General features: G+C 52.6%; 4 protein-coding genes across 4 annotated transcripts in view; 2 read left to right on the top strand and 2 right to left on the bottom strand.

Moving 5' to 3' along the window:
* The window catches only part of ARHGAP19 (Rho GTPase activating protein 19), a 16,727-nt gene extending 13,732 nt beyond the window's left edge, over nt 1-2,995 (top strand). Inside the window, exon 12 of the mRNA XM_050899055.1 lies at nt 452-2,995. Coding sequence (XP_050755012.1) covers nt 452-508 — 57 coding nt within the window. The 3' untranslated portion in view covers nt 509-2,995. The remainder of the gene's footprint in view (nt 1-451) is intronic.
* A 20,997-nt stretch (nt 2,996-23,992) lies between these two features.
* Nucleotides 23,993-74,489, top strand: SLIT1 (slit guidance ligand 1). The gene is given in 38 exon segments (XM_050898665.1): nt 23,993-24,046; nt 24,361-24,432; nt 25,084-25,155; nt 57,798-57,869; nt 57,998-58,069; nt 58,495-58,566; nt 58,883-59,046; nt 59,453-59,600; nt 60,108-60,179; nt 60,448-60,519; nt 60,622-60,693; nt 60,815-60,958; nt 61,092-61,255; nt 61,368-61,391; nt 61,886-62,030; nt 62,170-62,244; nt 62,475-62,618; nt 62,919-63,062; nt 63,184-63,350; nt 64,464-64,596; nt 65,702-65,770; nt 66,163-66,234; nt 66,479-66,550; nt 66,867-66,938; nt 68,234-68,397; nt 68,783-68,907; nt 69,124-69,221; nt 70,024-70,163; nt 70,570-70,663; nt 70,842-70,979; nt 71,364-71,601; nt 71,691-71,821; nt 71,914-72,013; nt 72,016-72,068; nt 72,143-72,170; nt 72,172-72,431; nt 73,273-73,484; nt 73,567-74,489. Coding segments are annotated over 37 exon segments (4,332 nt in total). The 5' UTR covers nt 23,993-24,046; nt 24,361-24,367; the 3' UTR covers nt 73,812-74,489.
* A 10,432-nt stretch (nt 74,490-84,921) lies between these two features.
* On the bottom strand, nt 84,922-92,390 carry LOC127017837 (uncharacterized). Its single transcript, XM_050899126.1, is given in 3 exon segments — nt 84,922-86,301; nt 86,304-89,740; nt 92,311-92,390. Coding segments are annotated over 3 exon segments (4,581 nt in total). The 3' UTR covers nt 84,922-85,237.
* A 20,023-nt stretch (nt 92,391-112,413) lies between these two features.
* Nucleotides 112,414-134,619, bottom strand: LOC127018098 (ligand-dependent corepressor-like). Its single transcript, XM_050899447.1, is given in 5 exon segments — nt 112,414-113,661; nt 113,664-114,061; nt 116,913-117,006; nt 119,884-120,171; nt 134,593-134,619. Coding segments are annotated over 4 exon segments (1,299 nt in total). The 5' UTR covers nt 120,122-120,171; nt 134,593-134,619; the 3' UTR covers nt 112,414-113,092.
* Between the last annotated feature and the right edge of the window lie 6,387 nt (nt 134,620-141,006).

Raw genomic sequence — 141,006 nt, 5'->3', positions numbered from 1 at the left:
TGAGACCCATGTCTGCACAGAAGGCTCTGTCTCGGGCTCTGTGACAGCTGCGGTCCCCTGGCTTGTAGCAGCCTGCTCCATGCCAATCTGCAGGCAGTTGGCATGCTGGAAGCCTGGCCTTGAAGGGTTTCACCCGACCAGGTGTGTACAGCCCTTCTACCTGTGAGCTGGCAGGCTGGCTGTCACAGGAAACAGAGGGAAGCTGGCAGCACAGGGTAGTGCTAACAGCCGGTCAGGGTGGCAGTGGGACGAGAGGCTGGTACAGCCCAAGACCGACCGCTGTGTTTGTCCCTGTGTGCTCACTGCCTCTTGTCTAGTGCTCTGCTTGGGTAGAAGGTGTGGGAGGCAGATTCCAGTGGGGGGTCCTTGCAGGGGGAGGACAGCATGTCAATCTTTTCTTGCATGGCATTCTGTGTCTCAAGCATTCAATTGCTCTAATTCCCTGCTCCAGGAATCCTGTAGACGCATGCGAGCCCACCTGCTTTCCAAGGATTCATCGTCCCTTTGAATTGCCTCGCACCAACGCATGGGTGAGGAATGCCCAGCCTGGCAAGCTGTGAATAATGTGCTGCACTGAGAGGGGAGTGCTGCAGGCTCACGGCAACCCTCACCAACATGGCAGCGCTCTTGAAACTGGACCTTTGCAAAGACTGCAGGGACTTGTTTCTTTCTGTATATAAATTATATTTCGTTCTACTATGGGGCAAACCACTATCTAACCAAAACTTGTGCAGCATGTCTGACCTGCTGGCTCTGGGAAGAGCTGGAGTGCTTGCTTACAAGGAGAGCCCTGTGCATTGCAGGGCCCTGTCTGCACTCCCAGCTTTCTCTGCAATGTTGCTAGGCTGTATTTTTTTTTTGCTTTTCTGCCCTGAGTTTAACACATTGACTTGTTTTTGCTCCCTCCCCTCTGTTAGCAGTGAGAACGATCCCTCTGTTTCAGCTTGAACTGGAGGCAGCCCTTGCTCACTGCCTTCATGTTTCCGTGGCACAGCTCTGCCTGGTGAGCAAGGAGTGTCTCTGCTTTGTGTTCGCCCAGGGAGGCTAAGCTGAGCAGGGCAGGAGGCTGGCAAAGGCTGTCTGGGACAGGACAGCCCAGCCTTTGGAAGCTGGGTTGTCTGGACTAGGCAGGGTCTTGTGGCTGTGTGTGCACCATAGGAACAGCATGAGCAGCATGAGAGGTGAGAGAGGCCTCCGGCCATTTGTGATCTGCTGCAAACGGTGCCAAAGGCTTTGGCTCAAGATATCTGGATGGCTGGTCAGGCAACTGGCTGATTAGTCATTAAACCGGGGAAAAGGGTTGGAGCCGGGTTTAGCTCTTTGGCCTGAGCTGCAGAAATGAGATGAACCATCTAGATAGGGGATAAACCCCCATCACAGCTGGCCAGTGTCAGCTGCCTTGTTAAGCTAAAGTGCTCCAATAAGCCAATCTTGCCAAGTACCTGTCTGCAAGCACTCTAGGGTAGGAAACACACAGGGTCACTACTGTGAAATAAAGATTTAATCAGCTGGGGAACCATCTAAACACTTCTCAGCCCTTCTTGGTGAAGCAAATAATCTCTGGAATCCAATTATAATTGTCTTCTAATCTTTAAGAACCAGCAGCTGGCAGGAGTTAGAGCTCTGTCCTTGACAGCTTTCTGAGACAACTGGTGGCAGGAGGTGTGAATATCAGGATGTGAGCAGGGAGTTCAGTCTGACTGGCTAGAGCTGTCAAAACAGGGCATTGGAGCCCTGTGCAGCTTAGCTGGAATTTGTCACTTTTTTTACTGTGATTTTTTTTTTTGAGATACAAAGCTATGTGCCTCATGCTGCTCTGTCCAAAGGGATGTTCATGGTACTTTATTGGGGGTGCCTGTCCCCAGTCTGACCCCAAATTGGAAGAGCTGCCTTGAAAATGTAGGGGGTAATAGGACTGTAGATGTGTGAGTTGGGAGTTGCTGGTGTTAGGAGCCTCTGTCGCAGCAAAGAGCGAGCTCTGGTTCTTCAGGGACCAGGCAGGCGAGGATGCTGTGAGGAAGGGCAGAGGCTGTTTGCTGTGGTAGTAGTATGTGCTTTTTGGATGTGTCTGTAATCATTTCCTCCAGAGGCTGAAGCTGTCTATGTGCTCTTCTCCGAAGGGCACTGTGTGTTTTGCTGACTGCACTTCTACCCTGCCCCTGCAGTCTGCTGTTAGTGGAGACCTGGGGATCTCGGCTTTGCCTCTGAACAGAGATGAGGCAGAGCCAAAGGTCGAGCGGCAGCGCAGGGAGAGCTGGGTCTGGTCCTGCTACTTCTGCTCTTACTTGTATTGGGGGTGGTTGCTGGGTGAAGCATTTGTTCATCCTATCCCTCCTCTCCCCATTGCCCCTAGCTTACTAGGGCATATATCTCTGTATGGGTGTCTGCTTGGCAAGGCAATCCTGTTCCTAAAACTAAATACACTGCTCCTGTATAGATGAGAGAAACAACTCTTCTCTCCACTGCCCTCCCCTTACTGATCGCTGTAGCTCAGGGACTCTGTCTGACTTCTGGCACAGCTGAGATTTGCTTAGCTCTAAGAAAAATTATCTATGGGGCATCAGCCTGTCATTCTGCATGTCTCAGATGCCTTCCCTGCCAAAGGGGCAGGTGCAGTCTCCAGACAGGGCAGTCCCAGGAGGGGTTCGGTGCCCTGGGCTTTAGCCCATGGTGCTGTGCTCCCGATGCTGAGGATGGTGGTGGCTAACGGATTCAGCCTCTAGGACCCTTGGCTGTTGCAGTCCCAATGTGTTCACACTGTCTCACAGGCGCAGGGGAGTTTGTCATGCTTGGATGTGTCTCATTTGTCTGCCCTGTGCAATGACTCACAAGGATGCTTCCTCCCAGAGCAGCCGCTAACTGTTCCCAGAGTCTATCGTTTCCAAAGTATTTTTAATCTTTGTCCTTATTTATATATGCTATGTATGTACTGTTTCAGACTGTTGCCTTTCTGTGTGTTCATGTGAAAACCCCATATTAAATGCTTTTATTTTTAGTGGTTTTGCTCAGTGGCTTAAGCAGTTTCATTGGGACAGCGAGGACTTGGTGGTGCATCCACCTTCAAAAGGAAGGAAACGTCTGCTCAGAACCCCAGAGCTCCTACCCTTAAGTGCGGGGGTGCTTGGTGAGGCGTTGCCTGCCTGCAGGGACGGCACTGGCCTCCCATGGCACCAGGGCTTGTTCCCTCTCTGGGATCCTAGTGTGATGCAGGGTGCCCAGATGGGCTGTCTTTCCCTCGGCGGTATGAAGTTGGACCTCTTCTTTTCCTGTCTTCCCCCTGCTGTCATCCAGGGTGATGGGAAATCAGGTTTACAAAGAACACTTTATATAAATAATGGATCAAATGAATACATTTTTCTCTGTAGAACCATTCTTCTCTTGCTGCTCTTGGCCGCTGAGGGAGGATGGTTTCTGCTTGCATTTTCTTTTCCTCCTTCTTAATAATGGCATCTCAGATTTTATGCAGATTATTTCTCTGTGAAGTTCTTCCACATTTGAAATGCCCTGGGCTTGCCTGCCGTGGCTCAGACACTCATTAATATCCTCGCCATGCAATTGAAAAACAAGCAGGAGAAGCAAGCGGCGCAGTACGTTTGAAACCAGCGCTGCCTTCCTGCAGGGTGAGCTTCAAGCAGGCCCCGTTCTCCTCCGGGGCTGCAGTTGGGTGTCATGGGACTGGTGTGCCCCATCTCCCCAGAGCTCGGGGAGCAGGAGGGGACGGTCCTCTGTGCACTTGAAAGTGGGCATGGGAGTCCAGAGAGACATTTCTGTTCTTGAAAATGTTGAACAAAGGAATGCAAAAACTCACAATAGCTATTCTGAATACTGCAAACCCAAATATCACCTCCCTGATAAGCTGTGATTCAAAGTGACAGCATTATATGGCTTACATAATTTAAAAAATGCATAGTTTTTAGCCCCTGAAGCCACAACCTGAGCACTTATACTTGGCTGCAAGTGAAAGGGCAGCAGTCATTGGGACCAAACACTGGGTAAAGGTACACATTTAGAGGGAAATCGCTCAGCTTTCAGTGTGTTTGCTTTGGCCTGTTGGTATTCCTGCACAGCAGTGGCGTTACAAAGCAAATAAGCAGTGCTCATCCTTCATTTCATTAAACAGTTTTTATCTCAAATTGCACAGCACAGACTTGCAAATAAGTTCTGCAGAGTGTCACTGCTATCTAAATCAATTTTTGCAAGTTGTCTTGATTTTTTTTTTTAACTGTTCTGCCCTGGTTCGGAGTTGAAATAAGATATTTTTTCTCTCAAATTATCACGTGTGGCTGGGAGCTGTCATGCTGCTGCTGCATCTCACTGCCTAGGGCAACAGTGTAGACAAAAAACATGAGTACTGCTAGCGATAGATGTTGGCACCAGCCAGACCAGCTATCAGGCTTTCCAATCTCATTGGCTTGGATTAACTAATATTTTTTCATGGACTGAATAAATTACCATGTTTAGTTCTGTTTGCTCATCCCCCCAGCAAGGGTTTCATGCTGAAGCTCATAAATTGTGCAGGCACGTAGACGCCAAGATCTCTGTGCTGGGTCCCACGCTGACCTTCCTCTTGTGCTGTGGACCAGGGTGGGATCTCCGCTGGCACCAGCTCTCCGGCCCCATCCTGCTCCAGCCCAGCTTTGTTCCTGGAAAGTGCCCACGCATGGGGAATGCGATGGGATTGTTTCTGGGCTCCTGTGTCTTGATGCAAGGAGAAGCTGCCCACAACCGCACATCACGGGGTGAGGTTCAGGTACTTCCCAGCACCAGCCTTCAAGGTGCTGATTTCGGTCCGGGTCGGGGGGAGCAGGGCTTTCCTTTCCCTGCTGAGTGCCAGCTGGAGCGGGCATTACTGCGCTCCCCTCCCCAGTCCCACTTCTGGATTAAACCAGGCTCCTCTCGCAGGCTAAACCAGCCTCCCCTGCCTTGCTGCTGGGAAGGATTTACAAACCCACCACCCAGCCCTTCCATGGGGTGCCTTACATGGCTTTAAGCCTGGCTCCTTTTGCACCGGAGAGGAAAACTGAGTCCCACTTCATCCTCTCTGCTTCTGGCTGAAGCTCCTGTGCTGCTGGGGCTGAGAATTGAGACGAATGGAGGTACAAACCCCCCTTGGCCATCGTGGCTGTGTGTAACTGGGTGCATGCACAGGTCTATGATGTGGGGGTGTCTGTGTTGTTTTAGGGTTTGTTTCTTCCAACCTTTTCGCTTACAAAGCCTGAGCCTTGCTCCCCTGGGGCAGGAGGACGGGCAGGCAGCTGTGCCAGGAGCAAAGCCCTGGGGAGCAGGATCTCAGCAACCTCCTGCACAAAAGCCTCTGCCTCCATTGTGCCTCGCCAAGGCCGTTCTGCAGCAGCAGCGCAAGAGGGGGCTGGCAGCACGCGCTGTGGGATGGGACCCCCTGCCCGCCCCGCAGCACTGGGGGCCCCAGGGCCAGATGTGCCGGGGGGCAGGCTTGGGAGATGCCTGGTTCTTCCTCCCTGGCTGCATCTGGGGGATGGAAGGGGTAGGAAGCTGGGGCTGTAAATAAGGTGAACAAGAACATAAAGAGCACAGAGAAGGCTGAGGGAAGAGGCTGGGGAGGGATGCCCTCTTACAAAGGACAAAAATCAGCTCTGCAGGTAGCCCCTAGTATGGTTCTCCAGCTCCAGTGAGAGTCCCTGCCTGCATCTGGGGCTGAGCAGAGCTGTCACAAGGCAAGCTAAACCCTTTCCCTTTCCCTTTCCCTTTCCGTCTCCTTCTCAAGTTATTTTTGGCTACTGGCATCCTCGCCATCCTTCAGAGCCAGACCTAGTAGCCAGTCACTCGGTCTCGTGCCTCTGGGGCTGCTGCTCCTTCCTGCAGCACCTGCACCCTGAAAGTGCCTCCTCTACAGTGTGGGAATTTGGGTGACGGAGGCAAAGTGGGGCTGGCACCAGCTCCTCCATCCCGCCTCGTGCAGAATCTTTCTTCCAGCCTCTAGTAGCTTGTAACTCTGTAAGGGCTGGGGGAGGAGGAGCGAGGACGCGGAGACACATGCTTACGGCTGTGGGATCTGCAAGGCACAGAAAGGCCGCCTGCGACTGTGGAAGCACAATGAGCCCAAGCAGGCACGCAGCTTATTGATCACATCCCAGCGTGGGACCGGCTGCCAGCTAGCCCTAAATATGGAGCAGAGGCAAGCTCGTCTGCACCCAGGGCATCTTCGTTAACAAAATCAGGACAGAGCTGGTGCCTCCCTCATCCATCAGGCTGAGGCACTCCTTATTTCTCAGGTTAGATGGTTTCCCAGCTCAGGGATGTCAGCGCAATGGGGATTGCAATAAGTGAAAGGGGTTGGTGGGAATGAGCCCTGTTCCTCTAAAAACAAAGCCTGGTGTCTCTGCTCACCCCATGGCCAAGGTCATCAGCTGAATCCTGAAAACCCACCTGCTCCTACTGGGAGGCAGGGTTTTATGGCAGAGGAGCTGCAGTTTATGGCACCGTGGAGAAATATGTTGGATGCGCTTGGCAACAGCAAATGGAAAGTTAGTCTATTAAACAGTAAATTATCCATCCAATGCATCTTCATTGAGGAGGGTTAATGAGTGGCTCCAGGCAGAGCGAGCGGGGAAGAGCATGTGTGTATGCACAGCGCGGATGTGGAACAATTGCTACATCTGGGGACCCCTGAGTCCCTGATCCCACGCTGCACCAACAATAGCGTTTCCATGTGCGAGGCGCTTCACAAACATCTCCTCGCGTGTGGTTTATTCAAACCAGCTTGCACTGCGCCGCAGAGCTCCCAGGCGGTTGGTGTGTCCAGCTGCGCTAGGAACAGCATCTCCCCATCTGCCTCTGGGCTGCTCGGCACAAATTTTTTCCTTGCGGACTAGAGCTGGTTTTGGGAACCCAGGGTGTGGGGCTTGGCCCCTCTGCTCAGCTGTGCCATGAAGCAGGGATGCAGTGCCTTGTGGATTGCCCCCCACCTGTTGTTCTGCAATTGCTCAAGGCAGCGGGGCAGGCTGGGCTCCCCCCGCTCGGACAGTCCCTGTTGTACGAGGCTGGGGCCAAATCTGCCTGCTTGGGAGCCTCAGCATCTCCCATATCATCGTGGAGGACCCAGTGGATGCTGTTCCCTTCACTTGGTCCCAGTGGCGAGGTCCCCAGGCAGTGGAGCTGCCCCCATCTCCTGCAGTCAGCGGGGCCACGTTCACAGAGCGACGCTGGCCGTGTTTGCAGGGTGATGCTGGCGCAGGGTGATGCTGGCGGTGTTCACAGGGCAACACGGGCAGCGTTTGCAGGGCAAGGCTGGCTGCGTTCACAGTGCAATGCTGGCCATGTTTGCAGGGCGATGCTTTTGCTGTTTGCCAGTGAGGTAGGGCTTATCCCTGGAGAGATGCCAGAAAGAGCGCATCCCAGCCCTGCCTGCTGCTGCTGCTAACCAGGCGAGATTTACTGTGATCCCAGCGGCCCCTGGCTGCCCGCACCACTCCATAATAGACCCATCAAGGGCATTGTCGCGCTGCACAAGCCCAACAGGTGCCCTAATGGGGCCGACACGCCGGCCCGCTCCCACACAATGCCTCACTCTCCGAAGCCGAGCATGTCCAGCGGGACAAAGGCAGCCTGGCCTCCCAGCACGAGCCGAGCTGGCCAGGCGTGACAGATGTGGCCCCGGCCAGTGGAGGGGCAGCCCGGCAGCCTGCCCTGCGCGGGGCCTCTGGGGGACACTGGGCAGCCGGAGGTCACAGCCACTCTGCTCCCGGCACGTCTCCAGCTGGGTCTTGCGGCCACTGCTCCCAAACCAAGCGTGTTTCAGTGATGTTGCTGGTGGGAGGAAGGGTTTGAAGCACAGCCCCGGTGCAAGGGGAGCTGGATCCTGCCATTGGCAATGCTCCTTAGCAGGGGAGTTGGAGCAGGCACCGTGCGTGCACACTATTGCCTGCATTTTAAATGCTGCTGCTCTGCACCAGTGCCTGGTCCCACCCTGAGAAGGGCTGAGCACTGCTGTGAACGAGTGACAGCCATGGCACCGCTTCGAAGCGCAGCCTAAATGCTATAGCAAGCATGGGCTGGGACATGCCGCCTCCTCCCCTGCGTGCCAAGGCGCGGGGTGCAGCAGTGCAGTGCCACTGCCTCAAAGCCCAGGTGTGCTGGAAGGTGCTACCGGCTGCCGGCGGCTCCAGCGGGGACCCAGCACCAGCCCAGACCACAGGAGAGCTAACGGGGGCGGGCTGCGGCCCGTCCCCGGGGTGGGTGGAAATGCCTGGGGGGGCTTGGCTTAAAACTGGCAGCAATTTTTGTTTGAAGCTTTGTAGCTGCTTCGCATCTCTCTGCACGACAGGTCTGGCGCGTACCCTGGAATCCTTCCCCGGATCTTCCCATGAAAACTCCTCTCCTGCAAAAAAAGCTTCTGCTTCATTTTAACCAAACCCAGAGCCCATCAGACGATCCAGATGGTCTCTCTCTCTCTATCAAGCAGTTTGGCCCAAATCCCGGTGGCAGACGGCAGGACCAGGCCTCCCCCGATAAAGAAAAGTTTGGGGGTTATTTTTCTCCCTGCTCCTCATCCATATTCAGAGGCACCCTGGGCCCTTCCCGGGCAGCTGTTGCTCTCCAAGGCCTGCATCACTCCATGCAGGGTGCCTGCGCAATTTGGGATCGCCCAAATGCACCAGGGGCTGAGATGTGTGTGGGGGGGTGTCTCAGCACACAGCCTGTCCCCCTGCCCTGCTGTCCTTCCTCCCCAGGCTCGCTTGGCCCTCACTGTTTTGGCAGCCCTGGAAGGGGGTTGCTTTTGCAACCAGAGCCGCTGCAGAGGGGTCGGCCGTGGCTGGCAGCCCAGCTGAGCGGGATGCTCCGTGGTGCCGGGGCACGGGGTGCTGGCTGCGTGGCAGGCAGTGGCAAGAAGCTCCCATAGGAGAGCAAGAGTTGAGGTATCCACAGGAGAAAATGTGGATATTGGTCTGAAATGAGGTTTTCAGCCTCTCAGCCCTGTACTCCCACTGGAACTGGGGCAGGTGATGGTAGCCTTCAGGGAGGCCCCCACCAGCTACTCCCTCTGCCGAGACCATGGCCCAGCTACGAAGCGACCTGTTCTTGCAACAACTGGACACAGAGATGGAGGGAGCCTATTTATTCTGCAGATCACGAGGATTTGCCTAGGGCAAGTGCTTGCAAAAGGGAGGAAAAAAGATCCCTCGTCCCACTCCTGCCTTCCTGCCAGCGTCAGAGGTAAAGGGCAGGTTAGGAAGACCCGGCTCTGCTCTGCCAGCCAAGGGGCGAGGGGGAGTTTGGGAGGGAGGGAAGGGGGTCACCGGCATCACACCAGTAGCAGCCAGCTTTGGGGAACACTGAGCCACTAGGAAACAACCTTCACCCCCAGAAATCCAGCCGAGGTCTTCGGCACAGGGCCCCTTTGGGTGCTCTGTGGTGCCACTGCCACCGGGGTCCCCGCTGGGAGCCCCAGGGCAGGCTGCGGGGCCACTTCTGCTGAAGCCATGCCAGCGAGGGGTCGGCTCCCAGAGTCCTGGGAAGCAGCTCATCTTCCTCGCTGTCAGGGCTGCTGGGTAGCAACGAGGAACAAACCCCTTTCATCCATCTCAGGCACGGCTTCCTCCCGGGATTGGGGCCAGAGGAAGGAGTTGTCACGAAAATGCAGACAGATGATGGGAGCCTGCATTCGGGATGGGAAAGGGCTGCTGATGTGGGCCAAGCTGGTGCAACCCTGTGTGTGTGTGAGGTGGCCCTGGCCAGAGCGAGACCCCGTGCAGAAACCTCCCTCTCGCCCTGATTAAGGAGCTTGTGGAGCTCCATACGTAGGGGGCATTGATTTAAGAGGCACTCCTGCCCCTGGGACCTGCCACCGTCCCTGCAAATATCCTGCTGGCTGAGGAAATGAGCGTGCGGTGGGGTGCCCATGCTCACACACCTCTCCTCCCGCTGCCGGAGCGATGTGACAGGCTCCCACCTCCCCACCTTCCATGGGCTTCCTCTCCGAGGAGGACATTTGCAGCAGTTGCTGTCAGCAGCCAGGGCTCTGTCGGGCATCTCAAAATGCCTGTTGTTTTTCTTAAGGACTCAGCTCTTGGAGCCACGGGGTTACAAGTGTTTCAGGTGTCATTAATAAAAGAGGTGACCAGCCCTCCTGGGTACACCCTCCTGCTTTGCATTTGCAGACCTCAGGGAAGAAAATAGAAGGTAATAAAATGAATGCAACGCTCACATTTCTGAGATGTCAACCGTTTGGGGCCAAGCTCACAGGATTTCTTGGCTTCACTTTTTTTTTGCATTGAAATAGGTGTATTTTGCCTCATTCTTCCAGGTGGATTATCCACAAAGACATTTTGGTGTCTTTGACATTAAGATGTTCCCCTGGAGTGGGAAAGGACATAGCTAAAGCTACAGCCAGGACTTTAGGACTTGCTGCCTGTGTGTGGGGCAAAGAGCAAAGTGGAGATACATCCCCAAGTGCCGCCTGTGTGCTGGGGTGCTTGGCCGCAGGGTTCCCATGAGCAGACCGGCTACCATCCTGGCTGACCAGGGCCAGCCTGCTGTGTGCTTCCCACGGGCTGCCGGGTCCCTGTGCCTCGCCTGGGCCCTGGATGACGTGGTTGGGGCTCTGGGCTGCCGGGTGGGAGACAGGCCAGGGGTGCCTGGAGCACACCGGGGGATGTGAAAGCCTTTGGCACCCCCCGAGGAGAGGTGGGAATGCTCTGCCTGCCGCCGCTCGGTTCGCAGGCTGTTTTTTGGGTCTCCGCCAGTCCCCGGGGTGCCTCTGCCCGCACGCTACCCCCTCGACACCCGCTCGCCTTGCTGCACCCCGGCATCCCGCAGCAATCTCACGGGAGGGGTCGGCTGCCCCGCGGGCCAACCCCGCTGTCCCGGGTGGGGGGACCGAGCCGGAGCCCACCTTGCTGGCACAGCCGGGGCGGTGCAGAGCCCCGACGGCTCCGGGTGCCGGTGCCCTGCCCGGCCGGGACCTCTCCTACCCCCGCCGGTGCCAGGGGCGCGGGGAGGGGCGGCGGCGGCGGCGGCGGCGGCGGCGGCGGGGGGCCCGTCGGGGCGGGCGGGGCGGGAGGGAGGAGCCAGCGCGGAGGCTGTGCCTGGGCTGCGGGATGGGGCGGCAGTGAGGGCGGACGGGCGGGTGGGTGTGCGCCGACGGGGCTTTCGCCCCGCAGCCGAGCCGTACCGAGCCGAGCCGTGCCGAGCCCAGCCCCGCTCCCCGGTGATGCGCAGCGGCCCCGCCGCCTAACCCCGCTGCCCGCTGCCATGGCGGCCCCGACCCCCGGGGGGCGGCGGGGGTCCCGGCGGGGCTGCGGGCCGCCGCCTGGCTGCTGGCGTGCGCCGCGCTGTGCCGGGGCCGCGCCGCCGCCTGCCCGCCGCTCTGCGCCTGCAGCGGCACCACGGTGGACTGCCACGGCACGGCCCTGCGCGCCGTGCCCAAGAGCATCCCCCGCGGCACCGAGCGCCTGTGAGTACCGCCGGGCTTTGTCCGGCCCGGCGGGGGTGGGAGCGGCCGTCGCGGGTGGGTCTGCAGCGGCCCGTGTTGGGGTGCGGGCGTGTGCGAGGGCCCGGCAGGGTGCTGGGGCCAAGTGCTTGTCCTGGGGGGGGGTGTGGGGTGCGCGTTCAAAAGCGTGTGGGGAGTGCGTGCAAGTGCCCAGCGGGGGGGATACGTGTTTAAGAGCCTGCCAGGAGTGTGTGCAGGAGCCCGTCAGGGGATACAAGTGCGAGAGTCTGTCCGTGGGGTGTGTGTGCAACGGCCTGTCTGGGGTGTGTGTGCAAGTGCCCATCCAAGGGGGGTGCATATGTCTGTTAAGGGGAGTACTTGTCCAGGTGCTCGTGGGGGCATGTGCAAAAGCCTGCCCAAAGGGTGCGTGTGCAGCGTCCCGTTCAGCGGCGGGGTTGGGTGTGTGTAAAAGTGCCTGTCCAGAGGATGTGTGTGCAAGAGCCTGTGGGGTGGGTGTACGTGCATCATCCCCTCCATGAGGGGGGTGCAGTAGCCCGTCGAGGTGGGGAGTAGTGTGTGTGCAAGAGCCCGCTGGAGCAGGGTGCGTGTGCAACCCTTCATCTGTGGGAGGGGTGTGCAAGGGGTCTGGCATGTGCAAGAGCCCGCGTGTGCCAGTGTGTGTGCAAGAATGCAGAGCGGGGTTGGGATTAGAGCTGTTCCCAAGGGGGTGGGTTGCTCCGGGGGGGCATTAGCACTGGGGCAGCCTGGAATGGGCTGCACGTGTAGGGCTGTGTGCCCCATGGCACCCACAGGCAGGTGTGTGGCTGCCCCTGCTGTCACTTGTCATGGGGTACCCACACAGCCGGAGGGGTTGCCTGAGGGTCCCTGCCACCCCAAGCCCCTGCCCATGCTGGGCACCCCTTTGTCCTCAGGAAGCCCTCCTGGGAGTGCTGCACATGGTGCTAGGATCAGGCCCCATTGCCCAACGCTTCCCTTAGGACCCCCCCGGTGTGACCAGCCTCCAGCCGTGCACACAGCTCACCCAGCCTTGCCAGTCCCCTGTGCCTGCACCTCGCTGCTCGTCAAAGCCCCTGCCACATCCCCAGGGGTGCTGGGGGGTGTCCCTGGGTCTCTTGGCTGGACCCCCGTAAGGAAAGCTTTTCTCTCGCAGTCATGGTCCAGCTGGCTGCAGGGGTCCTGCGGCACCCGCTGAGCTCCCCCGAGCAGGGTGCCCCTTTGCCGCTGTGCCCGGCTGGGCAGGTCTCCCTGCCCGGGGGCCCTGTGGCTGCGGCGGGTCCCTGCTCCGGGGAGAGGGGCACGAGCTGAATGTGTCCAATGCACTGCTGGCAGCAGGTTCCCGGCAGGCAGGTGTCCCCAGTCCCGGCAGGAGAGCAGGGCTGTCCCCAGCCTCTCCCCTCTGCTCGGGGGCAGTGGGTGCCCCGTCCCAGGGGCTGCAGTGGAGCCTGGTGGCACAGTAGCCCCCACAGCCCCAGCCATGGGGCCAGGCTGCCCCGACATCCCCCTTGCAGCGCAGGGAAGCATTGGGCTGCCGCCTCCTCGGGCAGCAGAGCTGCAGGATGCATCCCGGGACAGCCACACACACACAGGGCTCCTCCTGTCCCTGTGCTGAGCTGCCTCCAGTTATCGGAGTGTGAATGTGCCCTTTGCCTGCAGCTGGGGAGAGACCCCGCAGGCAGGGACTGCAGGCAGCCTGGCAGCCGCCAGGGCTGCACCCAGCATGCAGCGCTGGGAGCTCTGCGGGACACTGCTTTAGCAGAGTTTTCTCTTCTCCCGCCATAATTATCATCATACAAATGATTATTACCTAGCACAGCAACCAGGCTGCTGCGAGCTGCGGTCCCATAGAGCTGGTTTGTGAGCTCTGAGACAGGATCGCCCTTTCCTCTGTGCCCAGGGCAGGGGGAAGGTTTGCACATAGCCTGCACCAGCCCTTTCTGCCCCTTGGGGAGCTCAGTGGGCTCCGCAGCATCAGCTCTCCATGCGCCTGGGTGCGGGGTGCTGGGGGAGCGCGGGCAGCGAGCCCCCGCCTCTGCCTGCTGGGCAGGTGCTCAGCACCGCTCAGAGGAGACGATGCTGGCGTGGGCAGCCGGAGGATGCCCTTGGCTGAGTGTCTCGCTCCTGCCCCGCAGGGCATCTCTCCCCCTCCGGCAGCGGGTCCTGCTTGCTGTCTCCTGTTCTGCCTCCACTGACCCAGTCCTCCGTGTGCGTCGCCACTCAGCGACATTGAGTTTTCTGTATATTCATGCAGCTGCCGATGCCGGATCTGCTGGCTGGGTCGAGCTAGACGCGCTGCTCTCTCGTGGGTGTTGTCTGCTGGATAACTACTTCCCGCTGTGTTGCACGCCCTTGCAGGTGCTTGAGGGTGTCTGTGCAGAGCAGGTCTATCTCCGAGCAGTGAATTCCTGCTGTAGCAGCTCATAAGTGAGTTGAAGTTCCCTGTAAAGACGCTGCAACCTCACAGTCTCCAACTTCTCACTGCTTGATGGAGCGGGGTCAGCTAGCAACCCCAGGGGAGCCTGCAGCAGGGTCTGTGCTTGGGACTCACTGTCTCCAGGGTCTGGCTTTCTTTGGGAAGCCAGCAACCTCTTACCGGTGCCCTCCACTGCCTGCCTCTTTCCCCAAGCCCCGGGATGCGCAGCGTGGACGATGCCCACCTCGCCACGCGTCCTACAGTCCCTGCTGTTGTTGCCTGCCTGTTGCATGCCCGCAGCCTTGTAGGGCAGCCAGTGTTGTGTTTGGAGGCTCCAGACTTTCTCCAGCCTCCCAGCTGGCTGAGCCCCATGGTGGCATGGGTCAAACCCCTGGACACGGCAGCACTGCTGCTGCAGCCATGCATGCTGGCACTGCTAAAGTCATCATGGGGACTCAGACAGCAGCGTCCTGTGGCGAAGTCTGAGCTCCATTGCTTTTGAAATACACCCTTTTCCTTTGAAGAAGAGGGAATTATTTGCCTTGCAGAGTCACTGCAACTTTGGAGAATTATGGGCTGGGGAGAAATTGTCTTGTCTTCTGCTTGAAGGCTTCCCCTGTGATGTCTCCCCAGTGCTGTGCTGTTGGTGCAGGGTAAGGGCTGGAGACGTGTCTAGGATGGAGCATGGGTGATGTCTGCATGGGGGGACATGGGACCCCTCCTTCCTTGCACCAGGGCACAGCACATTGCTCCCTAAGTGCCTTCTAGTCTGCAACCCGACGTAAAGGCTAAGTGGTGCCTGCACCCGCCCCCCCCGCCTGGATCAGGCACCGAGCAGAGAGGCTTATGCTGCAGCAAGGTGGGAAGCAGCAAAATCTCTGGGCACTTTGCATGGCTGCCTGTGCTCCTGCCTACGCCTCTGGCAAGCACGATGGAGCAGGTCCTGGAGGCATCGTAGGCAGGATGGGGCGATAATCCTCCAACACTACAGTGTTATCTGCTCCCGGGAGTCCCTCGGGTCTCAGCTGCTGGAGGAGAGCCGTGGGAGAAGGGCACTGTTCCCTTCCCCGTTTGCTTGCTTTTCTTTCTTTCTTTCTTTCTTTGAAAGCGCCTCTGAAAAGCAGACTGCCCTGTCGGGGAGCTGGGTCACTCTCCCCATGCCAGCAGGATCAGTGCAAATTTGCCACTGTCAAATGGCTGCTTCCAGCCCGGCTCTTTGCTCGTGGGGGATGAATCGAGCCTGATGGCATTGCACTCGCTCCTGCTTTTGAAGTTTTCAGCTGAGAGCTGAGAATTGCCCCACTCACCCCTTTTGCCTCCTCTCCAGTGGGCTGAACACCCCCCACCTCACTATCAGCTGTGCAGTGCCCCTCTCCCCCCCACATGGGGGGCAGCAGAGCTGGGTTTGGGGGTCCCCATCACTGCATCCCCCTTGGCTCCCTCTTCTCCCTCCCAGGGTTCCTGGCCTCAGCATTCCATGGGGCTCCCATTTGCCTTGTTCCCCCAACTTGGGGTTTGCCTATGCTGAAGTGGGCCCCATCCAGACCGCAGCCAGCTCTGCTGTCTCCCCGGTCTGTGTTGGTGGAGGGAAGGGGTGCTGAGCTCCAGCCTTTGGGTACAGGAGTGCAATGCCAGGGCGGCCGCACCTGAAGCGTGCTCGCGCGCTGCCTAACCGTCCCCTGCCAAAATTACAGCAGTGAGCTCGTGTTCGGAGCGTGTTTAATTCATGCACCCGCAACTCCCTCTAGCTGGTTAATCAAAATGTCTTGCAGCAGCAAGGCTGGTGTATCGCAGCAGCACTCGTGCATTCGACACCAGTTGTTGGGCTGTGTCTCCTTGGGGGGCTTTGGGGAATGTTAATTCTTAAGAAGCACCTTGAGGGGGTCAACCTCTTCCTTTCCTGAGGTGCCCGGGCAAGTTTTCGGTGTTGCAGCTGAGCAGGCTGGTTGCAGAGGCAGCGAGGGAGTGCTCAGGCTCTGCAGAGCTTTGGGGCAGGATGCAGGACTGATATCCAGCCAGGCCAGTGCTCGGCCAGCCCTGCTGCCCTCGGCTCTCAGGAGAGCCAGTGCTGGGCACTGGTAGGATGCAGGCTGACTGGGGAAGGCAGCCTGCTGAGCCCGCTCAGCCCACTGCGGTGGCTTCCTTGGGAGCCTTCCCGGACAGAGGAAATTTGCAATTCTACTCCAATTTCTCCCTTCAGCTAAGTCCAAGGCAGATGCTGTCTATATATCGCCATGGTAACGCTGCGTTCTTGCTCTCCATGGAATTGCATGCTGGAAAAATATTAGTTTAAAAAACTATGTCGTGTTTGTATTGACTGGAGCCGAGGCTGATAGCGGAGGATCTATTGTCCCCTGGTTGGGAAAAGTCACTGGTAACAGGCAATAAAGCCAGGCGGATTGGCCTCTGGTGACCACTTCTCACCCGGCACAGCAATTGCTTCCCTATAAACCCTTCCCTGGCTCTGTTTTATTGCATCCTTTAAAATAGATATTTTTGCCTTAAACGTGCTGCCACTTTGCTCCTCCGGGGTGATGCATTGTGCCGCGGGCAATTCCTCGCCACTGAGGTGGGAGTGAGGAAGGGGAATTGTTCCTGGCTTTAATTGTGGGTCTCTCACGTGCACCTTCGAACACTGTTGCTGCTGCTGCTGCTGTCCCCAGAGCCTGCAGCCACGGGGTGAGCTGGGCACAGCAGCAGTGGTGCCGGTGCAGGATAGCACCCCGTGCACACGCACGCACAGAAACCGTCTAGCCGACTCATTACAGGACGTGCATTTGCTTTGAGTTTTGTGCTCCCCTACTTCATTGTTTCCTACTGAACCTCCGGCCAGCAGAAGAGCGAGGCAGCTATAAAATGCAAAGTATGCTCGAGAGACCCCCGTGGGGGAGCAGAGCCTGCAGCCCGGGGGAACAGAGGGGATCCGGGGTGCCACCAAGGCGGTGCGTGCAGGGAAAGGGTGTCCTCTCTAGGGAAGGGTGTATGAGCCCATGACCCTGCATTGAGAGGGGCTTCTCCTGCATCCTTGCTCCAGTTTGCTCCCCAGGGAGGTGGCGCGGGCGGGCAGGGCGAGCGCTGGAGCAGGATGTGTGCATGCACAGGAGGGTGAGGTGGGCAACCAAGGAGCCTGTCTTTGTCTTGCATCCGAGTCCTTCATGGTTCCCTGCCCGCTCCAGAGGTACTTAGTGCCGCGGACGCATCCTCTTTATCTTTATTGCTACCTAAATAACCTTTCATAAAACCTGAAAGGCAAGGAGATGTTTCTGTGCATGTTTTGCTGAAAGGCAATAAAAACCAGTTGTACGTTAGCAAATGGCCCCGTCCCGGGGGATGTCAGACCCAGATCACTGCTCCCCGGCAGGCTTTCAGCATGAGTAGCTCCAAGGCCAGCTCCGGCAGCTGGCCCCTGTCCCCACTCGGGGCACAGCCAGCGACGGCTGCAGTGGCGGGAGCAGTGGTTTTCCTGCTGTACGGTGCTAGGCTGCAATTAGCAACGTGGGCAGCGAGAGGGGATGGTTTGCAGCCTGGTCATTAGGGTCGCGGTGCTGCTGGAAGCAGGAAGGGAATGAGGTGGGATGGAGGGAACCTCTCCCAGGCTATCCCCTCCGGGACCATCTCAGGCCTCCCTGCCACATACAGGCTATGAAGCTGTGCTGAGTATCTGCTTTCCTGGCATGCATTTTGGATGCACTTGCTGCTCAAAATAGCAGAGGCAAGTGTCCTATGGGGGAGAGAGGCTGCTAGGAGGAGGAAGATCAGAAAAAAGGGAAGATTAATTTTTCAAGCGATGCAGCTGAGGAGCAGCCCTGGGCACCGAGAGTGGTAGAGATGCAAGCTCCTGGCCCTGGATATTTCCTGGAGGAAGCCCCAGCTCCAAAATGGGATGCTTCAGGAGACCCAGCTGGTCTGGGGTTGAGCAGGCACCCGTAACGGAGCAGTTTGGGTGCACTTGTCCTCCCGTCCCTGCTGTGAGCTGCTCCAGGAGGGATGAGCAAAGGGGTTTGCTGAGGAAGATGCAGGGTGGATTGGACCTCAGTCTGCTGAGTGGCAGGACGAAGCCTAAGGGCTGGGCTGCCTCCTCTGCCCTGGGAAGCAGAGGAGCCACGGGAGCAGTGATACTCCTCGCCAGGCTACTCAGCACAGCACAAAAAGCCAAATTTTGGGGGTATCCAGGCAAATTTGTTCTCTTGGCTGAGCCTCAGTTTCCCCATTTGTGAAACAGAAACAACCTGCTGCCTTTTCTCTCTCACACCAGGGTTGAGGGAGGTTATTTATGTATTTTTAACCTGAAGGTGACACACCACGATGCTGCGTGAGTGTAAAGCATTCCCTGACTGCGAGCAGCTAATGGCTGTGGCATGAAAACCCCAGAGAGAAGTTAGGAAGAGCAGAAAGCCTTCCAGATCCTCACCGTAACTCGCACGATCGATGCTGTTTGTAACGCTTAAAAATTTACTGTGATGCCAACCTGCTTTAGTACCTCATAAAAGCTTACCGAGCCTCCCGTGCTCTGGGGGCCAGCGCAGTGCTTGGGGCTGGGTTCCCCTTCGGCTGAGGGCAGTTATTCTGAGATGAGCCCAAATAGCACAGAGCGGCTCTTGGAGCTCTCCTCTTTGGGCACATCACCCTGCAGGCATCTGGTAGGGGGGGTGCTGGCAAGGTGTTCGCCCTGGGGTGTATGGCACCCTTAAAGGGACTTTGATGAACCTGCTGGGCACCCTTGCTCTTCCTTGAGGGGTCTGGTCAGGGCAGGACTGGGAAGGAAAAGGAGGAGAAGGTGCTGAGCCCCTTGTGCAGCTGTGTCAGCCCAGGGCATGGGTGGCCAGTGCCCCCTCCCCAAGCAGCGAGCAGCAGCACCCTGTACCCTCCTTGCACCTTGGAGGGGATGGAGTTAGCACCCAGCCGTGCCCCCATGGGCTGCAGGGAGCTGGCGGATGCGGTGAGCATCCCTCCATGGTGGTGCTGGAGGGGACCAGCTCTCCCGGGACTGGGAAGGGCTCTGCCCTGCCTTTTCCTGCTTGGGCAGCTCAGCGAGCCTGTGCTGGGACTCAATTACATTCAAGCAGCTGGGTGAAATCTTGAGAAGACTTGAAAAATGCAATAAAAGTATAGGATGAAAGGTTGCAGCTGCTCTGTCCCCGAGTGCTGAGTGCAGGGGTCAGTCCGGGGTCTGAGCCTTGTCCGTGTTTCCATTAGCAGTCTGTGTGATGGGACCCGAGCTGCTTATGACATTTGCAGATGCCACCAGACTGGGAGAGATGCAAGAGGGCTGGAGGACAGGCTGAGATTTCAAAGTGGGCTTGGCGAACAGGAGGAATGGGCTGACAAAAAGGATGCTGTTGCCTGGGGACTCGAGGAGGGTGTTTGGTGGGAGGGGATCACCAACAGCACAGATGTGGGACGGGAGCATCAGCTGAGCGGGTCCTGCCCCTGCAAGGCAGAGACCCTGAGGGAGGGTTGTGCCCCTGGGGCTGGGGGCTTGTTGGGGGTAACGGGGCTGGGAGAGGGGATCTGTGTGGGCAAGGGAGCAGCCTAGTCTCCACACCGTGGTGGCTGGGGCAGACAGGGATGGGGTTCATCTGCAGTAAGAGGGGTTCAGGTCAGAGTTTTGGAAATGGTCCTTGAGGCAGGAGCAGTGACATGGTGCAATAGGGCATGGGGGAGTGTCAGTCCCCATCCCTGAAGGAGCCATGTATGCATCTGTCAGGATTGATGGAGGGCTGCAGAGATACTGCTGTGGGGTGCGTGACCTTGCAACCTTAATTTCTCCGCTTCCCTGATTATTATCTGGCACTGCCGGCTCCAGCTGGGGTCAGGGCTCTGGAATGAGGGCTACGGAGCTGCTGGGAGGGGAGCCGTGCCCCTAGGGGCCGGTGCTCTGAGCCAAGGGCAGGAATGGCAGGGCGATGGGGACCATGGAGGGAGGGACGCATCCCATGAACAATGCAACTGCCGGCCTCGCCGGGCACCAGGGCAGCGGCAGCCCTCGGAGCGGGGACTGCAGGAGCACGGCTGGCTGCAGGCATTGCTGGCACGGACCCCTTCTCTGCCAGCCCCTGCAGTCACCGCCCGGGTGCTGTGGGTACCCACTCTGTGCTGGTGCTGACGGGGCTGGGACACATTTCTCCACTTGTGGGTGCAAATGCAGGGTTTCTTCTCGCAGACTTTCCCTCTGCCTTCTTAAAAGCAGGAGTCTGGGGAGCACAGCAGTTAGGATTTCTGCCTCGGTGGGAGAGCAGAGCTGAGCTGAGCACAAGGACAGGAGTCACGTGTGTGCCGAATAGCTGATGCTTTGCAATGGAGTACGGGTAGTGGGATTGCGCTGTCTGCTCCTTCCCCTTCCCACTCCTGATAAATCAGTGCCCAGGGAAATATCACTCATGTTGGCTGTATTTAATAAATTACCTCTCGGCATTTGCACTCTCTGAGGCTGTTACTGAGTTAGTGTAGCTCCAAACCCTGCAAAGGGAAAAGACGCATCAGACCCCCTGGGAATGGAATAAGCCATCCAAAGCTAGAAACCAAATATAAACCCAGACTATGCAAATCGAGTCTAACGAACCCTGCTGCAGCACAGACATCCCATCTGGGAGTGGGATGATCCACAAGCAACGTAGCAAAGGGACTGCTTGTTTTAATGACTTTCCTCTTCCCAGGGAGACATGGGAGAGGGGTTTCTGAAACCTGAAGGTTGCAAATGGAAATTTGCTGCCTCTCCAGCGGCAGTGTGAGATTGGGGGTGCTGGGGGGCAGAGGAGGGCAGGCTGGATGAACGTGAGGATGCTTTCTGGCATTAAACCCTATGGATTAACGGGGAAAGAGCACACCCTGCATCTCTGCTTTCAAATCACAGTCCAGAAATGCAACCAATCTGCCAGGCAGCTCCCCAGACACATCAGTCCTTATCGAAGCTCTGCTGCGTGGGGCAGGGCAGGGTGTTTCGCTTCACTAGGAAAGGGCACAGAGTCAGCGGGTGAGCAGCTGAGCAGCAGGGATCCGGCTTTCTGGGCACAGCAGACTGTAATTTATCTCCATGAGGAACTGAAGGGGATTTAGAGGGGAAAAAATGGCACGAAGTTAAATAGCAGTGTTGCCTCGGCATCCTTACAAATAAGCTTTACCTGCTGTTCATTCCCATCTTGGTTGCAAAGGCCATCATTTACCCGAACAAAGGCAAGGGGGGATGCTGAGAGCAGTTGTCTGGGAGCACGCAGGGCCAGTCCCCGAGGGAGCGGGGCTGTGAAGGGACCCTGGGACACTGCCCCGCCTGGGGACAGCCAGCCCCAGTGCTGGAGCACCCTGAGGGTGCTCAGCGAGCATGCAGGGAGCAGAGGCTTGAGTGGGCTGGGTGGGCAGCACAGTTGCCCCCTAGGGTGGCCTGTCCTTGGGGACAGGCTGCCTGTGCCTCCTTGTGCTGAAAAGTCTTTGGGTTCAGGCTGCTCTATTCCAGAGGGTGCCTGGGAGAGAGGGCAGAGCCTGGTTTTGTCATGTGGAGGGACTGGCCATGTCCAGTCCGTGGCTCTCTGGTGTTTCTGCATGTCTCCACACTGCCTTGCCTGTGCTCTGCCTCTGGCTAAGGCTCTGGGGTGCTGGTGCTCTGAGGACACCAGAGGTGTCCAAGCCTGCCTTGGGCTTTGCAGGCTGAGGTGTAAGTCTTGGCTTTCAGATTGAGCGGTTTTAAAATCAAGCCTATCTGCTCTGTCTGTCTGCAGTACCGGAGATTTCCTAACTTCCACTTACACATTGTGGCCAGAGTAATGTTAGGTATGTTTAAAAGAAGGCGACATGGGAGTCCTGCCGGGGACCCTCCCTCACCAGGAGCTTGGACAGACGCCATTACCTCCAGCTTGGCCTCCAGCATGGCCCTAGGCAGCTTCCAGGCAATCTGCTTTGGCAAGGACCCTTTAGGACATTTGGAGAAAACCACTCTTGAAGCCGGGTTTTCTCCCTGCCCTTAGCTGACCCCAAGGCTGTGGTCCACCAGGAGGTGGGCACACATCTGCACATACCAAGCCACCTCTCCTGCGGTGACAGATGTCCCTAAAACGCATGACCCACCCCAGTGCCTCGGACTTACAGCCTGGCCGTGGGTTTTGCTCCCCGGGAGAGGAGCAGGACTGAGCCCCGCAGGGTGCAACCTTGCGGATTGGAGCCCCATCCCCGGGAGCCAGATGTGCGCGCTGTGCGCAGGTCCTGCGGGGAGCTGGGCGAGCTGTGGGGCTGCAGAGGCTGAGTGTGGGTTTCAGTTTAATCGCCGGGGCTGGGGAACCTCTATTCATTCCCCGCTTTGCATTCATCTGTGTCCTAGTAACGTGCTCTCCCCACCTCCTTCCCAACACAGGCACACACGGCTGGATAATGGCAGGAGCCCGGCAATCTCGGGCGCTGAATAGCAGTGTAATTACGAGGCTATAATGGCGAGCTGGAACTCATTAGCCATTATCAGCCGTTTCAGCAGGACAATGGCAGCACCCCGGGGTGCGCGGCTGCGCTGGCTGTACCCGGCAGCCGTACACGCTGCTCGGCGGCTCCGGGGCCAGCCACCGCTGACCTCGGCCCCTCGCATGGCCGCAGAGCCCGGTGGAGGGAGACTTTGGCTCTGGATGGGAATGATGGACTTTGTATTTAGCCTCTCGTGTGACGTGGGCCGTTCCTGCTCCCCGGTCCCGCTGCCGGGGCTGGGGGGTTATAGAGTCCTGGGTGCTGGGGTCCTGCCCAGGCACCGCAACCTACTCCAGGGTGGCACCCTCCTGCCTCTCCCCTGCCCTGGCTCCAGCAGCTCGTCCTTCTCTTGACTGCCTCCCCCTCCTGTAGTTTATTTGTTTCCTCTTTATTTCTGTGTCTGTATTCAGTGCAGGCAGTGGGTCTCCAGCGTGGGAGCCCTCCCCAGGCTGTGCGTTTGTGTGGGCATCCTCCGTCCCCAGCGCACGCCGTGGGCAGATCGGCCTTGTGGCAAGGAGCAAACGCTGCCGTGCTCTGCGCTGCCGAGGGGGGAGGCTCTCGCCTGCTGTGCGGTGCTGCACAGGGACCCCCAGCTCTGCAGGCTGTGGGTCTCAGGGCTGCCGGTCCCCCTCTCCCTACAGTGCTCACAGCCCATAATGCGGAAAGGCACTGCAAAGCTGAAAACTGCGAGGCGCAAATCTCTGCAGCTCCCGGCTCAACGTATTTTAAAGCAGGATAATCCTAGCAGGGGCACGCTGGAGAGCATGGCGGGGGAGAGCCGGAGAGGTGTAGCCGGCAGGCAGGGAGCAGAGTCCCTGCCACGTGTGGGTCCAGCAGTGGGGCACACCTTGCCCTGGTGCTGAGCAGAGCCTGGGCAGGACAGCAGCCTTGGGGTGAGTGTAGGCACCCCACGGGCTGCCCTCTCCCCTTATTTCCACCAGCGAGGCGAGCAAGCCAGGACAGCATCTCCCTTCTGGCTGGAGTGTCTGTCGCTACGCTCACCCAGGGCTTTTGCATGAGAGAGCAATGCCAGGAGAAGCAGCTTGTCCTGTGCAAGCATCTCTTGGCAGGTGAGATTTGAAGTGTGGCTTGTTCTCCAGGCAGAAGGTGTGAGATGGCTGCGTACCGAACCAGTCGTAATGCATGTAGGTGACCTGCAGCTGGGTATTTGGAGGGATCCTGCTTTTCTGGGGGACAGTTGTTTGCTTTCTTATTACCCCTGCCCTCTCTAAGCCACTCTGTGTGTTTGGGATGACCCTGCCAGGTGTTGCTGCATTTCCAGAGTGGGGTGATATGCATCCAGCCAGGTGGCTGGTGGCGTCGCTGGGCTGCTTATTGCATTGCTGAGGGCTCTGGGGCTTCTGTCCCAAGGGGGGCATCCAGCGTGGGGACAGGGAGATGGGGAAGCCGGGCAGCCCCTGCCTGTTGCTGCTTTATGGTCCATGAAAGATGCCAGCTTATACACTCCTGGCCAGCCAGACTTCTGTGTGCCCAGTGCTGCTGGCCATTGAGAATGAGTGTCCTCTCTGGAGCCAGCAGCCAGCCCTGCCATTCCTGGCGAGGGGCACAGAAATGCAGCAGCCACTGCTGTCCTTTGGGCCCTGTCTGCCCTTTTTGGGGAGCTACTGGGGAGCCCCAGTGCCTGGCCACCTCCTGAGTGCTTCCTTGCTGATCTCTGCCTCTTCTCTCCACAGGGAGCTCAATGGCAACAACATCACACGGATCAACAAGAATGACTTTGCTGGGCTGAAGCAGCTCCGTGTCCTGTGAGTTCCTGGCAAAGGGCTGGCTGCCTCGACCTCGGCAGGCACCGTGCTCAGCTTGTGGCCCCTCCTGGGGCTGGTAGAGATTATGCTGAGCCCTTTGTTGGGCATCTGCCAGCGGGGCTGGAGGGCATCCACCTTGGGCTGAGCATGGTGGGCTTCCATCCAGGAGGGACTGGGGAGAAAGAGGCCAGGTTGTGTTGAGGGGATGGTGGAAGCGAGGTGGCCCTCGGTCTGGAGGAGCACTGGGGACACTGCTGGTGAGACGGGGGTGCTGGGGACCACCTTTCCAGAAAGCTGACCCCTTCTCTCCACAGGCAGCTGATGGAAAACCAGATCAGCACGGTGGAGCGTGGGGCGTTTGATGACATGAAGGAGCTGGAGCGGCTGTGAGTGCCCGGGCGCGGAGGCGGGTTGGCGAGGGGCTGCCGGGTTTAGTCGCAAAGAGCATCCTTTCCTTTTTGCCTTAAACCATGATGTATCAGTGCTGCCTGACTTCAAACAGCTTCTCTGCTGAGCGGTGGCGGTATTTTACAGTGTGGGAAGCAAACCTATTTCTGTTTCTATAGATCTTAAAGTCCTTTCTGATGCTTTTGAGGTGAGGAGCAGGTTAAACACAAATCACTCTCACTGTTATCAGCTGTGTCCTGTGTGTTTGCGAGGGAGCCGTAAGTTCCAGTCCAATACTCAATAAAATAGCTCAGCAGTTTAAAAATCCTGAGCTGCTCGAGGAAATATGAGGAGCTGAGCGAGCAGCAGGTTAACAGAGCAGTTAAGCAGCAATCAGCAGTTAACAGCTTGGAGTCCTGTCTGCATGTAATTACAACATTGTGAGTAAGTCTATTAATGCCCCGTTGGTTGCCCCCGCCTGGGAGTGCCGTGAGTGGAACAGGGGTGTCCTTGCCAGGTGGGATGCTCTGCTCTGATGGCTCCTCTGAGTGAGCCGAAGTGCCCCAGCTGTGCCCGGAGCTGCCAGCTGGGTTGCAGGCAGGGTGATTGCTTTGCCCCTGAAACCCTGACCCTTTCCTCCTTCCCTGCAGACGGCTGAACCGCAACCAGCTGCACACCCTGCCCGAGCTCCTCTTCCAGAACAACCAGGCACTGTCGCGGCTGTAAGTACCCTCTGTGCAAGCGGGGCTTCCCTGCCCAGCTGTGGCGCAGGCTTGCTTGTGGGGCTGCTCGGGGCTGCCATGGGGTTTGGAGGGGCACTGACGTCCCAGGAGGGTGCTGCTTCTGGGAGGTTGTGCTGGTAGTTGCTGATGTCTTGTCCCAGTGAGTGCCCGGTGTGTGGCAGGAGAACGCACCCTGTTTCTGAGCAACCCGAGCATGCAGCATGGCAGGGAATCAGCTTTGCCTTGCAGAAGACCTGAGACTGGTGCTGTTAAAGACTGCGTTAAACATCCTTGCAGTGCACAGGGATGTGGAAGGAGCTGCTGGCAGTTTGGGCTGGGGCTGGGGCTGGCGTCGCCGAGCTGGGCTGTACCTGCACAGCACCAGTTGCAGAGGTGCTGTGAGCCCCACAGCCTCCTCTCTGGGTGTGGATCACAGGCTCTGGAGCGGGGTGCCCTTACCCCCTAGACTGGGTTGTCATTAAGGGAGGGCAAAAGAGGATAGCCCCAGGGGGTCGCATCCTACCCGGAGACCTCTGCAGGGCCTGGAGAGCCCCACGGCCCCACTCCAGAGCTGCCTTTCTGCTGGTGTCCGGGGCAGCCGGGGGAAGGAGCGGAAAGCCCTGCCTGGGGCAGATCCAGCCCCTTGTGCCTGCTGCCCCCTCCCCGCACAGCCCTGCCTGTCCCTGTCCCTGCCTGTCCCTCTGCACCCGCAGAAACACCCCCAGGGACCGTCTCCTGTTGTGCAAGCCCCAGCTCTGCAGACCCCTCTTCCCTCCATGCAGCAGCAGGCTGCCAGGGAAGGGCTGCTGGGGTTTGATAAATACTCTCTTTTCCATGTTGGCTTTCCCTTGCCTGGGGCTGCTTTGCTTGGGCAACGGTAGCATTTTTCAAACTTCAGGAAATCCTCTTAACAAAGCATTTACAGGCTCTCAGCAATGTCAGGCACCGCATACATGGGGAAGTGGGCTGTGAAGAGGAGAGGGTGCATGCCAAACTGGGGCTGGGTGCTCTCCATCGCTCGGAGAAGATGCTTACACTCTTTGGCTGATCTGCAGTGCATAGGCGCAGGGCAGTTGTGGCCGGGACACGAGCTCTCTGCTTACTGCATCTTGTATCTCCGTTTCTCAGCTATGAAATGAGGATGCCAGGTCCCTGCCAGGGCAGGGTAGGAGTGAATGAAATAACTGAATGGGCTGAGACACTGCCAGGACAGGCATGACTGTGTCGGGGCCAGGCAGCCCTGCCTGCGCAGGCAGGCTGTGGCTGAGCTGTTTTGGTCAGCGGTGACGCCGGTTTCTTCTGACAGTGCCAGGGAGTCAGTCCCGGAGTCCAGCCGGAGGCGGTGTAATGAAGGGTTAAAACGGCGTGTGGGTTGCCAGCGTGGGATGTGTGAAATGGTGGACCTGTGCCAAAGATGGGCCTAGGTAATGGCAGCTGATAGCACAGGCGTTCAATTAATTATCAAATGGCATTTGTTGAGCTCAGCTGTGCCATATCGTGGCGCCAGCAAGGGCCCATCCTCCTCCAGCCGCCCATTGCATAACAAAAACACGGTCGAGAGAATTATTTTACAAACATTAATGTTTCCCTTTTAATCTTCTCTAGATTTTAATACCAGGCTCTTTCAAAAAGCAAACCCCAACAATTCATTGGGGAGATGCAGAAGGGCAGCCTCCCAGGCAGGCTGTGCGGTGTGCCCCTCCACAGCCCCCAGGCTCGCGTGGAGCTGGGGCTGTGCCACGGTGTGCACGGGGCTGTACCCACCCTCGCACGGTGTGCACGGGGCTGTACGTACTGCCGTGGGTGAGGAGGGATATGTGAGATGCTCCTTACAGCCACCCCATGTTCAGGTGCATTTCAGCCTCTGCCTGTTGCTTCCCGCGATGTGGTGGTTGTTTTGAACCTATTCTCTCCTGCCCTGCCTTGAAGCTGTTTTCTGGCCATCTCTGCCGTGACAAACTCTGCCTGGACACCAGCACCCAGAGCTTTTCTTGTGCAACCTGGGGCTGCGTGTGCGGGCTCAGATTTTGCAGCCCCTCAGCTACAGGTGGTGCCGTGTTTTGGGGAACTTTCACGCACACTTGGAGCAGAGGGTCCGTGCAAGGAGCTGTGGGATCAGGGAAGGGGGATGTGGTGAGCTGCCTGCCATCCTCTCTGCAGCACGTTACCTCACGTGCTGCCTGCGTTAGTGAGGGCAGGGATGGAGTGCTGGGGTCTGCCCAGGGAGCACATCAGGAGCCGCTGCCCTGGAAGAGCCTCGGGTGCTGTGTTTGGGCAGCAAAGCCCTGCACGCTGGAGGACCTGCTGCTCCCTCTCCTTATGACTGCCCATTGCTGAGATGCCCAAGGATGGTTTGGGGGGGACAGCAGAGCAGGGGGGTGCCCAGGGCAGAGCTTGTCTAGACACACCGTCACGCTGGCTTAGCAGGAGGTGGGACCTGGACTGGTGCTAGTCCGGCCAGTGTGGGAGGTCATAAGGGCGCTCTTAAATTGCTGCAAACCTGGCTCAGGCTACATGGATATGAGTCAGTGGGGAACAGGTTTAAGCTAAATTGAAATTAGCTTGCCTTAAACTGAAATCGGAGCCTCTCTGCCAGGCTTTGCACTTATTTAACTGCTGAAATGGATCTGGGGTGGCCCCGCGGCTCGGTGCCCCCTCCCTGCCCCAGAGGCAGGCTGGGACCTGTGCTGGTCAGGATGGGATGGGATGGGACAGGAAGAGAGGGCTCTTACCAGCACCGTGCTCTTGCAGATCCTGGTCTCCAGACCATTTCCAGCAAGCAGTGCCTGTGCAGGCTTCCCCATGCCCTGCCCACTGCGGCCACCCATGACGTGCTCCTCAAGCTCCTGGGGTACCTGCTAGGCGCTCATGTCCTCGCACCTTGATACTGGGAGGTCTTGAATTAGCAGAAACGGGCTGAACGAGTCGGGCTGAGATCTGTTTAGTTGGGAAATGAGGCTGCCAGGTCTGGCAGTGGGTGGCAGCTGAGGCAGAAAGCCAGGGGTGGATGCAGGAACCGGTGGGGGTTGCTTAGATGGGTACCTGGGTTCTGGCCTGGGTGCTCCAGCCTCTTCTAGCCTTAGTCTTGATGCATCTTCAGTAACATGGCAGCAGGTTAAGGGAAGTCTGTTGAATGTGGGGTGTGTGATATCTATAGAGCAGTTTTCTACTGTACCTTGAGCCTCATGGAAATATCTCACAAGCACAGAGAGGAGGACCTCGGGCTTGGGTCGGGATGGAGAGCTCTTTGTCCGCCTCCTGGGTCTGAGTGTCAAAGCCTAATCCATGTTGGTGGTGCTTTGTGGTCTCCCAGCCCAGCTCAAGCTGCAATTAGTTACTCGGATCTCGGCTATAAAGAGCATTTGTGCATCGGGATAATGGAAAGGGTTGGAGTTAAACCTGATCCATCAGGGCTTAAATAAACTGGGGAATGGCAGGAAAGGGCCAGCGGAAAGCAAACCTCAAATGAGGGCGTGGGGGAGGTGAGACGCCTGGAGAGGAATGTTTTCCCCTCGGTATTTGGGAATATTGAGCTGACGCCTGCCCGGAGCCCGTCTCGGTCTGAGATGGTGGGGGGGCTGTGCCAGTGCCTCGGCAGCGGGGCCGGGAGGCGGGAGGACTCTCCGCATGGCCTCCCTTATTTATATCCGCCGCAATGAGCGGATAGCTCATTAAGCAGTCCCGGTGGCTGGAAATGGTGCTGATCTGAGGTTTCACTGGAGAGCGCCTGACCCTAGCGACCCCATCTCAAACTGGGTTTAATTAAACTGTCAGCACTGGACGGAAGAACAAAGCATCGTGGGCTTGGGGGGGGCCGGGGTCCCCCCCACAGCTGGCTGGGGAAGAGCTCGTCTCCTGTGAGGTGGAGAGCTGATAAAAAATGGATCTTTCCTTCCATCGAGGATTACCCAGGCAAGAAGGTGACCTCTGCTATTGCACTGCCCAGCGCTGGTCCCCGGTGCCCCGCAGCCATGCACATCTTGGCTCAGCACCGGTGCCCCGGTGCAGCCCTGCAGCATGCCGGGAGCCAGGTGCTGGCAGACCTCACTTCAGCATCTCTCCCGAGCTGGCAGGAGCTGTTTTTTCCCTTGGGAAGGGGGACCCAAGCCCTTGAGTTTCTCTCTGCTCCCTTGGGAGAAATGAGGGAAGAATGGGAGAGGAGTTTTGTAGCCTTGTCTCCCCTCTCTCCCCACCTTCCCTTAAAACCTCCTCCTGAAGCCATTTTTAAGCCCCTTTGGGGGTGCTGGGTGGGGGATGCGAGGAGGAGAGAGGAGGCTGGGATGGCCGTAGCAGCAGGGTGAGAACAGAAACGCTGCGGGCGCATCGTCAGGGAGGCAAAGACGTGGGCTGTCGAAATGTGCTAAAGGCAGCCAGGCTGGCTATAAATAAATGGTTTTCTCCAAGGGAAAGCCGAGCTGGCGTGAGGGAAGAGAGGAGCGGTGGGTGCTCAGCTGCGGGGAGCTCTGGGGAGATGCTCCCGCAGGGGAGCAGCAATCCTGGCTGGATGTATCCCCCCAGGAGCAGCTGCCCAGAGGTTTCCCTCGCTGAAAGGCGCAGCAGCCGCTCCGTGCTCGGCAGAGTGGGAGCCGAGGGAGGATGAGCAGAGAGTAGGGGAAAAAGGTCCTGTCTCCAGAACAAGGAAGATTTAGGACATGGGCCACAGCCCATCGGTTCCTGTAGGACTCATGCCAGCAAAAATGGTGGAGGAGACAGTGCCGAGCCTGAGCTGGCAGCCAAGCCCAGGGGGCAGCGCCGGCGGTGCTGCTCTCCCATCTGTAAGGGCAGGGGCTCCCTGGAAACAGCATTAACATCTCAATCAGGACTGGTGGCTTTCTGAGCCGGGGACATGTGAAATGCTGTAGGAGCTGGGGGGATTGTCACGCTCCTGTGAGACTCCTCCTGCAGCTGGAGCCTGCAGAGGAGTAGCGGTGCTCTACACTTACTTCTGTCTGGGAGCTGAGGCAGGGACCAGGGGCAGATCCAGACCCCCTCTGGACCAGGAGTATTTAAAGATCTGGGTGATGAGGGAGTTTTGAGCTGAGTCGCAGAGAGCACTGCAGCTGGGTGTGCTGCCCAGGCAGGAGCGGTTACATTCCGGCAAGCTTTGGGGCAGGTTCCTCGCACCATCCCTGCATCTGGCCAAACCCAGCCCTAATTGCCTTTAGAAAAGCAGGCAGAGAAAAATGGAGCGGTGCTAAATAACTTGAGAAAATGCAAATTACATCCTTCAAGAAGGAGAGGACCACAACCACGCGGGAGGAAGCTGTGAGCTGAGTAGTAGCAAAACAGGGTGACAAGTGAAAAAGGAGCTGTCGGAGAAAAGAATAACAAAACAGGCCCTGCTCGGATGGGGCTGGCTGCGCGTGGGAGGTGTTGCTTGCGAGACTGTACCAGTGACCGTTCCTCTTGGCACTGCACCGGGAAAACCCCCGGATAGGAAAGGGAGAGATGGAGAAACGTCGGGACAAAAACCATGTGCTCGGTGGCGGCTGGGTAGAGGAGTGGTCCTGTGCCCCCGTGGCAGGTGGCCGTGCTGGTGCCCGCTGGGAGGTGTGGGTGCAGGAGGGATGCTTGCCGGGGCATATGGGTGCTGCAGCTCTGCTCCCCTCCCAGCTGGGGGGACTCGCCTGCCTGAGCCCCGGTTTCGATCTGGCGGGGGATTTTCAGTGCCTGCCTGCATATTGGCTCCCTGGAAACCCTGCCGCGGTGTTGGGCTGGCTCTAGCTGCGTGCCGGCTCTCCTGTGCCAGACACCCACCCCATCCTCCCACGGCCACGCCTGTTGGGGCTTTGGCTGAGGTTTGCTACCTCCAGCGAGGTTTTGTGCTCGTTCTGCAGCCGGTGAGCTCGGCGTGCGCCTGGCAGCCTGCAGCCGCTGCGTAGGAAGGGGCCTGCGGGCACAGTGTTGTGTTTTCATCTTTCCGTGCTGAAGCAGGGTTGCTTTGGCTCCCCGGGCGTGTGCCCCTTTACTGCTTTGCTCTTTGCACCGATGTGTATGTCCTGGTGTCCCTGCGCAGAGGTCCGCGGTCCAAGAGCAAAGTGCCAAGGTTGGAGCAGAGAGCCGTTCCCCCCGGAGCAAACCTCCCTGCTTCCCCTTCCCCAGCATCTTGCATTTCTGTCCCAGCTCCCCCCTCTGGCAGCATCCCCCTCCTCTTGTGGGGCGAGGGCCAAGTGTCCTTGCTGTTGCCGTGCCCACATTTCGGCCGTTGTCCCCTTGACTCTGGGTGCCGTACCCCCTCACACTCCCCGACAAAGCCCCTTCTGTCGGGGACAGAGCAGGGCTGGGGGGGCTGGACTGGGACGTGTCCCCCCGAATACCAATAAGGAGGGGGAGCGTGTTTACCCTGGTAGCTGGGGGGGGACTGCAGGGTCTGGGGACTGCAGGGTCTGCGGACTGCAAGACCCCCCCCACCAGCCGGGGGGACGGGGAGGGGGAAGGGAGGCCTCGCTGCAGCCCCCGGGAACAAAGAGTCAGTGTGGCTCGTGACAGCTCTAAGGAAACGCGGGGAAACAAATGTGCCACTAATAGGTGGGGAGGTTACCTAGGAAAAGATGCTGCCAGGCAGGCAGGCAGCCAGCCCCCTCCCCAGCGGGCTGGCAGGCGGCGAGGGGCTGGGGCTGGCACCCCCAGGGTCGGGGGGCTGCAGTGGGGCCAAGCCGAAGCAGGTTTGCATGCCCTCGCGCTGCTGTCCCTGTGGGGACAACATCCTTACAGGCAGAGCAAGGACATCTCTGGGTTTTTGGTTTTTGTGCTGGGTGTCCCTGCTGGGAAGCAGCACCGTTGTGCAGGGAGCTGCTCGCTGCCTGTTTGCTTTCCCCCTTCTTCCTCCGTCGTTAATGTGCCACAGACCTCGGGTTTTTTTTGGGGCCCCAAAAAGACTCCCTGGGGGATCCTGAGTACAGCCAAGCCTCAAAGCCTCACGAATTAAACACTTGTTTAAGACCTTTTTATATTTAAGCGCTTCCATAAGCTTGTTGGGACCTGACTCACAGCCTGCGGAGGCACAGGAGTGCCGGAGTGAGGGTCGCTGCCATGCCCTGACCTGCCGCTGAGCAGCCTCCCCCTTTGCTTCCCACCAGCCTGGGCCCCCTCCCACCGGGCTGATGGTGCAGACCCTGCACAGCAGTGCCTTGGCCCCCAGCTCTGTTCTGTGCCATTATCCCGCCGGCAAGCCAGGGCTGCCAGGAGCGGGCATTGCCAGCCGGCTGCCTGGAGATAATCTGCCCCCTCCCTCCGTGCACCCCGTTGTGCTCCTGACCTGCGGCTGGCTCCAGCTTTCTGGGGGTTGAGCTGCTTCCAAGGTTTCCCTGGCAATGCATGGGGTCGAGCCCTGCTCCCGGGGGTCCCTCCTCAAGCCACCGGCTCTGCCGGGTGCACCCCCGGTCTTGTTTTGGGTGCAGCCTTGGATTTGGCTTTTGTAACATTATTAAAGCAAAGGGGTCTGGGTCTGTAGTGAGGTGCAGCTTCCAGCTCCCTGCCCCTTTCGGCAAAGTGCCCCCCTCCACATGGCATTGTGCGGCGCATCCCTGCCCAGCTCCTCGGCGATCCCTGCTGCACCAGCAAATGGGAATTTGCAACCCACGGGTAAAAAGCGATGGAAAATCAAGTCTTCCTAATGCTGGGCAGCAGTGCTAATTACACAGCTATTAAAACACAGGGGAATTATTTATTCCCTCCCCGCCTCACAGCTCATTGGCTGCATTGTGCCACATTCACCCCCTGGCCACCTTTGGTCCCCTGAAAGAGTTAAAAGAGCACTTGGAGGAGCCGATCCCTTTGTCCATACATTTTGAGAGCAGAATAAAGGCATTTCCTTCCTCCTGTTTTCACAGCTCAGATAGCAGAAAGGTTCAAAGCAATATTAAGGAATCGTGAGCAGAATTAGCCTTTGGTAATTTGACTTCCAAGATGTGGAAGAAAAAAAGTCTTATGCAGCGATTTTAGGGTGAGTTATAACTTGGTACCCCTGTACGTGTATCCCACAGATGTGTTAACATGCAGAGCCAGGTAATTAATCTGCATTTGCTCGTTGATTCTCCTGCGGGTGGGTGCTGGACCCCCTTGTCTCTCCTGCTGGGACTGCCGTGAAAACAAGCCATCGGCAGTTTCCAGCGCTGCTTCCGACAGCTGCCTGCAAGGGTGCCTGTGCTGCGTCCCTTCTCTGCTGCTCCCGAGGGGCCTGTGGTGCTGTCGGCATCAGTGCTGGACCACACAGCCTGCAGCCCAGGCACCAGCAGCTCGGCTCAGTGGGCACCGGCTTCTTGCCCAAGCAGGCTGCCTGGGGCACCGGGGTGCTTTATCCACTGCAGTAGGTGGGTAATTTTCCCCGTGCTAAAGTGCCATAAAGACCAAACATGTGAGTGTGAGTGGGGAAGATGCCCCTTCTTACACCCAGGGTGTTTCCTGGTGTCGCAGGGCTTGTAGGCATTGCCAAGGGGAAGCTGTCCCCTGCCTGCAGGGATGGGCTGGGGGCGTCCTGGTTTGGAGAGCCCGTTTCCCTGTGCGTGCCGATCGGTATCCATGTGCGAAGAAACCCAGCCAGCAGCGTGTTGGGGGTGGGTTTGGGGAGGTGGGGATTCATTTCCCAGATTCTCATCTGTGTTAAATTAATTATCATCTCAGGCTTATCCTCACTTAACCAGTGAGACGCAGACGTCTGTGGTTGGGACCCCCACCGCTCTGCCAGAGCTAAGCAGCATATGGATTAGGGGGTCTTACCGGCTGCCTCCCCTGGCCCCTCCGTGGTTGTTGCATCGCCTTTTGTCCCTGGAGGCTTCGGTCCCCATTTGTGTCTGTATTGCCCTTCAGGACAGGAAAAGCTGGATTAATTTTTACCGCTCTCAAGGGAGCTGTTGGTAACCAAAGAAGTCTTGCTGTCTTGTTTTCTATAAACCGGGAGGCAGGAAACGGCAGGGATGGTTTAAAACGGTTTCCTTGCCCCCCCCTTCTCCCCGCCTGGCCCTCGCCGTCCCTCCGATGGGGGATGGCGTTTGGGGCAGAGCTGCTTGGAGAGAAATAAAGTCACTCAGACTTTTTCCCAGGCCCTGTGGCTGGAGGAGGGAGGTTTCTCCAGGAGGTGCAGGTGGGAAGAGCTCAACCATCCTCTTGAGTGTTTGGGAAATGGTAATTTTGTGATCCTGCAGAGGAGGAGTGAGGGGTGTTAGCCCCATTGCATGGACAGAGTATTAAATGTGGAAAGCACAGGAAAAGCTCCCAAAAAGTGCCTCTCATCCCAGAGCTGGGAAGTCCTCCATCCCCAGACCCCTCCCATGGCAGAACAGGGAAAGGGACCCAGGAGTCCTGGCCCTGCGTCCCCCCCGCCCCACTTTCCCATCCCTGATACAGCGTTCAAAGGGGCTTTTGTCCAGCTCCGAGCCCCACAGGTGGGTGGGCGCTTCATCCCCCCTCCCTTACCCCTGGGCTAGGATGCTTTTTCCCAGGGGCCGCCGTTGGCCCGTCGCTACGCGACGCGGGCTTGCGGATCGCCTCGGCAACGGGGGCCTGGGGATGCGGGTTGGGGGTCGACCCCATCACGGGACACTTTTGGGACGTTTGCCCGGGGGGCTGGCGATCCCGCTTGCCGCGGACCGGCACGTACCCAGCAAAACGCGCGGCCGCGCGTTTTGCTGGGTACGTGCCGGTCCGCGGCAAGCATGGTGGAAATGCAAAATCGGTGTGTGCCGTGCTGGTGCAGGCGTGGCACAGGGTGTGGGGTCAGGGCACAGGTACCTGGCATCAGGGTTTCACCCCAGGGATGCTCCATTGCAGCTCCTCTCCATTGCACAGCCAGGCTATTACTGCCCGGCAATTACCGCCGGCGCTACTAATTACTAAACATAGGGACGAAGTCGGGGCAGTGTAGTGGGGGGGGCGGAGATCTGTGCTTGTGGGGTAAACGGGAGCAAGCAAGCAAGGAGCAAGCAGGGGGGTTGGCTGCATTCCCAGGACTTGGCGGCGTTTCCAGCCCTTGCTCTCTGACCGGAGGCATTTCCACCTCCCGGCGTTGCCATCCTGCTCCGGCTCGCTTGTTCTCTTCCCCACGGGCGCAGCGTGTTGCTCATTCCTGCATCCTACGATTTCACAGCATCCCCACAGCCGGGTGTTAATGAGATTAGACCCAAGCTTTAAGATGTCTCTCTCTATCCTTTGCCATCCAATTACGCAGCCCGCATGGTATCTGATTGCCTGCGAGAGGGGAGGACTGGGGCTGGCTGGGATGGGAGGATGCAGCTGGTCTTTCTGGGTATCAGCCCCGCCGTGCCGAGTGGTTTTCTTTCTTTTCTTTTCTTTCTTTCTTTTTTTTTTTTTTTTTTTTTTTACTCCCCCCTTGGCTTTGAGCTGCTTCGTTTGGCTTTTTCATCGCTTCTCGACGTGGTAGCTGGGCAGAATTTGTTTAAATTAACTGCTTGAATGGCAGCGTTTGTGTGTGTTGGTGGGGGGGAGCTCAGACAGCACTGAAATGGATGAGGGGGATTAAAGGTGCCTAATGGGTTCCAGATGGGCATCCCGGACTGGGAAACACCCCCACAACCCCAACCCCAGGCGGGGGCCACTGGCAAACAGCTCGGGGCTGGGAGCCGGGATGCTACAGCGGGTGGCTGCCTGGCTCTCCTGCGGCAGGGCAGCTGCTCCGAGCATGTGCCCGTGGGACCGGGGTGTCCTGAGGCTCCCGGGCTGCTGGCTGCCTCTGCGCCATGCCCAGGGCGAGCAGGCAGATGCACCGCAGGAGGCACCCGCCCTGGCTGGCCCAGAGCATGGCGTGCAGCAGGCTCCGCTCTCCCCCCTCCACACGCTGCAGGCTCTGGGGACGTGGGGCTGGGGACAACTGCTGTGTGCGAGTCCGGCTTTCGGAGGTGCCTCAGCTCCAGTGTTAGCTGACAGTGCAAATACAGCCCGCCACGGCAGCACTGCTGGAGCGGCAGTTTCTGCTCAGCGGTCTTGGTTGCAATGTGAGGAATGATAATATTTAGTCTTTGACACCCTCCCCCTCTAGGGTACCTCGGGGCGCTCGCTCAGTCCAACCCCCCACCGCTGCAGACACCAGCGTATTTTTTCATATTTACAGATGGAAAACTGAGTCCCAGAGACAGGAGCTGAATTGCCTGCATGGCCCTGCCAGTTGCATTTCCCAGACCTGTAGGGATTAGAGACACAGTGACAGCCCTCCCCGGCTCTCCAAGAGCTGTGCCTCCCACTGATGGCCAGATTTCTCCTCCAGACCTGCTACATGGTGCCAGGGCTGCGTGTTCGCAGCCTGTCCGATGGCAGTGCCTAGCTTGGAAGCATGTCAGTCCCCAGTGAGATGAAGGGTGCAGGAGCGAAGGACTGCTGGGGAGCGGTGTCGCTGGTGGGGACCGCAAGGTCGTGGGGAGGGTCATTGCTTTCGAGTTTTATTAATGGCTGAGAGTGGGAGTGGGACATGAGCTGCGAGCCGGCTGGCTGCTAGGAATATCACCAGTGCTGTCAGACGGCTCATCATTTCGTGGGGGATTTAAGCTGCTTAGGGGAGCAGGCTGCAGAAGAGCCCATCAGGTTTAATGGGAGCGAGCGGTACCTTTTGCTATTGAAAGCTGGAAAAGCCCTGTTCCCAGCGGGAAGGAGCCCACTCACTCTGCAATGGCTTTTTGTGAAGGCAGTGGTTTGCTCCGGCGTGTCTGGCTGCATCCAAGCAGATGGCCGAGCTGGGGGATGAGGCAAGGCACAGGAGAGGAGAGCCACAGCAGCGCTCCCGATCCAGAAGGGCTGCAGCAGAAGGTGGGGGCTGAGGAGGGTCCGGGCAGGGTGGCAGGGGGGCACGTGGGGCGGTTGGGAAGTGCTGGCCGGCCTCCCTCACCTGCTGACCCTCGGCTGACGCTCCGTCTGCCAGCCCTCCCGGCCCATCCTTGGCCCCACATTCCCCCCCGGCTCTCGTTTCCTTCCACAAATATTGAGAAAATAAATAGTGTGGCCAAAAGGGGACGTCCCCGCGTCCCACTGCACACAACCGCCTCCCCGGGGAGCCGCGCAGGTGGTGACCCCGCATTCCTCAGCCCGAGGGTTAACCGGAGAGAAAGCAAATATTGGCTTCTCTGGAGGCCACCCCAGCCCGTGCCCCGTGGCCAGGGCTGCCTCTTGCCTGAGGAAAGGGGCTCACGGGCAGGCAGGTCCCCATCCCCGGCAGGGGAGGTTGCACAAACCTGGCTCTTCGCCCGGGTAGCGCGAGGTCCCCGCCGTGGTCTGAGCCTGCTCCTCGGGGCAGGAGGTGCCCCGGCACGGTGGGGACAGGTGAAGCCACGTGGGTGACAAGCTGGAGGGTCAGCCTGTGCCGGGCACTGGCTGCGGTGGGCTGGGGGCACGGCTGGTGTGCTGCCAGGGCTGCCTGCCCCTCTGCCTATTGCTGCATCTGCCCCCGGGGCATGCTTCTGTGCCTCGGGGAACTGAAGGCACGAAGCTGGAAGGGCCTCGCCGCCACCCCACCGGGAGCTTGTGCATGCAGTGCCGATGGCAGGAGCCCAGCACTGCCAGCTCCCACTGCCACTGCGGGCCCTTCTCGGCTGGGCTCCTCCCATCCCCCTTCAGCCCTGTACATGGTTTTGTGGTCCAGGAGTTGCTCCACGGAGCGTGGGACCCGTGTTGATGCCAGGAGCCTTTGCAAGCCCCTCGCTCCCTGGGGCAGGATCTGGCTTCAGCGGGGTCCAGCAAAGCGTATCCTCCTTCTCCCCCATCCTTCTTCACTCCCTTCATCCCTGTCTTGTCTCTTAGCAACTGCCCCTGGCCAGGACCTGGGCTGTGCAGGGAGGGATGTGACACTTTCTATGCATCAGTCACTTTGCCACCTCAAGAATGACGGCGAGGTTGTTAACCCCCGCGGCACTGGTTGGGCTGAGGTGCGGTGAGCGATGATAGAACATCCCCGCGACGCCTCCGCTCGGGTAGCAGCCGGCTGCTCTGCCTCCAGCTTGAAACCAATCCCCGCTACAATAATGATACAGGCGGCAATCAGGGAGGAATTAAAGGATAATTAATGCCAATCCACATGGAAAATTTCTCTCGTCAAACAAACCTGATATCATTTTTTTTGATGAGCTGACAAATTGGGTTGATAAGTAGCGACTGTGCTGACATGATATACCGAGACTTCTGCAAGTCATTTTACTCTTGCCTGGAGGATATTGCGATGAAAACATTAATATTCTGCAAAAATCAGTGTAGCATTTCTGACAATGTGCTTCACTAGTAGACTTCCCGGGGGAAATGCAGCGGTCGCCTTTCTGGCAGGGTGCAGCAGGGGTCTGATGATGATGAACCGATGTTCACCATCTCTGCAGAGCTGCAGTGGTCCTGGGATCTTCAGTGGCAATATTGACTTTTGCCAGCCTCCCGCCTCTTGTTGCCTCCTCCTTCTGCCCCGTGCCAGCCGAGGGTGTGCAGTGAGCTGGGCGGTGTAAGTGATGTGGCCGGGGAAGAAGCCACCTGCACCGTCACGGAGCTCGGTTTGGAAGAAAACACGAACTGATAGGTGAAAGGAGCAGGGCTGGTGCTGCCGGTGGGCTGCCGGTCTGGCGGGATGCTCCGCCTGAAACACCTGCACTGGAAAACATCCTCGTGCAAGGTCATGCAGCTGGGGAAAAAAAAAATGTAGGTCACAGCTACAAGACGGGGAACAGCGTCTGGGGATGTGGTTACACTGAAAAGGACTTTGCAGCCATCGTGGCAGCCTGCTTTGGGATGCGGGCTTCCAGTGCTGCAGCTTGGGGGGGCGATGGATGAGCAGAGCAGCTCTGGGTATCAGGGGCTGGGGGGCAGTCACTGTTTTGGGGGGCAGCAGGGAGGCCTCCGCTGAGCATCGTTTCTGCTTTGGGGCCCGTGGTTTAGAGAGATGTTGGGAAATTAGAAATTGCTCAGAGAGGAAGTGCAGGATAATTGGAGGTCTGGAAAACCTGCCTTCCAGTGAAAAGAATTAAAAAGCTCAGCCTATTTAGTGTATGCAAGAGGAGGTTAGGAGGGGATTTGATCCCCGTCTTTGCATACCTGCATGGGGAGAAGCCTAATTGTAGGCACCTCATTAATTCTGTAAAAAAAGAAATAGAAAAGAAAAAGAGAAAAAGCATAAAATCATTCAATAGCTGGAGGCTGAAACCAGACAAATTCAGACTAGAAATAAATTTGTTTTTTTCACCACGGAGAGCAGTTAACCATTGAACACTCAGCTGGGAAGAGGTGGATTGAATGTCCTTTGAAGTTGTGAAGGAGACCGTACTTCTCTCCCTGATGGTGAAAATAGGAAGGGACAGGGTTGGAGCAGGAATCCCAGGGAGGGCTCTGCGTCTGGGCTGTGTGCATGGAAGCATCCCAGTGATAAAGTGTCCCCTTCTGGGTGATGGATGGCACCCCATCTGCTGTCCCTCTCTGGGCATCGGGGACATCAATCCAGTGCTTCCATCCCAGGCCAGGACCTTAATTGCTCGCAAAGCCCCGAGCATCCCTGCTCTGCGAGGCTGGCTGAGCAAAGCTGGCTGCAGAGGCTCTTCTCCATCCAGGACGATGCGAGGTGACATCTGAGCAGGCACGTCTGCTGGTGGGGACGGGGCTGCCGCAGCCGAGGGGCTGCTGGGGGGGGGCTCTCAGGCTGCCCCTGCTGCTCTCAGCTGGGCCAAGGGAGATCTGCTGGCGCCGGTCTTCCCACGCTCTCCCCAGGGGATGCTCAGCCGCGGCCTTCCTGACCCCTGCGCTGCAATCCTGTCTGACCGTCTTAGGCGGAGTTATATTTTACTAGCACGGTAAAAGGGAAAGACAGCTTTGCTTTAATTTTATGAGCTACAAAGTACCTTGCCTGGTTAGGTGCTGGCTGAGGTTTGCAAGGGCTCTGGCTCGGAGTTCACAGGGCAAATAGCAGCAGTGGTTGAAGATGCCATCTCTCCCCTACGCTGCTCCCTTGCCCATCACAACTGCTCTTCCTCCAGTGCCCCCATCTCCGCAGAGCTGGGCAGGATCTGCTCCTCTCCTGTTCCCATCCCTTTGCAGAGAGACGCCAGCAGTGACCGTGACAGCGAGGCCAAAACGGAACGCTCCCGGGTTGTCCGGCTGTGGGGTTTTCCTGGCTGCTGGTCCCCTGAAATTGTTCCTGGGACAGTGAGAAGGCGAAAGCTGGCAGTAGCTGGGGATGTGGCTCTGAGAAAGTCCCACCCTGGCTGCACATTTGGGGACAACGCGTGCAGAGCAGTGGGATGCTGCGGGGAGCCGTCGGTGCCCTCGTGAGCAGGGCGGTGCATGCAAACGCCCGTGTGCCCTCGCAGCCTGCCGACCCCTGATCCCCCGGTTGTAGGAATGTCTTTACATGCTCTGGGAATCTTTGTGCTCCTGTCCTTGCAGCCTGCCACTGCCGGGCCTGGGTTTTGTGCTTTTGCTTCTTTTTTTTTTTTCCTTTTTTTTTTCCTAGCCTCTTTCACAAAGACACCTATTCTCCCTCTGTGCCCTGGGGATTTACACGGAAAGCTCACCCTCAACACAGCAAAAGAAAGGCCTGGGCGGCCAGGGAGAGGAAGCTCACACAAAATGCGGTGTGTGGCTCTTTGTGTCCCCTTTGTAATTCCTCTGCACAATGAACTGCCCTGGCCACCCACCAGCCCCGGGGTACCCCCAGGTGCCCCGTCTGCTGTGCCCCCCTGCAATGCGGCAGCGGGCAGAGTTGGGGATGCTCCTCGCCAGGTGGCTGAGAGCGCAGCCTTTGTGCTCGGAGAAGGGGAAATTTGGGCAGGATGGAGATCGTCATGTTCCCGCAGCAGCAAAAAGCCCCCTCGCATCCCCGCCGGCCCCCGGGCAGGGCGCTGGGGGGGTCCCTCCGGCAGAGCCCTTCCATCAGCCCCGCTCTGACGGCTTTTAACATGCTAATCACCCTCTCAAGGGCAGGAGCAGCTCTGTGTAAAACCCATGTTCAGCCCTCGGTCATGGACATTTGCTCGGAGACACAGTGTTAAATATTTATCCTCCCCGCCTCCCTGCCCCCCGACTCTGCAGGCATTAACAATAGCGATCGCAACTGGCCCCTTCCCCCTCGCCGAGAACATGTGGCTCCCGGACCATGACAGCGAACGTTATCGTTTGTACCTGTGAATTATTGATAAGGTATAAGATAGTTCTTGCGGTGAAAAAATAATGAGGGGGAGAGGCTGTTTGCAGCCTGGCGGGGCGGGCGCTGCTGCAAACCCTCTTCTCCGGGGGCAAAACGGGCGGTGGGACCCCGTTCCTGTCGGGCCCCGTCTGCCAGCTGACCGTGCCAGCCCTTAGCAGCGTGCAGCCGGCACCGGGCTGCCTTTGTGCATGGCGGCTCCTCTCTCGGCGTGGGTCTGGCTGGCGCCTGTCCCCTCCTGGCTGCCCTCTGCCTTCCCCGGGGGAGGTGGGCAGCTGCCCTCCCTCCCCAGCCCCACGCTGCCTGCAGCTACCCGTGAGCTGGGGGATGCTCGCTCAGGCAGCTGCCTGCGGGTCGTGGAGGTGAGTGGGGATGTCCCAGCTCCGCGGGTCGGCTGCCCGCCCTGCGGTGCCTTGGCGGGGAATGGGCAGGTATCGCCCAGCCCCGCAGACGCCGTGGCTCCAGCGAGCAGATGGGGTTTAGCCTGGGAGAGCCTTTCAGCTGGCAGGGCTGGGGGGCTCGGGAGGTCTCCAGGGGCTGGAGGAGGGAGAGCGGTCCTCGGTCCTTGGCTTTATGGCCACTGATGCGCGCTGTCCCTATGCCCTATGACAGATTAATCCCTGGAAAAAGGGTGATGAGGCTGCTGAGTCCCTGGAAAGCAGGTGGCAGCCCTGGAAGGGGGTCTGTTCCCCAGTTTAGGGCTGTCCTTTGGCTAGGAGCTGGACTCAGCACATCCGTCCCCTGAGCTATGGAGGTGAGACCCTGTCCTGGAGAGCCCCTGGGTCCGCCAGCTCTGGCAGGTCTGGGCTTCGGCTGCGCTTTGCGAGGCTCTGGGATGCCACGTGGGAGGGTGTGGATGGCTCGGGGGGATCTTGTCGTTGGTAGCGTGGGCAGTCTGATTAAAATCAGGGTGCCTCTTTAAGCCAGTTCAAAGCCCAGCTTTGATGTACTTAGACCCTCAAACCCACTGTGTTTTGCGGGGAGAGCATTAGCAGGAGAGCCAGGGCATTAGCGTGCAGAGCCTGGCCCAATCTGGGGTTACACATCTGCGTCCCTGGGCTGGGTGATGGGGCACCGGGGCGCTGCGCCCACCCCAGGGACAGTGAGGGTCTGGAGGGAGCACAGCCGGGATGAGGCACCCTCCTCCCTTGCACAGAGCCCCCCGCTGTCCTCCGGCAGCACCACCCCTGCCCAGGAAGGGGCTGCCCAGACCTGCCGTGCACCGACATCAGGTGTTGCTTTCCCCAAAACGTGTCTGAATCCGGTGTCCCGGACTCCAGGGATGCAGGATGTGCTGTTATTTCTGAAGATACAGGAGTGCCTGGGAGGCAGAGCAGCCCTTGCTTATCACCTGCCGCAGCCTGGGCCATAGCCAGGGGCCACCCAGGCAGCACTGCTCCCCACCTCCTGCCCCATTCGTGGCTCCCCGTAGTGGCCATGGGGCTGGGAGGATTCCCGTGAGCCGCTCGCCTTCATGGCTCCCTTGCTGGGTCTCCTGGGGTAAGGTGGAGGTGTGGGGTGCTTGTGAGCACTGCGGGGGGAGATGGATGTCTCATGCTGTTCCTTGGCATTGGCACTGCCACTGTCCCTTTCAGTCTGGCTTGAATGGTTTGGATACTGATTTTAATTGCACACTGTAGTAGCAGAGTTGCTCCCAGCCTCCAGTTTCTGACTTCATCCCTGCCTAACCTCCCCAGAGTGCTCCTTGAATTGTGTGCCCAAGGAAGCATTTCTGGGTGAGGAGCATTGCACTGGTCTTTCCACTGGCCCCAAAAGATGGGCTGGTCTCCTGGAGGGGCCGTGTCCCCCCCTCTGCTGCTCCCCAGGGTGCTGCTTTTCCAGGTGTGCTGGTGCAAGGGTGGGTGAAAAATGACACTGCCGGGGCAAAGGCTCAAAAGTGAGAATTAAGGAGTGATTAAGAGAGCACGCGCATGTGCAGCGTGTCTGCACGCTGCTGGGTGTGTAGACGTGATGCGGTGGGCAATGGGTTGCAGCACGTGTGCCGCAGTGTGTATGGGCGCAACGGGAGATGCTCCCAGGCAGCGTGCGGAGAGCCCCTAGTCCGAGGGTGGTCCAGCATCAGGCAGCGTTACCCCTGCGTACAAGCTGCAGCATGGGAGCTGTAGCGAGGAAGGGGCCGATTATGGCAGAGCATCCCCGAGTGGGTGATTGATCCCACCATTAAAGGCTCTGGGAGCATGAGCCCTCATCTTCCCGCTCACCTTCCCACTCCCTGACTTGCTTCCAGTCATGCAGCAAATACAGGCCAGGCCACTCGCGTATCAACTTTGAAGTGTGAATTTCAAACGCTCCCTCTGTCCTCATCCCCTCTCCGGTGTCTGATGGGAGGCGCAGAGAGCGGCAGGAGCACCAGGCACATGAAACAGCCCTGTTCAAAGTCCTGTGCTGTGGCTCCCACTTGCAAGCCGAGTAAAGTTTGCAGGCAATTACCTGGTGTTGTTCACTGCCTTCGCTCCCAGCCTTTTCCCTTGCAAACTGCCTGCTCTCTGCTTTGCTTTTAGGGGAAGAGCCTGTCCGCGGAGCGGCTAACAAGCTGCATTGGGTTGGGCTCTTGCCTGCAGGTTATGATGAGGGGTGCTGCAGCCCTCCTGTGCCCCATCCCGTGGTCCCCACAGCTCCATCTCAGCGCTGTGTTCAGCTCTTACACCAAGCAGGTGTTGAGGATGGAGGCACAGATGCTTTCTGTGCAGAGGGCAAAGCAAGACAGCCATGCTTTGGCCTCATTCAGAGCCAACACATGAGGACGGGACCAAACCCAAGCCCTTTTCTCTCCAGCTGCCTTCTGGCTAGAGGAATGCAGTGAGGACCACTCAGCCCACGCTGGATCCCAGGGTGCTGCGGGGTGCTCGCGTGCTCGGCCAGGGCTGGGGCTGTGTGTGCGCAGGGAGGATCTGGTCCCTTCCCCGTGCGAGGCAGAGGCGAGACAGCGTGTGTGAACTCGACTTCACAAGACATCAAATGCACTGCAGTTGGATGAAAATTGGCTCTCGGAGCTCCTTTCTTCTGGCGCCGAGCAGCTCCCCGCTCCTGCTCCCCCCTCGGCGGGTGGATGGGCTGATAATATGAGGAAGCGCCTGCTCCCCTCCAAGCCGCGGTGCCTGGGATCTCATCTCCAGGCTCGCCAACAATTTGCATTAATGTTTACTTAACTAACCGGGAGCCCTCTTACATCCCAACCGCCTTTGCTGCAGGGCTCATGGGGGCTCGTGGGGGCGGCGGGACCGGCAGAGGCGTTTCTGGGCTGCCTCCTTTGTGCTCCAGGAATCTCCAACCCTCAGAAAAAAATCCTCTTCACCAGAAGAATGGGCCTTTCTCCCAATTTACTTGAAAAGATGTCCCGGATTTCTGCCCAGCCAGGACCCTGCATTGTTCCTGGGCAGGATTTCAGAGGGGGAGCTGGCTAATTTGCAGTATTTTTCATATCTAATATGTTGTCAGAAATGCTTTTAAATCCCTATAATATTTAATTAGGAGGCAGCTTTTGGCATATTAGGCAGGAACGGGGCTGTCTAATTAGTTATTGGCGATTTCATACCCGTGAAGGTAATTAAGTTAGGTAAAAGCTGGAGGCAAGCTCCCATGCATGCATCCGCCCCATTTTGGAGCTGCTCTGGGATGCAGCGGGGTTGATGCTGGTTGTCTGGCCTCGGAGCGGCGTGTACCCATCCAGGACTGCTGCTGGGCTTTCCCCCTCCGTGGGGCAAGGGACAGCCATTGCCCATGGCAGGGACCATGGCCAGGCCGCAGTCCTGGCTGGAGCAGGACATGTCCCACCATGGTTGGGTCTCCGGCCACCTCCTGGGGGGCTCTGACACCTTCTTGGGCCCGTGATGTGCCTGTCTCCCAAACCTGGTATTTTTAATGTCGAAACTGATCTGGGATCTGACAAAATATGAATCATCCAAGAGATGTAAGAGCGGGCAGAGTCCCTGGCAGACTGGGGTGTATTTTTAGCCCGCACGTGTTGGAATTTGACTGTTTCTTAGGGAAAAAAAAAAGAGGTTTTCAGATCTGAGCGCCTAGCTCTGGCTGCGCTGGGAGCCCTGCTACCGGCTCCGCATTGCATTGCCTGCCTTGAAAATAAAGGTTTATGGTAGCGTGGGAAGGAGTACGAGGGTCAGGCTGTGCTGCACAGCCCCTACTTGCCTCTCCCATCACAGAGGACCGCGCTGGGGGTCTAAGCCCTGCCCTGTGCCCCCCGCCTGGAGCTCAGGGGTGCTGGCATGGGCACATGCATGCAACTGCAGGTTGGCTGCTCGCCCTTCTGCTGGCCCAGGCCAGCAGCCATGGCTCAGGGTACCAACACCTGGAGCTGGTCATAGTTGGGGCACTCCCAGGAGCAGGGGTGTCTCTGGGGGCACCAGCACCGGTAGCCCAGCTGTGCTGCCATGTCCTTGCACATGTGCCAGCGATGGATGGCACATATCCCTCCCCAGGCTGCCCTGAGACAGTTCCTGCTGCATCCTGCGGTGGGGTCCCAGCCTGTGATGCCCCTGCTGTGAGATGGGACTCCCTGGCCACCCACCTCCCTCCGAGGCGGCTGATATCTGCTCATCTGTGCCTGCATGGGTCTCTCCCCTTCTGCGGGGTTTGCAGCCAGGACCCCACTGTTTGGGAGATTTCATCCTCCCTTTAATCTTGGCGGTTGGAAGCCAGGGAGCCGATAATGATGAAGGAGTGTAAATGTCAGCAGGAAACCAGCTTCAATCAGAACTGTTAAAAATAAACCCTCCAGGCCTGCACTGGCAGGGGTAATCAGCCTCGGTGGCTCCTCTCCCCAGGTCGTAGAGCACGAGCTGCAGCCGTGCCGAGCAGCACTGGGCCACCCGAGCAGCCGCACTGGAGGCTGGCTGCAACGTTGGCAGATCCAGCCCCGGCCAGCAGCTCCCTTGGAGCCGGGAGGAGCGATGCCCCTGAGCCGGCCAGGGTGCAGGGTCCCATCCCCTCTCCCCGGACGCAGCCTGGCTCTTCCCTTAGCGGGAATCCCCACTGCAATCCTGGCTGGGCTTGAGCTAAGTTTTAAATGGAAGAGTGTAGCATGGGAGAGGCGTGTGGAGGGGAGCTGCTTCTGGCATGCATGTTTTTTCTTAGGGATCCCCATGAGCTGTGTGCTCTGGCGTAGCATGTGCGAAGGCGGTGAGATGCTCAGCCTTCATGAAAACACCTGTGACTGTAGCTACCTCCTGGGAGACGCACAGCCTCCCCTTCCCAGCTCAGTCGGGCTGTTGCAGGAGATGTGGACGTGCAGGTAACGCAGCCCCCAGCTATTCAGGCACATCTGCAGGGCAGAGTCAGCTGTGGGCTTTTGGGGTCACAGAGCCAGTGTCCCCACTTGAAGTGAGATGTGCTTGGAGCAGAGACAGGAGGTAAATTGTTAACCTCTAAGATAATTAACCTCGGGGCAGCTTGCAAAGGGATGCGGGGCTGCTCCATCACTTGAGCTTTAATATGGAGGCTGAAGGTCTGTGTGAGACCCCCAGGCGCCCGTGGGCTTGGGGCCGGGGTTCCCTGGTCTGTGCGTTGTCGTCGGGTACTGCTGCCGGGCTCGCTGCTCCTCTGAGGCTCCATGCATGCGTGGACTGGGGAAAGGCAGGAGGAGCACCCAGATGTGCCTCCGGCAACTCATTTCTGTCTCCCCAAAACAAGGAGGAGCTGTTGATCCCCAGCACAGGCAAGGTCCGTGGGCGGCAGTGTTTTATGACCGGAGGGGGCTGCAGCTGTACTAACTGCCTGCAGGCAGAGGCTTCCCCAGACTCGCGGTGTGGTTTTGTGCCGGGGGCTCTTCAAAAAGCTGCTCTGTGGAGGGAAGCCCCATGGGCTGGGGTGCAGCTCTCTGTCCCTTGTGGCATGGCTGTGACTGGATGCTGCTCTCCCAAACCCTCTCAGGAGTGACATTACTGGGGCAAGGGCAGTCCCAGCTTGGGCCCAGTCTTGTGGCAGGGCTTTGCTGCCCTGCCAGCAGTTTTTATCCTGGCTTTGATGTGTGCCACATGGGATGGAGTCTCTTTATCTGCCTGCTGGGTTTTCCCTGCTGTGTGCCCCTGCGCTTGGTTCCCATGCTCAGGCGCTCTCGCAGCCTCGCACTCGCTCTGCTCCGTTTCCCACCCTCCTTTCCCGTCGGACCCTTCTCCTATCAGGGCTGTTTCCTCCCATCCCTGTGTAAAATCATGTCTCTTTTTCCAGCTGCTGGGCTGGATTTGAGATGTCCGGCTGGCTCCACCCTGGCTGCCAATGGGGGCTGATGCTTTTCACCCCACAATGCATCTCCCACCTTGCATCCCACCGCCAGCTCTGTGGTCGCTCCCAGGTGCTTTCAGGAAGCCAGGCTATGAGATGTAGCTGCTTGCTGGGGCAAGAGTTTTGCCTGTCTTAGTGCTAGGGCTGAGCATAAGGAGCCTGAAGGACCCTTGGTCATGCCAGGGCATCTCACCAAGTAACTTCAGCTGGGTCTTGCAAGGTTCAGCATCGGTTTCAGAGTATCCTTCAGGCCAGAGAGAGTTTGCTTTAGCCCTTCCCAAAGCTGGCACTAGGGTTTTAGAGTTGCTGTCCCAGGACCTGCAAGCTGAGGAGCAGCATCGCAGATCCGCAGCATCGCTCCTTGGCTCACCAGCCTGCACCAGATCTGGGACAGCCGGGATGCAATTCTCAGCTTGGCTCAGCCTCATTCACACCTCGGAGGAATCCAGGAGGGCCGGCAGGGCTGGCTTCACACTTATTAGCAATTAAAAGCCTCAGAGCCTGGGAGTCAATTAGCTCTGAGCTCAGCAGTGCCACAAACCCAGGGGATGAGCCTGCTAACGAGAGCTGCAGCCAGCTCCCCACAGGGCTCAGGGCTGGTGAGCCAGAAGAGCTAGTTGCTTTTTCATTTACACCTTGGATGAGTGTTGCTGCATGGAGTTCGGGGTGTCTTCTCGGGCGTGAGCTGCTGGGCAGGGAGCACATGCTGCGTGCTGGAGGGTGCAAGGCCTCCCCGTGCACAGGGCTGGAGCCTGGCACCTCTCCCGGCACAGCACAGCACCGTCACCCAGCAGGGCCCTCTGTGCATGGGTTCGTGGTGGGGTGAGGGGGAATTGACCTTGTCCTAACCATCACGGGGCTGCATGGGAGGGTCTCGCTGTGGCACGCTGCTGTCTGCCAGAGGTAGAGCCATGTGTGGTCCAGCAAATCCCCACCGCTACCCCCTGGCTTGCTCTGCCCCAAGCTCTGGAGCTGCTGGGCTGCAGTACCCTGGTTTGCCGGGCACCCCGGGACGTGCTGGGTCCGTGAGCACTGGGATGATGCTCTACCACGGGCAGTGGTTTCCCTCTGCAACAGGAGAGCAGTGGGGCAGTGAGCTGAGGGTGAGTTCGGGGAGAGGCTGGTGGGGCCGTGCAGCCCCGGGGAAAGGGATGGCTCCGTGCCTTTGATTTGCAGCGCATCAGGAACATGCTGGAAATGAGCCGGGCGACACAAATGTGAAGCAGGTAGGTGTGCAGGCTGGAGGGTAGCGTGGGAGCTGAAAAGAAAACACGCTTTGGTGGAGGGTTTCGCAGGGATTTCCCACTACTAGAGGGTGAGACAGAAGCAAAAACATGAAAGGAGGGAGGAGAACAAGGTTGCTGAGCACCAGGGCGGAGAGGACATGGAGGTGGTGAAAAGCAGGGATGGAGAGAAACAGGAGGCCATGCAGCGATGGGGCCACTGGCTGGGTGCAGCTGGGTGCCTTGGCTCCCGGTGTCAGTGGGACACGGAGGCTGTGAGCCAGGCAGGTGCAGTTTTAACACCCAGTGTCCAACCAGACACTCGCTGGAGGGACGAGCCCTCATCCAGCGGTCAGTAGGAGCCGGGGGAGATGTGTCAGCCACACAGCAGGTCCCTTTGCAGACAGTTGGCTGCTCCCAGGTGTGTGCTGCAGGGCACCCCCCTGCCCACCCCGGCCTCTGCCAGACCACAGGGCACTGGGCACAGCGGGTGCTGTGGCTCTCTCGGGGCACTTCAGGATGCTGGGGAGCTGGTGGCGATGCCTTAGCCTCGCGTTGGCTCCCCTTCCTGCAGATAACAAGGTTGCAGGAACAAAGGGACAGTGTGGGGAGGGGGCGGTGACAGGCACACAGGGTTTGCAGCTTGTTATTTCACTTGTGTTTCCATTAAAGCTGCTGCTTTTAACTTGTTTCAATCTCTGAAGAGGCTCCAGGGTGGGTGGCAGATGCTGTATTCCCCCTCCCTCCTACCCTCCCCTCTTTTCCTTGGCCAGCTCCCCTTGTTCCCACAGCATCCCCCTTCCCACAGAGGCTGAGTCCCGCGGCTCTGGCTTTGCAGCACAGCCCACGCGGGAGCCGCTCCTTGCCGGAGCTGGACCGGAGCCACCGCACAGGCGCTGCCCTCTGCAGAGAGCTGCTCAGCAAAGCCCGGCTCGCGTGGATACCTTCCCCGTGCAGATCATCCCACTCACGATGGACGCTGCATGTCCCCGACTTCCCCTGTGGCCAAACACGGGGCTGCTGGTGTCACCCACAGTGCATGCACCCACGCGCCTCGGCATCCCCGGTGCACCCCCTCCGCATACGCAGGCACCGTAGTGGCACCGCAGGGTAATACCAGCTGGTGTCAGTCACTGGTGCTCCAGTAAGGACAGCGGCCCGGGTCATGGCACAGGTCAGCAGCGTCCCTTTGAAGCCACTGAGATTTATGCATGCCCTGAAATGTTTTGCTAAATCAGCACCACCGCACTGGGGCTGGGACTCTTCTCACTAACTGTTGCCATGAGCGTATGTTGCATTTTACACATGCTCTCCTCGGCTGTCCAAGCAACAAACCTCTCCAGCTTTAATGTTTTGGGAAGCATCTGCATCTCCTGGGAGGGAAGGGGCTGGGGCCAGGGCCTGGGGTCAGCACAGCACTTTGGGAAGCCTTCCCTGGCAGGGGAGCGGTGTGAAACATTGCTCGCCGGCCTGGCAGTGTTCACCTTTACTCTGTGTGTACGTGGTGGACAGACAGAATTTGTTGATCGGGCTCGTGTCGCTGAGGTCTGTGGTCTGAGATGCTCAGCACAACATCATGATGTCTAGCAGCGTGTTGCCTTGCTCCAGCAAAGGATTGTTTTTTCCTCATATATAGGGGCCTGGCAAGGATGAGCTCTGATCCATTGCTTTCGCTGGTGCTGAGATAACAAGAAATATTACTGCAAAAAACCTCAGGTGGGGATGGGGGCAGCTCTCATAAGTGAAGTGATTATTTATTGTTGCTTGGACCTCGGTGTATGTGACCTGGTGTGTCATCCTGCTTGCCAAGAGGTGCTGAGGACTCTGGTCCCTTCAGGAGGACCGTCCCATGGCCAGGAATCATATCACCCCCCCACGGGTGGTGTGTGAGCAGGTGATGGCCATGACGGGTATGTGGCCCTTGCACAGGGGAGGGGACCCCCAGGGCCAGGCAGCCTGTGTGACTCAGAGCATGGGGACCCTGCAACTCACGGGGACATGAGCCCTGCTTCCCAGCTGGGCTGGGGTAGGGGCACGCATGAAAGTGCATATAGAGGCCAAACTCCCCATGCCATTCAGGAGCAATGAGCCCTGCACACGGCAGGAGAGGCCAGCGGTGGCTTTCGGACTGCTGTGGTGGCTAGAAGAAGGATGCCTGGACCTCCTCGTCTCTAGGACCCCCGTAGGGACACCTCCCTGCCTTTGCACAGCGCTTCACTGTGCCGCAGAGATGGCTCCTGTGCTGAATACAGGTTGCTGCTGCCATCCTTGTCCCCTCTGGCTGTACTGTCCCTGCTCCGTGCACCCTGTCCCCAGTACCCATCAAGGCTGTCTGGGTTGGGAGGCAGTTTCTGTGGCTGCAGGTTGCGGTCTCCCCCAGCACGCTGCAGGCTGCGGCACGCGGAGCCAGGAGGATAATGAGATCTTAATAGTCCAATTATATCCCATCGATTTACTCAGCATGTAATTGTTGGCGGCTGGGGCTGCCTGATGAAGCGCTCGCTCCGGCTGCCAGCGGGGAGGGCTGTGCCACGCCACCCAGCCTGGGATGCTCCTCACAGCAACCAGCTGTTCCCCCTTGAACTGCCGCAGGAGCGCCCCCCCCCCCCCCGCCCCGACTCACTGTCCCCCCACCCTCAGGAGGGGCAGGGACAAGAGTGGCAGGTAGAGACTGGAGCGGGGACCTGGCACCCTGCCCCGGCTGGGCGGTGGGTGCCGGCATCGGGCTGACCCCAGGTTGACATCCCCCACGCTGCTCTGGGCAGCAGAAGGGTTGTGCATCTCCACCTCCCACTAAAACAGGCTGACAGGAGAAGTGACGCCTGCTGGGTGACAGTCCCTGCCGGCTCAGTGGCGGCTGAGCCATCGGCTGTGCCTGGCAGCCTGCACCGGGCAGTGTGGTGGCCACCAGAGGTGTGCCCAGCTGGTCTCCTGGCAGCAGAAGCCAGCTCCCGAGCATCCACCTGCAGGTGTTCCTCACCGCAGCACGGCATTGCAGGTGCATCTCTGCACTTTTCTTCTATTCATTTCTCTTTTGAGCTGGTTGTGGCTGGGAGTCCCACGGACTAACAACACCTAATTCGGAGGAGTCGCTCTTAGCTGTGATCTTAGGCCTGCCTTCGTGATTGTGCCAGTCATCCCTTGTTTTGGTGTTGTGAAAAGCAGTGAATAATGTTCCCTTTCCCCCTCGCCGAGCTGCTTTGGACCCTGTCCCATCCCCTCCCATTTCCCTTTCTGGCCCCCGCCAAGGTGCCATTTCCAGAGACCCCACGATCTCTTTCCTGAGTGTGAGGGGCTCACACTGAGCCCACCATGCTGCACCCTGGCTTGTTTGCACCCATGCATCAGGCTCTGCCATCCCACCTTGTCCTGCGCAAACACCGTCAGCCCCAGGGGCCGGGGTCGCAGTGGGTAGCAGGCAGCAGCAGGCAGTGTGCAGGCTCCCCGTGACCTTGGGGATGGCAGAGTGAGGCAGGGGTGGAGGGGGTGGGAGGTCTGCCTTGTCCCCCTTGGCCGGGATGGAGCAGTGCTGGCAGCTGGGCCAGCGGAGCCCATTAAAAATCAAACAGCCTGACGTAATGCTGGGGGCACGCCGCGGGAGCCTGAACCTGAGACGGGGCTGCAGGGCCCTGCTCACGCCAGCGCTGGGGACCGGGGCAGGTGATACAGTGGACAAAACCCTCCCTCATTACCCCGACACCCTGCTAACGCAGCAGTGAGACAGCTGCCCCCAACCTCCGGCAAGCAGCTCCCCTCCGGGACACCCCTCCTTGGGCTCAGGGTCCTTGCAGCATTGGGGACTCGTGTCCATCACCTCGAGTGGATCATGCGGCTGGGACATGTGGGTGACACTTGTTTCCCCCAGCGCGGGGCTGTGGGTGCCGACGTCGGCACAAGCAGTGGGTGCAGCCGCTCCTCCCCTGCAGCGAGAAACGGGAGTGCAAAACCCCCGGGGGGACCATGGGCTGTCGGCCACTAATGCGAACGCTGCTTAGTCTATCGATCTCGCGTAAATGCGGGAGTCTTTCTGTCCCTTCATCGCCCTTGTCACCTGTCAGGGAGCAGAGGTGGTGGCGTGAACAGCCGTGCTGGCGGGGCAGCCCCGGCTCTGCCCATCCCTCTGCCCTGGGCAGGCTGTGCTGGGACAAACAGCATGTGTGGGGTGACCTGAGGGACACCGCGCTGCTTAATAGCTGCTGGTGCTGTGGTCCTTGCTGGTTAGTCCCTGGCAGGCCCTTTGGCGTGGGGAAATGCCGGCTGCACCCTGGCACAGCCTCCTCCGGCACAGTGCCAGCCAGGCGAGGCTGGGATCCGGGGAGCACCTATGCCAGCCCGAAATGCTGGTGCTGCCCAGGGCTGTGTGGCTTTGGTGGTGAGGGCAGCTGCCTTGTCTGCTGGAGACTTGGTGAACAGTTGCTGTGGCTGAGCTGGTGCCTGCAGTAGCTGGTCCCAGTGCCAGTGGAGCAGAGCTGCTGGGGGAAGTGCCCAGCCCGTGAGCAGGGCCCTGTCATGTGTTTTCATTGTGGGAGCAGCAGCCTGGCAGCAGCTGAAGGATTAATGCCTTTGGTCTGCCCAAGTGAGCGGGAGAGGGTCCGGGAGACCTCTGGATGCTAACGAGTTTCCAGTGTGGAAGCTGGGGAGGAAACAAATTAAAGAGGAGAGCAACCTCCTGCGCTTCAGCCGCCTGGAGCCGGCAGCCAGTCCTGGGTGTGCGGGCGCTGCCGGGGCGGAAAGCCGCTTGCCTGCTGTGGCGTGTCTCCGCAGCCCTCGCCGGCATGGCTGGGACACGACACAGGCTGCAACTTTCTCCTGGCCAGAGATGCCCCGGTGGCTGCCGACGCCAGAGACGGACCTCTGCACCGCCAGCAGAGCCAGCCACAGTGGACGCTGCCAAGCCGGGCTGCCTGGCGAGGGGAGCGCCGTGCCGGAGGGCTGCCAGGCTGCCCCAGCGCTCTTGGCAGGCAGCGGGGGGCTCGGAGGACGTGGGGCCAGCGCCGCTGGGAAGCAATTACCTCCCCGCTGCGTCCAGCCCTAATCCCCTCACACGGCGCGCGAGGAGCAGGCTCGCCAAACAAGGCTCAATCAGGTTAAAGTGTGAAGTCAGGATTAGCTGAAAGAATGAGAGCGTGGTAATAGCCCCGGCCTCCCTGCCCGGCCGCCGCAGCCCCGCTGCGGCCCCCTCCCTCCCGCCCGCCCTCCGGCCCGCCGGGCTCTTGCCGGGGAGATTAAGGCTGCCGGGGTTTGTTTGCCTGAGTGGGCTCCCCACTGGGAAGCGATGTCGAACAGTTTTGCTCGGGTGCCCCGCTAAGTGCTGGGCAGGGGCGGCGCGCTGGGGGGTTGGCTCCCGCCGCCGAGCCCCTGCCAGCCCCGAGGGAGCTGTGCCCCTGCGCCTGGCTCCTCGCCGAGGCTCCCCGGGCACCGGCGGCGGTGGGGTAAGGGCTGCTGGCTGCCAGGAGAGCCGGCACCACGGGCACCTCCTGACCCGCCGCAGATACTGCACCGACAACCATAGCGCACACAGTGGGGCAGGGCAGCGGGGTATAAGATCCAAGCAGGGAAGTCTCCAAAATGCCAATCCCTGACCACCGCCATCCCCCACGCTGCCCAGCCAGGGGCGGAATTGTGTGGCCATAGCCTGACCATAAGGCTTTTGGGGGACATGGAAGGAAAGTGGGCACCCTCCTTCTCCCCATTGTACAGCCATGGGCTGGAGCTGGCGGCTGCTAATTACCAGGCATCTGCTGGGTCAGAAACCCCAGTGGGAGGTGAGCCTGGGGACAGGAGGGGTCTGGGATGGGGCTGGGCCAGGAAGGGGTGGAAATGCAGTGGGTTCCTGGGGAGCAAGCGGGGTTCCTGCTTTGCAGACAGGCTGCTGAGAGCTTCCCATTTGGGCATGCATGTGTGCTACAGCCTCCATGGAGAGTCTGCCCAAGTGCAGATGTCTGGCTCTGTCCTCTGGCACTTGCAGGGTAGAGGCTGTGCGTCCCCCATCACCTGCTCACCCCTTGTCGTCCTTCCCCCTTTGCACCCTCAGGACTACCGGAGCCCTCTGCACCCTGTGCCGTGCGGGAAGAAACTCCAGCTGCGTGGTCCCCACGGCACAGGGATGGGAGGATGGCAGCGCTGTGGATGGGCCGGCTGCTTAGGCATCCACTGGATTCAATAACCAGGAACTCTTAAACTTGGAGCTTTAGGAAAATATCTGGAAGTGAAACCAGAAAAGGCAGAAAGGGCAGCTGTGACGACGGGGCAGGGGCTGCTTTCTTTCCCCCTCCTCCGTCCGTGCCCATCCACCGGCTGGTCCCCAGCGGGGCTGTCGGACCTGTCAGCGCTTGTGGTCACTGCTGAAAGCTGGCACTCCACATGCGATGGCAGCGACATGCTTGTATTTGGCGGGGTGTGAGGTGGCACCGGCGCAGCCGCCAAGGGTGCCACAAGCCGCGCGGCGGAGCGAGGAGAAGCCGTGCCATCTGCTGTTTCTTCGGCGCCAAAGTGTAAAGCAAACATAGCTGGGAGCTATGAAACACCAGGAGGGAAGGGGCCATGCCTTGTTCCAACGCCGGGGCCCGAGGATCCCGCAGGCAAAGCTCGTGTTTGTCCTGGTGTTGTCAGCTGTGTAACCGTGCCAGCAATGTAAGCCCGGCGCCGGGGCCTTGCTGAAACCCTTGCATCCAGCGTCTGTCCCTCTTGGCTTCAGTACCCCCAACGGCAGCACTTCATCGGTGACTGTCACAAAAAGCTGTGAAGGGGAGAAGCCTCGCAAAGTCAGTTACAACCTTCTAGCATTTCCCTCGCGAGCTGTAAGTGAGCAGCTTGCAGACAGACGCCTGGGTTTATTCCCCGGGTGCGCTGGGACTCCCATGTGCTGCGAGCGGAGAAACACGAGCAAGGTTTCCATAGGGGAACGAAACAAGCTGCAGGCAGGGGCTGCCCGGGCACGCAGCGCCGGAGCTCGGAGAGGGATACAGAGCACCAAAGCGCGGTGGGCGCTCCCCATGCTTGGCCCCGCTGCGACCGATTTAATGTTGGAGGACAGGCAGCTGCCAAGAGGGAGCGCAATGCATTGAGTGCATTGCTAGGAAGAGCGGTGAACTTCGTCTGGGGATTTCCGGAGAGTTTTCTAGGGGATTCCTTCTACTAGGAGCCAAAAGGGAAAAGGGGGATTTGGGGCGATGCTGCGTTTTTCTGAAAGGTCAGTGCAATTCCTGAGGGTCCTCGGGCTCATCGCGTCCCCAGCAGATGATGGGGAGGGGGCGTTCGCATCAGAAGGGGTGCTGGGGTGTCGGGGGTTGCTGCAGGTGTCAGGTCCTTCCCCTTCGGGGGGGCTCATCCCAGAGACCTGGGAAGGGCTGGAGCAGCCTGGGCGGGGCCGGGTGGACCAGGCAGCGCAGGCAGAGCAGGCAGCCCGGGCCGGGCAGCCTGGCAGTGCCGCCGCGCGGGTAGCGGTGAAACTGCGCCTGCTGCGCGGCCGGCTGCTGGCGGGGGAGCCGGAATTTACCCTCCCCGGGAGCCTGGGCCCTTCCAGGGGTGGCATCTCCTTCTTCCTGCCCCAGCAATGGTGCTTTGCCAGCCGGGTTTGGTTCCCCAGGAACGACCCAGAGCGATGCAGCAGCCCCTGCTCCCTGCGTACGGTGCCAGAGCGATGCCCCAGCCCCTGCCCCCTGCACACTTCATGTGCAGGGGGCAGGGGCTGGGGCATCGCTCTGGCACCGTATGCAGCTCCTTGGTGGCTGGGCATCCCACTGGAGGGCTGGGCAAACCCACTGGCCTTGGGTTTTCCTTCTCGTGCATCTGTGCAAGCGATGCTGGTGCTTCCCTCTGGGAACATTTCCCCGTTGTGGCAGTGAAGCTTTTGGCTGGGGTGAAGTCCCAGTTTGGAGACCTTCAGGTCTTTTGCAAGCAGCTTGTGGGCCATGCTGAGCTCATTTTCTGGAGGAAATGAGGGCACAGGGAGGAGCGCGGATGCTGTGCCTCCATCCTGACCCAGCCCAACTGCCCTGGGATATCAGCAGTGAACAGGCTTTGTTATGTTGAAGCAGAGCTGGTGAGCACTGAGTGTGAAATGCTGGCATCCAGGGACACCCCAAACCACCTTTCGGGGCTGGGATGGGGGTGTCTGTGTGGCCTGTGTAATGCTGGGGGGTGCTTAATCTGTGCAGGATGCCCTGGTCCTGCTCCTCACTCACCCATGGACTTGCTGCATAGGACAAATGCTGTGTCGTGCCTCCGTTTCCCTGTGCCAGGAGGGAGCAGGGGACTTGGCCTCCTGCTCCATGGGTGGCTGGAGCAGGGCTGTGCTGGCGTGGGGCTGGGGGCAGGCAATGCAGGTGCCTCCTGAGCTTGGAGGAGCTCCTGGCCCTTGGGGTGGGAGAGGGAAAGGCTGCACAGGAGCCGTGAGGCACAAATATGATAGGCAGGTCCCCCCAAGGATGGGGTAAGCTGAGCCAGTCCGCCCAGACCCTACTTGCCATGAGATTTTTGGCCTTCGAGGTCGTTAAAAGCCAGCCCAGACACGGTGGGGGATCCAACCCACTGCCAGCCCTGCAACACAGAGCCCGCGCCGGCCTGGCACGCCCCGGCATTGCAGAGCAGGTGATTATACAGACGGTGCCGTGTAGTGATGAAGTAATTAATGACCTGATTATTTGTGCCCTCTAAAGTGCGGGGCAGGCTCCATGGGAATGCCTGCTGGAGCCACTAAGTGTAATTACCAGTTAATCAGCAGGGACCTGTAATTATAGCAGTCAGAGGGTATTTAAGTACAGAGGGTTTTCCCAGAGCTGTGCCCTGCTGCTCTGCTTATCAGAGCCGGGGACAGCAGTGCCTGGGGAGCCCCAGGCACTTGCAGCCACCATGGACGGAGCCGGACTTCCCTTGGGACGGCCAGCAGGGCAGTGGGCAACCAAGGACCTGAAGCCAAATTACAGTTTCCCAGAGCCCCTGGGGGACCACTGAGTGCCAGGGCATGCCCCTGCCTGTGGACACCCTGGTCCCATGGGGCATTGTGCTTTGCAGGCACTGCTCATTTTCCTTCCTGCCTGTTTCTTCTGCAGGGACCTGAGCGAGAACTTCATCCAGGCCATCCCCAGGAAAGCTTTCCGTGGGGCCACCGACCTCAAGAACCTGTGAGTCCCGGCAGGGACGGGCACAAGGGAGTTTGGGGTCAGGTCCAGTGGCAGGAGGCATCCAGGAGCCACTGGTCGCTCTCTGCCTGGGCTGTCCCAGCAATGCTCCCTCTGTCTTTCTCCTGCAGGCAACTGGACAAGAACCAGATCAGCTGCATTGAGGATGGGGCTTTCCGCGCCCTGCGGGGGCTGGAGGTCCTGTAAGTGGCCAGGGGCTGGCTGGCGCCCCCAGCCCACAAGCCCCATGCGGGGTGAGGGTGTGCCTGGGTGCTCCCCACTCACCAAGGCTCTGCAGGGACATCCCCGTTGTGCCATCTCTCCCTGGCCTCGAGGAGGGGCTGAGCAGGGGTCTGGTACCACTGCTGCAGAGCTGTGCTCCAGGGCCTGATCCTGCCCCAGGGCGTCCACCTGGCTGCAGCTGGCTGTGGAGGGGAGAAGCCTGGGAAGGGCAGCAAGCCCTTCCCAGGGGTTTGGCTGTCCCCATCCCTCGCCTCTCCATCCATCCACCCTGTGCCAGGGGGTGGGTGGGTGCTGTTGCTCCCAGGGGTTTGGTGCCACCTGGACCATGTCATGCTCCCATTTATGGCCTGGCTGCCCTGACCTGCCCCCCTCTGCCTTCCTGCAGGACCCTGAATAACAACAATATCACTTCCATCCCTGTGTCCAGCTTCAACCACATGCCCAAGCTGCGGACGTTGTGAGTGCTGGGGCTGTGGGGGTGGGAGGGACCCCCCGGGCTGGAGTGGGATGTCCCCAGCTCTGCTGCTGGTGCCGGTGGCTCAGCAGTGCTGGGACAGCACCGTGGGGAGGGGATGGAGGGGACACCCCTGTAGAGCATCCCCGAGCACTACCAAGCAAGGTAGCCTTGGCAACTGGCACAGATGCTCTCGGGCTCCTCCGTGTCCCCCTCGGTATGCCCCCAGCCTTTGGGATGAGCCAGGCTGGGGCAGCCGGAGGGCAGTGGGGTGGGCAGGAGCCGTCCCGTGGCCGCTGACTGCCCCGTCCACCTGCAGCCGCCTGCACTCCAACCACCTCTTCTGCGACTGCCACCTGGCCTGGCTCTCACAGTGGCTGCGCCAGCGCCCCACCATCGGGCTCTTCACCCAGTGTGCCGCTCCGGCCCAGCTCCGTGGCCTCAACGTGGCCGAGATCCAGAAGAACGAGTTCAGCTGCTCTGGTGAGGGGGACAGGGGAGGCAGCGGGCGCCAGGGCAGGGACACAGGTCGGGGGGACAAAGCCTGTCCCATCAATGCAGCCCACCTCCACTCCCTGCCACGTGCCCTAGCTCGGAGCCTGGATGCATGCCGTGGGCTCAGCTCAGGTCAGCACTGTCGCTGGTGCGGGGACAACATGGGGACAACACCACCCTATCAGTGTGACAAAGGGTGCATCAGTCTGTGCCGTTGGAGCTGCGTGCCTTTTGCACAGGGTTGGGGCACACCAGGACCTTGTGCACCCGCTCAAGGGTGCCACGAGCTGTCCCAGCACACTGAGCTGTCACCAGGGTCCCTTCCTTGGGGTGCTGCCACCCACCCGCCTGGCCCAGCTCTTTGCAATTCCCATGCTGGCCGCTTCCCCGGCAGGACAAACGGACCCGGCACGTGCCCAGCTCTGCAGCTTGTCCTCTGGCTCCTGCCCGGCCATGTGCACTTGCAGCAACGGCATCGTGGACTGTCGGGGCAAGGGGCTGACAGCCATCCCTGCCAACCTGCCCGAGACCATGACGGAGATGTGAGTACGGCCACACACTGTCACCGCCGGGCTCTGGGTGGCTCAAGGCATGGGGACACAGGGGCAAGCCCCATGGCTCAGCCAGCCCGCGGGGCGGCAGGCCTTCCTTGACCTTCTCCCATGCTGCCCAGATTTAGCCCTGGATTTAGCTGCATTAAAAATGTAAATAGAGAAATAATCTCCTTAGGGGAATCCAATTATGGTGTAAAGCCCCCGCTGGGATGGTGCCCAAAGCACATGGGAGGCCCAGGCACCCCCAGACCCAGGGTGCTGGGGGGAAGAGGTGCTCCCCCTGCCCCAGCCAGCACGGTCCCCTGACCCATGGCACCCCTCCCTGATGGAGAAAGCCCCAACCACAGGCTGCAAGCTGTCCCTGGGGTGAATGGTGCCACTCCAGCAGGGTAACTTACTGCAAGCTTGGGGGTCTTGCAGCCTCCCAGCCCTGTCAATGGGGTGCTGGGGCTCAGCCAGCCTTACAGCCCTCATCTCTCCCCCTTCTCTTTGCAGACGCCTGGAGCTCAACGGCATCAAGTCCATCCCCCCAGGCGCCTTCTCCCCCTACAAGAAGCTGCGGAGGATGTAAGTGTGCAGCCCCTACCAGCTCACCTGGAACTCCAGAACTCTTCACCCTGCTGGTCACTGCCATGAGCCTGCAGCCTCCGAGTCCGATGGGCATGGGGCACTTGCTGTGACATGGGTGCCCTACATGGCAGCACTGGGATGGGGTCTTGGATACCCCCAGCTCTGTATATCGGGTGCTGGGGGTGGTCCCCTGGACCCAGTGGGAGGATGGGGGCATGGGGCAAGAGAAGAGGGGACCAGGCCACCTTCTCCTTTTGGGTTTCAGAGACCTGAGCAACAACCAGATCTCGGAGATCGCCCCCGATGCCTTCCAGGGGCTGCGCTCGCTGAACTCCCTGTAAGTGCCCACACCGGCGTGTGTGGGGTGGACGCTGCGCCCCCTGAACTGTGCCCCACACCGCTCCCCCCCATCTCTCTCACACCAGCCTTTCTCTCCCAGGGTGCTGTATGGCAACAAGATCACAGACCTCCCCAAGGGTGTCTTCGGGGGACTTTTCGCCCTGCAGCTGCTGTAAGGCACCAGTGGCTGGGTGGGATGCTCTGCAGGGACACTAGGAAGCGGGGCTGAGGTCCCCAGCACCCCTGGTGCAGTGAAAGGGGTCCCCAGACTCACCTCCCTCCTTCCCTGCCAGGCTCCTCAATGCCAACAAGATCAACTGCGTGCGGGCAGATGCCTTCCAGGACCTGCAGAACCTCTCGCTGCTCTCGCTCTACGACAACAAGATCCAGAGCCTGGCCAAGGGCACCTTCACCTCCCTGCGGGCCATCCAGACCCTGTGAGTGCCCGCACCAGCTCCGATGCCCGGGCAGGCGGGCGCCTGGGGGGAAGCACCTCAGTGGGTAGCTGGGGCTGGAGCTGGCGGTCACCCACTGTCCCTGCCGGTGTGTCACCCGCTGTCCCCGGTGCAGGCACCTGGCCCAGAACCCCTTCGTTTGCGACTGCAACCTGAAGTGGCTGGCAGACTTCCTCCGTGCCAACCCTATCGAGACCAGCGGCGCCCGCTGTGCCAGCCCCCGGCGCCTGGCCAACAAGCGCATCGGCCAGATCAAGAGCAAGAAGTTCCGCTGCTCGGGTGAGAGCTGTCCCTGTCCCCGTCATGGGCACCCTGCGTCATGGCTGTCCTCAGCCCTGCCCCAGCCTGGTGTCCGTGTGCTCAGGGTGCTGATGTGCTTTTTTTTCTGCAGCCAAAGAGCAGTATTTCATCCCAGGTAAGAGGAGGAGCCACACGCGTGTGTGCATGGGTGTCTGCATGGTGCCCTTCCAGCCAGGCTGCCTGCAGGGGTGGTTGTGCCAGAGCCCTGCAGTCTGACCTGGCAGGACCGTGCTGCGTTTCCCATCGTTTCTGGTTCCTGAGTTCCCAGGTGCTGCAGTGACAGAAGCGCTGGGTACCAGGATGTGTTGCGGCATCTCCCATCGTGCCGTTATCCAGATGGGCACAGAGGTGTCCCCGGGGTCCGGCTCTGGTTGCAGGAGGGGGGAGGGTGGTGGGCAGCACAATGTCTCATGTACCCAGGACAAATATCCCTGCAGATAAGCTGCTTTGGGCATGGAGAGGAGTAACATGTGTGCAGCGGCTGGGATGAGGGGAGCTGGGAAGAGACTGAGACTGGCTGGGGGTGTGGGAAGATCAAAGGAGGGGAGGGCATGTGCAGCCCCCGTGCCTCTGCCCGCGGGAGCCCACGCTGCCCTCGCCGGCACACAGGGACGGAGGATTACCAGCTGAACAGTGAGTGCAACAGTGACGTGATCTGCCCCCCGAAGTGCCGCTGCGAATCCAATGTGGTCGAGTGCTCCAACCTGAAGCTCACCAAGATCCCGGAGCGCATCCCGCAGTCCACGGCTGAGCTGTAAGAGCCTCCTCCCTCCCACCCTACTTTCCTTCCTGCAGCCGGAGCATCGCCAGCACTGGGGTTTGGCTCAGGATTTGGTCTGTGCCAGGCCCTTTGCAGCCATCTCCTGAGCTCTTTTCCCTGCTGCCCATCCCAGGCGCCTGAACAACAACGAAATCTCCATCCTGGAGGCCACCGGCATCTTCAAGAAACTCCCGCATCTGAAGAAAATGTGAGTATCGGGTAGGCACAGCCCCATCGGGAGTGCCTGGGGGCTGGGAAGGCACATGGGGGTCCTGCTGCCAGGGCAGCCTGGGGCGTGAAATGGAGGGCACGTCCCGACCCGAGGGTCCCCTGAGGAACTGGGCATCATGGGGTGCTCGGTGGGGCTTGGGGGGGGCAGGGTTCAGGATGAGGTCAGGGCAGAGGCCCCCATCCAGCCCTGCTTTCCCCTCTCCGCAGCAACCTCAGCAACAACAAGGTGTCGGAGATCGAGGATGGGGCGTTCGAGGGGGCATCCTCTGTCAGTGAGCTGCACCTCACCGTCAACCAGCTGGAGTCTGTGCGGAGTGGCATGTTCAGGGGCCTGGATGGGCTGAGGACCCTGTGAGTCCCCCCTCCACCATGGGCACAGGGACGGGGACATCCCTGTTCCTTGCTCCCCTGCCCTGCCCGCGATCCTGGGCTGGTGCTGTCTGCATCACTGCGGGGCCAGCTCGGGCATGTCTTACCCATCCGCTGGCCGTACCCAGAGCTGGGGGGGCAGGTTTTTGCTGCTCAGGGACCGGCTCAGGCTCATCCTGCTGCCCGGCAGCAAGGTGGGCACAGCCCGGGCACTGCCAAGGTGGGCTTCCCCTGTGGCGCCTGCCTGGGTCGTTAGGTGCCCCCGTCCCCTTCCCTCCGCAGGATGCTGAGGAACAACCGCATCAGCTGCATCCACAACGACAGCTTCACAGGGCTGCGCAACGTCCGCCTGCTCTCCCTGTACGACAACCAGATCAGCACCATCGCGCCGGGCGCGTTTGACACGCTGCAGTCCCTCTCCACGCTGTACGTCTTGGCCCTGGGGGGGGATGCTCCCAGGCTGTCTCCATCGCATCGGGGGGCTGCAGAGGGTCCCCTTGCCCGGTGGCTGCTCAGGTGATGCACTCACACTCCCTCCCGTGTGCAGGAACCTGCTCGCCAACCCCTTCAACTGCAACTGCCAGCTGGCCTGGCTGGGGGACTGGCTGCGCAAGAGGAAGATCGTGACAGGGAACCCGCGGTGCCAAAACCCCGACTTCCTCCGGCAGATCCCGCTCCAGGACGTGGCTTTCCCCGACTTCAGGTGTGAGGAAGGTAACTCACGGGCCCCGCAGCGCCGGGGGTGAGGGGGGACCGGGCTGCTCCTCCTGGGCTGGCACCGCACTCCCTGTCCCAGCACTGTCCCTGCTCCTGGGATGTTTGGCAGTGCCCAGTAGCAAGCTGGTGGCTCGGAGGGTCCCTCAGCCCGTTAACACCCTCCCCTAATGATGCATGAGTTTCCCTTCCTGGTACCCAGCCCTTAGGGCTGCACTCAGATACCCAGGAGCTGCTCTGAAGCTGGGAGAGGAGTTTGTACCCACTGCACCGCATGGCCCTTGTATGTAAGCAGGTCCGTGCTGGCAAACGCTGCGCCCTGGGTGCTGGCAGGAGCAGATGTGTAGGCAAAGCCCACCGGGATTCATCCTGCTCCTTCCCTCCTTCCCTTTCCAGCCCCGCACACGTGCTGGAGCTGGGCAGATGGAGCAGGCGGGGAGCGCGTGTGTTGAGAGAAAAGCCTTTTTTGAAAAATTTTTTTAATTTAGAACAGCTTTTGAGCCCTGTGGAAAATATTTACAAACAAATCATCGTTTCTTCTGCTTTCCCTCCTCCACCACGTCAAAGACTGAAGGGTTGCATCCTGCGCCTTTCCTAACGGTGTGAGATAACATACAGTCGTCCCGGGGACGCCTCTCCCACAGGAGCCCAGCACCGTGGTGGGAAAGGGGGAGCAATGCCGGCTCCTCCGGCTGCTCGGCGCAGGCACCGCTCCTCCTAGCCTGCGTCTAGGAGATGGGTGAAGGAGGTTATTTCAGGAGGATTTGCAGGGCTGAGCCCCTTCTTTGTGCCCTCCTCTCTGCTGTCCCTGGGACTGCATTTTTGCTTGAAAATGGAGAAAATCAGAGCAGCCTTGAGCTGGCTGGTTGCACCCATCCCAGTGGGGCAGGCAGTTTCTGGGCGCAGGAGCGATTCTTGCACTGCTGACTCTCAGCCAGGCTGAGGCTATTGCCCGCAAGCACGCTGCCTGCAGCACCCTGCTTTGGGGGCGAGGGGAGATGGTTGGCATGGGAGGGGAGCAGCCCTAAGTGGGCACAAGGCATCGAGTCCAGCCTCACGTGGTGCCCGAGGGCTGGGCCCCAGTGACTTTGTGGCTCTCTGTGCCCGGTGCAGGTCAGGAGGAGACCAGCTGCATCCCCCGGCCCCAGTGCCCACAGGAGTGCACCTGCCTCGACACCGTTGTCCGCTGCAGCAACAAGCACCTCAAGGCCCTGCCCAAGGGGATCCCCAAGAACGTCACAGAGCTGTGAGTGGTGGGCGAGTGCCCAGGCTCTTTCCCCGACTGCCGGTGACTTTGCAGCTCTGGGTGGGGGGGTCTCTGCTGTGGGATTGCAGGTGTCGGGGCAGAGATGCTCCCTCCCACACCACCATCCCAGCCCAGTAGTGGGAGCAGGACCCCCACCCAGCCAAGGGACCCTGTCCAGCCCCAGCCCCAGCAAGGGGCTCGGCGAGACACTCTCTGCTGACTCAGGGCTACCAAGGGTGATGTGCAAGGGGTGTTGTCACAGCAGCTGGGTCCCTGCTCTTTGGCCCTTGGGAGGGGGCAGCGCGGGACAGCCACTCCCTGCAGCTGCAGTCCCCACGCAGCCATGCAGCCCAGGGCTCTGTGGTCCCCAGCAGCCTGCCATCAGCGACAGGGACGGGGCCACCCTGCCTCTGCCAGCTCCGTGGCCCGTCTCTGCCGTCACCTCTCACCACAGCTGCGGGGGTGCTCGTGGCAGCCCCAGCTCCGAGCACACGGGCAACGGGATGTGGTTTGCCTGGGGTCAGCCACCCATCACCATGGGTGTCATGAAGTTACCCAAGCAGCTGTGCCAGGTCCGGACGTGTGGGCACCGTGATGCCCATTGCTGCGAAAGGGGCTCTGCACCCGTCTGGGATGGGGGACGGCAGCAAGTCCTGTGTGCAGGGGGTCTAGGCACTGGTTGTGCACATACATATGTATACCACCCCCTCACACCCCTGTGCTGTCTCACACGTCCCTCCTCTCTCTGCATCCTCCGCTCTCTCTCACACATGCCTTGGGAATGGTTACGGCCGCCCACGCTCACATCGGATGTGTAAATGCAGCAAATGGCTGGCTGTGCTCGCACACGCAGGCTGCTGGGAGGCTGCCCCCGGGGACCTGCACACAGAGCCCCTGGGTGTGCTAATGCTCTCGCACGCTGGCTTCCCCACCAGCCCAGGGGTCTCCCAAGAGCCCCACGGGCCCTGGGTACCGAGAGGGAGGTGATGCTGGAGATGCTTCTCGCAGCCCAAAGTCCGTGGGGATGCACAGGAGAAATGGGAGGGCATAGGGAGGGACCTCCTGCTTCTCGGCCACCCCGAGGTGCTTTTGTTCTCCCTTGCAGCTACCTGGATGGAAACCAGTTCACTCAGGTCCCGGGGCAGCTCTCTACCTTCAAGTACCTGCAGCTTGTGTAAGTAGCCAGGAGCAGGAGCCCAGGCAGCCAGTCCCACTGCTGGGACCTGTGGGCGAGGACAGGGGCTGTCCCCATGGTGCGTGATCCTGAGGAGGGGCTGGCGGTGTGCAGGGACCCCCAACATCCCTCTGTGTCCCCCCTCTGCACCGGGACACAGCTGGCTGGCAGTGATGCTCAGCCCCTGGGTGCTCACAGCCTCTGCTGGCACTGGGCATGGGGCAGAGGGGGGACAGTGGCATTGGTGCCATCGCCCTGTGTGACAGCCTTCCTGCTCCCTTGGAGGCCATGCCATGCTGCTGTTTGCACCCCATTGCAGCTGAGCAGGTGGGGGAGCAGCGAGGGGGGACAGGGCCTGGCTGGCTCCAGGCCCTGGGGTTTCTGTTTTCCAGTGATCTGAGCAACAACAAGATCAGCTCCTTGAGCAACTCCTCCTTCACCAACATGAGCCAGCTCACCACCCTGTAAGTGCAGTCCCTGCAGTGTGCCACACCAGGCTGCAGCCCAGCTGAGCTGCAGGGGGCTGTTCCTAGGGGATCCCAAAGATTGGGGGGTGCTGGGGACACCAGCGTCTCCCCCCTTCGCCTGGGTGAAGCTGTGGTTTGAGCTGCAGCTCATGCAGGGGGAGCGTGCAGCCCAGGGTGGGCTTCTTGCAGCACACACAGCAGTGCCCCCGGCACTGTGTTGCCTCCTTCTTCCCTTCTGCAGGATCCTCAGCTACAACTCCCTGCAGTGCATCCCTCCGCTGGCCTTCGAGGGCCTCCGCTCCCTCCGGCTGCTGTAAGTACCTGCCCATAGCCCTTCTCGCAGCCCCGCTCTGCCCCTTCTCACAGCCCCGCTCAGCCCCTTCTCTGCTGCTGCCTGTGTCCCCATGTCCCCCGTGCCCACTTGGAGCTGGGGGCAGGCAGGCAGGCAGGGTACAGACTGCGGGAGGAGCAAGGGGAGATGCATCAGCCTCTCAGAGCAAATGGTACATTTGCAACGGTGACTGTGGTGGGGTCCAACTCTGCCACCCACGCCTGGACCTGTGGGGTGGGGGCAGCCCAGCTGGTCACCCTGGAGCCATGGGCATCGCAGGACCCTCTGTTCTCTGCAGGTCTCTCCACGGCAATGACATCTCCAGCCTCCCCGAGGGCATCTTCGCAGACGTCACCTCCCTGTCCCACCTGTGAGTATCTCCCGCTCTGCAGGGCACAGGACTGGATGCAGGCTTGGGAGACCTTTAAAAACCACGGGGCTGAGCCCCAGCTTCTCTGGGGGCTGAGCTGCCTCCTCTCTTCTCTGGGCCAGTACTTGGGACAGTGTTTGTGTGGCAGTGCGGTGCCGTGCCTGCCCTCCCTGTGCTCAGCCCCCAGGTCCAGGTCTGCAGCTGAGCCTCCCAGTGCTGCTGGGATGGCTCTATGGTCCTTGCTGGAGGTGGTGTGGGGTCCCCCCTTGCCAAGTCCCCAGGGTCCCCTAACATGCAGGTCAAGCCATGCAAGGTGCTGGCATGGCTGTGGGTCGGCAGGGGCTGCTCTGACCCATGCCAGCGTGTCATTAGCCTCCTGCCAGGGCGCTTCCCTGCAGCAGCCCCCCCAAATCTGTCATCAAGCATCCTCCTGCCAGTGGCGGTGTTTCAGCCCCTCTTTGAGGGAGCCTGTACCCCAGGAGCACAGCCCTGTACCCACCGCCCGGGGCGGGGGTTCAGCTTTGCTCATGGTGACTTTTTGGTCCCTTCCCTGTCCCTGCTAAGCTGTTCCCACCCGGCTGCTGGTGGCCAGTCCTGCTCCTGACATCCTGGGGGTCTCAGGCTGTTCCTTCAGCCTGCAGAGAGCATCTTGATTTCCAATCCTGGCCTCCCTGTGTTTCTTGGGAGCAGCACTGCTTGGTCTGGTCTTCCCTCCTGGCTCTTCACCAATTTCCCTTGCTGAAGCGCAGTGCTGCCTTTGCCGCAGCCAGCCGGCGCTGCTGGGTCCCGCAGGGCTGAGCTGTGTCACCAGCCGGCGCTGTCAGTGCTGTAGGAGCAGGTTTGTCAGCCCCAGCGGATCTGCTGTCCCTACCGCCTGCCTCCTGGGTTGCCGTCTCCTTCCTTCGTCACAGGTGTCGGTCGCACTGGCCCTCCATCACCGCTGACCTTTGCAGTGAACAAGGATGCAAACAGGCATCCAACCCCTCAGCCTCCCACGTCAGCCACTGCTCCCTGCCCTGCTCTCTGTGGAGCAGAGCAACCCTCCCTCCTCTTCCTCCTCTCTCGCGGCAATTCCTGGCAGCAGGGTGGTCTAACCAGCAGCGGTGTGGGGCTGTGTGCCCCAGTCCTCCCACTGCAGGCAGCACCTCTGGTGGGTCCAGAAATGGAGGAGCCCTGGGTCCCCCCATCACGTGGCAGCCCAGCCAAGTGATGGAGTTGTGTCCAGTCCCAAGGTCTCTGAGCCCGGTTCCCTCCGCGGGGCAGCGGATGCAGTTTTGCCTTTCCTCCCCCTGCAGAGCCATCGGGGCCAACCCCCTGTACTGTAGCTGCAACCTGCGCTGGCTCTCCAGCTGGGTCAAGACGGGGTACAAGGAGCCAGGCATCGCCCGCTGCGCTGGGCCCCCTGACATGGAAGGCAAGCTGCTGCTCACCACCCCCGCCAAGAAGTTTGAGTGCCAAGGTGAGAGGCACCCGCGCTGTCCGTCTGTCCACCCGTGCCCTCCTCTGGCAGGGCAGCAGGCACCGCAGGGAGCCGGGCTGCCTCTTGCCCGCGCCCAGCAGAGCGATGCCCCGTGAGTCTTGGGGGACTCCGGCATTTCATCCGTTGAGCTGCCTTGTGGAGGAGGGGGACCGGGATGCTTCTGTCCCCTTACCTGGCTGGTGGCACGTCCCTGGTGACTGAGCAAACTCATGGCTGTCCCATTGCCTGGTGCACAGCGCCTTGGTAGGGCAGGCTCTGCTCCCAGCCACAGCTGGGGCTCTGCCCTCCACGTCAGTGCCCACAAACGGACACCTCCCCATCACTCCCCGCACTGACGGTCATCTCTGTGCCTCCCATCCTGCAGGCCCACCCGCCCTGAGCATCCAGGCCAAATGCAACCCCTGCCTCTCCAGCCCCTGCCAGAACCAGGGCACCTGCCACAATGACCCCCTCGGCTTCTACCGCTGCGCCTGCCCCAGTGGCTACAAGGTACCCTGGTCCCGGGGGTCCCCAGCATGGGGGGACCCATCCCTGCAGAGGGGAAGGGGGCAGTGCGGGGGCTCTGCCGTGCCCCTGGGGCTCGCTGCCTGCAGGACCGTCCCCCCTCCCTGCACACCACAGTGCCCTGCCAAATGGGACAGGGCGGGGGAGCGGGACACGGTGCTGTGGCACCCTCCTCGCTCCCACCTCTCCCTCATTCCCCAGGGCAGGGACTGCGAGGTGGCACTCAGTGGCTGCTTCTCCAACCCCTGCGCCAACGGGGGGACCTGCCAGCCCCAGGAGGGGGAAGGAGCCGGGTTCAGGTGAGTGCTGGATGGGAACCCACAAAGGATGGGTGTTTGGGCAGCAGCGTGGAGCCCCGGCATGCCACAGAGATAAAGCCTGGTGCTTCCTTCCCTCCCGCATACTCCCTGGGGCTTATAGGTGGCATATTGCATTCACCCAGCAGCTCCAGCCCATGCTGCCTGCTCTCTGCAGCCCTGCCTGCGCTTCCTGCCAGCACAGCGACAGCAGGGCTGAGCGCTGGCTCCACTTCCCCGTGCCCCCCAGCCCTGCAGGCTCCTGGGCTGAGGGTAGGAGGGAGAGGGGGTCCCGCTGCCACGGGAGGCATGGGGAGGCAGAGGGCAGCAGGATTTGGGGCTGGGATCCGGCTGCCGCAGCAGGGCTGACCGTGCGGGATGGGGCAGGATGCGGCCCTGAGGTCGCTGCCGCTCCCTGCGGGGCTGCCATGCCCTCGCACAACCCTCGCTACCCTGAACGCTTCAGCCCTTTCCAGGAACCGGGGCCCAATTAGTGGCTGAAAATAGACGGCAGGCTGGGGGCGAGGAGGTGGGCTGCGCAGCCGCCTGGCCCCCCCGTGCTGAGTGGCCTCTCAGCCCGTTGTCGTGGCAACTCAGCATCCTCGCCGAGTGCTCCGCGTGGGGCTGTGCACTGCCACCCTCCCCTGCGCCCTGTGTTCGGCAGGGGGGCACCGAACCCTGCTCCCCAGAGCCTCTTGGCATGCATGCGTGCTCCTTGCCAAGGTCCTGTGCTGGCATTTTTGGGGGGATCACCCCAAAACGCTCCATTTCCCACCCCCTGACGCTGTCCTATGCCCTGCGGCAGGTGCCTGTGCCCGGCGGGCTTCGAGGGCCCAAGCTGCCGTGCTGCCAGCGACCCCTGCAAGGAGCACAGCTGTGAGAACGGGGGCTCCTGCATGCCCGGTGCCACCAACTACACCTGCCTGTGCCCTGCCCGCTACACAGGTACCCGGCATGAGGGCTAGCCATCCCCAAATCTGACGGGCCTGGCAGGGGGATGCGCCCAGTGCTTCTCCGTTCCCAGCGATGAGGGCTAATAGCTCCTCTGCCTGCTGTCCCAGTGCCCATCACCATGACCGAGTTTGGGTACACCCAGCTGAGCCCTCATACCCTGGGATGCCCTCGGTTGCCTGGCTCTTGCCCTGGGATGCCCTCGGTTGCCTGGCTCGGGCAAGAGCTGGCTCCGGTGGAGCAGAGCCCTGCGCCCGTGGCAGTGCGAGCTGCGGGCTCGGCAGCTCCCTGCCTTGAGCTGAGCCCCCCATGGGCTCGCCCTGCCTCGTGGGGACCAGGGCTGCCCCTCTGGTCCCGGAGCTGCTGGGCACCCCCTGGCACCCCCTCTTCTGCCTTGCAGGGCATTTCTGTGAGCAGCCACCGGATTTCTGCTCGGCCGAGCTCAGCCCATGCCAGCACGGCTCCACCTGTGTCTCCACCAGCCAGGGGCCCAGGTGAGCTCCCCTCCCCAAACCACTTTCTCCCAGCTGCCTGGGGGGAGAGATTTGCTTTTGGGGGGCTGCAGCTCACAGGCTGGTGAGGGGGCACGGGGAGCGGGATGTCAGGAGGAGCAGGTGCCCACCAGCACAAGGGGGAAGGAAGGGGCGGCCATGAGCCCCCCGCCTGCCCCAGGTGTGAGTGTGCGCCCGGCTACGTGGGGAGCAACTGCAGCGAGGACTTCGACGACTGCCAGGACCACCGGTGCCAGAACAACGCCCGCTGCCTGGACGAGGTGAACGGCTACTCCTGCCTCTGCACCGAGGGCTACAGGTACCACCGGGAAGACGATAGGGCGCCGGGGATAGCAGGGATGATTACGTGTCACCGTGCAGGAGAGACCAGTCCTGGCTACCCCGTCCGTGCGTCCATCTGTCCACCCATCCGTCTGTCCATCCATCCATCCCCCCCCAGCACGAGATGAAGGAGTGGGGCTGGGGGCGTGGGTCTCCAGGGATGGAGGCTGGGGGGAGCCAACGTCCCTGCGGAGGGACCCCAGGGCAGAGCTCAGCAGCCAGGCATCCCTCTGATGCCACTGGCTGGAGTGCCTTGCTGGAGACCCCAAAACAGGGGGTTGCTGTCAGAGCCCCATGGGGCGGTGGGCAGGGGTAGGGCGCTTTCCCAGCCCCGTGCCCAGCAGCACCCTCGGCCCCGCAGCGGCCAGCTCTGCGAGATGCCGCCCCACGCTGCCAGCCAGCCCGGCCTCTGCGAGCGAGCCGAGTGCCAGAATGGGGCCCCGTGCGTGGAGCGGGGTGCCCGCGCCCTCTGCCAGTGCCTACCCGGCTTCGGTGGCCCCAAGTGTGAGAAGCTGCTGAGCGTCAACTTTGTGGACCGCGACACGTACCTGCAGTTCACCGACCTGCAGGACTGGCCCCGGGCCAACATCACCCTGCAGGTGAGGGCTGGGGGGGCATGGGGGCATTGGGAAGGGGGCATCAGGGGTGCTGCCCTGGGGATGTGGGCTCCCACCTCTCCCCGTGCCAGGTCTCCACGGCTGAAGGCAACGGCATCCTGCTGTACAACGGCGACAGCGACCACATGGCCGTGGAGCTGTACCAGGGCCACGTCAGGGTCAGCTACGACCCCGGCACCCACCCCAGCTCGGCCATCTACAGGTACCTGCCACCCCTTCCCCACCTGCCAGGGACCACCACCCCCGTTGCACAGGCTTGGGGGGGTGCCCCGGTGACCCAGCCATCCCTACCAGCGCCGAGACCATCAACGACGGGCAGTTCCACACTGTGGAGCTGGTGACCTTCGACCAGATGGTGAACCTCTCCATCGACGGTGGCAGCCCCATGACCATGGACAACTCGGGCAAGCACTACACGCTGAACAGCGAGGCCCCCCTCTACGTGGGAGGTAGGACAGAGGCCAGGGGGATGATGCGGGGCACGGGGGGCATCCGGGCGCGCTGATGGTCCTGCTCTCCCCAGGGATGCCTGTGGACGTCAACTCAGCTGCCTTCCGCCTCTGGCAGCTCCTCAATGGCACTAGCTTCCATGGGTGCATCCGCAACCTCTACATCAACAATGAGCTGCAGGACTTCACCAAGACGCGGATGACGCCGGGGGTGGTGCCAGGCTGCGAGCCCTGCCGCAAGCTCTACTGCCTGCACGGCATCTGCCAGCCCGCCGGCGCCCAGGGCCCCGTCTGCCACTGCGAGCCCGGCTGGGACGGGCCCAACTGCGACCAGCCCCGTGGCAGCCCCTGCCAGGGGCACAAGTGAGTGCCCCCGCCCTGTTGGCTGCCCCGCAGCAACGGTCTTGCCCCATTGGCTGCCCCACAGCAACGGTTCTGCCCCATTGGCTGCTCTGTAGTGACCCATCTGCCCCATTGGCTGTCCTGAAGCAATAGCACTGCCCCATTGGCTGTCCAATGGCAATGGCCCTGACCCATTGGCTGCCCCACAGTGACCCACCTGCCCCATTTGGTCTTTGGCTGCCCCACTTCATTGGCTGCCCCACTACAACTGCCCTACTCCATTGGCTCATTTGCTGCCATTTCTTCATTGGCTGCCCCACCACAACAGCCTCACTCCATTGGCTCATTGGCTGCCCCTTCCTCATTGGCTGCCTCACAGCAACTGCTCCACCCCATTGGCTCATTGGCTGCCCCTTCCTCATTGGCTGCCTTGTCATTGGCTGCCCCTCACTGGCCGCCCCTCTCATCCCTGCTCTCTCCATTGGCTGTCCCTCCACACTGCCTGCCCTGCCCACCCCTCCCATGGGCTGTCTGCCAGCCTCACCTGCAGCTGGGCCATGCCGGTGGTGCCGTGCCATGGCGGTGCCGTGCCGTGCCACTAGCACTGAGTCGTGCCAGGGCTGTACTGTGCTGGTGGTGCCGTGCCAGAGCCACGCCAGTGCTGTGGCAGTGCCGTGCCACGATGGCTGTGCCATACCAGCGCCATGTCGTGGCAATGCCATGCCAGTCCCAGTGCAATACTGTGCTGGTGCTGGCGCCATGCCGGTGCTGAGCCATGCCATGCTCAGTGCTGGTGGGCTGTGCATGCTGGTGCTGGGCTGCGCCATGCCGGCAGATGCCTGACGGCGCTGGGTGCTTGCAGGTGCGTGCACGGGCTGTGCCTGCCCCTCGATGCCCTCTCCTACAGCTGCCAGTGCCACGAGGGCTACCAGGGCGCGCTCTGCAACCAGCCCACCGAGCCGCCTGACCCCTGCCGTCGCCAGCCGTGCGTCCACGGCCACTGCCGCCTCACCCCGGGCGGCCAGCCCACCTGCGAGTGCCACGGTGGCTACACCGGAGCCCTCTGCGACCAAGGTAGGCTCTGGGGAGGTGGGTGCCCGGGGCGGGAGGTGCAGCCCCACGCCGGGACACGGGGCTGAGCATCACTGTCCTGCAGAGCTGGAGTGTCACGGGGAGCCGGTGCGGGACTACCACCAGGTGCAGCGGGGCTACGCCATCTGCCAGACGACACGGCCGGTGGCCTGGGTGGAGTGCCGGGGAGCCTGTGGCGGCCCTGGCGCCGGCTGCTGCACCGGGCTGCGGCTCCGGCGCAGGAAATACGCCTTCGAGTGCAGCAATGGCGCAACCTTCGTGGAGGAGGTGGAGAAGCCCAGCAAGTGCGGCTGCAGCCAGTGCCTGTGAGCGGCCACCGGCCCCGGAGAGCCAGGGAGCTAGCGGGGAGCCCCCCCGGAGCCAAGGACCTCGCTTTGCCCTGTGGCCGTGGCGCCGCTGTCCGCATGTTCCCAAACTGCAGCTGCATCAGAGGAGCCCGGCGGAGGGTAGAGCTGTTGCATCTAGAGGGTTGGGGAAAAACAAAAACAGAAAAGAAAAAAAAAAAACACGAACAAAGCAAATGTGTAGATAGAGAATTTTGTAAAAGCTACAGCTACACACGTGTATATGGGGTGGGAGCTCCGTCCAGCTGCCCCCTGTCCGCTCCCTGCGGCGCTCTGCCTTCCCCACAGCCACGGAGGGCAGCGCCTGTGTCCTCCCGTGTGTCCCTCCCCGGCAGCCCATCCCTTGCATCCAGCCGGGCGAGCCGGGGCTTTTGCAACGTCTGGGGCTGGAGCAGAGGGGCCTGATGTGGCAGAGCCTCGTGGGCCATGGCACGCCGGGGCTGGCAGAGGGCTGCACGGTGCAGCCGGTATCCCGACGTCCCGGTGAGCCTGGAGCCCGGCTCCGTGTCCTCTCCTCTGGCAGCCCTGGCCTCCCTGCTGAGGATGTGCCATCGCCCCGATGGCAGCTGCAGTGAGCAGCTCCCCGGTGCTGTGGCTGGGGTGCTGGAGCCCAGCACACCCCAAATAATGTCACCAGCTCCACGGCCGCAGCCTGACCTGCTGGTAGCACCCCAGGGCTGTGCTTGCTGGCCGGGCTCTGGGGTGCACCCCGTGGTGCCCAGAGAAGGGGCACGGCTCCAGCCCATTGCAGTGGCATCAGGGCCATGCTGGGTGGAGCAGGACCAGGGTGGTCCCAGGCACGCTGAGTGGGTCACGGGCAGCAGGGCACAGATGTCCATGGGGATCCCAGCGCCAGCCCTGCGCTGCAGGGGCTAGCACTGTGCTGTTAATGCGGAGGGGCCCCAAATATCCCCGGCCCAGCCAGTCGGCTCTGCTCAGAGGTGGGAGCCACGTGGGGCAGCACGGGAACCCCTTTCCTCCAGGCTCAGCCCTGGGAGGGGCTCTGCAGCTGGGCAGAGGTGCCCCGTGTCCTGCTGGCCCAGCCAGCCAGGGCAGGAGGCTGCTGAGACAGCCGGGGTGCGGGTTTGCCATGCCCATCACCGGGGCTTCAGCCTTGTGGGTGCCGGGGCTGGTTGAAGAGGCTGAAGATGCGCAAGCCTGGAGCTGACACCGCTGCCGGGGCAGGTCCCACCAGCTCCTGGACTCAGGTGCAGGTGCCCGGGCAGCACCTCTCCAAAGCCTGCAGTGCCAGGGGGACACGCAGGGCTGGCGTGGGAGCAGGGGCAGCACCACTGCCGGTGCAGCGTGGGGAGCCCGTGCTGGGGTACCGCACACACCCGACCTCTGCAGCAGCATCGTTTCTATGCCCGTGGGGGCCAAGGACAGTGGGGGCCCGACCTGGGATGCTGCACGCAGCTGGACAGTGTGTCACCACGTCACTGGGGCGGACAAACTCCACTGCAGCCCCAGGTTTCTCCATTGCACCGCTCCAGCGCATCGGCTTCAGGGCTCCAGGCCGGGCTCCGGGCATCTCCACTGGGTGCATCCGGCTCCATGGGTGCCATCACCATCCCTGCTCACCACTGGCATCCAGGACGTTCCCACCACCACGGGGATGTGTTTCTGCCACGAATGCCCTCTCCATGGGAGCCCCCTCTGCTGCACAGAGGAGCTGGGACGTGTCTCATTTTGCCCGTGGCCCGGCCGGGGCTTGGTTGTGTTGTGTTTCTGTTCTTGCTGTAAGCTAACCGCTAAAGTATCTCTTTATACAGAATACTTACAGATTCTAATATATATTTGTATTTCATTTTGTTATAGTATTTTTATATGTTCGGGGTCAACAAATGATGTTTTCTTTTTGTTTACAGATGCTACTGGGCAGGAAAATGACGGTGGCTTTGTTTGGCCCGTGGGGTTTGTGTGTGTCACTGTTGAAGATGCTGGTTTGTACTAGGCTGGCGAGGGAGGCACTGAGCATCCTGCCGCTGGCAGAGGCTGTATTGTTTTAGGAGATGTTTGGTATTGTCTATGTTGTCTTCCATGTGAACATGACATTTATTCATTCAGAGGCTTGGCCTCTTCTTTCCTGGAGGGGAGAAGGGGGCAGCTGGTGCTCGGGAGCTGCTGGGCGTACAAGGAGGTGGCACGGGCTGGGGACACGGTTGGTCCTGCCATGGGTGACAACCTGCTACTCCTGGAGCAGCCCCAGCCACTACTTCTGGCCAGAGCATCACCCACGTGGTGCCGGGACGTGCAGCCCCAGGCTGAGGGCTCATCTCCGGGGAGAGCCAGGGTTTTCCCTACAGCACCTTGCAAAAGGAGCCATCACTGCCTGGGTCGTGTGTGGGGCAGTGTGAGAAGCCGAAGAGCCCGGTGCCTGCTGCGGGGATGGAGCGGCTGAGGGGGAAACTGGGCACCTGTAACTCTTTGGGGAAGGGGAGAGGGGGCCTGGGCAGCACCGAGGGGTTGCACTGTTTGCGCCACAAACGCAAATCTGCTGCAGAAAGCAGCACCACCAGCTCAGACACCAGCATGGGAGCACTCAAATCCCACCCGGGCATTTATATCCCCCCTCCGGGGAGGGGCGGATGTCCCACCCAGAAGGTGCCAGCCTGCTGTCCCCCCTCGTGCACTCACTCACCTTCGCCCTTCCCCAGTTATCACACCGAACAAACACTGATATCAAAGAAACGTTTAATAAGCTGCAATAAAATACGGACCTTTAGAAAGCTCATAGGGTGAATATCGACAGTGGAGGAAGAAAAGAAAACAAGGTGGTGGGAATCCTTGAGGAGTTCAGATCTGAGTCACGGACCTTTTAACCTGGAACAAGAACACAACTTCTTCCATAAGCTAGGATGAAATAAAAGACAGGAGCACAGAGTTCACAAAATGTCAACATTTAGAGAGTCGATACATATTCAAAGTTCAAATGACCCAGCTCTTATAGCTATACATATTGATTTAAAGCAACTTAAAATAATTTTATTTTCTTTTTTTTTTTATATACACTTTCAAAGGTTCGTCAGGTGAGGTATGTAAACATTATCTAATGGAAACCCCTCTCCACATTTCCAACCAAGAATTCACAGCAGACAGTTCATTTTCCCAACTCGCGACGCAGTACTTCCCGCTCCCCAGAGCAACCAGGAATGCCGTCCCAAGCCACGGCTCTCCCAGGCGCAGTCACCGGCTCCCATTTCCCACCGCTGGTCTGTACAGTTCACATTGCTTAGGCTCAAACATACAGTACCGGACAGGAGGACTTTTCAGCTCAGTGTCTAAAATTCATACAGAAACAAACAGAGAAACAAAACTCTCCCAGGGAAGCAGACACAGATGAAGGCAAAACATTTGCCATCAGGGTGGAGATAATATTTAAACGTTGAGCATCTTATCAAAGAAAAATTTACTGGGTTGTTGTTGCCTTTTTTTTTCCTTTTCTTTTCTTTTTTCTTTTTTTTTTTACACACCTGCTCCAAGGGCGAAGGAAGTGTGGGGCTGGCAAGGAGTCCTGCAGGGCCAGGACTTGGGAGCACTCCCTGCTCCACCCTCCAAGGTCAGGGACCCATCACCATAAAAGCAGCAGTGATCCTGCTGATGCTGTCCCACACAGACAGCCAGGCTGGGGGGGGGGGGGGGGGGGCACAGCCAGCAAACACTTCCAGGCAAAAAAGGGGTTTAAAAAAAAAAAAGAAGAAAAATCCAAACCCACTTAGGAAAAAAACAACCAAATTACCTTGAACCCCCTAGAAGGAGAATTAAAATTGCAGAATGGCAAGCAAATAAGCAAATGACCTTCTGGAGCCGGCACTGGGATTGTAACGGCGACAGTGCTGCGCTCCCTTGGGTCGCCCATACCCGCAGGAAGCGCAAGAGCCCCGAAGGCAGCTGCTCACTGCAGTAATTCGCTAGCGGGAGTTTGCTATCGGTAACCACCTACCCTACCCCGGCCGTTTTGGGGGGGCTCCTTGTGTGTGACGGCAGCCCCCACCTCCTGCATCCCTGGGGACGCCTCCTTGGGCATCCCCAGGCCAAGAGACCCCCCCATGCCGTGCTGGACCGAGCCCCTGCCGGGAGCGGGGTTATTCCCACCCAGCCCTGAGCCCCGAGAGCCCCTGCCATTGAAGCAGACATTATTACTACAAATCTTATTGCTTGCAGTGCCCCCCGCCCTGGGGAACAGCCATCCCGGCCAGCCACGGGAGCTCACTGCCTCCCCGGGGACTGTGGCCACCGACCAGGTCTGACATCATCAAAATGAGATGAAGAGAGTTAATGCTTCAACTTTGATGTGACATAAAAAACCCAAACCAAACACCACCACCACCCACCCCACCTCATCCCATCCCATCCCGTCCCGTCCCCCCACGCAATAGCCAGTCCTTTGGTTGCGGCACGCTGGGCGATACAGCCCCACCAACCGACACACCAGTCAGAACAAGAACCTGTGGAAAGCCCATGAAATAAATATTAAAAAAAACTATTTACAATATTAGATCTGTGAGCATGAAGTGAGAGAAAAATGCTTTTTCCTGCCCCAAAAATGCTTAAAAAGTAGGTTAGCATCCTGCCGCCTAGCACAACACTATCTTACATGGCACCTACACATAATATATATTCACATTTCATTTTAAAATTAGGTACTCTTACAAACAGACTTAGAAAACATTGGCTAGCAACACAGCCCGAGGGACCGCCCGGCCTCTGGACCCACGCCGCGAACGCCGGCTGGCTGCATCCCAGCTCCTCTGGCTGCCCCCAAGCTGCCAACGTGCCCTGAATCGAAACCGCCAGCTGCCCCCCCTGCCACCCTTCGGGGAGGGGGTGGAAGTGCTCGTGAAAGAGAGGGCTTGTCCGCGGGGAGGGGAGGAGGAAGGATGGGGACCATGATTTCTGCTAAGCCTAGGGGTGAGCTTAATACAAACAAGAACTCCTGAGAACATCTTAGAACAGATGGATTCATTTCACAACCACCAAGCTAAAGGATGGGCCGAACGGACGCTACGACACATGGGGGGGGACGCGTGCGATGCGAGGACATCGTAGCCTTGTGGTTTGCTCAAAAAACCTACTGCTACAAGAAAAGCTGCAGTGGCGTTTCCTGGCAGGGGGAGCCGACCCCCGCCTCGCTCCCGGGCCATCCAGGCGTACGGCCCGAGGATGCGGACCCGAGGACGCCTTGGCAGGGGCTCAGCCCTCTTCCCCCGGCACGACCGCCGGCGGTGGGAAGGCGAGAGCCCGAGCCGGATGGCAGCACACACCTCCCTGCTGCCCCAGGCACTGCCCATGCCTGCGGGCGGCTGGGAACCATGGCTTTCCCAGTCGCCTTCAACTGGGAATGCAGTTGTCAGGCTGAAAGAATATGAGCTGGAGAGAGAAACTGTCCATCAGTTAAAGTAGGGCAGCAGTACATCTGTGTCCTTCTGAGATTGCGTCTCTATTTCCTGGGAGGTTACTAGGGGCTGGCAGAGCTTTCGGAAACACCAGCATTTCCAGAGGTGCCGTGCGAGCGGCTGGGACGCAGGCTGGGCTGCAGCTTCGCTCATCTGCACGCTGGCAAAAAGCGGCTCGGGCAGCCTGCCAGCGCGGCGCGGCTCCCCCCGGCCCGGGAGGGACGGGGACGCGGAGAGCAGCGGGGACGAGTTCATCCCGCTCTCCCAGCTCATGGAGGATGATCAGCAACACAGCGGAAAGTTTGCTGAAAGCATCAGCGCTGGCTAGCCAGCTCTTTGGAGGTTTGCTGCAAATGCGCCTCACTGATGTGTGGCAGTTGAACACAGAAACACCACTGCACGCAGCAAACACGAGCAAAAAGGACTTCATTAGTGATGAATTAGTGATGAATATAAACACATGCACACCTTGGATATACTGCACACACCCTGTCAGCAGAGAAACCCATTCCAGGGCTAGCATTGCTAGACAAGAACCTAACAGCTACAGATAGAAGGAGCCATCCTGGGCTCAAACTGCTCTTGCTGCTGCCCTCAACCCCTGACAGATACATTTTGACTCTGAGTTTGGCAAACCCAGCCCCTCCCCGAGGTTAGGTAAATTGGGTGGTTCCTGACCACGTGAAGTGTGAAGACCCGGAGCTGCCGATGACAAGGTGAGAGAGGAAAAAGTAACCATGCAAATGAGAGAGGAGGGCTGGCAGCAACGGGACAGTAAGGACATCTGTGGAGGTGCAGAGTTCAGAAGATGCTGCTCCTAGTACATGGACCGGGGAGCTGGGATGGAGATTAGTTTCAAGAATAGGATGAGAAAGTGGCCAGCAAGGAAAGCCAAAGTAACAGAAAGAGGAGAGATCTGTTTTGTGGGACACTGCGCTTGTGCTGAAATCCGGAGCTGAAGAAGCAGAGCAGGGATCTGCGGGGTGGCCCAGAGGAGGAGGAGCGCAATGAGGCTGCGGAGCTGAGGATGGCACTGTGGTAGTGCCAGTGGGCAGCTCTGCACTGTAGCAAACGGAAACGCACCCGATGCCCATGTGGAATAAGGCGATAAATCGTGTTGCTTATTTCCTTCCATTCATTAAGATCATCTGCAGCTCCCTGTGCATCCCTTGCATTGCGTAGAAGCTGCATTTATTGGAAACAGGCCGCTCTGAAGCAGGGGCCGTGCCCCAGCAGCACACCTCACCGCTGCCTCCCTGCAGAACAAACAGAAACGAGTAGTGCATGTCCCAAGTCATTAACAAAAAGAGCAACAGGTTATATATATGGTATTACCTCTACTTATTTTTGTGCCTCTTGTGCACTGTTCTAGCCGAAACGTGGCTGCATGGAGAGAGGAAATGGGGAAATAAATCGGGAAGAGAGTAATGCAACACGAGGACTGATTGCGAAAAAAAGAAAAGGAGAAAAAATTCAAATATCTGAGCACTGATAAAGAAAATAGAGCTACCCAGGCAATGCCACCCTGTGAGGCAGTCACCTCACATGCAGACCCTTTAATTTGCTAGCAAATTAAATTGAAATTTAATTTTCTAGCAAATTAAAGCATTCCTCCTTCCTGCCCCAAAACAAAGCACTCACAAAAGCAAGTGCGAAGCACATCAAAAGCAGGTCTTGTAGTCTGCAAGACCTGGCAGCTACTACTGGTGTCAAGTGGAGAATGCACACAGGAGAGGCAGAGGGGCCAAAGACAGCATCTCCCGGAGCAGTGACAGCAAGGAAAGGAGCCTGGCAAGGAGCTGGGGGTTGCCTCAGAGCAGAAAGCCTTAATGCTTTTCTAGAGATGACGACCACCCCTGGCCTACCTCACCCCTGGGGCATCCTCCCCTAGGGTAACGCAAAGGATTGCACAAATCTGTAATTCAGAGGATTTGTACTAAAGCACCAATATTCCCACCTCGAGGTGGGCTGCAGAGGTCATGCCCCAAGTGCTTGCTGCAATAACTCGGCCATAGGCGATGGCTTCACCCTACCCATCCCTTGGCAAACAAGCCTGCTCTCCATAAAAACTACCTGCACAAGTTAAACTCACCACCCAACATAGCAGCGGCGAGAGGAAACGTTCCTGCCACCTCCTCACAAACAGAATGATGTAAAGAAGAATCACTCCAGTTTTCCCCAAAACTGTAATTTTTAAATAAGGGGGAGTTGTTGGGAGGAAAGGAGGAGGCAGAGAGCAGAGCAGCTCTCAGCAGGGTTTATGTGCCCGGCCGGGGAGAGCCCTGCAGAGGCTGCGGCGCCAGGGACTGGCCCTGAGGACAGTGGAGCAGGGAGCCGGGGGGGTCCCTGCTGACAAGACCCCAGACCATCTCACCTCACCCCCTGGGACAGCCCGGCTTGGCACCTCCTGCAAACCCGCTGCTCCCTGTCCCTGCAGATGCCCAAGGTGCTGCTCTGCCACCTGCCCACCTGAGCCAGGCGCCCACAAGGGACACGCAGCACACGCCTGGCCTGGGCTGGTCCCAGGCAGCAGGCTGGGGCAATTGTATTTAAAAATGGTTTTCTTTGAAAAAAACTCAGAATTATTTGCTTTCTCTTCATTTGCTTTCTGAAGACAAGAATAACAATCCACAGCCCAGCCCAGAACTCTCTTTTCAGCCCCATCCTGACAAAAACCACACCCTCTACCTTTCCTCATTAAAGGGTACAGAAATTCAGTTTTACACCTACGAGGCACAGCCCAGCTCCTGTAATAGAGTCAGCAGGCTCTTTGCACAGATTTCCCGAGTGTTACTTTTTGTGCAGGACATGCCGGATCTAACGTGGGAAAGCCAGGGCTTGCTGAACGCCTCTGGCATCCCCCAGGGAGGGACAGAGCTGGAGGTTGAAGGCGATCGGAGCCTGGGACAAGCTGCAGGCGCTTTGGGCCTCAGGCCACGTTGCCTGCACACTGCCCAGCACGGCCAATGCCACCTCGCTCCCTCCTGGAGCCCTGCGACTCCATCTGCTGACAGGGCTTTGTCCCACGGGGACCTGCCTTCAGCACAGGAAATCTCCATCCAACTAAGCTGAAACACAGCAGTATGACAGACAGACCGAGACTGGAAATTCAACGGAGTCAAAGGAATATGGCTGTCCTTTTAGTATCTCTGATTTCCCCCCATGACAGGTCCTGGCCATTCCCCTCTGGAGCTGACGCCTGGCAGGGATGCTGCCGGGAACCTCAGTGTGCTGATCACACCGCTGCCTAAGCCAAGCAGGACACACCAAACTGAGACAGACGGCCAGATGCTGCTCCGCTCCCGCACTGGTGTGACGCCTGCCATCTCCCACCCTTGCCATGCTGAGCCAGCTGGTGCTGGTGAAGTCCTAGGGTGCAGGAAGGCAGCCGGGAGGCTGGAGCAGCAGCACCCCATCCAGAAAGCCTCTCTCCACTTGCTTTGTCAAGGTTTTTACCCTAATGAGGTTCCCACACCCAGAGGCACGGAAGATGGAGAGCAGAGCAGCCTGCATTTACCAGTGGCTAAAAAATTAGAAAGCAAGAGAGAGGGAAAGCCCCGAGGAGCGCTCGGTGTGTGGTGCCCCGCACGGCTCTGCATGCGCAGCCCAGTGCAGGCGCTTCAGGAGCGATGGTGAAGGATGGAGAAGGACAGGTTGTGAAGGATGGGGAAAAGGGGGTTTGCTGCTGGGGAGCAGCATGAGGAGCGGAGGTAAGAGGGGTGCTCACATGCATGCCCGGCCCAGGGGAAGGAGGAGAAATCCCGGGCCCGCATGCCTGCGGAGAGGCTGCCCCAGCCGGAGGTTAGAGGAGGACCGTAAGTATGGACGGAGAAGCAAGAGGGAAAGACAACCTGTGAGAAAGGTACAGATCAGTCATTTAACTGCCATCAGTGCCTTCCTGCCTCACACCTCTCCTGAAATGCTTTTAAATCTTTTCTGATGGAATGTTTGACATATTTAATGCATGCAGCAAAAATTAAAGTAATAGATAACTTCATATTAATCTGTACAGGGACTGACAGGCTAGATTTAATCACTTCCTAGCTGTTCAGAGAGTTAACTTATTCTAGCATGATTCAAAGGAAAGGTAAAGGGTTTTGGGTTTTTTTTTTAAATCAGCCATTTCATAGTAAGAGAAAAATGTGCTGCAGCCTTGTGTGCGTCAGCGCTGGGGGAAGGGAATACCTTCAAGAGAGCCAGAGGTGCTCTGCAAAGGGCGTCTGAATCTCAAACACCTTGTTTCATCCTCTAAACGGGTACAATGAAAGATTTAAACCACCTCCAGTCCACGGGCTTTGGGATCTGGGGTTCAATGCCAACCGTGAAAAGCAATTCCCGTTGCAGCTGAGCCCTCTCTAGCCTCTGCCCCCAGGGCAGGCATCTCTTGAATGTGTGGCCTGCACCAGAGCCTTGCTCTGAGCAGGGACAAGGAGCTGAGCAAGGACCGGCAAGCGGCTGTTAAAGGTCGGGCGACCCCAGAGCCTGCACAGTGCCCTCTTGGGCATTGCTGCTTTCTGCACGGGAGGAGGCTTGCATCAGGATTCATGCAAACGGACTTTGTGCAGCAATGCAAAAGTGAAGCTGTGGAGATGCAATGGCTGAGGAGGGTCCGTTCCCCGAGCGCAGACCGCAGCACTCCCTTAGCCACTGAGCAGCCCTGCCTGGCAGAGCCGGCACAGCCACGTGCTCTGTGCACTTCTAACATGTTTTTCTCAGAGGTGCTCGGCACTGTGACCCTGTTCTGCCACTGCAGACCCCCAGCTGGCTTTTAAACGTGCTGCAGAGGCTTGCAGAGGAGCCCTGCAAAGGTGTCGTGCAGGACAGGGCAGAGGCTTGGCTGCTTCCAGACTCCACAGCACCAGACACAAGCAAGGACAAACCGACCACAACTGGCTAGTAAAAGGATGAAATGCAAATTATGGTAAAAAACAAACTTAAGTCAGTCCCTTCTCTCAACCCTATTCCAACTGCAAATCCTGGCTTAGGAGGGCACTAGGCGAGACGTGCACAAGAGCACAGGGTGAGGGCCAGCGCTCCCCTTCTGCAGAGCACCAACATCAGAAGGAGCTCGAGCCCATAAAAAGGGAGAGATTCAACCTTCAGCGAAGCGCTGCAGAAACTGCTTTGCCGTCAGAGACCACAGAAATCACCACGAGCACAGCAAAATGGGAGAAGGAGGTCTGTCCAAAAGCAGGGCACAGCAGGACCGATTCATCCCTGAAGCCAGCAAGAAATAAAGACGGATACAGCCCAGCGCGCCCACCCGGCAGCAGTGGATGCGGCAGCCTGGCACCCGCAGCATCTCCTCCGCCGCCTCTGCCTGCGTGGGACCTCCCCGCCCCACGGGCTGTGCAATGGGGGAGCGAGGCAGCCATCAGCAGTACACACACCAGTAGCTAATTAATACTTTTATGCAGGTAACAGTATGGGACACCAGCAGCTGCTACTAACGAACGACAAAGGACAGATTCGCCTTTCTCTCCCTCACTGATGGGAAATGGTTTTGGTTTTGCTTTAAATGCCACTAAGAAGACAGACAGAAGGAGGACTCTGAAGGAAAGGGAAATGTTTGCGTGCACCCAAAGGCTGCCGAAAGCTACTTCATGTGCACGAAGGTGGTTTTCTTTCTGCTACAGTACAAGTGCTTGTGCCTCAAGTATAAAACGCAAGCCTCCAAATCACACAGACGAGCTTCTTATTTTTATTTTTAAAGTGATAAATAAGGCACTGTACTTTTAACTAAAACTGCCTGGTTCCAAGTTTAAAAAAACCCAAGGAACGTTCAAACTGCAGAAACTTCCTTCTGAACAGCAGAGCCAGACAGGCCGACCTCTTCTCTGTCCGAGACACATCTGCCGATGCCTAAAATCACGGGCGTTATCCTTTAACTGCGGATTTTTAAAGGCTTGCTACAGCTTATAAAAGCAGCTTTAGTTAATGCATGGTAAAAGGTTACTACTATACATCAGTTTTGTACATGGCTACCGGTTCTTCGCTATTTCGGGTCCAGTCGCGAGCGTTTGCTGTGCGAACAGTCCACTTTTGCCCTCAGCTTCCTCTTGCCCTGCGACCCGCTGCTCTCCTGCATCTTCTTCATGGACCTCGTCAGGGTCTTCCCACCGCTGGGCTTCTTGTTGGCCATCTTCTGCGATCGCGTGGAGGACTCCCCAAGGGGCTTCTGCTTTGGGGACTTGGCCAGCTCCTCGTGGCCGGGGGGCAGCACGGCCCGTCTGCTCGTGTTCTCCTTGCCCTTCCGCATGGGGAGCCGCACCTTCTCCAGCTGCCTTTTCGGGGCTCTCTTCTCTTTCAAAGACATTTTTCTAGCCAGCTTATTGCTCCTCTCCATGGCAGCCTGCTTTCGGGTGGCAGGAGCTTTCGCGCTGACCTCCAAATGCTTTATTTTACTGGCCTTCTTGGCAGGCAGCTTGTCCTTGGTGGAGGAGCTGGACCGCTCCTGGGTGCTCCCGCTCTCCTTCAGCGTCCTCTTCTTCCTGCTGAGCTGGAGGTCGGCTTTAGGTGAGGGGTCCTCCTGGGACCTGCTCTTCCCCTTCCGCCCCTTCCCTGTCCCATCTACTGATGGAGATTTAGCAGGAAAGGCATCTGCTTTGATCTGCAAGGCCAACTTTGGAGACATCAGTGGGTTGATGCACACGCTTTTCCGGCTCTGCTTGCTCTCCAAGGATGGGTGGTCCCCCGGGCCATCGCTCTTCTTCTCCGCCTTCACCACACGGTGCTGGGCTCGCAGCTTGCCCCGTAGGTTGGAGTACTTGCGCAGAATCCTGGTGCTGGCCTGTGTGGGCAAGCTGGGGGCAGGCTGGATGGTTTTGTCTTCGCTCAGGTCCTCGGTGCCGGTGTCGGTGGGAGACGTCTGGCTGGGAGCGGTGGCTTCTTCAGCCTCTGCTTTATCAGCGTTCTCCCGAATTTTGGCCCAAAGCTTTTGGTTCTTCAGGTTATTCCGAGCTGGGGTAGTGGCGGCGAACTTCTTGAGGTGTTTTTTCAAACGTTCGGCTTGCAGTGAGCTGGGGTAGAGGCTGGAGGAGGAATATTTCTGCATGGGGACTTTGATGGGGGGATCTCCCCTGGGAGACGGGTGTTGAGTTTCTTCACGATCACTAGAGACCTGGTTTCAGTTGTCTCCAGAAACCACTGGCAGATGTCAGACAGCTTAAAGGCCTTCATAAACAGCATCTGGACAGGAGAAAGCTTCTGCGCTTCCAGTGAGCCCCTACTTTTCCGTGTCCTTTTCTTGCTTTTCCAAATCTCTTTCAGTTTGTCGGCTTTGTTCTTTACCTTGGGCGTTGGCTGCACCTCCTTCTCCAGCTGAATCCAGCCCTTCTGAACTTTCATGTATTGGGCGTTGAACTCGGCAATGAGCTCCTGGTTCTCCTCTTCAGCACACCACTCCATGAACTTTGGTTTGCTGTCAGCTGTGTCTATGTCCTCCAACGCCAGGGAGTCGTCATTCCCTGAACTGCTTTCCTCCCTCGGTTTGGGGATCGCTTGCATAGACTCCTTCCCTGGTGTGCTCTTTTTTGTGGTGTCTACAGGTGTGGGTGCATGTCTTAAGTTATAAAACTGCAGGGCGACCTTTTTATGCTTCGCAGCCTTTGCTGGAAGATGCTTGTTTCCACCTCTGCTGCTGGGACACGGAGGTGAACTGGCCGCCAGCTCGTAGTTCTCCACCTTGCCCATGTCCATGGCACTGTCAGAGCCCTCCTCGTCCTTTGCGCTGGCATCGCCTAGTTTCACATCCATTTGCTCGGCATCATTTGCAGGCACGCTGCTCTCTGGAGGGAGGAGAATGCTTCTCTTCTCAGAATCAGCCTGGACGCTGATTTCCAGCATCTCACCCGGTTGACTTTGGCTGCCGTTAGCAGGGGAGTCGTCTTTAGAGGAATTTTCTCCCTCTGCCACAGTCTCTTTTGCTAAGATGCTTCTATAGGTTTGTCTGGTAGTGACACCATTCTCCTCGCCTGGCCGCTGCTCAGCAATGCTCTCTGGAGCCTGGCCAGTGCCCGGCCCCTCACTGGTTTTGAGCAGCACATTGGGGAAGCAGTCATTTGGGAAGTGCATGGATGCTGCCCCATCCAGGTGCACTTCTCTCTTGAACCGCTTAGCACCAGAGCTCTTGGAGAGTTTGATCTGAAGGCAAGGAAGCTGCACAGAGCTGGGGGAACCAGCGTCCTCAGCACTGCCCTCAGCGGGTGACTGGGATTGCTGGCTTCGGAGACGCCGGTCCGATGCCACAAGCACTCTCCTGCCTTTCTTTCGCTTCTTGTCTAGACTGTCTTTGGAAGAGACAGAGTCTTTCCCTGCAGCGTCTGAGCCGTCAGGTTCAGGCGGCGTTTCCCCTTCAATGGGCTCTTTTTCACCTGCTGGGCTGTTATTCTGCACTGCCTCCCCTTCTGAGATTTCGGGGAGGGCTGTGCTGGCCGGCACAGCTTCCTCTTGCTCAAGGGAGCTGCCACCCACCATGCCCAATAATTCGGCTTCTGGTTCAGCATCGATGCTTTTGTTCACATCCACGCACTGCAAGGTGGCAGGGGGCTCCGGGGGGCTCTCCCCGTCCATGGTGGCAGGGGGTTCATCAGGAGCCTGCTGGCCTGGAGAGCGTGGGGAGGGCTCTGCCGGACACAGCCCGCAGGGCTCCATGTCTCCCGTGTCTGGGAGCTGGGCAGGATCCCTGGCACCATCATGGGCCAGGGGTGCTGTGTCCGCAGCATCGGAGGGCTGCAAGGGGGACTTTGCCTCCGGGCTGGCGGGGAGGTCTGGATCAGTTTGTACGTCGGAGCCTGGACAACCTTCCTCCCCACCGGGTGCTTCCGAGATGGAAAGGGCAGCAAAATCGGCAGCCTGCCCGCCGCCACTGCCATCCCCGGAGGAGCCCAGGCTGCTGCCAGCCTCCCAGGGGACAGTACCTCCTGCTCTCGTCCCCCCTCCTTCAGCAAGAGGGGAGCCAGGAGGCGGCGAGCCGGCCGAGCTGTCCTCTTTCTGGGGGCTGGGTGGAGCAGAGAGGGAGAAGAAGGGCACGGCCACGGCAGCTTCCCTCGACCGCAGCGCCCGGGTATCCCGGGGCTGCACAGAGCCCAGCTCAGCTCTCTCTTTTGTTTCTCGGCTGGTTGGTGCCCCTTTAGCCAGGAGCCTCAGGGAAACCCTTTTCTCGCCTTCCCGTCCTGCCCCTGCAGACCCTGCCACAGAGAGCACCAGGGGTGGCTTAGTGCTTACGAGGGTCTCTGTTCGCAGTGCTGGGCTGCTCCCCCTCTCCTCCGCCCGGGAGCTCTTAACCAGCGTGCGGACAGTCGGGAGCTCGCAGCACTCCCCGTTGAAGTAATACCCCCGCGTGCTCTTCCTCGCCGTCTTGCGGGACGACACCGACCGCTGGTTCTCGAAATGGCACTCGGTGATGGGCTGGCTGATGTAGACCACGTCGCACTGGTTGTCGTAGTCGTTGATCCTCAGTCCCGACGCCTTCTTGCTCTTCCGAGTGGATCTGAGGGAGGCTGCCTTGGCGCGGGGGTGCCCGCCGGGGGTCCGGTGGGTGGCTGGCACGGCACCGGCGGGCAGCCAGCCCTCTTTGGACTTGTCAAGCGGGCCCTTGTCGGCCGGGTGCAGGTGGCAGCCTGCCTTGCCCTTGGCCACGGCGTGCAGGTGGTTTTCTTGCTTTGGTCTCGCATCTTGTTCTTTTGCGTCTAAGTCCTGGTGCAAAGATGCTTTCGAGCTGCATTGCAAAGTGTTCTCTTTGTCGGCTCTGCGAGGGGGGGTCACCGCAAAGCCGGGATCCCAGGACTCTTCCGGCAGAGCTCTGAAAGAGCTTTTTTGGGACCCCAGACAGCTGTCTAAGCTGTCCTCGCTGCCATTCACATTTGCCACTTTGACCGAGATATAACCTTCCACGAGAGTCTTACCTGCTAGCTGCTCTTTATTGTCCTCACACTTTCTGACACCGGCTTCTTGCTCGTGTCCAGCAGCTTGCTGCCCTTCCAGGCTCTTTGCGGCATGATGGAAATTCAAAGAGGAAGAGTTCAACGTGCTGAGGTATCCTTGGGTGGAGCTATCCTTTGGACTCGCAGAACGAAGCCTGGTGACGGGGAGCTCGGAGAATTCCCTTCTCAAAGCAGGACTGGAGCTCTCTGTTCTGTCCAGAGACTTCAGCTCCACCGGCTGCTTCGGGGCTTGTCCCGTAACATGCAGGGGGCCGTTGGACCCTGACTGTCCTGGGTCCGAGGAAGAAGGGGGCTTTGATTCAGTACAAGTAGCACCCTTATCCTGATTTTCAGTGCTTCGCTGGCTACAACCAGAGCCACAAGTAGAGGCCTCCATGCTCTCGGATTCAGACAACTGCTGGCCTTCAGAGTCTGGTTGTACTTCAGTGTATATGTCGTTTAGCACACGAATGAATTGCTTCTGGTGATGTGTACACAGTCTGACCATAAACTTTTCCAGTGGAGACTTCGGCTGATTGTTAGAGTCTATTGCTATTGTCTCTGCTGCATCCTCACTAGAGAGACAAAGAGAGAAGCAATCAGTAACATGTCCCAGGGAATAAAAGTTTATGCTGCAAAACTGGAAAAACCCTTCTCCTCCCACTCAGGCATATCGCTTGCCTGATCTCCAGGTGAGATCAAGCATCCTGTTGTCACAGGGCTGGCAGGTATCCCTTCAGTCCCCAGCGTGCACACTTACGTTATACATACTGCTGGCAGGACACGGACTGCACTTTTGTTTGTCTCCCACTGCCAGAGCACCCACAATTACACTGCTGCCTAGGACATCCTGGTGTGTAGGCACCATGTGACATGTTCAAAGCAAACCTAAATTTCCCAGTGAGAATCAGATTTAGTATCTGCACGGTGCCCAGTGTAGAAGGCCCAGCACTTCTGGGACCCACCAGGACGACTGCACACCTCTGCATGCTCGATCTGCACAGCCAGGCTGGGTGGGAGCAGAGCAGCGTCCCAGTTGGGCAGCCAGATGCCAGAAATCTTGAACTACTGTTAAGTCTTCAAATTCTGCTTACGCCTCCGTGGCAGAAGATGGCTCTAGGGCAAACTGAGCAGATCTGAGCCTCCTCTGTAATCAGTGCAGAAATTTTGGCGAGCTCCCAGCCTGCAGGACGTGCAGGCAGCAAGGCACCCTTGTGTGGTGCGGTGCCTTGCCATTTGCACTGACCTTTGATTTACTGCCATTTAATGAAGTGGCTCTGCAGCTGATGGGCTGATTGTCAACGTGCAGTGGTCGCTCAGAAAGGTGTGCTTCCACAGCACAGAATCGCTGCCACTAGCTAGCTCTCAAACCAAGGCAATTATCATTTACCTGCTTGGCCAAGGCAATTAATTAGGAGTTATTGGTGGAGAGGTTAAGGGATAATTGCCCAGTGTTTGCATGAACTCATCAGGAGTGCCACCCCAGGCGCTGTTATCGAGACCGTATCTGTTCCCAATGGCAGTGCAGGCGATTCCCACCCAGTTCTCGCCACACCGAGGGGGCTGCACGCCTTGGCACCCATACTGCCTGGCACAGGATCTTTGCCAGCAACGCCAGGTTGCTTTGCAGTAACAGTTGCACTTTGCACCTCCTGGCCTTGTACTGGAGGAGTGAGAGTCATTTCCCCCCGCTACAGCCTTGCTCTCCCCCCCAGCATCCGATGCCGACCTCGCTTGCTCGGCTGGGTCAATGGGGGGCAATGCTTATCGCAGGGTTCGGAGCCAGTGTGGGGAAAAGCAGCTTTATCTGGAGTGGGTTTTCTCTCCCCACGCTGCCAGGCACAGGGCTCAACAGGCGGACAGGGAGGAAGAGCCCCAGCTTGGAGGAGCTGCCGGCAGAGAGAAGGAGGAGGGAAAGCCAGGGACCGGAGCCGGCCACGCTCGGTGGCAGCCGGCATGCCAGAGCCGGCCCCAGGCAGCCCTCACCTGCTGCTTACTTACTGCTTGCTGGCTGCTTTCTTTGAACTGACAAGCGCCGGGGAGGCACCTCCAGCAACCTGCTTCCCCCCTGCTCGTGGGGTCTGCTCCCAAACTCGGCAATGGGCAGGGAAAGGTGCCCAGGGGCGGCTTCGGGCTCCGGGCTGGCCAGGTGGCACCTGGTCTCCTCTTCGCTCAGAAATGCTAGGCTGCAGCCAAGCCTGCCCTGAGCATCTGCTAGCCAGCCCTTTGCTTTCCAGGTTGCCCAAATTTTTAAGTGTAACGAGGCTTCGCCTCTCAATCACGGCCACTCAGTTTCCTTAAAGGCTTCTTGGGCAGGGTTTTCCCAAAACTGCCCGGAAAGGCTGAGCGAGCTCAGCTGGCCGAATGTGCTCCGGCACCTCCAGAACATAGTCCCGGGCTTAGCGATAAACAACGTACCTCGAGACTGCTTTGCTACACCCGGGCAAGAAAAACGCCCTCCAGCAACCGTCTCAACTGGTTCTACCTGGCGCTGAGATGACTTTCAATTTGCAATGCCTGGGATTACTTTAAATAAAAATGCTCAGGTACAACCTGGCCCCTCTCCAGAGCCCTGCATGGGAAGGGTTGTGTCAGCCAGGATCTCTTACACAGCCCAGCTCCTCCCCTTGCCCTGCTGAATAACAAAGGGGATAAAAAAGCTTTCACCCCCCTGCAAGAGGAGGGCTTGGAGCAGGGGGCTTTGCAAAGAGGCAGAGCTCAGCACAACTTTTCTTCCACCTTTGCAAGGAGGGGGGTTGCTTTCCTCTTACCTGCTCGCAAGCCCAGCTCCTAAGAGCAGCAGCCGTCTTCCCCCAGCGAGCCTGAATTTATAACAGCAGCGGCAGAGGTGTGGCCCTGCCCCAGCCCACCCTGCTGCCATGCTCCCCAGGCAGCCTCGGGAAGCGGTTTCGGTGGCAAAACAGCCAACTCCTTCCTTGCCAGGGCGCCTTTGGGTGCTACACGCAAATGGCTGCGAAGGAAGAGCCCATGGCGTAGGCGAAGCGGTTGCCCGGGTGGGTGGTGAGGAAGAAAAGGCGAGCTACAGGCTGGGCGATGCCTGGCGAGGGAGGAGATTGTGGATCTGTGTACAGAGTCCCTAACCTGGGAGAAGAGACCGAAGTGGCTGGGCATGGTCCTTCCTCACCTTGCAGCAGCGATGCCGAATGCAGCCAGTCGCAGGTCACACCTGCTTCGCACGGGTGTGCGGGGCTGGAAAAGACCCATGTCCTGCTCGTATGGCAGAGAGGACCTAGGCTCCCTGGCCCTAAAGGCTGCAGGGTGGCACTTCTGCCTTGCCTTCAACTAGTTTCTTCCTCTGAAGTGTGACTGAGGCCATGGTGCTCATTTTCACCCTATTTGCCCCACTGTACTCCAAGGAGTCAATCATCTGAGATACACACAGCTTGTCAAGCTGTAAATTTAAAAAACAGATAAATATTTTTCCTGCTTGATAAAGGAAATAAATCCATTCAGCCTTGATGCCCTTTGTCCTTAGAAGACCCATCTCACACTCAGTGACACAGGTCACCTGCTTCTGTGGCCGCATTTCATTCAGGGTCCTCTGCTTTCACATCACTTCTTTGGCTCAAAGATAGGCTGCAACTTCTCGCCTTGAGCTCATCTGCTCCTTCCCCAGCCCACCCCTGTTTGGGTACTGCAGGCAGCATCCCCTTTTTCTCAGTTTCAAAGGATAACCTTGAGGCAGAGCTCTCTCTGCCACCTGCAGCCAGGCTCTGAGCAGAGCTGGATCCCACCTCAGTCCTTCCTCTCCCTGTCCCCCCGGGGTGCTGAGCCGCAGCCTGTGCCTCTCCATCCCCAGCTCTCCCGGACACAGGTCTGTGCTCCCTGGGACTCAGTAATTTATGCGCCTTGGTAGCTGCCCAGCATTTCCTACCATTCCTGTCTGTTCTAGCTATTATTACTAAATAAAACATGCCCATGGCCATCTCTTGCCAGGCGGCCGATGGACGCAGGATTGCCTGCATCCTCGTTACTTAAGGCAGTTTCGGAGAAGAGCTTGTTTCATGCTCAGGTGTAATAGAAGAGTTTATTTCAAGTGCCCCACGGCTTCAGGCAGGGTTGCTTATGGATTGTGTAAACTGTTGCAGAGAAACTATTTATTTATGTGGCTGATCACCTCAGAGGAGAGGTGAGCTGATTGCAGAGCTGAAGTGCCTTCCCGGGGGAAGACGCCGGCTACTAACAGGCTCCTCAGCCCTGCTGGCAAAGGCGCAGCGGGAGCTGAAGACCAACTGGCAAACGCAGAGGATGGGAATTGGGAACATGGTTTTAAACAGGAGGCAAAATTGTCCTCAGGAGGCAGCCACCTCTGTCTCTGAAGAGCCTGCCTTTCAGGAGGCACAGGTCAGCCCGGCAGAAGCTGCTGGGCTCAACAGACAAGTGAGGGAGCCCAGGGCTGCCCGTACTGTCTGCAGCCTCTCCCCAGTGCCCACACTCACCCCTTCGCACAGGGCTTGGCCTGAGGCTCTCTTAGTTTTGGGTGTGCATGAGGAATGTGTCATCTCTCTCAAGGGCTGGAGGACCCACAAGCCTACTGCAGCTCCGTGGCTGGGGAGAGGTGACTTACTGGGGACCCTCTATGCCTACAGCCAAGCTGCAAGCGCGGTCACAAACCCGTATGGGGTACCCAGAAGGATTCACTGCGATGGGAGAGACAACTCACCTGCTAGTGAGCTTCCCTGCAGAGCCTGGGAGATGGCAGGTTTGCTCCTTCTGGCCACCAGCCTTGAAAGCTGCCTACACAAGGCTGCGGCTGCTGGGGACTCCCTCTGCTCCTGCGCCCCAACACCCTGCTTCCAGCCCCGCTGCATGTGTTGCCCCATGCCAGCAGAAGACACCCCGGCATCCCAAGCAAATCTTATCACCTGAGCCCCTCGCTACCTCCTGGCCCTTCTAGCTTTCCCAGGTTCTCTCCTCCTTCCCTGCCTGCTGCAGAAAGTGTCAGAGGCATCAAGGGGCAGGAGCTGTCAGAGACACAAACGGAGCTGTTGCTACGCAACCCTGGCGGTGCAGCAATTAACGCTGGGGAAAACGTGCTGTGCTCTAAAGCTATTTGCATAGCTGCGTGCTGCAATACATTTGTTTGCATTGTGCCTCTACTGTTCAGTGGAGTTTGAAGTCAACCGTCCTCCAGCTCTTGCTGGGGGGGAACCTGGGGCTTCCAACAAAGGCCACGTGGTTGGGGATGATGGGGCTGGGGGAAGGCAGGGGTTTGCCTGTCCGTAACACCTATAGACTGCACAGGTATACGATTTACAGTATGGGGGGGAGAGGACAAGTTATCTGGATTTCATCCTGTGAAGCCCGAGGAGCTTTGCCCACCTTGCAGAGCCAGCTCCTGCCATGCCCCTGACCCACTGGTGGGGTTGCCACATCTCCCCTTTTCCGGGTGCACCGGGGTGACACTGCACTTGTTCTGCTTGTGAATGCCAGAAACAGAGCTTTACGGGCAGCCCAGCCTGCCTGTGATTCAAGAGTGTATTTTGGGGAGGAGCAAGGGGGAGAAGAAAGAGAGGGAGAAAGAAATCAACTGGTTCATACCAACCTACCTGGGATGCTGGTCTCCGAAAACCTGCCGATTGCCAACTGCAATCTTCTGGTTTGCCCACCCCAAGTTTCTCACTATTGAACATGAAGCCTGTGCTCTTTTTGGGTTTCTTTTTTTAGCCCTTGAACATCGGTTTGATTGATTATAAGTTTACAGGTATGTTTTGTACCTCAGAGGCACAAGAAGCAGCAGCAGCAGAACAAAAGTTCAAGGCTAAGTGTTTCTGTTCCTTTCAGACCACTCTAAGCATCAGGATTATAGTTCTGTAAAAGAAACAAAACATAGCTGTAAACTTATAAAATCCAATTTAGTATTTTTATGGGGATGACCTCTCTGCTCACTCTCCTGCTGCCACACAGATGACTCCGTGCCAGCTGGTGGAGCGCCGCCTCGCACCACCCAAAACCAGAGGTACCACTGGAGTACCCCACCAAGCTGAAGGGTGCCTTGGAAACCTGGCTAAAAGCGGAGATTTGAGAAACGTGGATGACTAAGAAGAAAGCCTAACTTGCGAGCAATGCTCTCCATCAGCTGAACTCAAAGCACTGACCATGCCCACTTTGACCCCAAGGTCGGAGGCAGCGTGTCTCGCTGCCCTCGGGTGGCAGCTCCAGCTCTGCTGGTTTCAGCCACTTCATTTATCTTTCAGGGCGAGTGGAAATCCCATTTTGAGGGATTGCAAAGGAGGAGCAGCCTCTTAAACTGCTCACCACTGGCAGTCAGGTGAGCTGACCCCAGCCCCACGGGCACCGTGAATCCTGCATGCTAAATGCGTGCTTGAAAGCGGCTGTGGCTGTGGGTTGCCAAAGGTGGGCTCGCTTTCCCCAGTGCCGGGGGGGCTGCACGCAGAGCCACACAGGGGTCTCGCCCAGCAGAAGGGGGAGAGGAGTTCTCTGCCAGCCCCAGTTCGGCTTGCTGGAGCAGCTGTGCGAACACAAATGCCAGTGAGGAAAGGCACTGGGCCAAGGCAGGAGGTGGCACTGTGTCTTTCAGCAGCAGCCCACACCACTGTCACCGCAGTGGACATGGAGCCACGGCTACTGCCAGCTCTCTGCCTGAAATTATTATGCCAGGGTGGCAAAAGGCAACCCACGTTGCATCTTCCCTGCTCCATTTGACACGCGGTATCGTGCTCAAACCCATCTTCACTCATAGTTGCAGCAAAGACCTCGTGCTTTGAGAGGTGGAGGTGAGGGGACATGTTTCCTTCTGCTGGCACTGCTCTGGGATGTGGCAATCCCTTGCAGGGGACGGGCAAAACAGCCATGTAAGCCACCGCAGTCAGATTTTCTGGAGCTCATCTCTCAAAGCCCCAGTTAAAGGCTGTCACTGGATATACCAGTTTAAATGCCTGTATTTCAATCCTCAGAAATATGCCTGGCACCTAACACTCCCCACACAGATGAATGAGTCCCTTCACACCTCTGTGGGTGCTACAGTAATTCTCTCTCGCTGCACTGAAAAAAAACAGAAAAGCAGCACAGAAAGAGCTGAGGCTCCACACAACAGCTAGGAAGGAGAAAAAGCATTTTTCTTCTCTAAATTAAAAGCTGAAGTTGTGCAAAGCACAGCCAAAATAACTATGGAAATATTGCTGCCGGGTTCTCAAGGCCCCTGAATTTACGCCGTCCTTGGTGACGCACATGGGGATGGATTGAGCTTGCATTTCAACTGAAAAGCAGGAAGAAACAAGTTATAGATGTGTTTTGTTTGGTTGGGGTTTTTGTCAGCTACATGTATTCGTCAAGGTATGCAGGTTGTACAATAAGCCAACTGACTGGATAAACAACAGACATCCATTACAGATTCAGACTTTTAACCCTTCAGAGTAGTGTCTTTTATTTATTTATTTATTTTTAAAGTAGTTGTTAAACATTAAAAGTCACCTTCTCCCCACCTGTAGCCAAATAAAAATCAAACAAACCAAAGTTGGTTTTACATTAAAAAAAACAACAGCATCCTCAAATAAGTTTATCTTTTTTATATTCCTGTCATAGCTTCCTCCACTCCCACCTTCCCCAAGTAACTAACCCAACCGTATTCTATAGTAGTTTATCATCACTTGTGATACTGCTAATACAATATTTAATGACTAATTAAAAATCTTACCACTGAGCTATTGCTTTAAAACCAAGGGAAATTTATCATGTTGGAAACATTATTCTACATACTAGCTTTCAAAGCCTTTCCAGAATTGTCCTTGCTAATTTTTCTAATTATCAAGGACATCTGGGATCTTCTCTTTAAGGAAAAAAAAAAAAAAATTACCATGAGTGTTTCTCTCTGAGGCAGTACTCAGCATCTTCCCTGAGCTAGGTGCTCCAAAAGAATAGATAGCACCAGAAGACCAGAATAGATAGAAAAACAGACAGCACCAGAAAACAGATAAGAAAAGCGTGCAGGGCAAAAAAAAAAAAGTTCTTAAAGTGATTTTCACAGCTTTGCACATGTTTTAAAAAAAGCAGCACCCAGTTAAAGCAAAGGAGAACAAACCACAGGGTGCAGTCCTATGGAGTAGGGAGGGATGCCCTGAGTATCTTTAACAGTCCCGGGTATGAGTTGGGAACGCACGCTGGCTCTGGACCCGGGGTGAGGCAGGTGGATGGCATCTCCCCTGCTCCCAACCCCGTCGCTGGTGGCTCCCCGTTTGTCCTGCAGTAAACTGGGGACAAAGCTCTCCCTACCCAGCCCTCGGGCGTGCACACACAGGTCAGCTGGAGCCACTGCAACCGCAGAGGTTCAACAACAGGCAAACCCCCCACCGAAGGTGCACTCATCTGCAGTAAATTAAGGCTTGTGAGCAGGATATGCTGGGCTGTGATAATCCCACCTTCCCCTCCTACGCTGCACCTATACTGCGGGGCTGCACCTGCGGGGTGGAAGAAAACCCAAATGCATCGGATGCCCTCTCTGCAGACTTTGCTGGTCCCAGCTCCAACAGGCACATTGCCATGCACAGCCACCGTCTACTTCTAGAAGTCTTCAAGGATTTTGAAGTCTGCAAATATCCAGGATATTTTTTTTTTCCAACATGAACATGAAAAACCAAATGCAGCAACTAGGTAGAGCGCTCACTAGGGCAAAACACACTCAGCACAACCTGGTCACCAAAGCTTGGGAGGGGCCAGTGGAAGACATTTGGAGAGCAGAGGGTATCATCTTGGGTGTAATTAACAGACGTTGGGGGATATGACCCCATTTCAGATAACCTGGAGATTCAGATAATTGGGCCTCAGATAATCAAGGCCACACTGTTAATAGAAACAGTATCACAACTCCTAACGGCAGCGTTCCTCTCGTGCCGATGCTATACCTCCTTGCATGAAAATGCCTAGTGAAATATGAATTAGCGGTTTGATACGTGTCCGTATTCTCTGTCAACTGCCAGGCTGAGCAGCAAACCCTGTTTCTGATGCACCACTTTGGCTGGCTGCTTGGGAAATAGGTTAAGGCAGAGAAGTGGATTGCAGCCCTGGATGCCTGGGGACGAGGCTGTCTCAGAGCTGACGGGCTAGGTAAGCTCTATTTTGAAAGTGGGTTAATTTAACTGCCATTCAACTACCATTAAATGATGTAGGTTAATTTTATAGTCAGATAACTATTAAGAAACCAAAACATAAGGCAGGAAATGTCTCTATGCATGCCAGTGGGGAGAGGTTTCCTCTGCGCTAATGCACACCCCTCCCCTTCAGCTCAAACCTCTCATCCTTCCATTTCTGCACATCCCTCACATCATCTCTTTTTTTTTTTTTAACCCTTGTCATTACACACTATTGTCTTTCCTCCTCCTCTTAAGCGAGTCTATTCTCCTCTCAAAAATTCACCTTGGTAGCCCAGCCCACAATTATTTTTCTCCATTTACATCGTCAGACATCTCAATGCTAAAGGAAGACTAACAAATAAACCTTGTCTGACCACAGCGAATGTACACTAAAAAAGGTCCCATCTCCCCACGCATCCAATATTTGTCCAGCTATGTGGCAAACTGAGGCAGGGAACTACACCTTGCTTAGCATGTAACACACTATCACCACTAATACACTCAGTTTTCTTTAGGGTTATTTACTGTATTTAAAGCATCCTCAATTTTTGGCAGTTTACCCTTTATAATTGGATGCCGCCGTTAAAATGTACTTTATCTCTGTGCAATTTTCCTTCCCACAGCACAATGATAGGTATTGTTTGTTTCTTTATACTGGGGACAAAACCCATCAGTTGCTGGTTTGCCATAAAGAGAAAAATAAAAGGAAAAAATTTATCAACTACAGCTCATGCCTGCAAAGGAACACATCCCTTGGAAAAAGCTGAAGTGACTCATCACTCCTCACGCACAGCGAGGAAGGAGCAAGCACCAGAGCCAGGCAGATCCCCCCCGAGATGCCTTCACAGATTGCTTCCCTCTGACTTCGCCTCCCTGGTCCCACTGCTCTCACCAGCAGGAAAATGAGTCCCTAACCTTCGCAGAGGAAACTAAAGCGATGATGACCCATTAGCACATGCTGCCCATCAAGCACTCACGGATCTCCTCTACTGCAGACGTTTTTTATCGTATTAACAGTAAGTGCACTACGCAAACCCTGAAAGCTCAGAGAAGTGAACTCATGCTTAACCATGCAGTGGTAATGAGACCACAGCACTAACGGGATACTGGCATTTTTACTGTGCTTTATATGACCAGAGAAATACAGAATGTGACCATCCCCAGAAATCACAGCAAAACCACCTCTGAAAAATCCTCCTCACAGCGACTCACACATTCAGATGGCGACGCCAGAGCCCAAACCACGTAAGCTGTGGGGATTTTTGACCCACAAAAGGCTGAGTGCCAGATTCCCTGTTGCCCTGCTGAGGCCTCACTACTCTTATTAACCTCGTGATGAAAGTCCTTTTTTTTCACTTGGGAGCTATAAAAGAACAGACAAAACAGCCAAAACCCAAACCTCATCAACCTGCTCTTTGCCAGCACTAAGACACTACGTTTGCCACCTTGTGCTAGGTTACATTGATTTTAAGCTTTGTTACTAATTATTCCTAATTTAATAATAAGATCATTAAAGGAGCTGCAAGGTGTATTTCTTTTAAATCCAGAATTATGTTATTTTTGCTTTTATCAATTAGCAATCCAGTCTACACTCAAACAAAAGTAAAGGCACCGACACAGGGACAGGTATAGGCAAGAAGGCTAGAATTAAAAAGCAGTCGAGCAGTCACCCTTACCATACATACTCGTGTCTGTCTATTAGAGAAAAGCCAACACAGGTCCTGAAACAGGAGGAAAAATCTACTTTTTTTTATGCATCAGCAGAAACGCTCATTGAATTACAGGTAGGCAGACCTCTAGTGAGCAGTGAGGTTCGGTAGCTGTCACCACGGTCCAACAAGAACTTTGTTATTAGCAAACACACTTCAGGTACTAAGCTGGTTTAACTTTCACATCTCAGGCTGATGTTTGATGGCTACAAATAGGAAGACAACTTGTATTTCCATACAAACAGAGTACACTTGTTATGATAGCTTCTTATGCAAAACCAGAATCCTACAGTGTCTTTTTTTACAGCCTCCTTTCAAAGTCAAATAGTTTGTTTTAAACCACTGCTAACACCTCACACACAGCTACTTGCTTTAAAGGCCTGAAAGGAATCTGAGGAAGATACCACGTGTGACCACAGCACATCTGAAAACATGAAAAAACTATACCACCACCTTCACCTAAAAGGGGAACATGGCGGAAACTAGTGGATTCTCCAAGCAACCACCTCAGGCTTAGATTACAGCAAGGGGTCCCAGCACAGGTATCAGTTGTCTGTATGAAAACCCCTTCACATGTGTGGGGAAGCTGTTCGGCTTCTCCTAGCGTCAGTTTTAGCCCTGCAGAGCCAGAGTAACGCTCAACAATTAGTGTCAGAGCCTTCCTCTAAAGCTCAGTGAGAAGAAAAGCACAGTCAAAGCCTCGGCTTTAAGAAAGGAAACCATAAAAGCCCCTTTCAAAGTTAGGAATGTCATTCCAAAACAAGTTAAGCAAGCCCTACGCTTTATTAGCTGGGCAGGAGGGATCTGAGACACGTGATGATGGGATCTGGGTGCACGTCAGCAAAAAAACCCAAACCTTAGCAGGTGTAACAAGACTGCCTATTTAGCACTATAATTTTTACAGACAGTCTGCCAATAACCCGGTACAGACAAACCACTCCTCCTGTCAGCACAAGGCTGTCTGATCTGCACCTGGAGGCAGGAGTCCAGCAAAGGTAGGCATGGAAGCTGTGATCGAGCTAGCCCAGGTAGCAGCGGCAAGGGAGATAAGGCAGGAGCTGCCGCACGGGCTGGGAGCCGCGTGTCACTGGATCCACCGCAGGCTCTCGCACAGGCTGCAGCTGAAGCCTCTGCCCTCTCCTTCACTGCGTTACTGCGGGCGCTCGGTAGGTTATAGCCCGAGACTCTGGTCGGTCCCTTGGGGAGATGCAGCTGTATTTTCATACCGGCAACCTTTGCATTTTCAGGCAGCAGTGCTTATATTTCTACACTCTGAAACATACCTTAAGCACTTCTAATTTTAGCTGAGCTTTTAAACAATTCCCAGAGATTAGAGCTGTAGCCATCTCATACAAAAATCTGCCTTTTAGTCAAGTGTGTACGGAATAGACCTCCTGCAGAGCTGCATGACACCTGCAGAGGAGGAGGCGGCAATAGAAGATTTTAGAAGCTTTCTTTCAAATGCAACCTGTAAATTTTGATACGTTAAAAGCGACCTGTAAAAATAAGATGCAATTGTTTTGTGCTCCCTCTTCATGATACTAAAAGAGAGCTTTTAAAGGTTGTGTTGTCTGGGGTTTTCAGAGAGGCGGGCAAGAAGGAACTTAATTAATTCATAATTCACAAGTGTGAAGTCATTCAGATTTCTTCTGAATTTCCTACTAGACAACTGAGAACATCTTGGATTTTAAGTCACAGAGTCTGTATCAAATGTACCAGATCAGGAGAAACAGTACTCCCACAAATGGTGTTATTTGGGATCCTTCCAGCATTGTAACATCTATTAAAGTGTCTTGAGAATAACTATATTAAAAAGATCAACTTTTATTTTAATCTCTTTGCCATCTTCATTGTATCAAACTCCATATTCCTGGATTTGCCCCTAACACTTCAAGCTCTGTGTTTGGAATTGCTTTTGGTCTGTACCTGCTCCTCTGTACACGAATCACATTCCTAAACAGGTCCAAGAACCTGCTACTCACCTCCAGTTAAAACCATAGTTCAGCAAGTACCCATGGCTGGGCATCTGCCAGAGCAGAGTTTGCAGATTAAGAAATTAGTGATTTGCTGAAGTATCTTCCTGAACCGGGATTTAAATCCTCCCCCTCCCCCCAGACCCACTTTTGTCATGCCTCTAGGAAATTAGAGAGCTCAGCACGCTCAGGCAGGAAAGCCACTGGTGATCCGCCTTACTGAGGATGCCAGAGCAAGCTTTGCATTGCTGCTGTCTGACTCCGGGCAGCCATGACATGAGGGCTCGGTTTTGGTTGCACAAGAAGATGAAATTGTGATGCTCAGGAACTTCCTTAATTAAATCAGCTTCACTCACAAAACTTAAGTTGATTTCCAACACAAGAGTGTTTCAGATCCTTCATGCTGAGGTCAGGGAGTTGCCTACTTTCAGGTCTAGTATTAATCCCAAGACTTGCAGGTAGTGACCTGAAGCTTTCTGCTCTTCCCTTCACAGCAGCACACACATTCACAAAGGAGCAACCAGCAGAGCCTCTCATTTCACATCTGCTAGAGTATCATCTGGATTGTAGAAAGTGACCCAGGTGTATGTGGGGGTACAGTCCACTGCTACTCCATGAAGGACCTGTTACTTCAGAAGGCGACCGGATACACTCCTGCAGGTTCAGAAGGGGCAGCTGCCTTTTCCAATAACAAATGGAGCAGCTCAAAACCCATCCTGAGTCAAAACGAGCTGAGGCAAATTAGCAGAAGACTTTTTAAGCTGCCTAACAGGGCTAATTAGGTTTCTTTTCTACAACAGCAGCAATGGATGCTTCTTTCTGGGTCTGGGTGCAACATCTTGTGCACTCTCATCATGATACATATTCGTATTACAGAAAACAGCTTTAAAAGAAGAATTCGAGGCTGTGTGCCTTTAAGTCTGAACAACTTCAGCTTAACAGTGCAAGACCATCAGCAAGTCCTCCAGGAAAACCAGAAAAACTTGGTATTTCTGATAATCGCAGGACTAAAAGCGTTGATTAAAAATGTTCTGGGAAAAGCTTGCAGAGTGTAATACATCCTAAAGAATGGCAGATGGGAATATCGTTCATCACTTTCAAAGGCTATTTTCATAGATTTGACAGATGTATTCAGACATACAGAAAAAAAATATGATAAATGCTAGTTTACAGCACAAGGCTTTCAAGCTATTTACACATAGACTCACTATTCCTGAATAAGTGTAAGATGTAGTCTCTAGTCGAACTAAGTTTTTTTATTTAAAGATTTGCCCAGTAAAGCTAAACCAATGACAACACCCAGCTACCGTACCATCTTGCTTTTTGTTTTTAATACCAGTATTAGTATACAAGGAATACAATAGTGAGTTTGCAATCTAACAGTTATTTAAGGATCTTAAAAAGGCACTGAAAAATCATGTTAGCAAATGTAAACCCTAAATTACCTACTTTTCAATAGCACAAGCTGAGAAAGGCAATTTCTCAGGAGAAAAGAAACCTGGGCTAGACAGTGTGCAGCACTACAAATTTTCCTAAAGCTAGGAAATCCCTATGCATCACTCTCAAAATCATCCTAGGACTGAACACAAAGGTTAGCAGAAATGCCTAAACTCACATGGGTTCCATTATACACCACTTACTGTAACCTACTTCTTAGTATTCAGCATTTCGGTATCAATAATGCATAACATCAAAAGTAGTTCAACCCAAAGTATGGTCGCAAGAAAGTAAACATGGGTCTCAAACAAGGGCCAGCTGAAGTGTGGTGTCACTGCTGAGTTTGCCTTGTGCCCCTGTGCAGAAGGACGGCAGGACAGAGTCACTGGAGCTTTCTGTATGTTAACCGGGAGCTGGGGACCTGCCGCCTCTGCGGGGGGAGAGCTGCTGGCCACAGAGAGAATAAAAGCAACACCAGTGCCTACTGCTGCAAGCGAGCAGGTAAGCAACCTCCCTCGGCCTGGTCCCATCTCTGGTACACAACCCAGCTGCTCAGACAGGCACACTGCCCCGCTACCGAACCCAACGCAGGCACGGGGCTGCGCACACACGCCAAAACAAACCGCACAAGGCAACGGCCAGGGCTCCCAGCTAGGCTTTTATTACGACCATTCCTACCTTGACTCAGTACTGAGTGCTCAATGAACAAGCCTACATCAGGTTTTTTTTTTTTTTCCTTCCCCCGAGAGACTGTTCGTTTTTCACTGGATAAATTATTTACCATAAAAGAAATTAAGGTGGCCAGTAGGGAAGAGCAAATTAGAGCACAGGAGTTCACGAGACTGGGCTGCTACGAGACGGCGTTTCAGCTTTCACATGTATTCCCTACCCGGCTGCTAAAGCAGCTTTATCACCAATCCTATTTAGGACAAGAACCAAACAGAGTACAGAGACTCCAAAGCTTGATCCTTCGGCCGGAATTTGTTTTACCTTCTATTTTCACTTCCTCCCCTGCTTCTCTCGATTTGTAATAGTTTGCATTTCATAGGCTCAGGTGATTAGTGCGGGCATTTAGAAAGCACACTAGAAACAACAGAATTGGAACCCCTTAAAGTTTTTCACAACAAAATTTATTAGAAGAATAGTGGTTTTGAAAAGTCTAGCATCCAGTGAAAACTACCATACACAACGTTACAGCTGGGAATGTGTTTCCAAAATGACATGGTCAAATAATACAATGGAGCCATTAAATCTTACACATGCACAACAAGAGAATTAGCGCTTTGACATACAATGCAAAAAATAAATGGACCACATGAAATAAAAATTTTAAAGTACTTATCACATACATTAAGACACAGCTTATTTAGTCCAGTCAAAAAATCAGAACTGCATTAAAAAAATTAATGTAGTGCAATCAAACCAAAAACCTTAATTTGTGATCATAAGTGCTCTACTACATAAAACATTGATCATAGCAAGGAACAAAAAATTCAAATCACACAGTACAAAAAAAATCTGTAAATAAATATAAACTACAGTACAAGAGAAATATTAAATTATACAATTCCGTCAAACTGTAAACAGTATATTGAAATGAGGTCCATAAGAGTAAAGGGGGGGGTTCCTGTTTTTTTTTTTTCCCATGACACTTGAACTTCTAGAGGTCAGAGAGAAATGCCATTTTCCATACTCTTCAAAGACTATGGGTTACATAAATAGAAAGAGAAGACTTTTTAGATGTAAAGTGTCAAATAATAAAGCAGAGGTGTTGCTGACTTGCGACTGCCAACAGATCACTGCGAGAGCAGAACAGCAGATTTTACTTTAAAGTTTCGCCTCCTCGCGAGCGCAGCACGGAGGCCCATCGCTGCAGATGTTAAGTGCCAACACATTCTGAATTAGCGCTCAGCATTAGAGAGGAGACACCTGCTGAGGGTCTGGTCCTACCAATTAGGGGGAAGCAATGACGTACACCGTTACCAGCTTGGACCTCTGCTGATTATCTGACAGGTTTACACGCTTGTCATACAAACACCAACTTTGGCAGAACAATTACTAATAAACTCAAAGCACTCCCGGCCCATTGGTTTCCATCACAGTGGCCAGTGCACAGAATTCTCTAAGGACATTGCATAACTAGAGTGTAGAGGTCAGACAGCCAAGGACCCGTGCTTGAGGTTAGAAGTAGTTATGGTGAGAGAGAAGCAAGAGCCACGTTAAGAAGCTGCCTCTGCCGTTCGCAGAAGCAGTTGGGAATGTATTTCATTTTTAGCTGCGCTGGCTAGTAGTGGCATTTTAAAATATATAAGTTTAAGATAACATATATACTATATATGTATATAATATAATACATATTATATAATATACATAGGAATTTCTTACAATACATACCAGGAACCCCCACGCGATCTGCTCAGTAGTAATAACTGAATATACAGAATGCCACTATAAGTGTCTGAGGCACTGTGTGCTGGAGAGTAAATATGCAGCTTTAAAATCCGTTTGGCTGAGTTATACCTGGATACCTGAACTGAGTTTTAAGTTGACATTCATCAAGGATGTGCTATCAGCACGTCAAAAGAAAAGCAAAACAAAATACAAGTCACTGCTAGGTTTAAGAAGAGAGTACAAGTACCTGAATTGAGTGAGGATAGTGTGTAAACTGTCCCTGAGGGTTTTTAAACAGTGTGTGTACAAGTTGGATTCCTAAGAACATTAGTTTAAACTTACATTGCGGACTGATAAAATACCAATGTCTGACAATTTAACAAGTGGAGGTTAGAAAGAGTTATGAGCAAACACTCAAAACATATTTTATACATTTTAAAGCAGCAGTAAGCTGCTGTAAGCATACATCCCATCAGTACAAGCAACACATGGGACTCAGATAAAGGTTTCTATTTGCAAAAAGCCCATCATATATCGATAAGTAAAGAATATTCACCTGCTAAATTAGAATGCACCTAGTTACAGACTAGCAATTCAAGATTAATTTTTTTAATCAAATACTTTGCTATACTTTGCTATTACATACTAAAATTCCTTAAGCTCACTAATGCTGGTATTCTAATCTATTTTTTTTTAAATGTTCCCCCTTCATTTAAGAAATATACCATTCCACAACTTAAACATTAAGATCCATTTTCAGTCCTCAGATGTAAAAAGCATGTCAATGAGTTTATATTAAAAATTTACATGGTAAAAAGGCTTGAATTTCAGCCAGAGATTCTAAATACTACTCATTCCCTGAAGGCATAAGGGAGAAAGAATCCCTACCCATTTTTCTTGTGATATAGTTTTCAAACTGAACGTTAAACAATGGTCCAAAATGATTTTTCAGTTTGGGAAACTTCCTTTTCCCTACCCATCATCCCAGATTCCAAATGTCAAGCCCTGAAATGGCCTATTGAAATGATTAGTTAAAAATATCAGGCATGTATATATACATCCCCTGCCTGAACTTCAGAATATTTTGTTGTACTAGTCTTTAAAAGACAGATTAGTATCCCAAGAGAACTTGTGATCTGACCTGAAAAGCCGTTAATGATCTTAGATTGTACGTTTAAAATATCTCATAACCTGAAGACCAGATTTAATTAAGACTCTGGCATTGTAACAGAAAAAGTGCTGCAGTTAGTTATCCCTTTTCTGGTACTTTAGAATAGGTCAGACAAGTGCTTTTTATAGTGACAGTAAAGCTTACATGCTTTCATGCAGGCATAAAAAATATTATCTGCAAAAATATTTGAGAAATGTAGCACCAAGTAGTTGATAAACTGTATTAGTAGCTGTAGAAGTGTCTTCATTATTTCCAAGTATGAAAAAACATTAAGTTGGACTGTACTAGGTGACAACTACAGAAATTGTTCTCTGACATTAAATTTTCCTGCTCCAGTCACAATGAAGTCTATGTCCTAATCCCTGCTCCATAAAGTGGAGTTATCATCTTGAGTCCTTCTAAATTATACTTACCAATTCAGTAGAGACAAGTACAGGGGCAGGGGCAGGGATGTTTGTTTTTAAGAAGGTAAATGAAATGCCCTGGACAGGCCGAAAAAAATCCTTCCTCCTAGTACGTTGCCCAGGAAAACTGATTTTGCAACCGGGCTAAGAGATTTTTGAGAAGATTAAATAAAGCTCTCTTAATATGAAGTTTTTCATTACAATACCTGAATATAGGCATAATTCAATAGGACATGAAGTCCAAAACTGCTGCTGTAATACTGGTAGAGAGACTTGGCCCCACTCAAAGCAAGAACAGGAGACAGGGAGAGGGATGGACACTGGAATGCTGTAACTACTTACAGTTTTTTCTGGTATATGTGGAGTCGATCTACGGATCATTTTGGGTCCGCAATATCTCTCCGCTTAGTGATGATCACAGTACATCGTGTTTATACACTGGATAATTAGAAATGAATAACTGTAGTGGTTAATTTATTTGCTACATCCATCAGAACTGCATGTAACTAGCAGTGCAGATTTTCAGGTTTCCGAAGGTTCTAATTACTGAGTTTTCGATATAATTTGAGATCAAGTGGAAACCTTTATAGTACCAAAACTAGTCTCAGAACAACTTTTTTTAGGTACAGCTTTTTAAACCAGTATTAGTCAACATTATCTACTGGTGCCAAGAAAAAGCAACATTGACCTAGTATGAAATTGCATTTAGTTTCCGAAACATTTGTGGGGAAACCCCAGAAGTTTCTGATCCTCATGAAAATGAGGGAAACAACCCTTCCTGTTTACCTCTAACATTTGGCAGAGAATTTAAGCTATTTAAAATATTGTGACAAAGCTTTCAGTACAGGTTAATAATTTTGCCTTCATAAGAGTTTGGACTACAACAAGCGTATGCATTCTTACACTGATGAGTTAAAATTTTGTCTTCACTGAAGAAAGAGCTCTTCACATTACAGATGTAGCCACACTGTTTTTGAGAAACAAGGGAACGGCACAGTGTTCCCTTCACTCCTTGGACACTGTGTTCTTCTCCTAAGACTCAAGGACATCTTAAGAGCATTACTTCAAAGTAAACTGGAAAGAAACACATGGCAATTCCAGTTTTGCCTGTATAACAATCGTTGCAGATGATATAAAAAGCAATTCAAGCAGAACTAAAAAGTTGTTCCAACCTATACAAAGCTTACTCAACCCTAAAGCCCCCGAATCACTTCGCCAGCTCCTGTGAATTTCCAGGGGAAGGCAATGTACCCTCGGGTTCTCATGAAAGAAATATTTAGACTCAAATGTCGGCCTGCCACAAGACAAAGCACAGACTATTCCTGTCTGCTCTTAACCGGTCTAAACACATGTGCAGTTGCCTCCCATGTTTAGGAATATCCTTGAGCACTGGAAAGCTCTACAAAAAAGGTAGTACAGGAGTTGTGTGAGAACACAGAAGCTGAACGTGCTCCGTTACTAGAGGCACCATCCTACCTGTACACCTGCATTGTTAAAAATCGTTTGTTTTCCAATTGCCATGAAAATTCAGAATTCAACTTCAGGTCTAGCAATAGGGTTGGTAACACAAGCATCAAATTATGATTTCTGCAACAAGAAGAAAGTAAAGGCATACCTGTATTGCTTATGCAGCAACTTCTGCGCAACAGGGAAAAAATGAAAAATTCTAAAGGAAACTGTCTTGAGCCTTTACAAAAAAATCAGGGAATGACTGGAAAATAAAATATCTTTTGACAGAAATAAAAACGAGTCCAGAAACGTGTCCCTACAATATCTAACTGGAAATGTTCAACTCTATAGCTGTACTCAAGCATTACGGCCACAATAATGCCTACAACACCGTGGAATGAGGATCCAGCTGGCTGAAAGTGAGGTAATAGTTTGTAATAGGTCAGAGTTCTAAAAAAGCACTTTTACATCTTACAAGTCCAAATAAAAAAAAAGGACACATTTCATACATGTTGGGCTTTCTCACCAGAACTGTACGATAATTAACTCCACACCAGGACCCCTACCACACTAAGCCTTACTCATCTTCAATTATATGCTGCAGCAAAGATTTACCAAGCGACACCTAAACTTCAGTACAATATGAAACTTGATTCTTAAAACTTTATACACACAAAATATAAAATTACTTTTCTAGGATGGGGTAGGGGAGAGGGATTCTCCTTCATGATACTTGGACTGAAAAACTAGTTTTCAGAGACTGCCACAAATATTATTCACAGTTTCTTGCTGTCAGGCTTTTTTCAGCTACATCAACGTAGTACACAACAATACTGTTAAGTCCAATAACTACATCGGATGGACATTCTCGGGAATAAGAGAAAACTAGTGACGAAAAATACCCGAAAGGCCTCCTCCTAACGACGTCTCGATTTTTACAGGGTTGCAGTTTGTCTATGTTACACGTTAATGCGATCTCAAAAGAGCAGCAGGAGAAAGATTTTAAACCTTCTCTCCTGTCCAAGTGATCCAAGTAACATAAGCATCCATTTACCAGAAATAACATGAGAAACAAGGCTTTTGTTACAAAGACAGCAGTGAACCACACCTTCCCACACCAAAATATGGTCAACCAGGGATTTTGGCCATGCAAACTGCTGGTCAGCAGAAAATTAAGCATGCTAATGGACAAACATTAATTCCAATCATATATTTAAAATGATCCCAAATACTACTAGTTAGCTACACTGAAAGCGCCTGTAAAAAATACGTAGTGAAAAATGAAACAAAACATTAGTGATCACTGCAGCACTTAGAGTGATACTAGTCTTACGTGATGAATCACCTCAGAGAAAATACATTAGATGGGACTTTGAAACAAAAAGGTAACATTAAAAGGTGCACCTGAATATTACAGACTAAATTTACAAAACCTACAATAAGGTAAAATATATATCTTTTGAATATTCAGCAGCTTTTTTTTAAATTTGTTTTTATTTTTTGAGAGGCTCATGAAATTTTAAAAAGGGACCACTAACTAATCTCAACCATGCTTCACAAAACAATAATGGCTATTTCATATTGCAGTTACCAACGTAATGCAATTAGTGCTTAAAAAATAATCTACACTTTTTTCTTTTTTTTCCTTTTTAAACAGAGACCTTTGGAGGAAATATGGTTGTTCAAAAGCTTCTCGAAAAAGAAAGATTACCTGAATATTAAGTTATCACAGATCAAGTGTTGTGTTTAAAAGCTTTGCAGACATGAGTATTACAATCTTCAGGTCTCAGGACATTTAAACTGAGAAAGTTACAGGTTTGGTTTGTTGTTGGTTTTTTTTTTTTTGTTTTTTTTTTTAAATCCACTTTCTAACCAAAGCAAATAAAGAGTACTCAACTTCTCACTATCTATTTACAATTCTTAGCCTACAGTCTGAAATGACAAGACAAATTCTCTTTTAAAACTGCAGCATTAAAGGGTAGGCACACCATTCTTCTGCTGCACGATTGTCACCCACTTAAACATACACATACAAAATATTTAGGTTAGTAAAATGAGCACTCCACATACACTACAGTGACAAGTTTTATAAAACTCAACTCATGTTGCTTAAATAAAGACAACTGCAAAAGGTTAAACCTCTCTGAACAGTAAAACTGTGTTACTTTTTTTTTTTTTAAACTTGCAGCAAACTTTCTACCATAACCTCCAACAGCAGATGAAACCACACGTTTAACTGCGCCTTTATTGCAATCACCAGCCAAACTGGAACGTATTGCAGAGTTTATGTACTGCTACTGAGCTTAAACTGCTTTAAATGCCAAGATCACAACTAGAGAGCTATGAGGAACCAGGATTTTGAGTACTAAAATATATTAAGTAAACAAAAACAAAGTATACTTGGGGCCAAATGCCCAGTCCTTTTCAAGAATGAGCAGTGCATATTTAAAATGACAGCAATGGTGTGCCTAACCTTTGAAAATATGAAGTTGCTGGGGAGGGGGAGAGGCTAATAGAATCAACTGTTCCAGGAGTCATTCAGCGTCCCTAGGGCTATCTAGGCCACCCTCCCATGAACTTTGAGAAACCAATTTCAATCACTGAAATCACTTAATGCTCTCACACAAAAACTCCAATGCTTCTTTTGGTTGTGCAAATGGGGGGGGGGGGAGGTAATTTTATCTACCTTTTGCACAGATTAAGACCAAATTGTTTCTACCTGAAGAACCAGCAATTCCGATTTGGTCATATTGTGGTAAGTCCAGTAAGCTCCACCTAGTTACTAACCACTCCCACAGAAAGTATCAAAGATAAAAGTTCTGTACAAAACTTATCCTGGATCTCCATATAATGATAATGATATCATAATATTGAAAAAAATGGGATTTGTGGTTTACGGAGTGCTTTTACGGTGTTTAAATGCTTATTCTAGCGTGTGCTAAACCACTATCAAAATAGATTAAATAAAAAAAAAAAAAAAGCAGGACTTAGATTAATTCCTGCTACTGGCAACTGTAATATTTAAAAAGGAAACACCCATTCATTGAGTGTTCGACCCTGACAGTATTACAGATAGATATGATGCAGAGCCTGAATTAGATCAGGCTACCAGTGTTTTACTTCTTCCCTGAACATTAACAAGCTCCTTCACTAATGTGGATATTTGGGCAGACTACTGAGGTTGTAACGTTTGAGATCACTGTTTTGTGGGCTTTTTTCTTTTTTTTTTTTTTTCTTTTTTGCAATATCACAGTAGTTTGTTACACAAATCCCCCTTCCCCAGATTAGAGTCATTTAAACTAGTTGTTGGAACCACATAGTTTAGTAAACTCAGAATCAAGTCTGTAAAAAGCATAAAGGTCACAAAGAACCATAGTTCTGTTATAATGAGGCATACCCTAATACATCATTTAGTGTACCCTGACTGCTCCTGACTGTGAGAAGCTTGTCTTCCGTGAGATAAGGCTACATCCTCAAGCAGGTGAGTCTAAATATCACCCTTCAAAAATATCAAACAAAATTACAGCGAAGGTAGTGTTACAAATAATTAACTGACATATTCTGAAGGTAGTGTATGTAGGTTTTCCCTCCCCTTCCCTCCCCTCCGGGTGAGCACTAAGCAGACAGTGAATGGTAAGTATATTTAATTTAGAAAGAAAATAGTGGAGAGCCTAATTAGACCCAATTGATTATCCATCTAATAAACAAATCTCTGAGTTCAAGAGAGGTACCATTCCTAAATAACTTGATTTAGCTTAAATCTTTCAATCAACTGGATCAAAGAAAAGGAGGGGGAAAAAGATTTCTGAAACATTTTGAAGAATGACAGTCTGATTCCTATTCGAAAAATGCCTGGTTTTAGGAGAGTATCAGTTTAACAAAGTGGACTTATTTCTATAAAGGCAGACACGAAAAATCCAACACCAGAAGTTCAGGCAGGCTCTACAGGCAAGATGTCCACTTCCACAGATCGGCATTCTTTGTGAGGTAACTCAACTCTCTATTACAGAGAAACATGCAAAAGGCAAAAGAAGGAAAAAAAAAAAAAAAGAAAAAAGGGGGTAGTGGGCAGGTGAAGGAGGGAAACTGCACCATACCAGGCTAGAAAAATTTACAAATGTGACATTCAGAGCACACCTTTCACCTGTGTTCACACAAGTCTATGCTAAACTGCAAAGGAAAGAGCATTGCAGTAAATAGGAGAAACAGGTGTGCTCAGTGGTGGTTGAACTATGCAGTAGTGCTCACCCAGTTTGCAAAGTAATTGGCACTCTACAACATCCCTACTCATCTTTCAATTCATTTGCACTTTGTGCTCCTTCTCCCTGGGGATCTAATTCAATCTTTACTGAAACATCCTGCCCCTCCGACCTCATTAATTTCATTTTTTTCTTTGGAGGGTTTTTCAAAGTGCCCAGCCTCTCTTTAACTTTGTACTCCAGTGTACTGTGGGGGATCCCATAAATACTCTGAGCTTTGGAAACACTCATTTTCCCGCTCATAACCACAGAAATTGCTTCCTCCAGTATCTCGCTGTTGTACTGTCTGTATCTCCCTCTCTTCTTCCTAGGTTGCTTGGAGCCAGGATCTCCCTCTTGATCTGAGGTGGGATATGGCTGTCCAGAGGTAGACTGCTCAGCATCTGAGCCCCAGGAATCTGGTCCAGCATCCAGCAAATTTCTCCTGTTTTGTTTTGGAAGGATAGCCCTTAACTTTTTGCTAAGCGCGCTCTCCGTTTGTGAACCCATTACCAAAGAGCTATAGCTGTACTGGTCACCAGTGCGGGACTCCCATGAAAGGTCCATGCCTCGAACTTGTGGTATCTTTAAATCCACAGGAGACGAATGGCTCAGTCCTTTTTCCCATCCTGTTTAGTTTGAAGTGCCATTTTTTGAAAGGCAGAGTTTTCTGTAAGAAAAGGAAGGTCACTGATGTTGCTGAGTGCACCATTTCCCCTGAATTTCATGCGGCTGAAATTGAATTCGTAGTGTGGTTTTGCCCAAGAAGCCTCCCTGGATAATATTAAGTGCTGTCCATGATTCTGTAGTCCAGATGGCCCATGGCTGGCAGCCGTAGAAAACTGGTTTCTGCTCAGCAGTTCTTCACTAATCTGGAGTGATCGAGCCAGCGGTACTTTAAGAGATGTGGAGTGGCCATAACCTTCCCTGGTTCCATCCTGCAAGCTTCTTGGAGGTACCCCATCACCACTCTGTAGTCCCTCCGGATGGTGCTGGCTGGGTCTCCCAGGTCGCCTAATTGGATGGAAGGAAACTGATGTGAGCAGGACTTGCACAGGTAGGGAGGGATGGGTGAGGGGGCCACTCCTTTATTAGAAGGCCTTGCTTGGGTAACATCACTTTTTGTGTTATTTATTTTTCTCTAAAATTTTTTTATTTTATTTTTTTATTTTAATTTTTTTTTTTTTTAAGTCTCAGCATCAGTCAGTTTTAAAACTTGTTCGCAAAAAAAGAGAAGCTTTTTGGGCAAAGAAAAATGAAACCTGTTGGCTGGTCTCTGGTTGGGTTCACAAATTCTCGGAGTAGAAAAGACTTCGCGCAAGCGTCTGAAAATAGCACCTTAATTACAAAGTAGTAATCAATCGCCATAGATCTACACACAACTGTGTTACTGGCGTGACGTTACCACTAAACAAGTACAGTAATAAAAGAGTAAGCCGAAGTGCAACATATTCAACATGCAAATATGACTGCCACCTGCAGTATCTACACATAGGTGGAAACCTTGGATGGTGTTCGCTTACATCGTATTGAAGAATTGCTGCTCAGGATTAAAAAAAAAAATGCTTAGCAGGCCTCAAAGGTATTTGCTTGACTTTCATTAAGCACCAAATATGAAAGCTGGGACACTGCAGATCACAAAGGAAAATACTGCATTACACTAGACTTACCGAATTGCTCTCTTAACAACTAATTGCATATATACATGTCCCTGATTCTCATTTGATACATAGAATGGCTAGAAAAAAAAAAAAAGATCCTAGCTCCAACTGTCATACAGATCAAGGGTTAATTGCAGAAAAAGCGGTATGTATTTTTACCATTTTCCTTTCATCACAGGTGTTCTTTCTATGACACAAAGTACTACTACTGCAGATGAACATGTGTATTTTAGTATTTTGCTTGCTTAGCCCCCTATAGTAACTAAGTCACACTAGTTTCAAAATCCACCCCCATGGTGGATTTTTCCATGTTCAACATACAGATTAACGAAGAGACTAGTAAGCGATTCTATTTTAATGCTCTGGGACGCTATACTGATGTAAAGCCCTCTAGCTAAGTCAGCATTATTTAAGGATAGGATACGTACTACTGAAAAGCTACATTATTCTTTTTAATATCACATTGGGATTTAAAAAAAAAAAAAGTCTTTAGAGAAAAGACATCCACTGAAAGGACCTGGCACATAACATACACAGTGCTTGATACATATGCTGCTAGCTTCTGTCCAGGATGCAACAGGTCATAGTTGAAGTGGGTAACAAGAGTCAACAAGGATTCAGAACAAAACCCAGAGAAATGAATGAACATTTGCTATTCCAGAGAACTCTCTCAATCAATCTGCATTCTCTGCCCCTTCTACAGCATGTATCAGCATCAGAATGCGCACCGGTGTTTCTACGCCTGAATAAAGGTCATATTGGCAGCTAACTAGGACAGAGGGTCACACCTGATTTCACTGATGCTAAACAGACTGCAGTCACCCTCAGTTACTACACACCTGTACAAGTAACCACAGGTGCCAGTATGCCACATCCTCTCTTGACCATCAGGACAGTGCCAGATGCTGGCCCTGCCATCCCTGTGTGTTAGACTTCGGCCCTCACTTAATACACAAACACGGGAACAAACAATACACAGCCTCGACGGCTTCTGCGGCCTTCCTAGGAAAATAAAGCTGGAAATAACCTGTTCAGAATTGAAAGAGAAGAGCTGGTGGGGAAGGTTTATGGTAAAGAATTGTGAAAAAGTATTAAGACTAACTTTTAAACAAGGATTGAAGTATTTTATTAAACAAGGATTGAAGTATTTTATTAATAGAAATGTTAAATGGAAAAAGTAATTTTGAAGGGAGAAATCTGAGACAGTAATATTTTTCCAGAGAAATGCGAAAGTTAAATCAGTTGTTAGCAGTACATGGGATGGGGGGTGGTGGGTTGTTAGTTTAAAATTTCTAGTTTTTCAAAGTCTATTGTAAAGCTAAACCAGCAATTAAATGGCAGTTTAAACCATATACTGTTTCTGTACTTCACTAAAAAAATTACTTGTTCACAGTAGCTTCAAGAAAAAATTCTCCCATCAACACCCCAAATCCCTCTTACTCCCAGTCAGCCTCTCCAGTACAATTAACTCAATCCTAGCTAAGAGTAAAGGGTTTCTAAATGTATGCAAACAGTGACCACTATAAATATGAAACCTTAAAGAAATTTTGTTGATAACATTCTTTCACACCTTGAACTAATTAAGCCAAGACTAGTACACCACATTTTTAAAAAAAAAAACTTGTTCAGTGCTACAGTACAATCACAAATCCAAAAAGCCATATTTAAAGTTTTCTTAACTACCAGACTCCCCCCCCCCCCCCTTTCTTTTTTTAAGTTGTGGTTTATGCTAGGAAATATTAACGAAGAACATGCAGTGATTTAAATCTAATTCAGCTTGGTTCATCACCCAAATCATTGCTACCACTAAAATAAACTTTTCTGTTAGCTAACTTTCCCCTAAGTGAAATGAAATCTAAATTATATTGCCAAGCCTCTAAGACTCTTCATACATTTAACTGAACTTGCATCTCCACGGACATCACTCATCACTGAGCCCAAGAAGCAGGTAATGGATCTTGGGCTAAGTACGAAATTGGCCAAAATAACAGATATTAGAATTCTTAACTGCAAGTTAAACCTGTCTCAGTTTGTAACAACTCTTATTTGGCAGGTGGGATGAAGGTATTTACCAAATGTACAAGTTGAAAAACACATTACTCCAAAGGGTTAACACCAAAAGTAAGTTAAAATTAACAGGAGGTAAGCACACATTTTTAGTAAAAAACAGTTTTAAAAGGTCATAGTAAGTTGCTTTCTCTTACCCATTTCCTGGAGTACTGGAGCACCCTGGAGAATGACTCAGAGAGGTGCTGCCGGCACAAGGACTCTTCTTAGTGGATAAATCAAGCACACCGTCTGTAGAGACAAAAGAATGACTTCAGTGTTTGAAGAAACAGGATCAGCCACATTGTCCCTTGACAAAATAAGGCTTTGGGGCTAAAGTCATATTTAGCACAGAGCATTTTCTATTTTATTTTATTTTTAAACAAACTAAGGCTTGGATTTGTTTGCAATTTGCCTTACAAGGGACTTCAACATAGTCCTCAGAAGTCACAACAAAGTTTGGCAAAATTAAAAGTGCATCTGTTACAAGGGCCAGAGAATAAAAGATGACCTACACATGACAGTTCAGGACACAACACAGCCTGTCGCATAACTAACCCTCAGCAGTGCTAAAATGAGACATTCTTCAAGTTTCTGAGATTTGGGAGGCTTTAAGCCAGTATTTGAAATTTTTTTGATCCAAATCTCCATAGGAAAATTCATTGAGAATTTCACATTGGAAACTCAGTTTCAAATGAACACACACACACACACACACACACAAATGTGAGACGACTCCTCACCTGGCAGCTAGCTTCATCCTTTTTTCCATGCCTCCAATGGGTCCCTACTGGCAGAGCTACTGCCTTTCCCCTCTCTATTGTGCTGTTTTACTCCCTCTCTTCTTCCATATACCAAATTCTTTTTCCTGCTAGACTGCTTCTTCCATTCTCACTAATGGCACTTCCTCATGCTCACCCATACCCCTCTGCAAGCCCTTAGGTAACCTCTGCACTTCTAGGCAACAGAAGAGGGAGCGCTTTTTGCTAGAAAAGCCTTGCTCCCACTGCACTGAAACAACTTGAAATTCTGGTAATTTTAATAAGGGCAACATTGCCATAGAAGCAGCACAGCCATCTGAAATTCCTGGAAACTCTGAAACAGGAATTTATGAGGCAGAGATAAATGAAACCTGTTGGCAAGGTAAACTAGAGACATTTCAGAGCTCCCCGCTCATTCCATCTACTCAAGTAAATACCAACCAACACAAGAACAATGTAAGATGGCTTTCAGATTGCTTGAAGTTCTCATTTGACATATGGAGAAGAAACACGATAAACTGTGAACTAGAATTAACTTACAGAAAGCTGTTCCACCCACTGCATTTGGGAACACACCATAACCCTAACTTAAGCAAGCAGAGAATTCAACCCTCCTTTTGAACAACACTTATGCAGCCACAAGATACAGAGACTGGATCAAGTAGCACCTCCTTTTCAAGGGGCTATACTGAACAGCACAGGCTGCTGCCAGAGGCACTTGAATCCATGCTTCCTCCGTCAGAAGGGTCATTATGACCTAGAAGTCTCCTAGGGCAAGTAGGACCAGCCTCATACCCCCTGGAGAATTTTACGAACTAGCTGGGTTCCCCTCAACCTGCTAGAACAGAAATATAACAAAAAGCACCACTAGCAGTCTTTCATGACAGCCTCTTAAATCTCTCATTAACAAGTTTGGCAAAACCTCTTCCCAATTACATTAAACGTAAATTGGAAAAAAAATAATTACATCAGCAAACAGATTACTGTATAAGTTAATATGCACATGTTCTAATTCCATAACAAGTGCTATGAACATTATAAATTATCTTACAGCTTTTTCGTCACATGGTAGCTAAAGAACAGTTCATGTACATGCCGCCTTCTTCACCATACAATCCTCTAATTAAAAAAAAACCCCAAAACCAAACAAGCAAAACTGACTCCCTCACTCTTTCAGTGAAAAGCTTCACAATGAGAACAGTTTAACATTTATAAACATACATGCAAGAGACATTCGTGAAATACATTTATAATAAAATTAGCTAGAAACAAACGCCTATCAGCTAAATGTATAGATCCTCACTTCAAGAAAGACACCATGCAACCTTTCACTGCAGTTTTGTAACTCAAGTGTGGCAACAACTTTCAATAAGTGCAATATGTGTCCAGATGCCCAAGCTGCATATTGTTGGACACATAAAATTAATCTTTTTACAAAAGGCTTCATAAACGTCAGTTCAAAGAATAAAGGGATACCTACAATTCTGTACTAGCTAGCAAAAGGCTTTTTTTTTTTTTTTTAAAGGCACCTTTTCTACTTGAGGATGGACAGCCTACTTCGTATTTGACAGAATGATTTCAGACACGAATACATTTCTAAAGAAGGGTAAAGGGGCTAATTTTAATCCTATCAGTAGGATACACTTCTGATAACCTCTATTCAACAGTTTCAGAAAAAACCCATTCACATACTATAATCACTCACAGAATTTGCTTGTTAAAAAACATTTTTGATAGCAAGCAGGTTTTCTAATTAAAACAAGCTCTGCAACACTGTAACAAGTTATTCAATCTGTGCTCTGCAGAACAAGTCTATTTTTAAGGTAGAAAAGAGACATTTCTTCCAAATGCATAAACATGGAAGTTTTGTACAGTTCATGGGGATCATTTTTACAGCCTTCACAAAGCAATTTCTCACAGACTTAAAAGATACTGTTTTCACACTATGACCAGAAAGAAAATAAATCAGTCCTTCAGTCAGACTGTGTACTGATCTTCAGAAAGGAGACAACATTATGGTTTTCATGACCATGTGAACTTGTCTTATCAGCAAGCATACTGTCTATTTTGGCAGACTGTTTCTTGCAGCTCCCAGCAGGAACAGCACACTTGTCCCCCGAGTTTGGAGCAGGTCCATCCCCTTTGCCCTTCTTCAGAAAAATCACTCATGTCTACGGGCCTACCTTCTTTCAAAAAAGTCTCTTCTCTCCCAGCCACATCTAGCCAGTCATTATTTTATTGTAAAAACAGCTACCGCTTTTCCACTTTACATTTTAGGTAAAATTGCAAACTTCCAATTGTCTGGTTTTGCAACAAGAATGCCATTAACGGATCGCCGTAAGATGCAAGACACTGATAAGAGTCCTACCTTGTTCACTAGGTTCTGACTGAGACTTTCTGACAGTAAGGTCCAGAGGTGAGTCTTGGTCAGCCATGAGAAGTTTGCTGAGCACAGGGTTCTGAGCAGTTGCAGCCGTGGGAGAGGAGGCGACCAGAGATGCTTTCAGCAGGCTTTGGTTCTTTGTGCTATTGGGCTGGCTGGAGTCCTGAGTAGAGCTATTTTTTGAGGTATATTCAGCAGCAAACTGTCGGATCATTCGCTGCATGATCTCACGGGCCACTAGGGGAATATTGGGGTCAGAGACCCTAGGACTGTCTGTAAATATTAGAGATTTTTTTTTAAGGAAGCACTTTAAGTAAAACAGCTTTTACATTAAGTCATTGTTTATTTAAAAAAAAAAAAAAAACAAACTAGGGAAAAAAAAAATGAAAGCCAAAGATAAAATAGTTTCTGCAGAAAATGTACTATAGTCTTAGAATACCTGAACAAGAACCATTGCTAATTCTGGTAATAACCTTCCCAAAATAAATTTCCTAAGAGAAATATGCAATCTCATCTCTTGTTTTCAAATATAGATATATTCGACCAGACCTTTAAGAGGGGTGGAAATGGAAAGGAGAGCTAGACCCATGAAGAAAAGTACTAAGTAATGAAGCTCATTCAAAAAAAAATGGAACAGGTTATTCAGTGGAAGAATTGAGTAACTTACCTGCAGCTACAGAAGGGGAGAAAGGAGAATAAAGTTGCAGCAGTCCCCTACAAGTTTACTGAGAAATAAAGCCCTACAGTTCCAATTCTTCAAAATAATTGACATGAAGATCAAATGTTCAAGTGTCTTCCATCCCATTCTATCTATTCCTTTTGACATTTCTATCATTATAATCAATGAAGCATCAGGGATTACCCAAAGAACTTTCACATATATAGAAAACCAAGATCTGTCACATGAAAAGTAATTCTATTTCTAGAAGAGCTGCTAAATCTATTAGTAAGAAACGTCAAATGGAACAGGTAGACATTCCAATTTATTTATATGAAATAGTGTATAAATACAAAGGTATTTGGGGATGTGGGCAACCCAAAAATATATTGGCAAAAATCACTATTTTAGACCAGTACTAATTCATGATGTGAAAGCAAATCTGTAACTCCTAAATCACAGAAGCTAAGTCCTGCCACTTCACCTCAAACACTGATTGTGTTCTTTGGCCAAATCAGTTGGTTTTGGGTTTTTTTAAAAAAAAAAAAAAAAAACAAAACAAAAAAAACCCAAAACACCACAAAACAACCAACCAAAAACCAAACAAAACAACACACCACAGCCACACAATAAATCCACAAATGGCTCAAAAGGTTTGATTTTCTATTCTGAAGAAACATTCAGAGAAAATTGTGCAGTAGAAGGCCAAACAAATCTTTAAAAGCAGCTCTCAAAACGGAACAATAGAAAAGTGTTAACTTCCTCTTTAAAAAAAATTGCCCAGGTTGAAAGGTAATCTATTGAGATTGAACTATTAGAAGCATTAGCAAAATCTTCTGTGGGACATTTCAGCGTTAGATTTGCCTTTTGCCATCATTTTTGACAAAAGTACATCAATCCAACAAACAGGCTTTAGTGTATCTGTAAAGGATGACTGACATGAAGGTTTGAGCATGGAGTTGCCCACAAACCAGAGAGCAGCAGTAAACAGCTACTGTGCTTCTTGATGAAAAACCATAATGAGCTTTAAATACTTATCAAGCCCAAACTCCTTCCCGTTAAGCACAGCTTTCTAAATCTAAAACCTTATACAGTCACCATGTATATTCTTATAGGGGTATAATAGCTGTAAACTTCCAAGATGTTTATGTAAATACGTAATCATTTTCTTGTAAAATCTACAGGATGTTTTATTGTTGCTAAGGATGAGACCAGTAGATGAGCCAAACTTAAATTTAGGTACATTTATATTCTCAATTTCTTCCCAAATGGTCCACAAGGACGCAAGCCTGGAGAAGCATGGAGGCTTTTTTCCACTATGGTGACATTTCTTCCATTTTCTAACCTCTTTACTATAACCTGCTGAAGGACATATGAAAGGCTCTAGGAAAGCTCAGAAGGGCACAAACTGATGGCATGATCACACTGATACCAACTATTCGACACTTGCTTGTAGCATATACAAGTGGGGCTGGCAGGAATGCAGAGCTCTATAGCACCTATGTTTTCTGAAGAATCATGCCTTTACTGTGCACCCATGTTCATATGTACAATTCAGTAATGCTTACAGCTGAACATATTTCCAAATTCAGGGAGAAAATATTACATATGCCTACAGCCATGCATTTTTGTAATCTGCAACTTCAAAGAATCAGCATAGAGTGACTATTGAGAGCTTTCTAGTGCTGCTCAAGATAAACTCTCTAATTCAGGACATGAAACTCAATTTTCAACCAGAAGGGTAGTTACCTAGCACATTAAAAGGCTTCTTGCTTAATACAAAGCCTGAATGCTAAGGATTAAAACTGTTTAAAAGCGAGTGCAAAATATTTGCTGGTGCCTCTGCAGCATCACTTGAAATCAACCAGATGTTTATTGTGACTCCAAGTGTCTAGGTTTTCTGAAAAAAATAAACTAAAACTAACTAAAACATAGAGCTTCTCAGAGAAGAAAACTACAGCAAATATTTATCAGCTATGAACAGTCTAAAGCAGTACCTCTGAGCTTTAAAACCTTAATAGCTTTTGTGCATTTTATCTATACTGAAATCTTAGAAGGGCAGTATCAAACAAAAAAAGGTATGATTTCATTAAACCATCAAAAGAAGGTCCTATCCTGTCACAAGGTAGAGGTAATGGACGACTAGGTACTACCACTCTGCTTGCACTGGAAAGTATGAATATTTGAAAGAAGCATTACTGAGTCAGAGTGCCATGGGCACAAAGCAGAGAGAAAGTACCTAAGATTAATGGACAGTAAACCTGTTCAGAAAGTTTGCTGATCCTGCTAATTACCTATGTATGTTAAGTGCATAAGTGCACGTCTGTCCTGGTTTCGGCTCTGGGGTTAAACCATGACAACGTCCTTGACATGCAACAGGCATCTGTTCGCAGAACATCTGCATTTTCTCTGATCTGCCTGGGCTACAAAATACCAGTCTCAAATGTTACTGGCAGTGAGGATGGAAAGAAAAAAAGAACTAATTGCTGGCATGAAACCAGGAGAGCCAAGCATCTCTGAGCAACATAGGAGCAGAGTTCTGCCATTCTTTGTGTCCTCTTTGGTATGACAGTGCCTGGGGATCTTATGGCAGTGGCATGAGTTAGAATAACCTTTCAAGCAATCTAAATACAGCCACGCTTGATAACGATGCATTAAGGATTCAGAACTGACTTCCTGCCAGGCTTCTTCCCCTCCCTTACTACTCTTGCACCAAGCACAGCTCTGCCAGAGGAAGGAAAGCAAGGGTGTACTAAAAAAATTCTCAAAGATGCTTAGACACCTGAAGTGATTTCATTGTCTTCATTCTGTGTATCTGACAATGGACAGAGCATTAAACCCCTCATTAGCACACTGCAATATCTGCCAATAGTTTTCCAACAATTAGGGAAGTATGCATTCCTAGTAAGACACACACAGAGGTCATACATAAAAATTTAAGCACAATGTTAAAGGGGTGAAGTCTTTAATAAACAATTTGGAAGTGATGGAACTGCATTTTTTTTCCTCTCACCAGAAAAGTAATATGGAAAAAAGTATATTTTCTCTAGATCTTTGTTTTCTTAAACCCTTCTGGATTTAAAGAGAGATGGGATAAATCTAAAAGCAAAAGGAAACCTTAACCTTAAAAGAAAAAAAAAAAAAAAAACACAACAAAACACTGAAAAGTAAGACTTGGAATAAAAGCATTATCTGAACTATCCTTCCTACCATCCTACGTGCTTCTATACTTTATGCAATACATCATAATGTATAGTTTGTATTTATTCAAGTCATAAAAGAAAGGCTAAGATACTGTTATCTACTTAAAACACCTTTAAATATTTTGGTCACTAGGAGGAAGGGCTGAGGACTGGCTACAGCAATTTCTAATTTGTGAAACTGAAGCCTCACATTGTCCCCAGCAGACAGGTTGGAATTACTGATTTGGCAGATTTTCTCACACATGGGTTAGACTGATAAGTACAATGTACTTTCATTCAGGATGCATTTGGAAGCAACCTCTGGATTCCCATTTCTCAGATTGGTAGAAAATAGTGAAATGAGTTTTGTGCCTTCCTAAGAGCACAGTTTAACTGATATAACTCTCCAGAAGAGATTTAGAAGATTTTCTAGCATTGAGCTACTGTTATTGTTCTCAGCATATTCCACAGTACTGATTTTCCAATTCTTTTGCTGATCACATTCTGAATTCTCCATATACCCCCCTTAGCACTATTCCAACAATACTTTATACTGTGGATTGCTGGGGCTGGGGTGAGTAATCACTACAGACCATAGTGAGAAGACTGCTGACCTTTAAGAAAAACTGCATTAGTATACATCCCATTAAAATAAAATAAAATAAAATAAATAAATAATAATTTACCCACCTACTACCACCACCGCCACTTGCCCCTTCTTCCAAACAGCCCACTCACCTAAAGATTGGTTTCAGGGGAGCAGTTCTGCTGGGTAAGAACTGAGTCATTCCTCCAAAAGTGCAAAACACCAGTGTTCTCATGGAGACATTTGTTTTAGGGTTAAATATGTTACACACTCTTCCTCTGTCCCAAGCCCACACTGTTGCATTGCTACATTATTTGATAGTCAATTTTTACTCTTGATAAATATATATATATAAAAAAGAAGACAACTGAAAAATACTGAACATACAATAACTTGAATGTCAGATCTTTGATACCTGCATTGCATGCAAAAAGACCAGCAAGAGATACCATTCCCCCCCCCTCTTAAAACCAACCTTTTCTGTAAAAGACTGCATTGAGGAACTCTTCCGCTTGCCTTTCAAAACGAATGATTTTTGCTTGCTCTTGTCTAAGCAGAGCTTCTTGTCCAGCTTCCGAGGCTGGCTCATCCAGACTGACTAAGTGTTCCTGCAAAGATATTTAATAACTGTAAGATCTTCCTGACTTCAAAATGAATAAAGTTCCTTAGGCATTAAGTATTTTACTAAATTCAGAACTTTGTTATGTACTCAGCCCAGAGTTGAATCTATTGAAATCACAACTTGATTTTTGACTGCTCCAGAACATTGTACTTTGTCCTGTTTTCTTGTTGTAAATGCAGCAGAAGCCTGTACGATTTGATAGCATTATGGGAAATGAGAGCCCACTATAAAGAAGATTTAGATATTTTACAACACTTGGCTGCAAATCTCGTATCTAGCACTTGTTCTTTGGCTGTTACTTTTAATTCCAAGAAATAACTGCTGAAGGCAAAATACAGAAAGTTCTCCTTAATTTACACAGCGTTCATGCAAACTGAGCATAAATGACCAAGCATTAGCAAAAACCAGGTCCTTTTGTGAAAAGGCTCAGTAGTAGCTACTTTTAAGTGAAATAAACTTAAGTTATCTGCTTACAACACCCGCGAGGAATTAAAATTCAGTCTATCTCTTACACAGAACTGGAAGCAACTAAGTTATCCCAAGAATACTGCAAAACAAGTGTTTTAACTAGGATAATTAAATTGTGTGAGATGCCAGGATAAATTACTCATTTTAAATACAACTCAAGAAATCAGAAGACAATGGTTACAAAAATATGAAATCTAAATGCTTGGATTCCCCCCCTGCCCAGACACACACCGCTTTTCTCATTTCTTTCACTTTAACGCCTTGCTCCTGCTTAGGAGAACAATCTCTTTCCTGACCCTCTCCCTCCACTTTCATTTTAAGCTATATTAAAGTTACCTGTATTTACCTACTGCAGGAATGCATACACAACCACTCTCTGGGTTTAGGGAGTGTTTTGTTTTGTTAACCTTTACAAAGTATCAGTTACCATAATATCTAGGCTACATCTGGTTTTTTAGCCTCTACTGTACAAGTTGATTTCAGGTTCGTATACTCATGGGACTAGAAGGAAAGGAAAGAACTGGCAATTCATTTATAAATCACAATAAATGAAGAGAAGACATTCTTAAGTTTGTACCGTCTCAACGTCAAGAGGTTTAATGAAGCAAGCTTATATAACCAGCCCATAGCAAATTAATGAACACAGCAGTCACATGAACTACGTGCAAAGGGTAACAATATGAAATGCTGTGGACTCTGGCCTGAACAACACGGGCTCTCACCTTCAGATTTGTAATTTAACAGCTTCCAAAAGTTCTCTATCAAAAGTAAAGGGAGATACTATCTCAGACAGGGTATAGAAACAAAGCAGTATTTTATGCTAAATCAAAAGATGAGGAGCATGGGATGACGGAGGTGACAGGTGAGTAAAACACGTTTGCTGTGAAGGTAAGAGTCTGCAGGAGTAAAGACCTCACAAAGTGACTGATGCTTTTTTCCATACCAGAGAGATTCCATTCTATGCTGGCTGTCACAGGAAAGACTAGTGCTTTTGACATAGCGTTAAAGAATACGAATTTGAAAATAAAACCATTCACCTCTGTGCCAGGTAGTCCTGTACCAGTAACCAGCAGTAGTACTCTCGCGGTTCACTGGCATTTTATGAACACACTGAAAATGCAGTTGTACTTTTCCGATACTTAAAATATGTGAAGTATCTGTACAGGATTTCACAATAAAAATATTTGCAGCAAATAATCCCAATATTTTTGTAAGAGTTACTCTTCAGGTGAGACTTCATAGAACATACTTGCATTCTCTTTTTGAAACTGTGTTCTTGCATCTGGCAAAGTTTAATGCAGGATCTGTCCTAGTTATTGACAGCCATTCTGAGTCAAGCTCCATTATCTTTTAGGCATTATCAGGATAATTGTAAACTCAGCTTATCAGTTTGTGTAAAAAGCAGACATTTGTGCAAATTAACTAATAACTGAAGTAATCTAGGCATACAGAAGTGTTAGAACAATCACTGGAATAGCTAAGCATTTACAGACAAACTGCTTTAAGTTTTACTTTAAAAGGAATCTCTGCAAACTGATGTGCAGAGATCTGGCTATATAAGATCCATTAGAGTTAATTAGCATCCTCTGGCTAGAGTCCCACAAGCCATTGCAAAAAACTTAATTCAAAGGACAAACAGAGAATTCAGAATTGAAGAAAACATTACCCCTTCAACCTGATCTGATCTGCCCTTTGACAGACTATAGGTCTGGAAGAAGCCTAAAATTAAAAAACCCCTTGCCCAACACAACGCATTTCAAATCTTCCTAGTACTTTTTGCAACTAAGATAATATATAGTAAGTACTAGCCTAGGAACTCAGTGGAAACATAGTTCAGTGGCAGCATAAACGCAAACCATAAACAAGTTTAGTTTATATTACTCATATAAAGGTGATGTATAAAGAGTACAATTTAATCTACCTAGGCTAACTAAAGCTGTACATTTTCTACATAGAGAAGGAATGAAGAAAATGGGATCAGTCAAAAAAAAAAATTGTAAGTGGCTTACAATGGAGAATGGCTGAATAAAGGATCATTTGATCTGCATTCAGAAGAGGGAGATAGCAAGGCAATGGCAGCACTTAGTTCTTTCCATTCAAACTAAGAAGCGTGCATCTCTTTACATGTATGATTTTTATCAATGTCCATGCTAGGACATCAAAATGTAAAGACATACAGTTACATAAGAGTCAGATTTAACCTTGTGCATAGAAAAAAAATCTTCAGCTATTTTCTGGCATCTGCAGTACAGCACTGACTACATGAGACAAAATATACTGGAAAGATTTCTGTTTATTGTATTTTTAAATTATTTTCTTATCAATTGTGTCACAATTATTCCAGCAATCTTCGCAGCTGGTTCACCCTTAGAGGGAAACTTCAAGTTTCCACACTAAATATTTGTGATTGCTATTCAAAGTCAGCTTCCAAAAGTGTGGGGTTTTGGGGTGTGTTTCATTGGTTGGTTTGGTTTTTGTTGGTTTTTTATTTTTATATTTTCCACCATTTCTTCCCAATAACCATTATTTGGATCCACTACCTTCAGTCTTACCCTCTCACTCTACAGTCCCGAATCATATCAGAGTTTTCAGTACCAACATGCAGGTAGTAGGAAGAAGAAAAACCTATTAATATTTAGATGGCATTATCATTGGTTACAAATACCCTGGAAAAAACCCAACCAGTTACTTTTACATATTATTTATAACACAGCATTCATTCTATTCTCTTTGTTCTTCTCTTCAGGAGGGAACCATGCCCCAGAGCATCCCTGGAATCCCATCAGTGAACATGCAATACCACTATATTGAACAATAATGCTTCAGGAAAAGATACTCGGAGTGGTTTGCACAAGCTCCCAAAGGGCTAAAGCTCTTTTTGTATGTTAAGATATACAGCATAACTATATAATTAAGTCAAAGAGCCTTAAAAATACAGGGCTCAGGTTTTCAAAATGCAAGGTCAATGCGTGACCTTGAGAGACCACCTAATCCTGGACAGCCCGGCCTCGTCAGCACTAGTGCTGGATCCTCATTGAGACCCTCCTTGTAGGAAATGTTGATACAGCAATTCTAAATGCTAAACTGCTGGCATGAAGAGAAAGGTATGATGCAGGCTGTTTTTGTATAGATATGGCAACAGCAGCTTCATGTGTAAGCCACAGGCCGCACGCAGATGGAGCAGGAACTGCCCACAAGCTAGAATAGTACGAGACAATTCCTACCCATCTTTGCGGAGAAAATGGAGGGAGGCTTCCCACAGACTACCCGTGGCTGACCAGCCAACCCATGGACCCTAGGGATACAGTCCAGCTTCCCACCCCACCCCAAGGCAAGATCAGGAACAGTGAGTAAGAAAGGAATGTTTCGGCATCCCTAGGTTGTCTTCTCCAACACTTCATTTTCCTTAAGACCATACAGTCTTTTTAACTCTTAGCAAGTGCAAAGGAGAATAATCATCTATTTTCTGTAGACAAGTCTTAAGGGCACCAGAGATTGTCATCTTTCCTTCTCTTCCTTCTACCTTCAAGACCAAGTCATTCTTGTTGCTCTCATTTCAATGCTATTCAGTTTGCTTACGTCTCTCAAAATGCTACACCCAGCTGAGCCTGCACCAGCATTCAGGTAAGAGAAGAATTTCCTCTCCAGGTATTAAGACAAATGCCTTTCTGGATATATCCCCCAAAATAGTTTACTGCTTTTACAATGCTGACTTTTCAGACATCTGTAATTTGTGTCTTGATAAAACACGTCTGTCTGTCCTGTTTCTCAAATTTATCGAGATCATTTTCAATTCTGAGCATGCCCTTTAAAGCATCTAGAACTGGTTCCCAGCTTGGCATCAACAAAAATTCAGATGGTTTAATTAGTTTTAAGACATACCTCGCTTACTGAACATACATACTTTTATAGTAAGAAACAGTATTATTTCCTTATTAACCAAGATGACTGATGTCAGATTTATCAAATTCAAAACAAATTTAACTTGACTGATCCATAGCTATTGAATATCATTCATTATCTATAGAAGGAGGGGAGAAAAAGAAAGAAAAGTCAGTGGAAATACAATATGCTTACATTCATATTTATGTACAAGCAAAACTGTAACCCCGCATTACTACGGAACACAGTTGGAGACTATCACAAACAGCCTCTTCAGGTTTTAGCCTCCATATCAAACTATTTCCCAATACAAAATTGACAGTCTAAATGCTTGAGATTTTTAAAAGTGATGAAATCCATTAAAAATGTTTTAGAGCATCTTCCAGTGCACTTAGGATCTCTGTACACAGTTTAAACACATTCTAAAGCCATCAAAAAATAAGAGTTCCGCAACTTCAACTCATTTTCAGATATTTCCTTTGCCATCTTCAATTATTCTATGAGTTAACGCTTTAAATGATAGTGATAGCTTCTCTTTGGAATTATTCAGACACTTACCACAGTTTACTTCTTATTGTTTATGTTCCTCCATAGTGAAAGGACACCAGATTCAGAGGCTGTTATTATGATTAATCATAATCAAGTAATGGCATGATATTACCTTTTAGATGTTTGTGTAAAGCAGTTACAAGCTTTTAAAAATATCCAAACCATATCAGAGTAACTTTGAATTTTAAAATGACTCCTTCACATGCTGTACCCTACCACACTTCTTCACAACTGAAAGAATCATTAGAAGTCCTTACACTGACGCCCAGGTACTTTATGGTACTTCGAAGACCAGACTCAACCTTCTGCCGTCAACAGCATGAGACCCCAGAATACGCTCCTAGAAGTCATTTTCTCTCTGGCTATTTTTGTAGCTTAAATATATCTATAAAATAGTTAATGTGCTTAGGAGTATTATCCTTCTTGTTCTGCTCTCACCAACTAATGAGATTAGTCATGTCCTCCCCCCCCCCCTTTTTTTAAATACATATGAATTGCTTTCTGTAGCTTTAGACAACAGTGTTTTCTTTTCCAAATGAATATACTCAACTGAATTCTCTTTAAGGACTCTTTTTCTAGTTTCCCCTCTTATTACTGGTGCCTTCTTCTGACCTTATCTGCATCTTTTTTAAAAAATAAATCTTAAACTAGGCTTGAGCTCCAACTATGAGCAAGTGACAGTAGAGACTACCTCATTTGATACAAAAATTCTACATGGAGCCACAGATTTCTTCTGTAATGATAGCTCTGTCAATTTATTTAACAAGCCACACTGAAAAATTAAGAACCGTAATTAAAAAGAGATAACTCAAGTACACTTAAAGTTCAATTTGTCTGAATTGATGGGTCTTCTCTGTACCACAACCTTTTAGAAGGAAAAGCTTCACAAAAAAAAAAAACCCAACCAAAAACCCAACCACGCTGCAAACTACACTATCTTAAATCTTCCCTGTCAAGGATAAAGCCCACAAGGAATTGAGAATTACCACATTTGCAGATTATCCAAATGAGAATTCACCAGGTTTGGTCCCATAGAGCCTGATCTACTTCCTCTCGTTATGAGTGGGCAGCTAGAGCCGCTAACTTTCTCTTTTTTGTCTTTCATGCCCATCAATGTACACATGCATTTCTGCACACAGGCACCTGTGTTAATAACCTGGTAGCAGCTCCTTAGGTAACTAGTTATTCTCTCTGATCATACCATACTGAAACAATTGTGTATTCTGCATTATATGATGGAAGAAAAAAAATTCCAATTTCTAAAAGCTTTACATTATTGCACATAACCCTTTGGATTTGGGCAAAAATATGTCTGGGAAGATTTTAGCTCCCTACTTTGTCTGTATTTTATTATCCCTTTCCAACGAAAACACTTAAGTCCATTTCTCTATCAAAAACTGTCTTGTATTTTGACTGCCAAAAAAATCCATGCATTTGCTCAGTATTTGCAAGTAGAACTACCGCTACAAATAAATTAATCTTTTCAGAATACTTCAGCAGATGGTTCTCCATCCTTTGAAGAATGCATGTAATTGAATCTGATTGCTTGTAAAAGCAAGAACCAACATCACTGAAATGGGTGGGAGAGCAAGCGTAGTTTTTTCTCCCTTAAACAGCTCTGCCAATAAACTAATCTTGGCTTCCAGTTCTCATCCTGTAGTCCAGAACTCTGTTCTCCTTGAGCACAACTACCGGCCTCCTAAATTACAGGTAATTCTTAAGGGCAAACGAAATCCAGAAAAAAACCCTTAAGATTTTTATTGATTTTGAACTTGTCAGACCAGGTACCTACATGTCACTCAAAGATGACAATCAAGTACACTGATTAATTATTCCACTAATCCAAAAGGAGGTATTGGTAGAGATGTACTCATTGGAAAAAAAGGCCAGCGACACACTGTTGTAATAATGTGGTTTGTGGCTATCTTGCTCCCAGCTACAATATCAATTACACACCTTTTAATTCTGTAACTCACCAGTATAGAAGCACAAACCCAAATCATCCCATCCTGCCCAGTTCTTTCCCTAAAAAGGTAAGAGGATGCACATCAACAATAAAAAAAAGGCAGAATAGAGGATGTCGCACAGAAAGCACAACTGCTACCACATTATGTACAGGAACAGACAAGTTTTAGCAGTTACAGAAGACTGAGCCTGCAACTCCCTAAAAAGAAGAGTTAAAGATATCATTACAGATGTTGAATGGAAGAGATTTCAAATAAACTAGTATCACTTCTACTTTAGTTTAGTCCATCAGCTGAAGACTGTCCATCATTTGGCTAAATACCAAATGAAGTTACAAACTTTTTTGTAACAATTAAGTATCAGATGTTTTATTTCAAATTATGATGTTGTTAAAGCCATACTATTTGAAGACCCCCATAGAAGAGTCATATTTAACTCTTGCAAGCTAATGACAGCAGTGCAGCAATTTGGCACACTCACAGAAGAAAGGAAGCACTCGCACCCTGCCATCTCTCTCAGCTGACACACAAGACATCACTAGGTCTAAAAGAAGCCATATTCTTCCCTCAAAAACCAAACTAAAAAAACCAAACCAAAAAAATCCAAGCCCAACAGAACTGATACAGAGACTGGGGAACAGGAAAGAAAAAAAAAAAAACCAAACCAAAAAACTCCAACCCTTACATACTCCAAAGAAGCCCCGTGCGAAGCATGAGGAGAATCACCAGGATTAACAGAGAAGTCACAAGTCTGATTTGAATGGACTGGTTCACCCTCCTTCCCTGCTCCCCCCCTCCCAAACAGCCAGTGATCCCTGGCCATGCAGCAAACTAGCACGCGTACAAAGCTCTCTTTGCTGTCCCTGTTTATCAATCAGCTGTAAGAAAAATGATTTAAACAGGTATTTTTGGCCACTAAAATGTGAAGTGACAGAAATTGCATAGGTTTTATTTATAAAAATTACTCTACCCAAGCCCACAGTGGCTGACTGACACTACCACAGCCTTTCCTAACTCACATTTCTCTCCAGTCTGCTCAGAACTTACAACCTCCTTCCCCTTCACCTAGCGCCTTTGCCTAGCGAAGCTGCATGCCCCACTGCATTCTGTGTCAATCTGTACACAATCCTAAAATCTCCTTAGACCCCTGATGCCAAAACACCACGGAGCACACCAGACGTGAACACATCTGCATCTTTTCTTTCACCCATTTAAAAGCCACCACACAGTACAATGGGAAACCATGTGAGGAACCTTTACATAAATAACTACCACTAGCATAAGGAATACATCGCCGTTTTCTCAGTGATACTCATAATCATGGGCTACACTTTACTATGTGAAACTAGAAAGAAAAGCCTGGCAAAGTACATGAAAATATAAATAGTGATATCTCAGCTTCTGTCTAAAGGTTGTGTGGAAGCTTGAAAAGGACAAGACGACCATGCCTAATCAGCACACTATACAGTAGGCATTTGTGTTCTTAGTTTTTGTCTTCACCTAACAATCACCGATTTTCAGAAGCTTTATTTTAGTTATTGTGGACCTATGAGGATGATTGACATGTGAACAGGGTTTTTTTTGAAGATCTACCTGTACACTGTTAGATTCTCCCAGACTATGACCAGTCTCTGACCACACCACAAAATTAATTTCTGATCAACTCACAACTTAACTAGAATTGTGCTAAACACTCAATTTTGTCTTTTTATGAGATGACATAGGTGAAACAAGACAAAACTCCTTACAGCACAAGCATACCTACAGCTTACCTGCTGTCAGTCTCAATGAAAGAAAGTATTACACCTTACATCTGTTCTAAATGCAAGCATTCCTAACCCTCCTCCCCATGCCTTAACAAAAACTGTAATACAAAAACAAGCATAAACTGGCAACATGGCAAGTATCAGTGTCAACAACGTACTTCCTTTATGAATAAGCCATGCAGCCATACATGTTAGCTGCTGCAGAGGAAAGGGTGCTTTTGTTTCATTTCTAAGTTGACAGAGATCCACTCTGCATGTTATTTTACATTGTGCAGGAAGAAGTAGTAGTTAAGAGTTCCAGCAAATGAAGTTTTGCCAAGACAGAGGAGCCTTCCTTCCTATGCTATAGAACAATCATTATTTCAACACATGGGCTGAGCAACAATCACGTATAGCATGGTAGCCTTTGTTTCAATTACAGCTATAATCTCATTAAGAAAACAAACTGCAAGTTTATTATGTTGGCAAAGCTGACTTGTCCACATTTAGGCTCTGACTTGGTTATAAACAAGCACAGTACAAAACCTACCATACATATGAGCCCTTTAATAAAAGGATATGGCCCACAGGGAAAGAGATTCCAAGATACAGAACAAGACTGTAGGTTGTTAAAATGGACCACATTTCCATACTGAAGATAAGCCCAGCATCTGATTGTAGTAAACATGCACAAGCCACAGTCTGGCTGCCTTAGGAAGGGTTTCATGATCCCAACAAAATCTCTTACAAAGAACTCAAAAAAACCAAACCAAACAAAAAACACCAAACAGAAAGAGCCACTACACCAAAAAAAAAAAAAAAAAAAAAATCTGCATCACATACTACAAAGAAAAAGTTGCAGAGAAGAGGTAAGTCTCTTCATTAACTTGCATTATTTTAATTCAGAAAGCCTTTTTCCGAAGGAGGGGAAAGGGGTAGGAGGTTGCAGATTTTCTATGTTCAGTTAACTAGGAGCAGCAAACTCCCTCCCTTTGTCCCTCCCCTACAACTACTAGCTTCACACATCTGCATTGTTACCTTCACTTTTTCTCTTCTCAGGCAGCAGAAAAGACAATTTTCATCAAAAGACCAATCAGAAACACCTTCAGGCTCACAGTCTGTAAATCAGAGGAATAGCAAATTACTTCATATTCATAAACCGCGACACAACTGGAGCCAAGAGAAATGCCGAGTTAAATACCTGTTTCACAACATTCTTGCCTGCATTCTGAGGATGCAGGCTTCATTTCGGCCATTTTTCTAAATCCCCAGATTACCAAACTGTATACATTTTATCTATGCACAACAAATCTGTTTTTCCAAGCACTGCCAAATACACTCCCAGCTACATAAAGATGAACGCACACTCATTAGTAATTTTAGCCAATATGAAACTAACTGTAAGCACTGCCTGGGGGAGGGGGAAAAAAAAGCACAAATCACCACGGTAACACACATTTTCTAGAGGCAGAGCTAGGGCTGCTTCTGTCATTAGAAATGCAGAACAAGATACAAACATAGAGATTGAATACCTTTAAACAAACTGAGATCTTTTAATAATCCAGGTCCAAACAGGCCTTCTAGAATACTTTCAAACCCTAAAAGCAAATAAAAGAATTGTTAGCTTTCTAGATTAAGTACGTCACTACAAGAATATTCACAATAGCAGTTCTATATTTATCTGTTCCAAGAACAGTTCTCAACGTGTTTTCTCTAAGTATTATAAGATGCATGGGTCAATTGTGATGACTGAACTACTGACAAATCATAGCACAATCTAGAGTCCACTGACTCCTGTACTTTTGTAAATAGCTAGGTTAAAAACAAAGAACATTACAACATTGAAATAAACCATTTTGAAAAGAAAATAGGAAGTTGTAGGTTCCACAATGTGACCAGGTAATTTCTATATAAAGAAAATTCTCTTACTTAAGCCTCTGAACTGAAATAAAGTACGTTTTCCCAATTAAAAAAATACATTCTTCCATCTGAGTGGCATTCAGTTACTTTTCTGAATTTCAGCAAACATTAGAATCAGTGTTTCCTGAAGAGTTGCAGGTTTGAGGAGAGAAAATTCGAGGGAAAGGGATTCAGCAGTGCCATGCCACTAAGGAACCAAATTCCAATCACAGATCCGCATCTAAGATACACAGTCTGATTTACTTCAATGCCATGATTTATGCCTCACTTAAAATAAATCTAACCAATTTTAGTTTATTCCAAAAGAGGAAAAACCTTTACCAAAATTACTGCCATTATTTGGAAATGTTAAATCAATATTACACTAAACCCCTGCTGGCAGTAAAATCTACAGAGCTATTAACTACCCAATACTGTGAGAAGACAGGTTAGCAGAGTGAATATGAGAAGTACAAAGACTACTTTAAGGGGAACAGACAAATTCCACCTGCTTATAAAAATGTATTCCCAATATGACCATAAAACTCAAGACTACAACTTACTGGGGTTTTCTCTTCCCCAATAAATACTTTTGCTTTGTAGGTTTAATAACGGTTTGCATATAGCTAGAGGCAGCTTCTCCTACTTGCCTGAATCTTTGAGAGGCAGAAGATGAAAAAAACCCCCAACATTTTAAGACACAAAAATATGGTTTTAAATTTACAGAAACTTGCATGGGTGAATTGGGGACAGATAAACTACCTGAAAGAGCCCTTTTAAGAAACCAGTTGAAATCTAAATGATCACATGCTATGAAGGAAATCAGTTATTACATTGCAAAAGAGCAATAATTCTAAAGTAACTCTGACTATATCCAGATCTAATACCAAAGTTATCTTTTGGACAGCAGTCTTCAAAAGGAAAGGACAATCGAATGTAACAAAGCGTTACATCCCTCCGGGTGTCAGCAAGAGTGCCAGTGCACTAACATCTTTAGATGTCAGATGCAGGACCCTACAGAATTTGCAGCCTGCAACGCGACTTAGATGGCCAAAGTACTGCCAAGGCACATCACCATCCTTGATCTAACGCCTATCAGAGGCTGATACTAAAAATCTAATCTCAGAAAGCGCCAAGTGGAGAACAAAAAAAAAAAAAGGTGAAAGAGTGACGGTGAAATAACAGTCAAGAGTAAAGAGAAATAGGGGAGAGATCAGAAAACAAGGTGGAAGAGGAAAAACATCCCATTGAACAGCACCTTATCAGGCAGAGAAGTAGCACTGCCTCCAAAAAAAGCCAATTCAGGCTTCAGGAAGTGGCAGGAACAGTGGGAAAGGGCGAACCAACCTGACCTAGAAGAAAAATATGAGAATCAGGGTATTGACCCATAGGTTTATAACGTTGACTCTTTTATGGGTAGTGACCCCTCAGAATTTGTATCTGAAATGAAACCTTAAGGAAAACAGCTAACCAACCTCATTCTTTATCTTTTTGTTTAAAAAATTATATTTTACATATATATAAATAAAAATCAAGGGCTCAGAAATTTTACTCAAAACTCACCACTCTTAAAATAGTAACTGCCAATGACTCACGCCCCACAGTTTGCCATGCATGCAATTGCACACTGAAGTCCCTGCCAAGTTTTACAGCTTGGATATTGTACAATCATAGTTTGCTAGCCCACTGTTCTCAGTGATGCTAATGCCACTCCGTTTTTATTAATATTAAATATTGGATTTAGCAGTTGCATAGCAACAGCAGAACATCTTATGTGCAATGCTTGACATTAAAAAAGGCAAATAAGGGAAGTATGAATGTATTCAAAAATTATACTAAAGACTGGCAAAACTGCCATGAAGCTGAGCCCTATTGCCCCCCAAATGCAAAGTGCAATGCAGTAAAGACAGTATAAGCCCTGTGATGTAGTATTCAGTCATTCAGGACTCCAAAAGAGCAACTGTGTACAGTTAATCATGCATAATATATTGAAAACAAAATCTTGAAAAAGGAGCTGCCTACTTTTTATAGTATTTTTTCTCTCCATTGTCACTGCTCTTAGAAGCTTGAAAAGAACATTTCTTTCCCCACCGATTGTCCTTTTCCATTTGGCAGATGATATTTTCCTGCATTTCAAATGGAACAGAAATTAACATGGCTGCTTCTGCTAAATTCTGGTTTCTATATTTTCACCTCCTATATTGCAGTGTCTGACAGTTCATAGCAGCTGAAGAGCAGGGCCAGTGGAAAAGTTGCAGGAATAACAGAACAGAAGAGAGGAAAAGTGATGAAGATCCCAATATTTTAGAGCTTTCTCTTAGATATGTTCCTCATAATTTAAGCAACCATACATTTAACCCTTACAATGTTACTGGTGACATATACAAGGAAAAATGTGTTTTGGGTGTTAGTGTAAGAATTTAGGAAAAAAGTTTTTAATTTTTTTTTAAAAACCAACATTTACAAAGTGTAAAACATCTTCTCTAGCTCAGAAGGCTCTCCAGCAAGTGAAGAATCAGGAAAAAAAAAATCCCAGAAAGAAAAAAGAAAACCCTTAGTACTGAAGCAAGGGTGGAATAACTTTTTAAATGCAGAGATTGTTACACACTTATTACTATTCACAATTGTTAGCTCTAAAAGTAAAGCAATATTTAAGAAACATTATTCTCTAAAATGTCCTCTGACAAGAATCAGAATACAGATGTGCCATTTTTATCCTAAGAGTAACAAGCACAGAAATTAAAACTAAAAAAAAAAAAAAAAAAAGAAAAAAGAAAAGGAAAAAGAGTTGACTATGCAGTTTTCAGCATGGTCAAATTTCACTAGTTTTGTCTCTGCACATAAACAGTTTTATTTTCATCTTTTCTGGTATTTTCATCCTCCCTTCTGTAATCAAATATTTTAAGTCATAAATTTAAACTGTAATTCTAGTTTGTTGGTTAACAGTTTAACTTCAAGCTTTGCAAAAAAAAAAAAAAAAAAATCCAGTTAGATCTCCATATCATCTTTTGCCTTAGAAAACTGACAGCACTTGTAAGGATTAAGTAGCTACCAGGTTCCTTGAGATAACACTATTAGAGAAGTTGATACTCCGAGAGAGGACTTTACTGGCTCATCTCTAGCAACGTGGACTAGCCAAAGACACATTCTCCCTTTAAAAAACAGGAATGCAAGATCTTCAGAAGGAGATAGGGATGCATTTCTGGACTGCCATTGACAGAGAGCCTAGCATTTCCAACAATGCTTTCTTCCCTGTGACAGCACAGCTCAAACATACCCTTTAATACTCACTACATAATTCAGCCCTACACATGTATCTAGTCAAAGTAGTAAAGCTTGTACCACTAACTAGAAGTCAAATAATTTTGAGGGTAGTAAAGAAAAGAAAGGCTACAATCTGTCTTTACTATTACATAAATTGTTAAAGAACTCCAAAAAAAAAAAAAATCAACATAGCAAGGGCCCTGAAGGGGGAAAATAAAAAACAACATAAATAGGTATCAACTCTTCAGCCCTAATCTGTGAATATCAGTTTAATCTGTGAATATCAATTTTTAAGCTAGATCTCAATAGACTAAATAAGTACTAGCTAGGACAGTAGTTAAATATAGTAGATATTGTAGACCAATTGCAATAGAAAATAAGACAACTGATTCATCAGCATTTATTTATAATAAACATCAGCCTAATACATAGCAATTTGCACTTTAAAAGGACAACTTCAAAAAGCTGGAAATAGAGTCACATCAATTAAGACAATAGTTGTCTCCATCTTCTGTTTAAACTTCTTAACTATTTAAGAACTTTTTACTAGAAACCCTCAAAATATCACAGGGAAAAAAAGTCTGACCTGTTAATTTAAAAATAAACAAACAAACCAACAAACCCAAAAAAAACCCAAAACCACAATGCAACTAAGAATGAAAGCACAAAGAGGAGACAAGAGGCTGGAAGAGGGGCAGGGGGATTTAGAGCAGAGAACATAAATCAAAATTCAGAAATGTTACAAAGGTCAGAGCAGAGAGACACACACAGCTTTAAAATAAGCAAAGATAAAACCAAAAAGATGACGTATATGCATATTACCTGAAAAAAATTCTCTCTATATGAACAAATTTTCAATAGAATGGCATACGATCATTCAACAAAATCTATCAAGGTGATGTTATTTAACATTTGTAATTTAACAGTCTTAAAATGCAATGGAAGTGATTGATTTTTTTTTTTCCTGGGAGTTACTCAAAGAATGTTTGCAGCAGTGTTTAATTCCAGAAAGTCTTGGAATATTGAGAAAGTTCCAATGGGCTGGAAAAAAATCATCCCTTTGAAATGTCAAAACATTAAACAGATAAGTATCGGGGTCTCAACTTGGTAAAGGTTTTCAAAAACAAGGAACAGCTCAGAGGACTACTGAGGAATTAACAGCAAAAACAGTGGCAATCAACATGGGCTTACAAAAAACTATCTTATTTAATTCTACTTTTATGAAACTGAAAGTTTTTATTAACAATAGTAACTGGTTTGATATAATATTTTTAGATTTATGTAACATTTTGGGGCTGGCACAACACATTTTGACTAAGACCAGCCAAAAAAAACCCCAAAACCAACCAAACAAACCTAAACCAAACAAAAATCAGCTAAATACATATAAAACAGATTAAAAATTGATTAAGTGACTGCTCTTGAAATGTTGGTGTCAATGGCAAACCACTGCTAGTGAGGTCCATCAGGTATTGGTTCTTGGCCCTATGCCATTTAACATTGTAGTCGGTGACTTGGAAGAAAGCTGTCACTAAATTTGCAGGAGATACAAAGACAGGAAGAACAGTAAATAACAAAAGGCCCAGGCCACAGAGGCTGCTTACCAAAGCAAATGCAATTAAACGCTACTTCGAAAGGGGGGCGGAGGGGAATGGAGAAAGCCACAACACACACATCTAGGAACAGGAAAAACAGCTTCTCAAAGACATACCCAGATCCAGCAGCTGAAATTGGAAGCTGATCAAACTCAGCCAGACATAAAGACACTCTTAATTTTACAAGGGTCCAATTGAAAACACAAGACATGTACTCCAGGACCAGACTGACGCTTTCCTTAGCCTAGGATTCTGGAGGTGTTATTTAGGGAAGTGTGGGCTGGCTGCTAAGATCTATTCCCCTTGTACTCTCCCCCAGCACTTACATTCATCATGTTAGGAGTCTCATTAACTAGTAGGAAGCAAGAGCCACCACCATCACATCAGGTTTTTATTGGATTTCTCATGCCTAGATTTTCTGGTCAAGATTGGATATATTTATCCACAGCTATGGGATTTGAAGTAGGAATTAATTCAGAAAAATCCTACAGTCTATGTGTAACATGGGAATTCTGTCTCTTTCAGGACAAAAATCTATTAAACTTGAATGTTTCAGTCACAGGCATCTTAATAGAAAAGCAAGACCAAGCAACAAGGGAGGGGAAAAAAAGTCACAGGACAGTTATTAATATACACCAAGTCTCAGGACATGCATATAATTATAAGTTGTGAATATTCTTTTATTCGTGCAACA

The sequence above is a fragment of the Gymnogyps californianus genome, chromosome 6, assembly GCF_018139145.2.
Source record: "Gymnogyps californianus isolate 813 chromosome 6, ASM1813914v2, whole genome shotgun sequence".
Taxonomy (NCBI): domain Eukaryota; kingdom Metazoa; phylum Chordata; class Aves; order Accipitriformes; family Cathartidae; genus Gymnogyps; species Gymnogyps californianus.
The sequence above is the reverse complement of the archived record's forward strand: the minus strand, read 5'-3'. Positions and strand labels throughout refer to the sequence as shown.